General features: G+C 52.7%; 3 protein-coding genes and 1 non-coding gene across 4 annotated transcripts in view; 3 read left to right on the top strand and 1 right to left on the bottom strand.

Annotated features, from left to right (window-relative positions):
- Positions 1 to 80338: 80338 nt before the first annotated feature.
- On the top strand, positions 80339 to 84666 carry RPL38 (ribosomal protein L38). Its single transcript, XM_022589736.2, has 5 exons — positions 80339 to 80395; positions 80607 to 80638; positions 80801 to 80861; positions 83723 to 83845; positions 84592 to 84666. The coding sequence occupies exons 2-5, from the start codon at positions 80636 to 80638 to the stop codon at positions 84615 to 84617; spliced, it is 213 nt and encodes a 70-aa protein (XP_022445444.1). The 5' UTR covers positions 80339 to 80395; positions 80607 to 80635; the 3' UTR covers positions 84618 to 84666.
- A 4982-nt stretch (positions 84667 to 89648) lies between these two features.
- On the top strand, positions 89649 to 129323 carry TTYH2 (tweety family member 2). The gene is made up of 14 exons (XM_022589732.3): positions 89649 to 89838; positions 97132 to 97304; positions 102632 to 102743; positions 107961 to 108181; positions 113024 to 113119; positions 113610 to 113682; positions 117949 to 118018; positions 118288 to 118343; positions 118828 to 118920; positions 119124 to 119216; positions 120956 to 121098; positions 121743 to 121925; positions 122389 to 122467; positions 127576 to 129323. The coding sequence occupies exons 1-14, from the start codon at positions 89719 to 89721 to the stop codon at positions 127654 to 127656; spliced, it is 1593 nt and encodes a 530-aa protein (XP_022445440.2). The 5' UTR covers positions 89649 to 89718; the 3' UTR covers positions 127657 to 129323.
- Positions 126779 to 126906, bottom strand: LOC115803081 (small nucleolar RNA SNORA35). The gene has a single exon (XR_004023705.1). It is a non-coding gene; the product is annotated as a small nucleolar RNA SNORA35 (small nucleolar RNA).
- A 9244-nt stretch (positions 129324 to 138567) lies between the features above and the next one.
- Positions 138568 to 140972, top strand: part of DNAI2 (dynein axonemal intermediate chain 2) — a 20690-nt gene continuing 18285 nt past the window's right edge. The window contains exons 1-2 of the mRNA XM_022589912.2: positions 138568 to 138947; positions 140450 to 140611. Coding sequence (XP_022445620.2) covers positions 138765 to 138947; positions 140450 to 140611 — 345 coding nt within the window. The 5' untranslated portion in view covers positions 138568 to 138764. The remainder of the gene's footprint in view (positions 138948 to 140449; positions 140612 to 140972) is intronic.

Below are 140972 nucleotides of genomic sequence, written 5' to 3'. Positions count from 1 at the left end.
GTGGAGGAGCCTGTCGTGAGAAGGAGTCTAAGAAGAGGCTTGAGGAGAAGAGAAACTGAGTCCTGACAGCGTTGCTTGAACCCCTGGACACTGCTGTGTTTAGAGCTGGCACAACTCTTGGACTTTCCAGATACATGGGCCAGAAAAAGTCCTAATAAAACAAATGAATGGATGGATGAATAGGCAAGCCCAGGCCTTGAGAGAGAAGGGAAAAACTCCAACTCCTGTTCCCGAGATTCAAGGAAAGAGAGATCTCTCTGGGTGGAGCAGGGCAGAGCAGTATGACTTCCACAAAGCTTAGAGTCAGAGAAAGACAGCAAGCACCCTTTGCTTTACAAAATTATCCTGTTTAAAGGAATCTAGGACTATGCAGCTCAACATCATGGCCTAAGGGTTCCTGCAGAAGAGCAGATTTTACTAGAGGCAAAATCTGTAAGATTTCCCTCAGATTGTCATCTTAGCTCGTTGGGAATTGTCGGCTAGATGGGCGTCTGAAGCAAATGAAGGACCGGCCATTAATATTATACATGTCCTTCGCAGAGCTGCACAGGCCCGGTCTTCAACAGCGACACCATGTGGTGATGGAAAGTAATGGCAATGAGGGACTAACGAGACCACAGCTGCGTCAACTCACAGCCAATAGAACAGGACTGCACCCTTTAGTGCAGTAAGTCCCTGGGGTTCTTGGACAAGTCAGGCAGAGGGAGGCCATGAGAGGGAGATCCTGAGCAGTTTGAGTATGCTAGCAAGTATCTGAAAAAATAAGGGATGTAATCTGATTACATGCTGAGCTGGAAAATCTGATCACATATTTTCCAAAGAATGTTCAGGCTGGAAGGTCAAGAGCCTGGGGATCGGATCCCAGCCTGTTGCTTATTTAGTGTGCAATATTGGGTGAGTCATGTTCACTTTTATTTCTCTGCCTTGGCCCCAATATTCTATGATGTTGGGATACACATGCTTTAAGGAATTTCATCCTGCTACAGATGGAGAATGAGCTCCTGATCAGGACATGTCCCCTTCCAGGGCACATGGGCAAAGCTCTCCAAAGGCCTCACCTGCGATCGGGGGGGCGTGGCTCCCGCCAAGCCTCTCCCCCACCACACAACACCCTCTATCCCTGGGGCTCAAGGAAGCAGCCCAGGAGAGTAGATCTGGGAGAGAGCATCCTTCTGGAGTGAGGAATGATGCACAAAGTGGGGTGTCGTACGTGGGAGTGTTTCTCACACTGGCCGTTCAGGACAATCTCCTGTAAAGTAGACCTCACTGCCTCCATCCTATCCCCAGAGGCCAGGACACAGCTCTGAGACCCACATCAGACCCACTACTCCCCTCACCCCATACCCTACCTGTCTCTGAAGAATATGCAAGTAGCTCAGGACCATGCATAGGCACCTAGATGCTGGACCACCATGTGCTGGGAGGAGAATCATAGCTGTCAGGGTCAGAGGGTCTGAGCTAGAGGCCATCTCTGGAATGTTCTCTAAGTACTCGGTTCATAGACAAGGAAACTGAGGACCAGCAGGAGAATTGAGTCGAGCAATCTCGCAGGGGAATCAGTGTTGGAGCCCAGCTGGCCTGGCTCCTAAACCAGCATCTCTTCTCTGCATCACCCTCCCCCCAGCGCCATCTTGGACGGGTGTTTTAAGCCTCTTGGCGCAGCATGGCTAGCGGATAACTGCAAAGCTGAGCAGTGAGTGTCAAGGGCCACGGGGCTTCTCTGCCCATCCCAACCCTGCCCTTCTGCTCAGGGCTGTGAGTTCTGAGCCCACAGTAACCTATCTCCTAGGCTTCCAAAGGCCAGGGAGTTGCGGAAGCCCTGTCCCCAAGAGTATAGACTAAATGGGATTTGGGTTGAGTGGGGAGGGAGGAAGCAGAGGTGGCTGAGGCTCAGAGTCGCATTCCAAGGGGATTGGCTATAGGGATGCAAAACACACTGCATGTTAGAGCTGGCTCCGGGATCAGACATAAACCCCTTCCTCTCCTTGGAGGAAAAACACACAAGCCGCCTTCAATGAAAGCTTTAAATGGAACGTGTCCAGGATTTTCAGTGTTCTCTTCCCAGAATAGGTCCCTTGATTTCATCCTCTCTGAGCTGGCAGCTAAGAAGGGGCATCTTTAAGCTTGCCTGTAAATTAGAAGTCTGGACGGAGCAATTGCTCTGGAGAGACGGTGCAGTTCAGCAGACAGGTGGCAGAGTGCAGCTTAAGTCCTGGAGTCACACTGTCCCAAATCATGGCCCTGACACTTACTGGCCGGGTGAGTTTGAGTAAATTACTTTATGTCTCTGAGCTCCAATTTCTACACCTATAAAATGGCAAAATAGCATTACCTACCGTATTAGTTTCCTATTGCTGCTGTAACAAAAGTACCACAAAGTTAGAGGCTAAAAACAACACAAGTGTAGTATCTTACAGTTCCGTAGCTAGGAGTCCCACACAGGTCTCTGGGCTAAAATCAAGATGTCAGCCGGACTGCCTTCCTTCTGGAGGTTCTAGGGGAGAAGCGTTTCTTGCTTTTCCAGCTTCTAGAGGCCCCTCTCATTCCTTGGCCCATGGTCCCTTTCCTCCATCTTCAAAGCCAGCAACATAGCATCTCTCTGACCATCCTTCTGCTGTCATACCTCTTTCTCTGACCCCCCTCTTCCACTATGAAGGGCCCCTGTGATCACATTGGTCCCATCCAAGTAGTCCAGGATAAGCTCCCCATCTCAAGGTCCGTAATTTAATCACATCTGCAAAGTCCCTTCGGCTGTGGGAGATGACATCTTTACAGGTTCCAGGGATTGGGATGTGGACATCTTGGGGGTGAGGGGTGTTACTCTGCAGACCACACCTACCTCTTAGTGTTGCTGAATAGGTTTGACAAGATCATGCATGTAAAGTGCTTGGCACAGTGCCCAGTACATAGTAGCCACTCAGTAAAGGGCAGCTGTTTTCATCCTTTATGGCCTCATCTTGTGATATCTTAAAGGGCAGCTCTGCCTGCCTGGTGACGTGCTGGGCCCATCCCCCAGTGCCAGATGAGTGGTGGCGGTACCCAGGCCATACAACAGGCCACCTGCCTGCTCTCCCTTTGTACAACGCCTGCCTCTGGCACAAGACTCCAGATGCTGCTGTGCATTTAGCCCATGCAGGCACTTGTATCTTCTTGCCGTGATACAGATGTTTGCACAGATGTTCAAGTGCTGATATACTCATGTGCACATACATGATCTTCTGTTCAGGCTCAGCAAAGTGCACACACACACACACACACACACACACCTGTACAGGCATGTCCACACCTCACCAGATTCCTGCTCATCCAGGACGTTGCCAGCTCTTCCTGCCCGAGCCAACCCAGCTGCCTCCATGCCCCAGGGCGAGGACAGTCGGGTGGTCTCAGGACCCCCACAGCCTGCACTCAGCACCCCTCATCCTGTCCTACCCTGGGAGCCACCAACTCCCCCCTCCCGCTCCCAGAGCACTGGCCCCATTGATTGGCCTTGCAGCTCAGCAGCCGGAGATGTGCCCCAGCTGGAGGAAAACACTTGTAATTTATGGAGTGTCTGATTTTTAATCAGTTTTTTGTTCCTGTGCTGTAATTGTCCTAATTAGATATACATATTTTGATGAAGGTTTTTCCAAAATAAAAACTGTAATCTAATCTCGCTTGACATTCTTTACACCCACTCGCTCTGATCCAAACTTCCACTGCGTCAGAGCCTGGAAATTATGCATACGGTTTAGGCATGTGGATGGCTTAGGGCCGTCCTCTGGGCCCTGCAGGAGCGGCCCTGCAGGAGCGGCCCTGCTGGGCCTCCACACGCTGGAAGGCTGGCTGCCATTGGGCAGGGCTCTTCCTTTGGCCCTGGGCCTCCAAGTACCCCATCGGGGTGGGTCGGCCTTTCCCTGGATGCTCAGAGGGACCTCCAAGGCCTCACTGGGCAGGGCTTCTAACCGATGTGCCCTCGCTCTGCCTATGCTTCTGCTCCCTGGGGTCCCTCCACCCCCATAAAGAAGAGAGGTCATCTCACAGGCCTCAAGGCCAAAGGCTGGCTTCTACCACCCCCCATTCTCATGAATAATCACAATTCCTGGCACTCCTGCAGTATCTACTGTGTGCCAGGCACTGTGTTTTGTATACATTACCCCTTATCCATCTGCCAGTCCTCCGAGGGAATTGTACAGAGGAAGAAATCTAGACTTGGAGAAGGTAATTTGCTCCCTCACAGCAATACACAGAAGTGTCACCATCCCGCCTTCTCAGTCTCAGCCAAAACGCTAAGCGACGATGGCTGCTCTCCTGGGAGAGTCCCGGAGGAGCTACGGCTCTCCAGCAGCCCCTGTGAGGGGAGACCGCCACAGCTGATCTCACTTCTGCACCCCAGCATCAAACCGTCCCTGCCCTTGAGAGGCTCGCGATGCAAATTTCCTCCTGCGAGTCTGCAGTGTAGACCGTACACAGATCTGCGTGGAGCCCATCTTCAGGAGTCTAGGACCTGGAAACCCGGGTGTCAGTGTGCTGGCAAGAAGTCAGCTCAAGACTGGCTGGGAGGCTGTGGACAAGGACTGATTCCTAAAGTCTTAGACTCCAGAGCAAAAGGATCAGATGAGAAGATTCAAGCTAAAAACTGTCTGTGCTGGCTCTTAAGCTGTTGTCACTCAGCTCCAAACCTGCCGGTCATGCTCCGCTATGAGATGCTGGGCTGGGACTCAGGAACCACGCTTCTGCTTTACCTGCTGTGCCCAGTCAGCTCCAGCCAGCAGTGGGCACTAGAGGGACCGGGAAGGCAGGAGGAGGGAGCGGGCACTTATTCCTTCCTCTTTGCTTCTTGTTTTTCTCAAGGTCACCCTGGTGGCAGAGCTGGTTCTATTATCAGGAGTTGATTCCAATTTGCCGTTTCTTTCTCTGTACTACCAGAACCAGCCTCTGGCCATGTGGCCTCTCAGAGACCCCAGTACCAATGGGCCAGCACCTGCCCCCTCCCCACAGAACACTGAGTCTTAGCTCCTAAATTCTAATAATCCTACCCTCTTCCCTGTTCCACCTGCACTAAGAATGGTGGCTGATCCCTGCAGTTTCTACCTCTGCAAGAGCTTCTGCAGTTCTCCAGTGCTTGTTTAACCAAATCCCTCTATTAAATTCTCTCTGTTAAAATGTCTGGTGTGGCTTCTGATTTTTGACTGCACAACACCCTTGCCTGACATCCAACTTTAAACTGGGAAAGGTGTGCTGAGAGGTGAAGCAGCCACACCCACTCTGGGGGCAGTGGTTGTAACCCGCTGACCCACAGAGTAAAATGAGAAAACCCACAGAGAATGGTGCCAACCCTATCTGCTCATCCAGGGCCCCCTGCCTTTGTGCCTGGCTGAACAAGTGAAGGAGCCAATGAATGAATGGGCAGATGAACTAATGGATGAAAGAAGAATGGTCAGGTATGGGACACCCCATTTCTTACAGAGCCTAGCACACTGCAGCCAGGCTAAAACCACCAGGCAAATCTGGCCTTGTGATGGTCGGGATGAGAAGCCCAGTCTCTCTTCGGGGTAATTTGACACAGAAAAGGGAGTGAGGTGGGGAGCAGCATTGGAATTGAACTAAGCCTGCCTCATAGAGTAATCAGGGTCATGAGTGTCAGAAATTGGCCCAGAAACCTTAGTGGCTTAACGTCACAAAGCTTTATCTTGCGCTCACATGAAGTTGAAGGTGGACGTTGCTCATCAATTAGCTCGTCTGAGAGACTCTCCTCCAAGTGGTGACTCAGGAACTCGGGTCCCTTCCATCTTAAGGCTCTGCCGTTCCTGGAACATCCTGGTGGTCCCCTGTTGGATTCTCTGCATCCAGCTGGAAGATGAGAAAAGAAAAAGAACATGGAGATCTCATACCCAATACTTGACCACCTTGGCCCAGAAATGACCTGCATCACTTCCATTCATATTCCATTGGTGAGGACTAGTCATGTGGTCCTACCTAGAAGTGAGAGGGGCTGGGAAATGTGGTGCCTGGATGGACAGCTATTTCCCACCAATGATTCTACACCATGGAAGGGGAACACACATTTTTGTCGGTCAGCTAGCCATGTCTGCCACCCTGAGGCATGGTGTTGAGTTTATGCCATGATACCAGGAATATGTCAGACCTGGACCTTGCTTTGGAGGGACCACAAACTAGAGAGAGTGAACAGACAGTAACTGTGCCCATTAAAGAGGTGAAATACAGTGTAATTATTACACTTAATAGGTAACAAGCAAACCTCCAAATATTGGACAATGGATATAAAAAGAAAACAGAGAAGCTGTACATCTTAGGGCCCTGAGCGTCAAGTTGTTTTCAATCTGATTGGTGAGACAAGGTTCGTGCCAGTGAAAGAAGTAGAGACCAGTCTGAGATAGATGTAATTCATCGATCTCTGCAGGCACAAATCAAGTTTCATAAATGACTGGACCAGCATTCGTTGTTGCCACAATGTTTCTTCCTACTTCCATCTCAGTAGCATCATTTTGATTAGGAGATCATAACAAGACCCACAAAAGATCCAGTTATTACGGGAAGAATGGCCCCTCCATCCAAAAGTTGCAGTAGAGCCGTCTTTCCTAAGAAGACTCCTAGGAAAGAGTCTTCAGTGTAGGCTGGCTATGGTGAGTATGTGCTCAGAATCATTCCTTGAGAGTTCATTCTCCCTCACCTAATGTCATGAGTCTTTTCCAACCTCAGGCAGGGGTAGAGCCATGATCCAATCATAATACCCCATCTCTATGTCAATAATGACTGGTTACAAGGAGATTCAAGTCGGACCAATAACAATCCTTCCCTAGAGTTAATTTAAAGATACTGAGGATGTGAAATATCTTTTCCCACTGAGGTTCAACAGCTGGGAGAATATGAATTTGGGCTCCTTTTTTTTTTTGGTACGCGGGCCTCTCACTGTTGTGGCCTCTCCCGCTGTGGAGCATAGGCTCCAGACGCGCAGGCTCAGCGGCCATGGCTCATGGGCCCAGCCGCTCCGCGGCATGTGGGATCTTCCCGGACCGGGGCACGAACCCGTGTCCCCTGCATCGGCAGGTGGACTCTCAACCACTGCGCCACCAGGGAAGCCCCTTGGGCTACTTTTGACTGTGTTCTTCATGACACAGACAGATCCTTCTCCAGAAGCCAAGCAAAAGATGAGAGGCAGAAAGAGCGAGAGTTTTGAGTCCTCAGTCCAGTTCCCAATGACCAGGTTCCTACTGCTGTCTCAGAATCTCTCGCAGCTCCCGGACCAATACATTCCCTCTTTGCCTAAGCTGGTTAAGTGAAGTTTCTACCTCTGGCAAACAAATGAGTCCTGACTAATAGGTTGGCTTCACAGAGTCATGCCCACCCATCCTACCAACACATCTCTACTTTCCTACAGAAAAATGGCTTTTCAACACAATTGGCTATGGAGCTCTTCATAAAAGTAGAGATTCCTGGGCCTGATCTCGCAGTTACTGATCCGGGATCTCTGGGGATGGGCCCAGGCACCTGTATAATGCTCCTGGCCCCACTGATGCCAAGTTTGCAATGTGGCATCGCTGTGTCCTCTTGGCTGGTTATCGGAGTCAAGCATCTCTGGAGAATTTCTTCTGGCTGGGTACCAGACTTTAAGAGGGGCATCGGAGGGCATGAACAGGAGAAAACCAGGTCAGGGATGTGAGGGCTCTCAAGCTGCCCTTCCTCTGATGTGTTTTGCAGAAATCAGGGCGTTTAATCAGAGACAGAGAGAATCCACAACGGACATGCTAACTGTCTTCAACAGTGTGAAAGCTGTCATGTGGAAGAGGAACAGATTGACTTTGCAGTGCTCCAGGGGGCAGGCCTTCAACCAAGGGCATCCGGGGGGCAGATTTTAGCTAAACAAAGCGAAGAACTTTCCAACAATTAGAGCTGCCCCTGGAGAGGAAGGGTTGCCCCAGAAGGTAGTGAGCCGCCCATCTCAGCAGCATGCACGTATCAGTAGATCACCGTATGTCAGCTGCTGTGGCCAAGATTGTTGCACTGGACAAAAGGTTGGATGTGCTGCCCTTTCCTTGCCAAGTTTCTACAATTCTAGAATGAGGTATGGGGACAAAACAAGCCACACATACAGGAGGAGCTGAGTGGCCAGAAGGGAAGAGATGGGCCCAGGGCTGCTGGGAGGACTCGTGTGAGAAACAAAACTCGTAGAGATGGAGGAGGGCTGCCTAGTAACCGATTAATTACAACATGGGCTCTCACTAGAGTCAGGGAATTTTCCACTGACTTGGTTTCATTTTACTATATCATCATGACCATGAATGGCTTTTATAAAGAAGAAAACATCCCAGATATTTCCATTTTGAAAAAATAATAAAGATAGTAAACTGGCCAATCCCTATGAGTGATGTTCATGGACGTAGATATAAACATGAGCGGAGGTGGAGGAAGGAGCTTTCACGCCAGGAAAAGCAGAGTCCAGGCGTCCAAACGCCACGCTCTACTGCCGCCCTTGGTCCTTCCCTGTTGATCCTAAAAGTCAGAGTGACCAAAATAACCTGAGTATGTCTTCACCCAAGGGTTCTCAACCTTCCTCCTGCCCAGGCTTTAGAAACTTCTCTAAATATGCTACTTTGTTTCCGTAGCAGGGAGAAAGACAAAGACTATGTACCATAGCAACACCCAGAGTAGGGGAGGGCAGAGGGGAAGAGGTGCTTGAAAAAAGGACGTTTGACTCTACTCTTGTGGGAAAAGGAGAGAGTGGAGACCAGGAGTGTGTAATACAGCCCCCACTGTTTGAGAGAATAGGGCCACACAGATGGCAAGTGACAGAAACTGAACTCAACTCGCTTTAGCAAAAGGGGAGTTTATTGGCTCTCGTAGCTCAGAGGATTCTGGGACAGCTAGCAGAAAGAAAGGAAAGACTGCCGGAACCAGACGTCGAGACCGATATGATCTGTCTACACCTACGTCTACATCTAAGCCTGTGTGTCTCTCTTCTCCCACCCACCTCCACCGGATTTTCATCTTTGCTTGTCTCAGTTGCAGGTGGGCTCGCTCCAACACGGTGGAGAAGACAGCCACCAGACACGGCACATTTACAACTTCCCACTAAAGCATCCTGAGCAGGAAAAGTTGCCTTTGCTCTGGATCCATGGACCATCCCAAGGAAGGATTTTGATTGGTCATGCCTTGGACCGATTGCTTTTGCCCAGGGGACAAGGTCCCACGATTGGTCAGGCATGGGTCACATGACTGTCCACAGGGGCTCAGGAGCAGTGAGGTTCATTAATGGAGACCTGTATCAGGTCTGGGCTTACCTCTGCGAGGGTCGGGGAAGGTAGGAAGAATTGGGGGATTGGGAGGGTGGTAGAGGAGAAGCTTAGAGCAGGGGAGGGAAAGTCCCCAGAGGCTGATGGTCAGTGTGGCCTTCCCCTCAGAAGGGCCTTGTTGACACACTGGATGGTGATTCTGCCTTAAATATGTGGAAGGGTCAGTCTGGAGCTGGTGCCTTCAGAGGGTGGGGCTCAGGGGGACGCCTCAAAGCTGGAGCAGCAAGTCTTAGGATCTACCCCCTACACACACACACATATTCACACATGCTCTCTCACACACACAGACACGCTTTCACACTCACACACTCTCACACGGGCCCCCTGAGAGCATCCCAAGGCTCCACATGGGGCACAGGAGCCGCCTGGCTGGAGCCTCTTCCTGTCCGGGAAGGTCTCAGAGACTGTCCACTCCACCCTCCTACAGACAGGATTACCCTAACCTGACCATCTGTCCCGGTGAATAAGATTCTGTCCTATTTCTTTTTTTTTTTAAAACATTTATTTATTTATCTATTTATTTGGCTGTGCCGGGTCTTAGCTGCAGCATGCAGGATCTTTTAGTTGCTGCATGCAGGATCTCCAGTTGTGGCATGCAGGATCTCCAGTTGTGGCATGTGGGATCTTTTTTTTTAGTTGCGGCAGGCGGGCTCCTAGTTGCAGTATGCGTGTGGGATCTGGTTCCCCGACCAGGGATCGAACCCGGGCCCCTGGCATTGGGAGCGCAGAGTTTTAACCACTGAACCACCAGGGAAGTCCCGATTCTGTCCTATTTCTAAGCCTCGGGGGAAATTTCCATTCCCAGGGAAGGAAAGGAGGAAAGAGAGAAGCAGGTGATCTTCTCTGAACTGCACCAACTGGCGGGAGCAACAACCTGTGATGAGAGAGAACGGGCTTAGGTGTCCATGTCATAGTGACAGACTGTGCACCTCCACACCCAATCCGAGTCTGTCCCTTAGCTGCGTGGGGGCAGCCCGGACACCAAGGCCCTCCTCATCTATGGCATTTTCTCCCTCTGCCTTCAGCCCAACTCTTCTTCCACCCTGAACCCCCTGCAGGCTCCTTGCATCCTGACTCTCAGGCAGACCCCCATGCCTTCTCCCAAACTGAGCCCCCATGACCTTCCTCTCTATTCACTTCAACAAGACCTCTCAAGTCACCTCTCCATGAAGCCCCTTGCAAACCCCGGTCCTTAATCACGCCCCCCCTGCACACCCTCATCTGCCGCCTTGTACCCTGACTGCTCAGCCAGACCCAGAACCTCAAGGGCACCGACTGTGCACACTGCACCACTGCAGCCCCGGGGCCAGAGCACGGTAGGGCTTCAGGACGCAAGCCAGTTGTGTGAACTGTTCCCTCGTCTCCCCTGGGACTATGTCAGCTCTTTCTCTCCCTCCAAAACATCCACTTCTCCTCCCAGAGGCCACCCCCTCTTCTGTTAGTTGATATTTATGGATAATAAGCCAAGCACATCAAAACCCGAGGTGAGGTTTGCAGGGCAGAAATAGAGACACAGATGCAGAGAACAAACGTATGGACACCAAGGGGGGAACGTGGCGGGGGGTGGGGTGGTGGGATGAACTGGGAGATTGGGATTGACATATATACACTAATATGTATAAAATAGATAACGAATAAGAACCTGCTGTACAAAAAAATAAATAAAATAAAATTCTAAAGAAAAAACAAAAAACCCGAGGTGAAATGCCTCTTAAAATAAATACTCTCCCCAGCAAGTCAATCCAGCCAGCCAGCATGGGTTTGCTGGCAGCCAGGGGAGTGTAAGCGGGACTGGGGGAAGGGGAGGGAAGGGTGCCCCCCCATCCCATCCCCGGGGACATTGAGGGACGGCGGTGGGGCGCATCGCTGGGAAAGTGGAAATGGAGCACATCACTTCTGGGCCTCTCGGACTCCAACTGCAGCCGGGAAGAAGCAGGTCATTTTAAAGCCTGGCTCTCGGGGGCAACGACGACGGAGCCGTGCGGATGCTTCCCCTACCCAAGTGTGGGGGGCGTGGAATCAAGGTCACAGAAGTCAGCAAAGCCTCCTTCTGCACTGCTCCGGCTAGGATGCTCCTGGGAGATGAGAGGGGCCTGTGCTGGATCCCAGGAGGCCCCAGGACACGGACGGGGCCATCTGAGTGAGCGAGGGCTCATCGGGTCATCACGTCCAGCCCCTGCCTCTTCGCTGACCCCTCACTCAATCCATCCTCAGTAGGGCAGCCTCTCCGGCTTCATTCAGGTCCGCGCCCCAAACCTAAAGAATGGAAAAATAACTCTGGCTCCAACATCCGGCCCCTCCCATGAGGATTTCAGCCTGTTTCTACTTCCAGAGGTGGGTTCTCCTCTGTGAAGGACCCAGGTGGGTCAGTCCACGCAGATAACCTCCCCCGCGTACACTCTCTCAGGCCTGGCGGATGTGCTGATGCCCCCGAACACACAGCACATGCGCACACACACACACACTGAGACTGCTCATTTGAATCCGAAGTTCCACTCGCACAGCCGCTCAGAGACACGGAACTGCCTCACGCTCGTTTATACCGATAGCTTTCAGAAGAGGCTGGGAGTGCTTTCCAGACGCCGGAACAAGACCAGGAAGACAGAGGAGAGCTCATCGTCACCCACCTCACCTCCCTCGTACCATTTCTCAAGGACCCACAAGCCCAGTCTTTTCAAGCTCTTGTTCTTCACCCTAGCAGGTTGCCCGTGGGCCTAGGTCCCAGGGAGTCTGGGGCTGTCAACTCCCTCCCCAAAACCTACCATCTGGATACAGAAGGAAGGCCCTTAGCCAAAGAGGTCAGAGCAGCATCTCCCTTTGATCTCCTCAGCTTCAAAGGTGCAGATTGGAGCCCCCCGGGCCAGGCTGGCAGGGGAGGTGATGGTAGGCAGCAGCGGGGCCGGGGAGGGAAGGAGTCAGGGGAGAAGAAACAGTCAGGCTAGAGGATGGGTGGCCTCTATATCAGGAGCACCGGGTCATGAAATGCAGTTAGGTCCGCTCGTGACTCATCTCCCCCCTCTCAGTCTCCTCCACACTGATAGACTCTCGGAAGGCTGCTCCAAGCTCATCGGCTTCGAATCCTTTGAGTGTCTACTGCCTGTACACGTGCCCCATTGGCTGCCTCCCGCCTGGGCTGGGGAAGCCGAGGACCGAGATCTGGGTCTTCATCTCTTTTCCAAAGATGAGGTTCTTGGCTGAGCCAGCAGCCTGCGGGTCCCCATCTCAGTCACAGGCTGGAAGCGAGGTCCCCCTGCCTCTTCAGGCCACCTGAGGGCAGGAGGGCCAGGGTCTTTCAGCGTCTTTCCTCTAAGCAGGGTGCTCTGAGGCATCGGCAGCAGCATCTCTGACATGTTGAGCGGGTGAGGCCACCTCTGCCCCCAAGCTCTGGGCCACTAGGACGGCCCAGAAGCCACTCTTGTCCTCCTGCACAGAATGGACTTGGACTTGTCTGTGCAGGAAAGGACTAACCAGATTCTAGCCCATTTGGAAACAGACGTTGGGTGAGGCGTGCTGCGTTAGTGAGAAAACGGAGCGACGCAGAGTCCTTAGGAGAACGCTCTTTGGACTCACCTCCTTTACGTTCTTCTTTCTCCCGTCACCTAAAAGTTAGACCTCCTCTCCTTTGCCCACCTGTGCAGGTGCTGAGTTCTACCTGCTTATTACTCTCCCCCATAGAGCAGGGTCCTGCGGCGTTGGAGAACATGCTCCAACTTCATTTGTTCTTTTTCTTCCTCTCATATCATTTTCTTTTTCTCAAACCCAACCTGGGGAGTAGCTGAGATGAGGATTGGTGGGGACACTCTGCTAGTTCTTCCTCTACTCCACACAGAGTCCCCATCCCAAGCTGCACAGAAGAGAGCCTTGGGATCTGCCACTGTCACCCATGGGAGGCCCAGGGCTACCCAGGACCCCAGATCCCGGCACTGAGGGGCTCCATCCCCCATCAAATCCACAACTGAAGGTCCTGCGCTGTTATCTGCCTGCCCCCACCATCCTGGCTGAGTCTGAGAACTGGCTGCAGTGGAATGCATGATTTTGCATCTTTCCCCAAATTTTCAGCCCCAGCCCCAGGAAATGTTGAGGCTGTAGAATTTTGCCCTTGGCCCCTCCCTGCCAAACCCCTCCTGCAGGGGAGGCAAGAGAAGACGAAAGACGAAGGGACCCTCTTCTCCCCAAAAGCCTCATGCTGACATCGGGGTCCCTGGAACTGCCTCCAGGACAGTGTCCCATTCTCCAGACCTCTCTCCCTGCTACCACCCTCCCTCTCACTTGGAAACCGGCTCTCAGTTAAGCCTGGAAAGGAGCAGATAAGTCATTCGCACTAGAGTGTGACTCAATCAACAATAAACTGATACTTGTACCCTAGGAGTGTCCTCCTGTGAGATGGGGCTGATGCTTTCAACCCTGGGGAGGCACCATCTCCAGGTCCGTCCTGCCTGCCTGGGGCACTGAAGAACCACCTCTGGGCTTAATGCGAAAGAGTGCTCTGACCAATTAGTGATGTCTGCCATGGACACAGCAAGGGAAAGGTATAGCCGGTTTGCTCGGTATTTGACACTCCGAATTTAATTCGGAAGGACTTAAGAAGTGGAATTTCAGAGCTGTGGAAAGTGGACCCTTGTGGGCATGGCTCTAATTACACCAACGGGGCAAAAGCAAAGCCCAGTTTGGACAATTCTGGCTGCTTCTGCTGCTTCTCCTGCAATCCACCGAGTCGGCTAACCTGAAATGAGAGACAGGACGCACAACTATGGTCCATGGAAGACACGCCGGGAAGATGGACAACCCTGGGTCACGCAAAGCCGAGCTCTCTCTGAGCCAAAAAAGTGGCTGTGGATGAGAGTCCACGGAGGAAAGAGCAAATGTTTCCTTCTCCATTCAAGGTCATGTCTAGGTAAAACATTTTGCTAATTTCATCCTTCCAGCTGGAACGGTGGTTCGCAGATGGGGCTGCGCACTGGAATCACTTGGGGGGGGGGCTTTTACAAAACACAGGTGCCTGGGCCCCACCCCTAGATAAGCTGCTTTAATTGGTCTGGGGCACAGCCTGGGCTTAGGATGGTTTAAAAACTCCCCAGGTGAATCTAACGTAGAGTCAAGATAGAGGCCACTGAGCCGAAGAGCCTTGAGAAGAGCTGTAATACATGTCCCAGTCACCCTGTTAAAATGCATATTTTGATTAGACCTGGGGGGAGGCCTAAGGACCCGCATCGCTAACAAGCTCCCAGGTGATGCTGAGACTATGGGTCCCAGGCCCATGTTCTGAGTAGCAAGGATTTAGGCCAGTGGCTCTCAAAGTGTGGTACCCAAGACCACAGCATCAATGTCACCCGGGAACTTGTTAGAAATGCTTGGGTAGGTCCTATCCCAGCTCTACTAAATCAGAAACTCTGGGGGCGGGGGCCCCCTCCTGGTTCAGCCGAGTGAGTGTTTAGGGGTGAGAACGAGGGTGGAGGAATTACTGAGCCCATACGTCGATTTCTCGCACGGAATATATGCACTCAGTTAATGCACAAAAGTCCAGTTTTCAGACCCCAGGGGAGAAGGGAAAAAACACCTGAAAACACACCAGAAGTGGAGAGATGAAATTCAACTGCAAACTGAAAATACACATTATTTATCATTATCTAGAAGGAGATTGGGAGAAGGCCATTAGCAAGCGTTTTCTGGCTGGTGCTGTTCTCAATAACGTGAGTAGTGAGCCAGAAGGGCTGTTGTCCTACATTTCCTTTTGTTGCAGTTATGGGGCCACAACTCCAGTGCACAGAAGGCCCCGTGCCGCTTCCTCCCGCCAGAAATGAGTTCCCATGATCTGGTGACTAGTGGGGAGAGCATCGGGGCTCAGGAAGTGCCAGCTTCCTAAGGGGCAAGGCCATCTCCATTTCCCAAGAGAAGAACTGAGAACCAGTTGTAAAGACAATCACGAAATCGAAGATAAACATCCCCCGCGGTGGGTGTCTAGGGGTAGGGATGGGGTACACTGTTGGTAATTTTCCGAAGAAGGCTGGCATCCCGGATGTGGCCAGGCAGGCCTAGGGACTTGGGCTTGGCGGGGAGGGGAAAGGAGCCCCTGGGGTAAACGGCTGTGGCTGCCCATGCCTGTCCCCTTCCTGGGATGCGGGGAAGCTTTGCAGAAGAATGTGGGCAAGTTGCCCTGGAACCCATGTGGCCAGGCAGATGTGAATCTGAATTAACCTTGGAAATCAGGGCAAGGGCCCAGAGGGGCCGACCAGTTTTATGTACAGAAGAATAAAGCTGACCCATAACAGGGCAAGGCTGAAAGGGGCCAGACAAGGGGGTGCCCAGGAGACAATAGTGGCTGACTGCTACCCCCAGAGGAACCAAAGTGCACCTGCCATCAGGGAAACAGTCCATCTGGGGAGAGATAGGATGTTTATTCTCTACAGAGTCTGAGTGGGATGCCAGCGATTAAAGTTTCCCATCCCTGGGCCCAATATGCAGAAGGTTACAGGTAATTGCTTGTCTCCCAACCAAAGAATAAAACAGCGGGTTTCAAGTGGGAACTTTTGGTCAAACACGGGTTTGAATCTGACGCCCCCACTCATCAGCTGTGTGCCTTTGGACCAGTTACATAACCACTCTGTGCCTCGTTTTCTTATCCATAAAATGGGGGAGATAATAGCAGCTTCCACACAGGTTTGTAAAGCGCTGAGTGGGGTGCCTGGCACAGAGAGAGCACCTAATCAACAAGGCTGGGCTGAGCGTGTGCAAGCCCCTCCCCTCCCACCCAAGGCCCTGCCCTCTCAGCTCTGGAGTCTCAGTGCTTCTTGTGGGAGTGGCCTCTTCTTTCCTTGCTGTGTCAATGTGGAGGGAGGAGGAAGATGGAGAATGGCATTCTTCACAGAATTAGAACAAAAAATTTTGCAATTTGTATAGAAACACAAAAGACTCCGAATAGCCAAAGCAATCTTGAGAAAGAAAAACGGAGTTGGAGGAATCAGGCTCCCTGACTTCAAACTATACCACAAAGCTACAGTAATCAAGACAGTATGGTACTGGAACAAAAACAGAAATATAATCAATGGTACAAGGTAGAACGCCCAGAGATAAACCCATGTGCATATGGGCACCTAATTTACAGCAAAGGAAGCAAGAACATACAATGGAGAAAAGACGGCCTCTTCAATAAGTGTTGCTGGGAAAACTGGACAGGTACATGTAAAAGAATGAAATTAGAACACTGCCTAACACCATACACAAAAATAAACTCCAAATGGATTAAAGACTTAATGTAAAACCAGACACTATAAAACTCTTAGAGGAAAACATAGGAAAAACACTCTTTGACATATACCACAACAAGATCTTTTTTGACCCACCTCCTAGAGTAACGGAAACAAAAACAAAAATAAACAAATGGGACTTAAAAGCTCTTGTACAGCAAAGGAAACTATAAACAAGACAAAAAGACAACCCTCAGAATGGGAGAAAATATTTGCAAATGAAACAACAGACAAAGGATTAATCTCCAAAATATACAGCAGCTCATGGAGCTCAATATCAAAAAAACAAACAACCCAGTTAAAAAATGGGCAGAAGACCTAAATAGACATTTCACCAGCATTTCTCCTTCTCCCCCCGCCCCAAGACCTACAACCTGGGAAGAATCAATCTCTCTGTCTGTAGGGGGAAGGAAGCGAGCAGAAGAAAAGCAAAGGCAAGGGACCCAAGTTACTGTGGACGGTGCTTGAGCTCCCATAATAATAACCTCTCTGGGCAAATTGCAGTCTCACTGTGCAACAAATAATCTTGGTGCAAAGCCTTTCTTCCCTGCACCAGAGTGGGGGGAAAAAAACATGGTAAACAGGAGGAGGGAAAATCAATTCCTAATGCACTTTGTTCATTGAATGAGAGAATCTCAGTCCAAGTCTGTCCCTTCCTGCCTTCCATTAACTTTGTCAGTTTCCCACCTCCCTCCCACCGCTCTTGTGAGTGGCTGGCTTTGGGTGATGAGAGGGGGGGTCCAGGTCTGGGAGGTGAGTGGAAGAGGAAGACAGCCCCTTGGGCTGGGTCATGACTTCTTAACTCTGTTCTGTTGGCATGAGGGTGGGGGTCTCCAGGTTGACTGAAAGAAATCGCAGAATGTGAGGGGCTTTGGAGAGCATCTATTTGAACCACCTTATTTTAGAGATTAGGAAAATAAATTTCAGAGTGGTTGAGATCTCGTCCAAAGTCCTTTAGCTCCTCTCTGCTGAGCCAGCCCATAAAGGAGCTAAATGAATGAGAAGACCACTCGCCCCACACCCTCCAGGTCCAGGGTAGGAACTACCCGGACACAGATGGAAACCCATTCTGCGGCAACTTGGATTTTGTTGCCTGAGGTCGAATGAAGAACTCTTCAAGGGATAATGGCTCCATAACTCAGGCACTAAAGTAATGGAAGTGAGAGGGAAGATTGCCTCCTGCCTCTAAATCTCTGGGGGACAGCGCGCGGTGGGAAGTCGGGGGGGAGATGGAATGGGGGCCCCAGTGTCCCTGAAACAAATCCAGAGAGAAGTGCTTAGGAGATAATCGCATCTACAAGGGGGAGGGCAGTACCCTTCAGATGGTAAATCTCTCTATTACCAAGGATGGTTCCTTTACTGTCAGTTTGGAGGCTCACCCAGGCTACAGCCGAGGTGTTTGGCATGTCCATTGCTTCTGAACCCAACCAGGCAGGTCCCACCCCACCCCCCACAGTCTGGGGGGTGGGGGCATGGGCAAGTAGCGAGGCCAGAGGTGGCTGGTCCCTGGTGCTGTGCAGGGGAGCTGGGAAGGTCTGAAGCCCCCCACCGTGACACCCCCCACTTAGGGAAGTCACCAATCCCTAGGGTTGCCAGATTTAGCAAATAAAAATATGGGATGCCCCGGCAAGTTTGAAAAATAGCTCTGCCTAGCTTTTGTAATGTTTTGCAGGGAAAACATATAAGACATTAGGGTGTTCTGACAGGGTCAATCTGGCTCATAGGACAGTCATTAAGAGAGGACGTGTCGCCTATAGACAGGACACCTGGCTATGCCTCCAACCCCTGAGTCCCAAGCAGGCATGTGGGACTGTGACCTGCCCCCAGCACAGGGGTCTATTTCTTCCAAGGGAAATTCCATCCCAGTGTCAGCTTGGCAGGCTCAGTCTCCCCAAGTCCCTCCTCACTGCGGAAGGAGGTCCCAAAGAAAAGGGGCTCTCAAGAGTGGGTCATCCCAGGAGGGCTTCCTGGCAGAAGCACGCTGTGAAGAAGGGGGAAGAGGGAGGATTTCCATAATACCCCAGAGCTCCAGCATCTTCTACGTTGAAGCATTTGGGGAGGGACTTCCCTGGTGGTCCAGTGGGTAGGACTCCACGCTCCCAATGCAGGGGGCCCAGCTTCAGTCCCTGGTCGGGGAACTAGATCCCGCATGCGTGCCACAACTGAGAGCTCGCATGCTGCAACTAAGGCCCAGGGCAGCCTAAATAAATACATAAATAAATAAAACCTGTGGACATTCTCAAAGGATCAAACAACTAGCCCTGAAATTAAAGTGACAAATGGTTGATTAAATAGGACACAGGGTTTGGGCTATGCAGCCGGCCTGCTGTGCAAGCTCAGGTGAGACACTTGACCTTTCTGAGACTCGATTTTATTTGTGAAATAGGAGCTGGTAACAGACCTGCCCAGGCCACAGGCTCTTTGAAGAATCACGTGGGATGGTGGAAATAAAAACACTTTTAAACAGTAAACTACTGCTCCCTGGACCCTCAGCCACCAATGAAATTGAGCCTGAACTGGCATCAAGCACATTTTACGTGCTTTACCTCACTGTCTTTCAATCAATCTAACTGCCACAAGCCCGTGGGGCACATCTATTACTTCACTTTACAGCCGAAGACGCTCCGAGGTCCAGTAAGTGCCTGGCCCCGCGGCTGGTAAACAAGAGACACCCTGATTCCAAACCTGCTTCTCATTCATCCCTTGTGTCCACAACCATTGGGTGACCATTCGCTGTGTTTGGGCAGAGTGTGGGCCAAGGGGCTTGAAGTCAAATTACCATTTCCAAAGCATTGCCTGTGAGCCAGGCACCATGTCAGGTTCTTTGCGTGGCATAGGAGCTAATATTACTCCCATTTTACCAAGGAGGAGACTGTGACTCAGAGAGGTTAAGTGGCAAACCCAAGGCCACACAGCTAATAAATATATGGTGGAGTCTGGATTTGAACCCGGGTCATTTGACCCTAGAGGCTTTGCTCTTCATCACTGTAGTACCAAAAAAAAAAAAGTTTTTATACATATATAATAATATATAATAATTAATGTGTAATATAATACATTATGTTATTGATATTATATATAATATATTGTAATGTAAGATATAATAATATAATATTAATAATATAATGATATGTAGTATTATCATCATCAAGAACGTCGCCTGGACTCTGATGATAGAGCTCTAATAAATTACTATGTCAGGCTTTGGAGTCAAGTTTGTGAAGTTCAGAGAGAAGATCCTGGGTGCAGACTCCTGAAAATGCTTGGCAAGAAGAATCGAACGTTTTCCTTTCAGGAGAAGCGTAGACATGCAAATCCGAGGCTACGGCTCAAAGACAAAGAGGGAGAGACATGGGGCTTAACATTATGATCTGCAACATTTCCATGTCGGCACTGCTGAGTCTCATCTCCCCACACCCCCTCGGAAGAATTCTCTTTCTCAGTTAGAGCGATCGTCGCACCATCTGTCAGCCAGACCCACGGGGCTCTGGGCTCAGAGCTCGCTGAGTCAAGGAGAGGAGGGCAGCCATCTCCGGACCCCCCATCGGCCCAAACACACACCCGCCCTGACTGCGACGTCACCAGGGGAAGGAAAAACGGCTCGTAATGCCTGTACATTAAGAAGCGTGTAATTATGCATAATAAAAAGACACTGGCCCTGGTGTATATAAACACAGCTTTGACTGAGTATACTTTCCCAGACAGCCCTTCCGTCTCACAACACAGCCATCAAGCGTCCCGAACTGACCAGACGGTTGCCATCCAGGCCTCCACGCGGCTCTGGACTGGGGTGGGGTGTGGGGGCAGCAGGGCGGGATGCAGGAGATGGATGCTTGTTTGGGAAGGGGGCTGAGCCAGGAGCCGGCGGGCCGGGAGAAGGACATTTACAATCAGGACAGAATCTGGGACGGTGACCAAAGTCCCCCACCCCAAGTTCGGTTTGCCTTGTAACTGTCCTGCTGAAGGGCCACGGACTGACTTACACCCTTCCCCGCTGCACGAGGTTTGACCTGGGCACTAACTCTCCTCCTTTTCCAGCTGCACCTGCTGGGTTGCTCCTCCTTCCTTGGACAGACACTAGGGCAGACTCAGAGCACAGATGAATGAAGATGCTGCTGAGAATAAACTAGTGGATGAAAGAGTAACTCTAAGAAGATTCCAGAGGACAGGTCCCGGGAGTGGAAGAACCACCCCCTTCTCTGCCTGAGCATAACCTCCCTGTGAATCTCAGCTTTTCCTCTGGATGTGGGGTGACCCCAGGTGACAGCAGAACGTCAAGGCACCCCTAGTGCTGCAGGATGATTCCCTGTCGCTACAGCTCACGCCCCAAGTAGGATTTGTCAGGCAAAGGGACAGGCAGAGCATGGCAGCCATGAGGGCTTGGCCTAGGAGAGCAGAGTCAATGGATCGGGCAGGAGCTGCAGCTCTCCCAGTGGTGGTACCCAGCTAAGGAGTCAGTGCTCTATTTTCTGCCAGCCACAGACACACGGGGATACAGCACGAGCAAAGCCAGGAGTCTGACAGTCTGTGGCTCAGGGGAGACAGACTGTAGGTCACGGGTAACCCCTGCCGAGGACGGGCACCACATCCATTCCCCCTCCCACCAGTGCAGACACACCCTCTGTGCGGCGACCATAAGACAGAATTACGACTCCGGGCGTCAGTGAACCTTTCTAAGGAGAGGGTTGAAATGATCAGCTTTTGTTTTAGAAAAATCAGAGTTAAGGAGAGAGTGGCTGGGAGGAGGGAGGCGAGTCAGTGGCTCTCAACCAGGACGGCAGCACACCTACCCCCATCCCCCCGGGGCACTTGAAACCTGTTGGGTATTTTTCCTTCTCGCAAGGACCGGGAGGGCACACCTGCACTGAGTGGGCAGGAGGGAAGCTTCCTGCGGTGCCCAGGACGGTCCCTCCACAATAAAGAGCCGCCCTACCCTGATGCTGCAGCACCCCAGTCAAAGAGCCCCAAAGACGCCCTGGCAGCAGCTGAGGCGAGATATACTGAGGGCTGCTGGACCTATCCAGCTTTCAGGGAAAAGACGCCATACCCACCGAGTTTCTGCATTGTGTGCCCAGCTGGCTGAGGGTTTAGGGATGTGATGGGGACACCAGGCTAGAGGTACCTGGGTGACAGGGTGGGACAGCAAGCAACAAGTTTGGATGGGGACGGTCTTGTTGTGCCTTTGTCAGGGGACCCTCGATGGGGCTGGCCCGTGGGAGCACCTCCGAGCTGGCCCGGGTCTCCGCAGGTGCTGAAAGGGAAATGGGCAAACAGAACTCCTTGTGCCTTGCAGGCCCCTCTGGTCCACTGCATCCCCAGGAGCTCAGGGGCTCTGGAAGGACAGGTGGGCAGGTGGGCGGCACAGAAAGAGGGGGCTGGGAGAGAAGGGGGAAACCCCTCTCGATTCTGACTTCTCCCTTCAGCTCCCCATCGTAAAGACACCACATTTTCGTGTAACCAGTAGCCAGAGGGGGATTGGAGATGCTAATTTCATTTCGTTAGATCCCAGCAGCCTTCAATTACAGCAGGCAGGAGGGAGGAAGCCGAGCTGATGTGTTTTTAAAGCCGCAGTTTTGCGCTGTTTTTAATTTAATGCTGTCGGTAAAAGATGCTGCCTTGAAGTCGCTAACGATTCTCGCGAATTATTTTGGTTGATTTATACACCGCTCCGACTTTAAATAACGAGGGAGGAAGGAGAGCGGGTCCCCCCTGGAGCTGCAAACCTGCAGCTGGAAGAAGATGCTACTGAGATTCAGACTCAGGGGTGCCTTCCTTTGAATTGTGTTTCCTGGTGGGGGGCAGCTCTGGTTTCCCACCTCCCCCACCCCTAGTCACTGCGCATTTATAAACTGAGTGCAAACTCGGGACACCTTTCTCCTCTCCAAGACACATCCTACCGTCCCAGCCCAAAGAACCGTTGTGATTCATGTATTTGGAGTCTTTATCTCCGGCGAGGCAATTTATCTGCACAAACTCTGAGGCTCACATCTATGCCGAGAAGTGGCTTGACTTTCCCTGTGTTCCTGAGGAATTCACTGAAGCTCTGAGAGGCTGAGGATTGGCTCAAGGTCACCCAGCTGGGAAGTGATAGAAATAGCGTTCAAGTTCAAGTGTTCCAGCAGGACCCTTCTGGTTGGACTCAGTATCATACCTGCAGGGCTACAAGAAATGAATGAGCAAATAAACTCAACTTGTCTGATTCCAGACTAGATGTCCCTCCTCGTTACCTCCCATCATCCAGGGGGCTCCAAAGGGACCAAGCTGACCAGAAATGCCAGGACCAAAGACAGAACATGAAATTCTCACTTCCGGACCACAGCATCCAATGGGTATCTGATTAGCAGCAGAACCAAGGGTCCTGGTTCTGCAACTTGTCCCAGGGTCCCCAGGCAGGGATTCATCGGTCATGCAAACAGAGTTTGGTGTTTGACGAGGATCTGAAAGATGCTTCCATTTATCTCGATTCACTGCTCGTCTCCATCAGGAAAAATGTCTCCTGTCTGCTGGTGCCCCTGTTTCTTCTCCATCCCTTCAAAATAAAATTAGAGGCAGCCAGCGAGAGCATGGCTCTGCAGCCCGGGAGTAAGGGTGTCTGCTGGGAGCAGCAGTGGGTGGGCAGGGGCTGGGAAGGAGCCCAGTTCAAAGGACAGGGGAGGCTGGTCTCTCCATCACCAGGAGGTCAGGGCAACTGCATTAGAGATTCAGCTCAGCTGGGCGGCTTTGAGCCCGGCTGGGCCAAGATATTCAGGAAAACAGCCCAAATCATGAGCAGAGAAATAGAGGCCCTGGGAAGCCTCATGACTTTCCCATCAAAGGAGCAGCAATCAGTGTATATGCAAAATGCTGCAGATTTCCATGGCAGGCGTACCTTCTGGGCTCCTGGAGCTGGAAGGAGCATGGGCTTCAGAGGCAGAGGTCCTGGGTTCAAATCCCAACTCTGCCACTCAGTAGCCATGTAGCCTCAGGTAAGTTATTGAACTTTCTTCAAACTCTGTTTGCCTGATGTAAAGTGGACCTGTCATTCTCCAGCTGACCAGGAGAGCTTAACTAAGAGACCAGAAGCATCCATTTGAGGACACGGCACGAAATGAAAGTGGGAGCCCCTTGTTCAAAAAGTATTAAGAATTTCAAGGTGACAACATGGGAGCACTCAGCCAGGGGTGGGTCCCTTCTTGGCGCACGGAGACTGCACAGAGCATCTATCCATGAGGCTGGCCCTGGAAAGGGATGTTTTCTCTAGATGGGGATAGCGTTACAGGAAATCACAGGGGCTGGGACTGTCCTGGAGCTGCGACGGGTGTGAGTGGCCTGGAGAAAGCCAGCGCTGTCACCCCGCTGGGGGAGAAGACCTGAGAACTGGGACAGAGCCTTGGATGGAGGACCCACCTGTGACCTGGGAGGGGGAGGAGGGAAATCCCTCCACCCTCTCTTTCCCCCTTACAGCCCCTGCCCTCGGCAGCACCCGACTAGCAGCCTGAGTCAAATGAGTCGATGTGGTCCGTGTAGATGTGTCTCCTGGGCTCAGAGATGAAGAAGGATGGAGAGTGAACCTGGAGATTGAGCATCTCTCAATGTTGTGAGGAGGGTTGGATGCTAGGAACCACGCAGCAGAGAGGAGGCCTTTGGAAGGGTTATTCTGCTTCCACACGAGGCGTGGATTCCTCTGCCCAGTCCACACCCTGGGACTCTTGTTCTGGGTGCCCTTACTTCCTCTCTCGACTGTAGGTTCCCCGTGGAACCTGCCAGCCTGGCGCACAGCAGGCGCTCAGAATCACCAGTTGTTGAATGAACCTGGCTGCAAGTGGGAGTCACTCATTGACAGCAAATCCGGGTGCTGTCCCTGAAATCTGCCTTCACTGGTGAGCCAGGGCAGGGGCAGGAGGGAGACCCTGAGCAGGCTGGTCCCCCCCAAGGCTCTGGGCCCACCAGGCCTGGCCAGGCAGAGGCTGCAGCCCTCAGGACCCAGTGCCCAGACACAGGAGTTGAAAGAGACTGAGGTCAAAGCAGAGGATATAAAGGCCCAGAGCTGAAGAGGCTCTGCATGGAAATCGGGGGACCCGGGCTCCAGGACCCAGGCAGCAGTCAACACTCAGAGGCCTTCGCTGTCTTGCCCCTGCGGCCACCCTCAGGGAAAGCCCCCACGAGGGGGAGCAGACGCTCTCAGTTCTAGGCGAACCTGCGTTCACACCCACCAACCCATTAGCAAAATGTCAGCCTGCCTGGGAAAAGCATCCTTGTGCACTCCCCACAGAGCCAGCTGCAGGCTGAGTGCCATGCAGGGGGCAGCCGGCATCACCCGGGACCACGCTCCCCTTCCAAGAATGTGGGCTCTCCCACAACAGTGAGAGGTACGCGTACCGGGTACCCGCGTACCTCTCCCACAGGACAGAGGACCAGGTTAGCTGTCTGCATGGAACAGCCTGAAAACCCAGTAGAACAGGGCTGCCTGGGTGACTTGTTGTTTATTAATAATATAAATATGTAAATGTTACAAGGGCCATATTGATCCCAACCTGCGAACCATCCATCATGAGGGTGAGGACCGGGGTGTTGTAAATATCAAACAGTAAGTCTGCAGCCTGAGACTTAACAATACAGGTGGACTATGGCTGGGACAGGCCCTGAGGCAGTTTTACTAATGAGAGCAATTCCCAGGGCTCCACTCAGTGTGTGGGGATTAGGAGGGGAAGGGAGATGTGCATGCACAGGGACCCTAGAGTGAAATCCTCCCCTTTCCTGCTTCTCTGTGGGCAGGAAGAACAGCCATCAGAGCTCCTGAAATCTCTCACTCAGGGTCTACCAGCCTGGAAAAGGGCCTGTCCAGGTGTGAGGAGGGGTCCCATCTCCTCTTACCCTGAGACAACAAGAGCTCCCGAGACAACAGGAGCTCAGAGGTTAAGCACATGGGCTTGGAATCAGGCTTGCCTGGAGTCAAATCCTGCCCCCGCTGTTTACGAGCTTTGCAAACTTCTTAAGTCCAGCTGCTCTGAGCATCAGTTCACTCACCTGTAAAATGGGAATGTTGGTACCGATGTGCAAAGCTGTCGTGGGGACTAAACGGGACAATGTCTACAAAGTAGATATAAAGTAGACCTCCACGATGGTTGTTGTCACGGAGACAGAGCAGCCAGGGGCTCTCAGCCCCATCAGACCTGTCCCAACATTAAGGACATAATACAGAATAGCTCCAGTCCCAGGCATTCCATCACCACCCCCAGAAGGCTACCCAGTGACGTGGCGTCTAGTGTTGAGGATGGAGCAGCCTGGCCCCAGCCTTAGCCCTCCCTCCCCAGCTCCCTTCTCCTGGCTGATTCTATCTGAATGCCCACACGTGTCAAGGACGCACTGGGCAGGGGGCTGGGGAAGTGGGCAATGCTGAGGTGGTCCCTGCCTTCGGGGATTTCAAGCTAGAGATGGGGAGAATGATGAGCCCCTGACAAGTGCCTAAGCCCTGGGGGCTTAAAGGAAAATGAGGTCACGCTCAGCTGAGGGGGAGCCATGAGGGGTTCCCTGGAGGTGAGCTGAGAATGGACACCAGGAAGGGAGAGAGGATGCGAGCTCTCCAGCCTAGGTCCACGCCGAGCGGGAGCTGGCAGGGAGGTTCCGCTCCCTGGTGACCCCGTAGGAAGCCAGGCCCGTGGCTGTGAGGGAGCTCATCTCCCCACCCCGCATCCACCAAAGGGAGCCAGGAGTGACCCCACCAGGAGAGGCCCAGCCTGAGCCCCGAGTCCACCTCTGTCCACGCAGCACTTACCGCACGTATGAAAGTCCTGGGGCAGTGCGGGGCGGCCTGGCCCTGCTCAGCTCAGGGAGCCTGTCCCCAAATCCAGCCCCCCCGGGGACACTCAGCACAGGCAGAAAAGGTTCAGCTCTCAGGGCGGGATTAGGGCACAGGTCAGTGAGGTGAGTTACGCAAGTGAAGGTCAGATCCTGTCTTCATTGAAATTTTGGTATTTTGTTCTTCAGGATTTTGTGCGTGTGTGTTCATTTGGCTTTTTAAAAACAACATTGCATTAAAATATTATTCCTTTTGATTACAGAGTTTTGGGCACACCCTTACATTCTGTGTTGCTTCACCTGCCTCACCCTAATGCCCGCCCTGCTCGTGACCGCATTTTCCTGGATTATTTTCCCTCCTCACCACCAGCATCCATCCCATTTCCAATTGGTTCCAACCCAGCTCAGGTGTCTTCCCAGTTTTCTGTCTTTGATTTCATTTTCTAGAGCCTGATTCCATCTCTCCTCCCACCCCCAGCCCCCGTGGTCTTCCCAGGACCCATGGGGATCATGAACTGCCTCTGTATAGAGTGGTGTAAGAATTGGGGGATGGGCACATCCCACCATCTGGGCATCACTGTGAGAGAGCGCCCACCGTCAGCCCTAGGCTGTGTGCTTCCACAGCGTTATCTGACTTCTCCTTACCAGCTCCTGAGAGCTGGGCAGCATCTGTCTCATTTGACAGGTGGGGAACCCGAGGCCCAGAGAGGTATGAGATTTACCCCAGGTCACACAGCTGGTCAGTCTGTGATGGGTCTGGGATGTGATCACAGCTCAATGACACAAGCAATGTGCTCTTTTCACCTGAACCCAACGTTTCCCAAAGTGTCATCCCTGGAACCCACATTCCATGGGCCATGAATCCATGAGCCTTGAGAGAATGGGCTTCAAGGTCATCAAAGCTTACCCTGCTGGGGTGCAAGGAGACCAGGTATATCAGCATGTTCAAGGTTTGGGGAAGTCCTGCAGTTGAAAAATAAAAAAAAAAAAAAACTATTGGATTTTGTTTAGCTCAGAGTTTTCCAAACTTACTGGCCACAAAACGCTGTTTTTATTTTTTTTCACAGAGCATCACCCTGGGCCAACATTCCACTTTCTACCCTTCAGGAAACGCTGGTGAGTGTTTAGCTTGAGAGTTTCTGAGCCAGGTCGGAGTAAGTCCTGCCAGGAGGGATACCTGAGCCTTCTTCTCCATCCTTCACTCCCACTTCCAACCTCGTCTACCTACTGGTAGAGGAAGAAGAGAAGCCAAGAGTGCACTTTCCTGTTTTCCGCTAAATGTTTCTATATTGTCTGAAAGAATCACACTGGGCATGAATTACTTTGCTGAGAAGATAGCGAGAAGGGAAGAAATGTTTCCAGCTCCTACTTGCCACCGTCCTCGGCTAAAGCAAACTGCCAACCCCAGGAAGAAGAGGAGATTCTGCAGACGTTCACCCGCCCTTGTGCCTCTTCCATCTTCCCCACTCACTCTTCCCCTCCCTCCACCCCAGGGTCCGAACCCCCAGCCCACCCAGGAGGCACACACGAAGCCACCTCCCAGTCCAAGGTTGTATCTCCGCCCTGTGCCTTAGCCACGAGGGCTTTCACACACAGCAATCTCTTTATTCAACTCCCCTATCTCCCCAGAAAGAGAAGAGGCGGGGCAAGGTCCTGTGAGCACTGCACTCCCCCACCCAGGCCTGGGTACCATTAGTATTCAGCATCCTCTTGGTCATGGGTCCTCTTCATGCCAGTTTGATTTTATTATTATGCCAACACACTTGCTTAATTCTCCACTGTCTTTCTTCTGCACTGCTGATTTACACTGTTAGTGTTTTAATTATACAATTCAGCACTCCTTAAAACATGAAAAACTGCTCAACTTTTCAAACAATTAAAAGGCAACAGAGTAGATCAGCAGATCCAAGACAAGATAAGTAAATCAAGCAATTAAAAAACTCATCTGGCAAAAATGTAGAAACCCACCTAAAATGAGTGAGGTTTCCTGGGCCCTCCTGACAAGAACCTCAAAGAACGGCACCCTCTCTGTCTCACTTTCCTCCTCTGGGCTCCCGACGCCCTCATGCTCGCTCATCACTCTCCTTTTGGGCTCCCTTTGTTGAATGAGCTGCTTCTGGGACTTCAGCCCGTCCGAGGGGCCCGCACTGAACAAAGCTTAGTAGAAAGAGCCCAGGAGGAGGGCAACCAAAGGTATGAGCTCAGCCTGGCTACTGAGCAGCTCGTAAGCCTGGTCGTGTCATCCCCTCTCGGCCTGTTTTCCCATCTGCATCACTGAGCTGGTGTTTTGTTTTTGCTTTTATTTTGGTAAAATACACGCAGCATAAAATTTACCACCTTGACCAGTTTTTACGCATGCAGTTCAGCGGTATTAAGCGTATTCAAAGTGTCCTGCAACAATCACCACCATCCACCTCCAGAACTCTTACCTTGCAAAACTGAAACTCTAGACCCATTAAACAGTAACTCCCCTTTCCCCACATCCTGCATCACTGGTTTTTAAACTGGCCTCTGAGGAGACCCAGGGCTTCATCATGACTCCTCCAGGCTGCCTGGAAAGGAGCAGGTCGAGGGAAGGGTGAGTAAACAGGAAGCTCTATCGTGATCTAATTAAGCTACTGGCAGTCTGGATTAGGTTTCATTTGAGTGGAAGACTCTGCAGATTTTTTTTTAATATATAAATTTATTTATGGCTGTATTGGGTCTTCATTGCTGCGTGCAGGCTTTCTCTAGTTGTGGTGAGCAGGGGCTACTCTTCGTTGTGGTGCACAGGCTTGTCATTGCGGTGGATTCTCTTGCTGCGGAGCACAGGCTCTTAGGCGCGCAGGCTTCAGTAGTTGTGGCACACGGGCTTAGTTGCTCCAAGGCATGTGAGATCTTCCTGGACTAGGGCTCAAACCCATGTCCCCTGCATTGGCAGGCAGATTCTTTTTTTTTTTTTTTTTTTTAATTTTTGAATTTTATTTTATTTATTTTTTTATACAGCAGGTTCTTATTAGTTATCTATTTTACACATATTAGTGTGTATATGTCAATCCCAATCTCCCAATTCATCCCACCACCCCCACCACCCCCGCCACTTCCCCCCTTGGTGTCCATACGTTTGTTCTCTACATCTGTGTCTCAATGTCTGCCCTGCAAACTGGTTCATCTGTACCATTTTTCTAGGTTCCACACATATGCGTTAATATACGATATTTGTTTTTCTCTTTCTGACCTACTTCACTCTGTATGACAGTCTCTAGATCCATCCACGTCTCAACAAATGACCCAACTTCGTTCTTTCTTATGGCTGAGTAATATTCCATTGTATATATGTACCACATCTTCTTTATCCATTCTTCTGTCGATGGGCATTTAGGTTGCTTCCATGACCTGGCTATTGGAAATAGTGCTGCAATGAATGCTGGGGCGCATGTGTCCTTTTGAATTATGGTTTTCTCTGGGTATACGCCCAGTAGTGGGATTGCTGGGTCATATGGTAATTCTATTTTTAGTTTTTAAGGAACCTCCATACTGTTCTCCATAGTGGCTGTATCAATTTACATTCCCACCAACAGTGCAAGAGGGTTCTCTTTTCTCCACACCCTCTCCAGCATTTCTTGTTTGTAGATTTCCTGATGATGCCCATTCTAATCAGTGTGAGGCGATACCTCATTGTAGTTTTGATTTGCATTTGTCTAATGATTAGTGATGTTGAGCAGCTTTTCATGTGCTTCTTGGCCATCTTTGTGCCTTCTTTGGAGAAATGTCTATTTAGATCTTCTGCCCATTTTTTGATTGGGTTGTTTGTTTTTTTAATATTGAGCTGCAGGAGCTGTTTAAATATTTTGGAGATTAATCCTTTGCCCGTTGATTCGTTTGCAAATATTTTCTCCCATTCTGAGGTTTGTCTTTTTGTCTTGTTTATGGTTTCCTTTGCTGTGCATGAGCTTTGAAGTTTCATTAGGTCCCATTTGTTTATTTTTGTTTTTATTTCCATTACTCTAGGAGGTGGATCAAAAAAGATCTTGCTGTGATTTACGTCAGAGACTGGTCTCCTATGTTTTCCTCTAAGAGTTTTATATTGTCCAGTCTTACATTTACGTCTCTAATCCATTTGGAGTTTATTTTTGTGTATGGTGTTAGGGAGTGTTCTAATTTCATTCTTTTACATGTAGCTGTCCAGTTTTCCCAGCACCACTTATTGAAGAGACTGTCTTTTCTCCATTGTATATCCTTGCCTCCTTTGTCATAGATTATTTGACCGTAGGTACGTGGGTTTATCTCTGGGCTTTCTATCTTGTTCCATTGATCTATGTTTCTGTTTTTGTGCCAGTACCATATTGTCTTGATTACTGTAACTTTGTAGTATAGTCTGAAGTCAGGGAGTCTGATTCCTCCATCTCCATTTTTTTCCCTCAAGACTTCTTCGGCTATTCGGGGTCTTTTGTGTCTCCATACAAATTTTAAGATTTTTGTTTTAGTTCCGTAAAAAATGCTGTTGGTAATGTGATAGGGATTGCACTGAATCTGTAGATTGCTTTGGGTAGTATAGTCATTTTCACAATGTTGATTCTTCCAATCCAAGAACATGGTCTATCTCTCCATCTGTTGGTATCATCTTTAATTTCTTTCATCAGTGTCTTATAGTTTTCTGCATACAGGTCTTTTGTCTCCCTAGGTAGGTTTATTCCTAGGCATTTTATTCCTTTTGTTGCAATAGTAAATGGGAGTGTTTCCTTAATTTCTCTTTCAGAATTTTCATCGTTAGTGTAGAGGAATGCAAGAGATTTCTGTGCATTAATTTTGTATCCTGCAACTTTACCAAATTCATTGATTAGCTCTAGTAGTTTTCTGGTGGCATCTTTAGGATTCTCTGTGTATAGTATCATGTCATCTGCAAACAGTGACAGTTTTACTTCTTCATTTCCAATTTGGATTCCTTTTATTTCTTTTTCTTCTCTGATTGCTGTGGCTAGGACTTCCAAAACAATGTTGAATAATAGTGGTGAGAGTGGACATCCTTGTCTTGTTCCTGATCTTAGAGGAAATGCTTTCCGTTTTTCACCATTGAGAATGATGTTTGCTGTGAGTTTGTCGTATATGGCCTTTATTATGTTGAGTAAGTTCCCTCTATGCCCACTTTCTGGAGAGTTTTTATCATAAGTGGATGTTGAATTTTGTCAAAAGCTTTTTCTGCATCTATTGAGATGATCATATGGTTTTTCTTCTTCAATTTGTTAATATGGTGTATCACATTGATTGATTTGCATATATTGAAGAATCCTTGCATCCCTGGGATAAATCCCACTTGATCATGGTGTATGATCCTTTTAATGTGCTGTTGGATTCTGTTTGCTAGTATTTTGATGAGGATTTTTGCATCTATATTCATCAGTGATATTGGCCTGTAATTTTATTTTTTTGTAGTATCTTTGTCTGGTTTTGGTATCAGGGTGATGGTGGCCTCATAGAATGAGTTTGGGAGTGTTCATTCCTCTGCAATTTTTTTGGAAGAGTTTGAGAAGGATGGCTGTTAGCTCTTCTCTAAATGTTTGATAGAATTCACCTGTGAAGCCATCTGGTCCTGGACTTTTGTTTGTTGGAAGATTTTTAATCACAGTTTCAATTTCATCACTTGTGATTGGTCTGTTCATATTTTCTATTTCTTCCTGGTTCAGTCTTGGAAGGTTATACCTTTCTAAGAATTTGTCCATTTCTTCCAGGTTGTCCATTTTATTGGCATAGAGTTGCTTGTAGTAGTCTCTTAGGATGCTTTGTATTTCTGCGGTGTCCATTGTAACTTCTCCTTTTTCACTTCTAATTTTATTGATTTGAGTCCTCTCCCTCTTTTTCTTGATGAGTCTGGCTAATGATTTATCAATTTTGTTTATCTTCTCAAAGAACCAGCTTTTAGTGTTATTGATCTTTCCTATTGTTTTCTTTGTTTCTATTTCATTTATTTCTGCTCTGATCTTTATGATTTCTTTCCTTCTGCTAACTTTGAGTTTTGTTTGTTCTTCTTTCTCTAGTTCCTTTAGGTGTAAGGTTAGATTGTTTATTTGGGATTTTTTTTGTTTCTTGAGGTAGGCTTGTATAGCTATAAACTTCCCTCTTAGAACTGCTTTTCTGCATACCATAGGTTTTGGATCATCGTGTTTTCATTGTCATTTGTCTCTAGGTATTTTTTTATTTCTTCAGTGATCTCTTGGTTATTTAGTAGTGTATTGTTTAACCTCAATCTGTTTGTGTTTTTTACGTTTTTTTCCCTGTAATTCATTTCTAATCTCATAGCGTTGTGGTCAGAAGAGATGCTTGATATGATTTCAATTTTCTTAAATTTACTGAGGCTTGATTTGTGACCCAAGATGTGATCTATCCTGGAGAATGTTCCATGTGCACTTGAGAAGAAAGTGTAATCTGCTGTTTTTGGATGGAATGTCCTATAAATATCAATGAAATCTATCTGTCCTATTGTGTCATTTAAAGCTTGTATTTCCTTATTAATTTTCTGTCTGGATGATCTGTGCATTGGTGTAAGTGAGGTGTTAAAGTCCCCCACTATTATTGTGTTACTGTCAATTTCCTCTTTTATAGCTCTTAGCTGTTGCCTTATGTATTGAGGTGCTCCTATGTTGGGTTCATATATATTTATAAATGTTATATCTTCTTCTTGGATTGATCTCTTGATCATTATGTAGTGTCCTTCCTTGTCTCTTGTAACATTCTTTATTTTAAATTCTATTTTACCTGATATGAGTATTGCTACTCCAGCTTTCTTTTGATTTCCATTTGCATGGACTATCTTTTTCTACCCCTCACTTTCAGGCTGTACGTGTCCCTAGGTTTGAGGCGGGTCTCTTGTAGACAGCATATATATGGGTCTTGTTTTTGTATCTATTCAGCAAACCAGTGTCTTTTGGTTGGAGCATTTAATCCATTCACATTTAAGGCAATTATCAATATGTATGTTCCTATTACCATTTTCTTAATTGTTATGGGTTTGTTTTTGTAGGTCCTTTTCTTCTCTTGTGTTTCCCACTTAGAGAAGTTCCTTTAGCATTTGCTGTAGAGCTGGTTTAGTGGTGCTAAATTCTCTTAGCTTTTGCTTATCTGTAAAGCTTTTGATTTCTCCATCGAATCTGAATGAGATCCTTGCTGGGTAGAGTAATCTTGGTTGTAGGTTCTTCCCTTTCATCACTTTAAATATATCATGCCACTCCCTTCTGGTTTGTAGAGTTTCTGCTGAGAAATCAGCTGTTAACCTTATGAGATTTCCCTTGTATGTTATTTGTCATTTTTCCCTTGCTGCTTTCAATAATTTTTCTTTGTCTTTAATTTTTGTCAATTTGCTTACTATGTGTCTCGGCATGTTTCTCCCTGGGTTTATCCTGTATGGGGCTCTCTGCGCTTCCTGGACTTGGGTGGCTATTTCCTTTCCCACGTTAGGGAAGTTTTTGACTATAATCTCTTCAGATATTTTCTCGGGTCCTTTCTCTCTCTCTTCTCCTTCTGGGACCCCTATAATGCGAATGTTGTTGCGTTTAATGTTGTCCCAGACGTCTCTTAGGCTGTCTTCATTTCTTTTCATTCTTTTTTCTTTATTCTTTTCCACAGCAGTGAATTCCACTATTCTGTCTTCCAGGTCACTTATCCGTTCTTCTGCCTCAGTTATTCTGCTATTGATTCCTTCTAGTGTAGTTTTCATTTCAGTTATTGTATTGCTCATCTCTGTTTGTTTATTCTTTAATTCTTCTAGGTCTTTGTTAAACATTTCTTGCAGCTTCTCGATCTTTGCCTCCCTTCTTTTTCCGAGGTCCTGGATCATCTTCACTATCATTATTCTGAATTCTTTTTCTGGAAGGTTGCCTATCTCCACTTCATTTAGTTGTTTTTCTGGGCTTTTATCTTGTTCCTTCATCTGGTACATAGCTCTCTGCCTTTTCATCTTGTCTATCTTTCTGTGAATGTGGTTTTTGTTCCACAGGCTGCAGGATTGTAGTTCTTCTTGCTTCTCCAGGCAGATTCTTAATCACTACGCCACCAGGGAAGTCCTGCAGATTATTTTTTGAAGTCTGAAAACAGCTGGACAAGATGATCTTAAAGACTTTTTGGATTGGAAGGAACCAGCCTAAGGGGTGTGAGTTTCTCTAAAGGAAAGCTCTGTCCACCAGCAGAAAGGAAAGGGGACCTGATTCTCTGGGTCCAGAGCAGGACAGACGAGCTCCCTGGAATGAGCTTGGATACCCCAGGAATCCAGCCACCACTCACGGCCTCTGCCTCTTCCCTTCCCCATGCACACTTGGCATCAGGACTCCAGGCTCCATGGGGCCCAGAGAACCAGCACCTTTCTGCTGCACTCTGAAAGTAAGGGTGGGGGTAAGGTGGGAGAGGGTACAGGAGGTGCGCAGCCCACTCATCCATCACTCCAGGACCCAGGAGGGTGGAGGTGCCATGCGGCACCTGCTCACTGGCCAGGCTGTCTGGGAGTAGGATATTGACCAGAGCAAGGAGGGTGGAGGAGGTGATGGGTGCCCTGGGGCTGGAACTGAAAGAGATGGAGAGGCAGGGGAGGTGGTCTCTATCAGCAGCATCTGGTTCAAGGCAGAACCTCCCTGGGTGGACATGCTTCCCCCATCCTTCATCCGCCAGCTGACAGGATTATAAATGCCTGGTGGCAGTGCCCGAAATCTCAACCATGGTGGTCTTGACAAGAAGAGGCAAGGCCAGTGATCTGAGCATTTGGGTCTGTGAGGTCTGTGACCGGGGTTCAGGTCTACGATGGAAGAGCACGCGCAGCCCAGAGATGTGTCTGGATGCAGCCCTCCCCCAAATTCTCCTGTTTAGAGGGAGATATATAGGACACCCTGGCTTTCCCTCCTTCAGGGAAAGAGAGGGTTTCTCCGCCATCTTCTTTTCAACCTGGACCACTTCTCCTGAACAACGCCCAAGGGACCAGCCAATCAGGCTCTGGAAATGGTGCCCTTCCAGACGTGGCTATTTGTCAGTGGTGTGTCTCCCCTCTGGGTCTTGTCCAGGACAGCAGGATTCCCCAGCCACTGAGTCAGGCTTTGCTGTCTACAGCAGGAAGTAAGCATGGGATGCAATCATATACAAAGGAGGGGGGGACAGGTGCACACAGGTCCAGCTTTTATGATCACCTCCAGCCCCTCTGGCTTCAACCCTGTCCAGGCATTGAGCCAGATCTCCATGAGGTCACCTTCTGCGGGGTCACAGCCCACTCCTGCACCAGACTGCATCTCCCCTCACCAGCACTCAAGCCCCTGCCCTGCCCCTTGCATCCACAAAATGTCCCACAAAATGTCTCCTCAAGGTTATTCTCCCTGAGCAATTTCTGTTCCAAACAGTTTCTACTGGTTGCTCTTTGTAATTCCAGAACCTCCATTAATCATTCTTAAGCTCTTTGAATGCAATGTTTTCTCTAAGAACCGAAATTTCTTCACAACTCTGCACCCTTCTGCCACCTCCAATTACCCACTCTCATCAGTCTTTAACATAAAGCATTAGCATATCTATAACTTCCCTCTACCTTGATTAATCTGACTTGGAATTTTCTCCCAGTCACCCCTAATTGGCTGTAGAGTGACTGCGATGGGCGGAGGGGTGGCACGGGGAGGGGCAGAATGGCATGCACCTCACCCAGTTTCAGACTTAAAATGTTAGAGCAGAAATAGAGTCCTGATGTTATTAAATCCAACTTTCTTTTTGCAGATGAGGAAACTGAGGCCTGAAGAGATGAAGTATCTCTCCTTCTACCACCTTCCCAGGCAGCATTTCCCCAAGTGTGTTTCCTACATACTAGTTGCCAGAAATTCTCTGCAAAAAGTAAAGGCACTGGGGAGGTCAGGGGGAGGTCAGGGGGTGCACAGAGCCCAGGGGATCTGCAGTCAAATAAATTTGGGGAAGCCTAAACATCATGTCACTCTCTTGGATATCCACGATGCACAGTAACATATTATAGGCTTTTAAGAAATCTCACAGTAAAGAAACCTGTAAACTTTGCTTAATCCTGGACTCCTTTAAGGGTTGTCTCTTTTTTTCTCTAGACCAGCTATATTAGTTACATGTTGCTGTGTTAAGAATTTATCCCCGGGCTTCCCTGGTGGCGCCGTGGTTGAGAGTCCGCCTGCCGATGCAGGGGACGCGGGTTCGCGCCCCGGTCCGGGACGATCCCACATGCTGCAGAGCAGCTAGGCCCGTGAGCCGTGGCCGTTGAGCCTGCGCGTCCGGAGCCTGTGGTCCGCAACGGGAGAGGCCACAACAGTGAGAGGCCCGCGTACCGCAAAAATATATATATATATATATATATATATCCCCAAACTAGGTAGCTTGAATACGCCCTCGGGTGGCCTTGGCCTGCAGCGGCTTGAAGTAGGGTTTCGGTTTCCAGCTAGAGATGGAAGTCAGGTCACAGCAGTGAGAGCACTGAATCCTAGCCTCAAGACCAGTGGCCAGTGACAAGGCCCTGGTCCGTCAGCTGTGTAGAAATGAATTTCCACAGAGAGATGGAAAGTAATGAAGCAAGTAAAGTATTTATTAGGAGGAAAAGGGTACCTGTAGAGGGACACATGGGCAGCTCAGAGAAAGAGTCGCGCCCTCGTGGTAGTTTGAATTACTTACATGGGGCATTTCTTCCGGGTTTCCTTTGGCCAATCATCTTGCTTTGCCTGGTTTGGGTTTATCTCAGGGTCCTCCTATGTGTGCGCACGCAATCTCTTAGCCAAGATGACTTCTAGCAAAGAGGCCTATGGGTAGTTGACTCCCATACTATGGGGTGGCACCCCCTCCCTTTTTGACCTCCAGGGAGCCTTTCTGCACATGTGTAGTTGGGAAAATTTCCTTGAATTCAAGAATGAGGAATACGTGGTCTTTTGTTTCTTATTTGAGCAGGGTTCAGCTCTTCTCCCTCCTGCTACTGTGGAGTATCTGTCCACAGGGGACAAACTCCAGCTGTTCAGCTTGGGGCCCATCTATCTCCTGCCTCAAAACAACAAACATTTATTATCTCAGATAATAATAATGAGGGGCAGGAATCTGTGGATGGTTTAGCTAGATGATTCTGGCTCAGAGGGAACTATACTCAATATTATGTAATAATCTATAAGGGAAAAGAATCTGGAAAAGAATATATATATAACTGAATCGCTGTGCTATTCACCTGAAACTTATGCAATATTGTAAATCAACTATACCTCAAAAAAAAAATTTTTTTTTAAAGATTGAACAAAAATGAAACCAGAAGCTAATCTCAAAAAAAAAAAAGAAAAGAGATGTTGGCTAGGGCTGTAGTCATCCAACAGCTGGACTGCGGCTGGAAACTCTGCTTCCAAGATGGTGCTCTCACATGGAGCTGGTTGTTGGCCGGCGGCCTCAGCTCCTCAGCATACGGGCCTCTCCACAGGACTGTTTGTGCATCCTCATGACATGGCTGTTGGCTTCTCCCAGACTGCGTCATCTAAGAGACAGAGAGAAAGAGAGAGGGAAGGAAGCTTCAGTGTCTTTTGCGACAAAGCTTGGGAAATCACACACCATCATTTCCACGATATCCTATGGGTTACACCCATATTCAGTGTGGGAGGGAGTATACAAGGATGTGAATACCAGGAGGTGGGGATCACCGGCTCCTCTTGAAGGCCAGCTACTGCACCACCTTTTAACTTTACACATCTTGGAAACCACTAACCCAGAAGCTACTCCTTGGGGATTAAAATAGACCTGAGAAAGGTGTGACTATCCCAGATCCTCAACCTGTTGTAACTAAGATGAGATGCCATGGATGGCGTTGCCTGGCCCCACTTTCTTTTTTTTTTTTTTTTTTGCGGTACGCAGGCCTCTCACTGTTGTGGCCTCTCCCGCTGCAGAGCACAGGCTCCGGATGCGCAGGCTCAGCGGCCATGGCTCACGGGCCCAGCCGCTCCATGGCACGTGGGATCTTCCCGGATGGGGGCACGAACCCGTGTCCCCTGCATTGGCAGGCGGACTCTCAACCACTGCGCCACCAGGGAAGGCCCCCAGGCCCCACTTTCTAAGGACCAGAGCCCAGCCCTGTGCTTCAGCCTTCAGTGTCGTCTGGCTTCACCCTTCAAGGAGACTCTCTTCTTTCTCCCTGCTGGTCCAGGCAGACACCAGGACCTGGAGCCTAAAGTGAGCCAGTGACCTCCAGCCTCCAAGGCAAGGCCCAAGGCCAACATTCTCTCTACCCAAGGTGGGCTCCCAGCCTCAGCTAAGGCAAGACTGACTCCAGTTTTCCACGTGGAGAGCCTCTCACTAAGTGCCTGGTTCCAGTGTGAAGGCAACTCCAATTATTTTTCTCTAAGAAGAATAAAAATTGTGAACACTTATTAAGTGCTTATGATTTGCTAGGCACTGTGCCAACCGGTTTACATATGCTGTATTATTTAATTCTCAATGACCTCAAGAGGTAGTTTCTACATCCCCACTGGATAGATAAGAAAATTGAGGCTCTGACCCATCAAGAAATATGGCCAATGACAGAGCTGACATCAGCATAGCTGAGGATGAGCTGGGACCGTCTGTTTCCAGAGCCCAAGCTGCTGACTATCAAAGCTATATTACCGGGACTTCCCCGGTGGTGCAGTGGTTAAGAATCCGCCTGCCAATGCAGGGGACACAGGTTTGAGCCCTGGTCCGGGAAGATCCCACATGCCACGGAGCAACTAAGCCCATGTGCCACAACTACTGAGCGTGCGCTCTAGAACCTGCGAGCCACAACTACTGAGCCCGCAAGCCACAACTATTGAGTCCGTGTGCCATAACTACTGAAGCCCATGTGCCTAGAGCCTGTGCTCTGCAACAAGAGAAGCCACCGCAATGAGAAGCCCGCGCACCACAAAGAACTGCAGCCTCCACTCGCTGCAACTAGCCCACATGCAGGAATGTACACCCAACGCAGCCAAAAATAAATAAATTTCTTTAAAAAAAAGACAAACTCATATCCTGAAAGACTAATTGTTTAAAGTAAAAATGTTAGCATTGTAAGTTGGTATATATGTATAAATGTAGTTGTAATATATGTAATAACAGTAGGACAAAGGAGTAAATATAATTTTCATGCTGTAAGATTTTTTTACATTTCATGTTAAGTGTTATAATATTAATTCTAAATATACTATGATAATTTAAGGATGCGCAGAACAATCACCTCCGTGCCTGACATGGCGGGTAAAGAGATAGAGCCTTTTCCAAAGTGTGTTGACCTGCCAGGTGGGAGCCAGGGTGTAAACCCAGTTTTTCTCTCCTCCCTCCCTCCAGACTCTGCCAGTGCCCCCCTTTGACCGACTCACCAGCACTCAGAGGACAAAGGAGCCCTTTGCTGCAGGCCAGTCCCCTGGACAAGGGTGGAAAAAGAATGTGGGAGAGCAAACGATATCCAGCATAAACACTGTTCCTGGCTTCTGACTTAAACAGACACTCCGTCACATTCCCGCCCCCCCCCCTTTTTTTTTTTTGGCCATGCCACACGGCATGTGGGATCTTAATTCCCCGACCAGGGATCGAACCCACACCCCCTGCATTGGAAGCGTGGAGTCTTAACCACAGGACCACCAGGGAAGTACCCACATTCCCTTTTTAATTTCTCCATGGAACATATCACCATCTAAACGCATCTTCTTTACGTATTTGGTTACATGCTTGTTGCCAAATTACTCCCCTCTGAATGTAAGCTCCAGAAACGCAAGGACCGTGTCTGATTTATTACTGTATCCCTAGAGCCTAGAACAGAGCTTCCTATTAAAACAGATGCAGAGTGGTCCCATAAATACTTAAATACTCCCAAGAAAGTAGGTGAGTATGTCACAGACACCCCCACCAGGCTGGAAGAGCCTTGTAGGCAGGTACATTCTCACCGTCATTTGTTTTTTTTTTTAACTAATGGACTTTCCTTTTTTTAGAGCAGTTTTAGGTTTGCAGAAAAATTGATGGAAAAATACAGAGCATTCCCAAATACCTTTTCTATCCGCCCCACAGTCTCCCTTATTATTTCTCTTCTGCATTAGTGTTGTACATTTGTTTCAAGTGATGAACCAATATTGATACATTATTGTTAACTAACATCTCTAGTTTACATTAGGGTTCACTCTTTGTGACAAACGTATAATGACAGGTATCCATCATTGATCACTGCCCTGGCAACCACTGATCTTTTTACTGTCTCCATTGTTTTGCCTTTTCCAGAATGTCATAGAGTTGAAATCATACAGCATCGCCATTGTTTTCCATCCCTGTGGACTGGCCCTACAGATGTCCCGCAAAGATTTGCCAAATACACAAATGAATGGATGTCAGGACTTAGCGATGCCCACATCCTAGGGGGCTTTGAGTACATCATGAAGGAGTGAGCCCAGGTCCCTTTCCTATTTGGGACTAAAAACCTTCATTCCATTCCGTTTTTTACCGTCCTCTCCCCCAGCCTCACTCACGTTCCTTATTCCCTTTAAATTATACGAGATTTCCTCATACGAAACCTAACTTAGGCGCCATAACAGAGACTATATTTAATGTAAATGGAAGAAATAGGAGCAGAAGGACTTATGGTAGTGATATCCTTCTTGTAGTAACACAGGGTGGGTCACCTGCTTACGAAACAGTGGATTAAAGAGAAGGAAATTTACCTTCCAAAAGAACGTGGTGTCACCAGAAATCTGCCGTCGCACCAAGGCTTGGATGATCTTATCAAATCCCATAGATCTTACTGTGCTTTCCTATGGGAAGAGGGCTACTGCTTTCCCTGGCTCGTAAGAATGGCCTTAGTGAGACCTGAAGCAGAAATGAGGGAGGACGGTAGAGGGCAGTTTCCCTAAAGGTCAGTGCCTGTTGGGCTGAGGGCCCCTGTTTGTACAGATCCCCGCATGGGGCCACATGCTGTCGGGCACAGCGCGGAGTCCTGAAGGTAGGAGGGAGATTCCTGCTGGAAGGAGATGGGAGAGTAGAGCAGGATGCAGGACGCAGAAAGCTGTCCGCTTGTGAGGGATGGTTCTGACGTCACTGACCTGACCTTGTACTGGTGTGGGTAGCAGGGAATCTTTCAGAATGTTAGGAGGCAACAAGCGCCATGGCCCAGTTGGCGGTTAGCAGTGGCAGGAGGCTCTGATGAACTGGGGAGTTTGCACATTTAGAGAGACCTGGGTTCAAATTCCAACCCCACTACTCACAACCCACATGATATTGAGCAAATTGTAAAACTTGACTTCATGCATCGAGAAGCACTGAGTTGATTCTCAATCTGGGTTTATTCCCTTAGGAAATCGGTCCCAGGATCCAAGTTGCCCTAGAGAGGAGGAGGGAAGCCTCCTTGCTGGTGGCCAAATTCAGAGCCTGGATGCCCTCCTGGTGATAGAGGGACCGGTAGACCCTTTCCTCATCAAGACACGCCAGCTCCCCAGCTCTTGCCTCCACCCCACCTTGCGGAAGCAGGGGAGGATGAAGAACCATGTCTGCCCTTAGCTTGAGCTCTGCGGCTGGTTGCCCCCTCCTCAGCTCCCCTCCCTCCCCCTCCCCTCCTCCCCTCCCCACCTCCTTTCTATGTTAATGGTTTGTTAGGAAATGGGTAATCTGGGGAGGATCATTAATGCAGTGAACAGAGATATTGCACCAAAGGTTTAAGGCAGCTTCCCTAGTGCACTGTGGCTTTTTGAACGTTTTTGCATGAAATCACCTCATTATGAGAATATCCTCATCGGGGGAGATGGAAGGAAGGGGCACCATACCTGGAATAAAGGAAAAGCCACTTGTGCTGAGGGAAAGGGTTGTCTTCCAAGAGTCCGCAAGAGCCCAGTCTGGGACCCCTTAAATGATGATGTCTGCTCTGAGGTCTCAAACCAAGGTGGATGCTGTGATGTCCAGGACAGAAGACCAGTCACCTCGCTGCAGGGAAAGGATCTGAACCTGAGTTCCTTTTGCCGGGGCCTGGGGCCGGGGCTGTGAGGTATCATTTGCCAGGAAAAAGCAAAGGATATGCCAGCCCCAGAGCTTCACAACAAATCCCCACTCCCCTCCTCCAAGTCTTTGCTCATTTCTCACCCTCCCAGTGGGTCCTCCCCTGATTACCTTATTTAATCTGCAAGCTACTTGCCGCCCATCCCACCCAACCATCCCATTCCTCTTAGTTTCCATTCTTCCTTTTTTTCAGTAGCACTTACGGCTTTCTAACAACCACAAAACTTACTAAGTTATTACGATCTTTTTTAGGTTCAGGTCCCCACTAGAATGCAAGCCCCACGAGGGCAGTGACAGCTGTCTGTTTGTTTTAATAAATTTACTTATTTATTTATTTTTTTGGCTGCGTTGGGTTTTCCTTGCTGCCCGCAGGCTTTCTCTAGTTGTGGTGAGCGGGGGCTACTCTTCATTGTGGTGAGCGGGCTTCTCATCGCGGTGGCTTCTCTTGTTGCAGAGCATGGGCTCTAAGCACGCGGGCTTCAGTAGCTGTGGCACGTGGGCTTCAGTAGTTGTGGCTCGCGGGCTCTAGAGCGCAGGCTCAGTAGTTGTGGCGTACGGGCTTAGCTGCTCCGCGGCATGTGGGATCTTCCCGGACCAGGGCTCGAACCCGTGTCCCCTGCATTGGCAGGCGGATGCTTAACCACTGTGCCACCAGGGAAGTCCCAGCTGTCTGTTTTGTTCACTGATGTATCCCAACAACTAGAGCAGTTTCAGATAGTAGATGCTCAATAAATGCTTCTTGAATGAGGAACAAATTTTCGCCTTTAAGGAAAGATTTGGGCTTTGTCCCACCTCTGAGGGTGACTGTGAGGCACCCACACACTCAAGGCCCTCTCGGGACCCCTGCAGTCCTAGGGTGACCCCACAGGGAGCCCAGACCCGACTCCCTCGTTCCACTGACGGAGGCCCAGCTTCTCCTCCTGCAGTTTTCCCATCATCCCAGATTTCTTTGCACTTGTTAATTAGCATTAGCCTTGGAAGATCTCCTTTTCCCTGGGGCTTCCTGATGAAGCCATTGTTCCCAGCACCGCACACAGCCCCCACCCACGCCTGCCGCCCTGTGCTGTGGGAATTGGTTTCTATCTGGGCTCTCGGGCTGTAATGGGGTTCCCGCTGGAGCCAGAGAAGATGATACAGAGCTCCAACGATGAAGTCACATGGACAGGACTCCATGTGCTCCCGTGCTTGTCCCGGCCAGAGCACTGCCTTTCCCCAGAGTCCCGTCTTGTCCAACTTCAAGGGACCAGGTCATGGGCCACCCTCTGTCACCACTGAGCCCAGGTCCACTGCCACATCCTCTCTGCCTCCTCCCAACCCAAAGTAGAAGAGGCAAGGAAGGTCACCCTTAAGGCTTTTCATCTCCTGCTTGCCCCGTTGTCCCCAGGACTGAGACCTGACCTGGGACCTCAAAACCTTATTTTCATGTTCCCCTTGGGGGGATCCTCTGATACATGGGTGTCTTAGCCTGGGTTCTCCCCAAAGCAGAGACTGAAATGAAGACAAGTGGGCTTCCCTGGTGGCGCAGTGGTTGAGAGTCCACCTGCCAATGCAGGAGACACGGGTTCGTGCCCCGGTCCGGGAAGATCCCACATGCCGTGGAGCGGCTGGGCCCGTGAGCCATGGCCGCTGAGCCTGCACATCCGGATACTGTGCTCCTCAAGGGAGAGGCCACAACAGTGAGCCCGCACCCAAAAAAAAAAAAGTCAACACAAGGCAGGCTATGGAGATGGCCACTGTGAATCTTGGGACCCATTTCCTCCAGGACCTCCTGAGAATACAGGAGAAATGCCTCCTGGGATCGGACCCTGGCAGAATGAGGGGCAAAACCCTGACCCACTGCTCTGGCATTCCCCCTGCACCTCCCAGCCGGAAACCAGCACCTGCAGAGCTCTGCTGGCATCTTTCATGGCAAAGGAGCAGCCGTGGGGCAGAAGTGAGGATGCATGCATGCCCCTGCTTGAAGCACCACCTTATGAACACAGAGGAGGCCTGCAGGCAACTGTCTCCGCCTGGCTCGGATCAGAGGTGGGGAGAACCGATATGGGTCAGGCACCAGGCTGCCTGCTCAGTAGATAAATCTTCCTGCAGAGCTTTGAGGAATGACTCATCACTTACACCCAGGTAGGGAGTTTGTCTTCTCCTTCCAAGTCTAAGTAAAGAAAGAAAGAGAGAGTAGTACATGTCTGAGCATTTTTATATTGTTTCCCTGTGTTACAAACCCAGGGCCCAGTCGGCTTGCATAGGGACAGAGCAGGAGAGCGATCAGGAGACCACAGTCAGCTTCAGAGGGGGCTGGAGCAGAGAGCTCAGCAGCAGGGTTGGCGGGTAGGAGACAGGTGGTACAGACATCCCCGCTCGCCTCTACCTGTGTGTCTTTCTGAGCCCAGAAACAAGTACAGGCTCTCTGTCCCCAGCCTGGAAATAGGCTGGGCTCCAAAAGTGCTTTGAAAAGTCCGCTGTGTAAGAGCTGGAAAGCTGGGAATGCCTCGTCTCATTGAAACAATACTGTGCATGGCTCCTCCTGTCCCAGCCCAGCTCACGGGAGGCTCAGTGAGTGGGCCAAAGCGCGGCACCATGGACCGGGTCAGAGCATCAGGGTCCCCGCAGAAAACACAGTGAGGTCAGGAAGCGCCCCTCCTCCCACCCCCTCACCCACTGGGCAGTGGAACCAGGTGATTCCTAGAGCCAGATCAAGGGCTTTCGCAAACTGGGGGGCACGGTGGGGAGAGACTCAGGCGAGGATGACATCATGGCTGTGGCCTGGGTTGATGGGGGTAAGCCCTGCCCGCGGACTCGTGGTCACGGCACTGTCAGCAGCTCCTTGTGTCTATTGCTGACTCCTGGGCCTCCTGGGGTCTCCACCTTGCTTGCTCAGCTCTCGGTTCTTGAAAGCTCCTCTTTCGAGATCCTTGTGTTCCGCTGGGATTCGATCCCTGACCCCCTTACCTCCCCAAGCCCCCAGCACAGCCTCCATTTTTCAGATGGCCAAACTGAGGGTCAGAATCAGCTAGCAAGTTGGTGGCAGAATCTAAACCAGGACACACAACTCCCAGCCAATCCACCTACTCGCCAAGAAGGGGAAAGGGAACTCTGTGGTTATGGGGTAATGAAGGCTACTGAGCCTCTGCCCCGGGATGGGAGACTGGAGTGCATCTTGGGGGAAATTATAGGTATCACTTTATTTTCCAGGGGAAAAAATAACCATGGAAAACGTCTGCAATTACAGCTCATCACTGCTGAATGTGTAACTGCAGTCTAAATACCTGGTAATCAGAAGACCGGAGACAATGAGATTTTGGCTTTATTTAGCACCTTTCCACTCCCCTACCTCAAGCTTTCCTGGGTGATGTCACAGTGGGAGCCAGTTCACGAACACTCAAGGCAGACTTTTCCCAATTTTTCTGTACAAAGATCAGGCCACTCACCCTTGACAGGCCACAGAAATATCGACTTTTTTTTTTTTTTTCTCCAGAGGCCAGGCGGAGTATCGTTGTGCTACCTGACCCCTCTCAGCCCCTCTGTCTTCTCCATTAATCTCTTACTCAACATTTATTGAGTGCCACCCGTATGTCAGTCATGGAAAGAGGAGTAAGATACCCAGCAGTGGGCACGTCAGGCAAGGCCCTGTTCTCATAGAGATTATGTTCGAGTCTGGGAGACAGACAACAAACAAACCAACGTATGAATAAAAGAATGACGGCATGTCACAAAAGTGAGAAGTGATGAGACAGAGAGTAACACTGGGAGGGCACTGGAGAGATGACGTGTGAGCTGAGACCTGAAGGATGAGAAGGAGCTGGTTATGATAAAAGGTGAGGGAGCAGCAGGTGCAAAGGCCCTGGGGCAAGAAAGATTCTGCCTGGTTCTAAGGAGCGTGGGAAGGCCAGTAAGTGCCTGGAACGCCATGAGAGAGGAAGGAAATGGCATAAATGGGCTTGAACGTGCAGTAGAAAAGGGGCCATGTCAGGCAAAGGAGCCTGGATTTGAAAGCCATGGATGGGTTTTTATCAAAGGAATGACACGATCTGATTTCAATTTGCAAAATAGCATTCTGGCTGCTGGGTGCAGAACGGAGGGGAAAAAGACAAGTGTGGAAGCAGGGTGACAAGCTGGGAGCTGCTGTAGTGACCCAGGTGGTAACAAAGGAAATGACACGACAAGAAAGATATTTATGTAGGTATAATCTGGAGGTAGAACTCCTGGGAATGGCTGATGATGTAGACGTGGGGATGTGGCAGAGGATGGAAAAGATGCCTCCCAGGTTTCTGGCTGAGCAGCTGGGTGGGTGAGCAGACAATTTACCAACACAGGCAGGTTGGCCAACAGCGCACACGAATAAGAAGTGTTGGTCTGCAGCCTGTTTGCCCTCAGATCCGTTCCTCGTCCTTCCCCGACCTTCTCTGTATCACAGGGCTTCTGACCTTGGCAGACCCCAGGGCCTGGGTCAGCTGGGTTCAGCCAATGGGAGACACAGGCTGGAGGGCAGGAGGAAGTGAGGAGCTGGGGCATGTCTCTCCCTCCCTCTGTGCCTTGGGCAGAGTCTCAATGAAGTTGCGGAAGCAGCTGCATCTCCTCTGAGGCTCCAGCTCCCACCAGGCAGCCCTCCACGGCTGCAGCTTTCACTGAGTCACCCCAGCCCTGGGTTAACCCTACCTGTCTCCCTTGTCCCTCCATCCCACAAATAGTCCAGCTTCCTGCTCAGCTGATCCCTGGGTTGCCTCACCATCTTTTACTCAACTTCTCAGTTCTTCTGTGGCCTGTGCAACCAAAGTCCTATAAAAATATTCCCTCTGTATTAAAGGTTTAGAGTGGCTTATGGGCTCTGATTGGACCCTGATTGGTACATGAAATGCCTGGCTGAGGTGGGAGGTGCAGTGCTGGTCCATGTCAAGCTTAGAATTTTATTCTTTTATTGATTCTATTCCTTAGGATTTCAGCCTCAAGCAGAATGTCCCATTGGAACATAAAAGCAGAGAATCTAAAGGCTCAAAGACACCTTAAAGATATTCTAGTCCTAACAGTGGCCTAATGCTGGAATCCCCTTTATAATGTCCAACCAAATGGTCTTAAGCCTAGGCTGATTGCCTTCAGGGATGATGTATGAGTTCGCTATTATACCAATAATGCTATGTAACAAAGCAACCCCAAAATTCAGTGGCTTGAAAATAACAAGCTTTTATTTTTGGATGGTTCTTCTTCAGGCTAAGGATTGGTTAAACTTGACTCCAATTGGGTTCAAGTCTGCTCTATATGTCTACAAGTTCTCCTTGGACCAGATTCTACCCTGAGCGTTCTTCTAAGAGCAGGTCACAGGAGCTCAGGAAGGTAAACCAAACCAAACAAGCATATAACAGGCCTCTGTTTAAATCATGTCTGCCAAAGTTCCATCGTCCAAAGCAAGTCAGATGGCCAAGAGCAACAGCAGTGGGGCAGGAAAATATACTCCAGAAGATCACACAACAGAAGGAAGGCATGAAGAAGTGAGAACAACAACCCAATCCACTGGAAATCTTACTCTTGCCTCTTTTGAGCTGAGATCTATGTTGGACCAAGTTTTCCCATTAGAGGCACAGGAAATATATCTCCTTTCCTCCATGTGATGGATAACCTTCCAAGTGTCTGGAGCTAATTAGTTGCCCCTTTGGGTTCTCCTTCTCATGAACCTCTCTGATTCCTTCAAAGACTTGATTTTCATTCCATTCATCCTGGTTGCTTCCCTCTGAACATGGTCAAATTTTATTTTTATTACACCTCATGGCTAATGTCTATAACTGCCCTTGATGTTTTCTGACCACAGCAAAGTGGATTCTTTCCCCTCTGGCAGGGAATCCACACCAGTGGACACTCAGCCCACATAAGCAAGAGAAGCCAGGCTCCTCCAAATCATTGCCTCCGGAAGGTTTTTCTTAGTTTATGTCACCCACCCAAATAGTTTCCCCTCTTACCCTGAACCCCTCGGTCCACATGTATGTTCTAGGCGTGTGTTTGTTGACAAGTTCGTTCTGGTCCCCAGCCTTTGGTCCATGGATGGAGGTCATATCTCTATTTGGACCATGAGAACCTGGAAAACAGAGTGTCTGTCATCTCTGCCCTTTGGATCTTTCCAGAGATCACAGTACCCGGTACCAGGTTCTGGGGGCCCCTCAGTCCATGTATGGTTGTGACTGAGGGGCTCAAGCAGCTTTGCCCACACACACTCAACCCCTCTTTAAGGGGCAAGGTCTGAGCTTTTCCTAAAACAGCCCCACCTGCACACAAAGCTGGGTGAGGGACCCTGGCACAAATTTGAGATTGCAGGATAGGTTTACAGGGGCTGACCAGCTAGAAGGCATCCCAGATACACACACACACACACACACACACACACACACACACGTAAGAATGCGACAGGATTTTCAGGGCCTTAAGCAAAGCTGATAGCTGATCTGCAGCCTCCTGTAACTGACCTGGGAATCCTCATATCCGGGGAGGGAAGAGGCAGCTGTAGCTGGGAAACAGCATGGGGAGTGTTGCATTAAGAGAAGAACGGAATTGGGAGTTCCCTGGTTGCCTAGTGGTTAGGGCCTAGGGTTCCACGCTTTCACTGCCATGGCCCAGGTTCAATCCCTGGTCGGGGAACTGAGATCCTGCAAGCCGTGCAATGTGGCCAAAAAGAGAGAGAGAGAGAGAGAGAGAGAGAGAGATAAGAATGGAATAGCAGCCACTAAAATCAAAGCAGAATTTCCTCCACAATGTTCATGGAACCCCTGGCCAGGCAGCTTCCCTAGCATATTAGTCAAGATAGCACAGGACAGGCTGCAGTAACAAAATTCCTCAATATCTCTCCCACTCCCAAGACGTGAGCAGCCCCTCCCTGCTCATCGTGGTCTCTCAGGAGCCCAGGCTGACGAAGGTGTCAACTTGTACTTCCCACAGCAGTGGGAAGGGTATGTGTAGCAAACCATGTATCAGCTCTTAAAGTCACTGCCCAGAAGTGAAATATGTCAATTCTGTTCATATCGAATTGCTTGGCGTGAGTCTCACAGCCAAGGAGGTGGGGAAGTGCATCCTCCGTGATCCCAGAGGCCAACAACGCCAATAAGGTCAGGGAGGGGTTTGGCCCAGGGACAAACAAGGGCTCCCCTTGTTCTCTTTTTCCATTCATTCATCCATTTAACAAATATTAATTGAGACCCTACTGTACACCAGGCCTTGGGGCTACAGCAGACCCAGCCCTGAGCTCATGGGCTCTCAGGCTACCAGAGGAAATCAACAACCAAGCAAACCCACGTCCACCCAGTCTCTCAAGGCACAATTCCACAGGTCCTCCTTCATCCCTCCCTCACTGCCCACACCTAAGCCATGAGCACCTCTCATCAAATCGACTCTGAAATCATCCTGAATTAGGCTCCACCCTCCAACTCCACTGATGACCCCAGACCATCATCCATCACCTGGACTCTTACAGGGACCCCCTAGCTGCTCTCGCCTACCCCACCCTTCCCACCTGAAGCCTGTTTTCCACGCAGCAGCCAAAGTGATCTCCTTAAAAAGCCAATATGAGTGGGGAAGGCAAATTTAAAAATCAGTGAACAAACGTAAAATAAATACAAATTGGTTAGGACTTCCCTGGTGGTGCAGTGGTTAAGAATCCGCCGGCCAGTGCCGGGGACACGGGTTCGAGCCCTGGTCCGGGAAGATCCCACATGCCTCGGAGCAACTAAGCCTGTGCACCACAGCTGCTGAGCCCTCGCGCCAAGAGCCCCCGCTCCGCAACAAGAGAAGCCACTGCAATGAGAAACGCTCGCACCACAACGAAGAGCAGCCCCTGCTGTCTGCAACTAGAGAAAGCCCACGCACAGCAACAAAGACCCAACACAGCCAAAAATAAATAAATAAATTTATTTAAAAAAAAATACAAATCCGTTATGTGGGAAACAGATGAGGTGATGAGATAGTGGGTAATCACAAGGACCACGTGGAGACGTGTGTCAGGGAAGGTGTTTCCTGCACCTACCCGGCACTACTTTGTTCTCACCTCCGGCTCCATCACCTGTTGCCGCCACTGGTTCTGCACAGACCAGCCTTTTGAAGGTCCAACGTGGCAGTGCGTCTCACCTCAGCCTCTGCTGCGACTCCTAGTTTCCTGCTCCAAGGCTCCTCTGTCACCGTGGAGGGGACACCTGAGGGCTTGCAGTCCCAGAGGGCAGAGGACTTCACGTCCAGGAGCCGATAGATCAATGCCTTCCCCCTGCGTCCCCTGGGCGGACAGGTGTGAGGCACACATCCTACCGGCTACGACACTGAGCACCAGCACCCTGTGGCTGTGACCACCCACTCCTATCGGTTTCCCCTCCTTCCCTGTTCTAGTGCTTCCTCACTCCTGCCCCAAGGACCACTTTCCCAAGTAAACAACAACCTACTCACAAGCCCTGGTCTCAGGACCTGCTGTGAGGAGGAGAGGAGAGAGGAACATGAGGCAGAGGGAGCAGACACCCAAGGGATGAGAGAGGCTGGTGCGTCTGAAGACTCAAAGAAGGATAGTAAGACTGGAGTCTTGGGTGAGGAGGACAGTAGCCCGAGAAGAGGGTGGAGAGGTGGCAGGACCCACAGGACCTTCCACCGGAAGGTCAGAGAGTTTGGACTTCATCCCAAGGAAAGTGGGACGCCATCCGGGGGTTGATTCAAGTGAATTCACGGGACCAAATTTGTCTTTTGGTTGAGATCAAAGAGAAGGCCATTGCCTGTGTTTGTTCAGTTGCGCCTCTCTGAGTCCTTCCCTTCTTGTCTTCCTTCTTAAACTGCCTCCCCTCCACCTTCTTCTCTCTTTGCTCCCATCAACCTCTCACACCTCTCACTCTGCCTTCAGACTTCAGCCTCAGGTAAGGAGACAGTGAAGGATGGAGCAATAATTCGAGGCCGTGGAGTGAGGGTGACCATAATTTCCGAACTCGTTCAGGGCAAAGGTCTGAGAAGTTCAAGTGCACTTGCAGGGGTGATGGGGCAAGGTTTGAAATTGGGGCTGTCGGGAGAGTTCTGAGATGAATGTTTGCCATGACTGTGCCACAAATCCAAATTGCAAGAGTCAGACAAAGAAGAAGTCACTGTCCCTGGGGTGCAGGGAGAAGGATGCAGGGATGAGCAACGGGGGAGAGGTTTGGCTTTGCAGCCAACACACCTGGCTCTCTCCAAGTTCCACCTCCCCTCACTGAGTGACCACGGGCAAGTTACTCAGTGTCTCCAAAACTCAGATCCATCATTTGGAAAAAATGGGACAATAATAACAAAATTCACATGAGCGAGGACTCTTGGTTGCGAGTAACAGAAACACACACAAACTAGCTGAAAAACACAGAGGGGAATTTATTCTCACAGAACACAAGGAGGGAGATGCGGCAGTTTCCAGAAAGAATAGGACAAGGGCTCCTTTCCCTTTTGTTCCCTCCAGGCCAGCAGCATCTTCTTCTTCCCAGCTGCGCTGGGGAAAAGCGAGAACACTGAGGCAGCCCATGGGTTTATAGGCTAAGATCTGGCTTCCTGGGAGAGACTGGTGATGGCTGTCTCCTGCCCCAGTTCCAAAGTCTCAGACGGCATCTGGCCCAGAGCAGGTCAGGTGACATTGCAGACCAGTCATCGTTGGTGAACGTATCATCATCTCCAGAAGGAATCTGGGTGACTCGGTTCAACTCAGATCAGCGTGAACCAAGAAACTCCAGCCATGAGTGAGCTTCTGATGTGCTGACTTCTCTGTAAGATCCCTACTCTGGAACTGTGTGTGCACGTGTGTGTGTGTGTGTGTGTGTGTGTGTGCTGGGGTGGGGTGGAAGAGGGAGAAGAAACATTCTTCCCAGAAAGGGGGGTTGGCCACTTAACCAACAGGTGCCCACCATGTAAACCTAATCCCAGAAATGGGATTACTGCTCCAAGTGGGCTGAAACCACACCTCCGAGATTGTGGTCGGCAAAGCTCTTCTGGTTCTCCACATCGCCAAGCTCAGAGGGACTTCTGTACTTGCCCACTTTGCCCTTCTTGAGATCCTGCCTCCATTGGTCTTTGTGATGCTACCCTCTCCTGGTTTTCCTTCCACTCTCCTGCTCTGTATTTCTCTGTCTCCTTTACTGGTCCTCCTTGACCGCTCAAGATTGCTTCAATGACTTCCTTTAACACTCAGAATAATATGCAAACTCCTAACTTGAACCGGCAGGGCCCCAGATGATCTGGCCACTGCTGACCGCCTGTGCTACCTCACACCATGCTCTCCTCACCTGCTCGGCTCCTGGCCTTCTCTCTGTTTCTCTAAATCATCAAGCTTCTTCCTGCCTTCGCAGCCACTGTTTCCTGTGCGTGGGCTGCTCCCCTCCCACCCCACCCTGTACCACACCCTCCAACCCTGACCTCATGTGACTGGCTCCTCCTGTCTTCCAACGCATGGCTGAAAAGCCACATCCTCGGGGAGGACTTCCCCGGCTGCTCTTTCTAAAGAAGCTGTTCAGTTGCTCCATACCCATCACTTCCTTATTTCTCTGCAGAGAACTTATCAGCATCGGTGCTTTTGACATTTTCAACTGTCTACTTGTCTCACCAAAATTTTACCAACTCCATGCCCGGCCAAACTATGCTTGAAGGAAAAATAACACCTTGGACATTAAAAACTCAGAACATTTACCTCCCTTTCTACAGAAGTTACTAGAGGAGGTACTCTAACACAATGAACAAGATACTGAGAAAGAGAGAAACTTGGATTCAAGAAAAAACAAAACTCCCAGTGCAAAGGAAATCCCAAGATTATGGCTGGTTAGGACAGGAAATCAGAGGACTTCACGCACAAGATCTTTAAGAAGAGCTCAATGTAGTCTAAGCAATAAAGGGAATTAATAAGAAACTGGAAGATATTTGTGAAATCATGAGGAAGATAATTTTTCTTCTCCCCAAAAGAATTTAAAATATGTACTTAAACACTCCAAGAAAAAACATTGTACCAAACAATTGTGATTTAAATAGAAGCATAATTTTGAAGAGCTGATGGAGAATACAAAAAGATAATCTGTTGGATTTTTTTTTTATATATAAATTTATTTATTTTTGGCTGCGTTGGGTCTTCGTTGCTGTGCGCGGGCTTTTCTCTAGTTGCGGCGAGCGAGGGCTACTCTTCATTGCAGTGGCTTCTCTTGTTGCGGAGCACGGGCTCTAGGCACACGGGCTTCAGTAGTTGTGGCACGTGGGCTCAGTAGTTGTGGCTTGCGGGCTCTAGAGCGCGGGCTCAGTAGTTGTGGTGCACGGGCTTAGTTGCTCCACGGCATGTGGAATCTTCCCGGACCAGGGCTTGAACCCATGTCCCCGGCATTGGCAGGTGGATTCTTAACCACTGCGCCACCAGGGAAGTCCAATCTATTCGATTTTGATGTGAGCCTCCTTTAAATTTTTGTACAAGTGTTGTGTACAAGAGTGAGAGAAAAGAAATCCTAATCCCTCTATATTACCTAGTTCCCTGGGGAGAACAATATTTACATCATTGTCAACATGTGAAGGCTGTTGATTGGATTTCAACTTTTAAGATGAATCTATAGATAAAACAAGGGTGACAGATGTGGTTAAAGAACAGAATGTAAATGTCATCAATTTTGACAATGTAAAAGTAAAGATAAAGCCGGCAGAAGTTGGGAAGTTAAAAGGGGTGGGGAGAAGATGAGACAGGAAGGGTAGGAGATATACTAATATCCTCATCTTACAGAGTAAGCACTTGAGAATTTCTGTCTCATGTTAAGGGAATAAGAACTGGATATTTTAAGTGTATTACACGTTACTAGTTAAGGTAACTAGTATAAGAAATAAATATAGGGCTTCCCTGGTGGCGCAGTGGTTGAGAGTCTGCCTGCCGATGCAGGGGACGCGGGTTCGTGCCCCGGTCCGGGAGGATCCCACATGCCGCGGAGCGGCTGGGCCCGTGAGCTATGGCCACTGAGCCTGCGCGATCGGAGCCTGTGCTCCGCAACGGGAGAGGCCACAACAGTGAGAGGCCCGCGTACCGCAAAAAAAAAAAAAAAAGAAAGAAATATAATTCCCCAAAATAGGAGGATATGGATGGGGGAAGTAAGCTACATCTTTCACAACAGGAAGTCGATACAGGTTTAAAATTAATAAATCGAAAAATAGGAATATTACAATATTAGAGACCAGCAAAGACCACAAAAAGCAAAAACATGGTGGCGGCCTTTGAAGGATAAAATTACATACGTGGATTCCTAGGAAGTTCTTTATCACCAGTTGACTGAACAGGAAAGAAATCAGGTCAGTTTACAGATGGTTCTGTGTAATACGTTGGCACCAACCAGAAGTGAACTGCTACATGGCAACCCCAGTCAACAGTGTCTCTGAAAGACAGTGGTTAAGGGAAATCCTCCCAATGGGCAGAAGTTCAAGCAGTATCTTTGGTTTTAGCCAGAAGTAAAGATCTACAGTATTCTGCGGGCTGCGGTCCATTGTTTCGCTAAGATGGTCCGGGATTTGGAAAACACAAGATTGGAAGACGGTGACAAGGAAGATGGTGGACGGACCTCCTGGAGTGGGCACAGGGTGCAAATACCCTTCTGAATGCTCACCAAAGGGGAGTCGCTCTGGAGGAGGTTTTGAATAATCCCATGGAAAAGAGAACACATTTTGTAGCGGTCCATCTGCTGTCTCCCAACCATCCAGTGGTTGATCAATACAATTCCACACCAAGTGGCCATGGTGGTGGAGATGGAGTCTGTGTGTGGCCTTAGCAAGGTGGACCACCTCTCACAAAATCCACCTGGCTACCTCTGCTGCATGCCTAAGCTAACAGCAGAGATCAATGGGGAGCCCTCAATGTAGCACAATGGCCCAGGAGGAACATGCAGACACCTGATGGAAGGTTGGTTATATCGAAGGAGGAGCAGTTTGCTCTCCCTAGATTTGCCTTCCCTGCCTACAAGTCTTCGCTAGCCCGACCATCCATGAACTTACAGAATGTCTTATCCACCAATCGTGAGATCCTCACAGCCATGCTCCTGATCGAGGAACTCATGTTGCAGAAGAAAGGCAATGGGCTCATGCCCGTGTTAATCAGTGGTCCTCCCAGACCACCCAGAAGCAGATGGTCTGATAGAAAAGGGAAATGGCCCACTGAAAACTCAGTTATGATGCCAGCCAGACAACAGCATCCCAAAAGGTTGGTTTTATAGGACGCTGGACATGGTGTGACTCAACGGCCAATATATGGTGATGGTTTTTCCTAGGACCAGATTACACAGACCAGGGAAACAAGGATCGGAAGCGGGAGTTCCACCTTCACTATTATAGCTCACAGCTCTCACAGAACTTTTGCTTCCTGTCCCCACAAAGTCTGCTGGTTTCAAGGTCTTAGGAACCAAGAAAGAAATGCTTCCACCAGGACTCAGTAATGATTCCTCTGAACTAGAAGTTGAGACTGACATACGGTCATTCTAGGCTCATTATGCACTGAATAAACAGTCAAAGAAGAGAGTTACTCTCCTAATTACCAAGGAGAAACTAGACGTCTGCTACATGAGGGGGACAGGGACCCCAAGAAATTCTCCAGTTTACTACCTGGTACTTCCATGTCCAAGAGAAGCACCATGGATATGGAACAGGCAGTGGGAGACAGAAGTTACGAATATCAACTATGGCCTCACAGAAACAAGAACTATAGAAATGGGACTTCCCTGGTGGTCCAGTTGTTAAGATTCTGCACTTCCACTGCAGGGGGCATGGGTTCAATCCCTGGCGGGGGAACTTAGATCCCACATGTCACACGGCCAAAAAAAAAAAAAAAAGAACTGTAGAAACCATGAATCTTTTCTTCCTTGATTGTTACATATGTACCATATACATATTTGTGGATATTAACTAATTTCTTTTCTCTCTCCTTCCTCTTTTTGATTTTCTATAAGGAATACGGTGATTCACTTTTTATTTGGTCTTTAAGTTACAGAATATTCTGATGGGACTGTGACCAAATCTGAGGGGTAATCAACTTCACTCAGAAATGGATACCATGACTGTCACCCAAAGATGCATATAATGGCTGTTGGGATTTTGTGTCTCCTTCTTTTGAGAACAAGATGAGAGTCTTTGTACAAAGGTTGCACCTGGTAAGGTAGAAGCGTAAGTCTGGTGTTGTTATAATTAGATGGGGTTCAGATATGTGTGGAAGGGTATATATGGAAGCTAATTAGCCAAATGGTGCACTGTGTCAGTCCTTAAGCTGTTATCGCTCAGCTGCAAGTTCATCCTTCTAAACTCGGTTTTGTAATGAGGCTCGGGCTGGGACTTTGCAAATCCTTTGTCAGCTGGCTCCCTGTTAGGTTTGCCAACAACAGGACTAGACAGAAGCTGGAAGGCTGGAGGGATGAGAATGGACACACTCTTCCTATTTGCTCGCTCCCCTTGTCCACGTCACTCCAGCAACAGATCTGTACCCCAGCAGTAGCAGGTCACGCCAATATCCAGTTTTTTATGCCGCAATGTCATCATGGGCCTTCAAACACATGAGCACTAGTCAGCCGGGGCCCCTCAGCGGAAGTCTGAGCCCAGCTCCGTCCATGCAGCCTCTTCTTCAAGCTTCTAGGGTAAGACAATCCCAACCTCTCCCGCTTTGTTCTGCCAGCCCTAGAAGTGATGGCTTCTTACTGCAGTTACTATATCTTTGTTACTTCAGTGTTTTCTTTTTGCCTTTTCAGTCCTCCAATTCATGCTTAGCTGATTCTCTATATTAAATTCTCTCTGTTAAAATAACTGAGGCAGTTTCTATTTCCGTGACTGGTGCAGGCAGACAAGTGTAACTTTGTATTATGAGCCTCTGGAATTGTTTTAACTCTGCACAGGTACTACTTCTCATTAATCTCTTAAAATTCTGTGATATATATCAGAGTGCAGCAGTAGAGAGCTGCGGGATCCTCTAGAGGAAAACCTCCTCTACATTGGGTGGATCGTGGAGGACTTTCCAGAGGAAGTGACATCCAAGCTGAATTTGCATAATTAATTGGGATTAACCAGGTAGAGTGTGGGATAGTGAATCAAGCATAGAGAACATACAGCAAGTGCAAACGGAAGAGGCAATAAAGGCCTCATTTTACACTCAAGGAAGAGTTTGGCTGAAGCTTCTAGAACGTCAAGACCAGAGAAAGACGAATATCGCTTGTATGTGGAATCAAAAAAAAATGATACGAATGAACTCATTTACAAAACAGAAACAGACTCATAGACACAGAAGACAAACTTATGGTTGGGAAAGGGGGTGGGGAGGGATGTTAGGAGGCTGGGATTAACATATACACACTACTATATATAAGATAGATAAACAACGAGGGCCTGCTGTATAGCACAGGGAACTTTATTCAATATCTTGTAATAACCTATAATGGAAAAGAATCTGAAAAAGAATTACGGAAAATTCCGAACGAAATTTTTGGCCAACACTATATATATATACATATATATATATATATCTGAATCACTTTGCTGTACAACTGAAAATAATACAACATAGTAAATGAACTATACTTCAATTAAAAAATAAATAAAGGAAAAGAATAGAATACCAAGACCTGAGGCTGGAGGGGTGAGATGAGGCCCAATCAGGAGACCTCTGTAACCCTGGTGAGAAGTTGGGACATTTTCTTGAGGACCACAGAGATTGTTAAAGATTTGTCAACAGAGGTGGATCACGATAACATTTATTGGCTGCAGACACCCGCAATGTCCTTGGGCTGACCTTGAGCCCTCTTGGCCAAGTCCCATCCTCCCCAGGATGGGAGGCATCCTCCCCAGGCACATGCCTGAATTCCAAACCTCTTTGTCTCCCCAGGCAGGTCCTGAAAACACATCTGTGCTGTGTCTCTTCCCCTCAGAAACCTTGTGAGGGCACTAGTTAGAGCGTTAAAACTAACACAGCAAAGTGTTAGGAAATGCAAATGGTTTATCCCTCCTCAGGGTATTTCCATTTTAATGGAAGCACAGTTGACAAATATTTACTGAATGCTCTATTACATGCAAAATACTATGGGACGCTCCTAGGGGGAGTCATGGCTTGACCTAAATAAATCAGTCTCTAATGATAAAATTTTAGTTCATCGGAAATATACTGTAGGCAGCAGATAACCTTTCTTACCTCTGATTGAACCACAGAAGCACCTAGCTCGGTCTGCCCCAAGATGCTCCAGTCACCCTAACCCCCAACCCTTCCCTCCAATGGAGGGGCACAGAGGCTGTTTAACTATAGTCGCCCTAAGTGGGGCTCAGAATCCAATCCCTGCTCTATATTCTAGGATCCCTAGGTCTCCCCACATACTAGGGAGCTCCAGCCCCCTCCTCTATCGCTCAGTCTCCGAGAACTCCTCCCAGGCACACAGATCGAGGGTCTCCTGGGCTCCCGGCACCGTGCCAGGGCTGCAGGACATAGGAGAGGGGGGCGAGGAAGGGTGAACTCCAGACAGGAATGACACACAGCCTGCACTTCAATTCGGTGTCAGACGGGTCCCCTTTGAGGAGCGGAGCCTCTCAACCTGGCTGATTCTCTTGTCCTGTCTCTCCTGCTGCCTTCTGGGACAGCAGAACCAAAACAGAGGCGGATGAGAGGCGGCGGGAAAGGAAGGAGGAACGCCAGGAAGGATGAACAGGTTTTTTCCAGCTGTGGCCCCTCCAAGTCCTCTGTCTCACCCCCCTCATTGTCAGGCCGCCCTCACCCCTCCCAGGGTGGATTCTCCAGTATCCCCCCACCCCCACCCCACACCTTCGCTCTCACCTGTCTGCAGCTCCCCTCCTGGGCACCCCAGGAGAGGCAGATCCTGAAGAGGCTGAACCAGGGAGTAGGAAGTCAGAACCTGGGAGGTCTTTCGACTGATTCACTACGTATTACCCCGTGGAATCCTTACCTAAGCCTTAGCTATGTCCCCTGGACCCACTGTTCCCATCTCTAAAACGGGCACGATCCAGGCACTTTTATCCCCTCTCCATCACCGCGGCTCCAGGCTCCACTTTCCATCCATTAAGAAACACCGACATCTAGTGGTGCCATAAGGAACTCACCCTCCAAGGAGAGGAACCATAGAAGTATCTAGAAACAGAAATCCCCCCTCATTCCATGCTTCCCTCTGCAATTTCCCTCCCTCTCCCCCGAAGTGCCCCCAAGACTCCCCAGACAGCCTGAGAGTCAAGAACCAATGTTGAAATGGCCATGGAGTGCCTGGTTCTCGCTAAAGATGGCCCGGGAGCATCCTCAGTGACAAGGGGAGAGAGACCTTGGGTAGAGCACACCATGGGTAATCCACATAGTGAGCCAGAGGAGCTGGGCACAAGCCCAGATTCCAGGAGTTAGGCAGGACCACCCCCGCCCAGCACTGCCACATCTCGGAGGGCCCCAGACAGCAAGATTGACGGAGGTAGCCTACTGCCAATCATTCATCCACCAGCCACTCCATCATGTGGACCACAGGTGCTTACTCAGCTCTCCCAGATGCCCAGCGTCATACCCGGCAGCTGACTGTGTGTGTGTGTGTGTGTGTGTGTGTGCACGCACACCCACTCACTGGCTGGAGGGCAGGTGTGCAAAGGAAGGAGAGGATGTGCACAGCATGAATCACTGGCAGACACAAGCAGGGGAACCGTCAAATAATCTAAACTCATTTATTCAACAAATACTTCCTAAATACCTGTGGTGCACCAAGCATAGGGAGCCCCTCCAGGGCTGCAGGGGGGTGCCCCATCGACCATCTGGCAGCTGCCTGAGCCTCGCCTCACCCTCACCCCCTCCTCTAATTGACCTACTCTGCACTGATGCAAGACAACTTCGCCATTGTCTTTCATCTCTATACCCCCAGTGCCTAGCATACAGGAGGTGCCTAATATGTGCTTATCAAAACACTTAATCCAGTCCAGCCCCCTGCCCAAAGCACGACTCCCTCCTAATAGTGTCACTGATGGTTGCTCACCCAGCCCTCCTCAACACTGTCGCCGACAGCTGTTCATCATTTTATATGCTGCTGTGTTAGAGCTCCGTGGCAAGTGGCAGAAACAGAACTCAGACTTACTTGAGCAGAGAAGGGGAGTCGGTGGTCCCCATGACTGTGTAGGGTAAGGGAGCTGGTGTGGGCAGCCTGCATTCCGGGATGATGGCATCTGGTTTTTCCCGCTTTCATTCAGTCTGTTTTTCTTTATCCTGACCATCACATCCCCATCTCCAGGTTCTGCTTCTTTTTGTCACTGGCTTTGTTCTGTCCTTCTGCAGCCAAGCTTCCTCCATGTAGCAAGAGGGAAAGAGACGGCCAAGGCCCCTCCAGACATGCGTGATCCTAGCTCAGGGGCCCAGAGGGCTCTCTCCCTCTCCCACTGAAGGGATGCTGAGGAATATCTGAATCTCAGGATGACTGACAGCTCAGACCCCTTGCCCCCTGGATCCATTCCCACAGCCTGGGAGACAGGTATAATTTCCCAGGGGTCTCAGGTCTGCCTCTGTGGCCAGGCAGATGGAAAAGGATATTGTCATTGTCTGCCCACCCGAATTATGGGCAAAGATGGTGGTGGTGGGGGGGAACAGAAGAGTTTTCCAAATAAAGGAGGGTACATTACAAGGGAAAGGAAGGGAGAGAGGCTGGAGGGGTGCAGTTTATTATTTTTTTAAATAAATTTATTTATTTATTTTTGGCTGTGTTGGGTCTTCGTTTCTGCACGAGGGCTTTCTCTAGTTGAGGCGAGAGGGGGCCACTCTTCATCGCGGTGCGCAGCCCTCACTATCGCGGCCTCTTTTGTTGTAGAGCACAGGCTCCAGACGCGCAGGCTCAGTAGTTATGGCTCACGGGCCCAGTTGCTCCCTGGCATGTGGGATCTTCCCAGGCCAGGGCTCGAACCCGTGTCCCCTGCATTGGCACGCAGACTCTCAACCACTGTGCCACCAGGGAAGCCCGGGGTGCAGTTTATTGAATGGTGTCTCCCAAAACATTTGGTTCCACCCAGAACCTCAGAGTGTAACCTTATTTGGAAATAGAGTCTTTGCAGATGTAGTTAAGGTAAGGATTTGAGATGACATCATACTGGATTAGGGTAGGCCCTAAATCCAGTGAGAATGTCCTGTAAGAGACAGAAAAGGACACACACAGACACAGAGGGAGCGAGTCCATGTGAAGACAGAGGCAGAGATTGGAGTGATGGGGCCACAAGCCAAGGAATGCCAGAGCCCCCAGGAGCTGGAAGAGGTAAGGAAGGATTCTCCCCTAGAGTTTTCAGAGGGAACAGGGCCTCTGGCTTCCAGATCTGCAAGAGAATCCATTTCTGCTGTTTTAAGCTGCCCAGTTTGTGGTCATTTGTCAGGGCAGCCCCAGGGAACTAATACAGGAAGCAAGGCCAAGAGGTGCCCACCGCCATCTGCTGGGAGGTACATGGGGCTGCGGATTGGAAAGTGCTCCATGAAGAGCCCAGATCACTTCCCAAATCTACAGCCACTGATTATATGGTTCTGCTGCCTGCCGGAGCCACGGGTCAAGGGACCCCTTCCTCAGCTGTGTGTACAGGACGAGGACACAAGTGTGCCATGCAGAAGCTCCTAGAGGTTTCCGAGTTTAATGCCCGCATCACCACCCCCCAACCCCACTACACATAAACAGACCCAGGAGGCTGAGTAAGGGGAGGATCCTTCAGTAAGACTGATAAATGATCTATTTCTTTTTTTTTTCTAATCTGATTAATTAGGAAAAACTGGAGCATTTAGTAGTCATTGCTGAAAACATTGGAACTGTCAGGAAGCTAGATGATTCTGGATACATGTGAAGGGCTAGAGACACAGCTGCCGGGTTTCTGGTCTAAAATTCTGACAGTGTCAGGAGGATGCAAAACGCCTACGAGGCCTTCATGCTACTCCTCATTTAATGTGATTGTTTGGAAGTTAGAAAATGCAGTTACCCTCTGTTTTTTTCTTCTCCAGCCTGAAATTTCCATTCCTTGAAACAGCCTTCTTTCCTTGCTAAGGTGTCCGGAACCTCCAAACGCTAGTTGGCAATCTGTACACCCTCACCATGGTGGGCAGGGCAGGACAGCACCCCTAGGCATGGGGGAGGGGGTGTGCTGAGGTCAGACCCCTCCTCTATCCTCTCCATCAGCCCCCAGCCCCAGGAGCAGATGTCACCATTGCTTATGCAAGCCCAGCCTCGGCCCTCACCCCTTCCAGCAGCATTCAGCATCTCAGCCCTCCTGGCATCCTGCTAGATAGAAATTCGAATTCGAAACCCCTGGCCCTGCAGGAGTAGTTTGATTCAGGACCTCTGATCCGCACCCAGTCCCCGGTTCCCGGGACTTGGATGTGCTGACTCCTGCCTCCCACCTGGGAAGCTAGGAGGAGGGCAGCCCTGTGGAGCCGGCCTCTCTCCTTGTTCTCAGACATGGCAGAGGCCAGTCTGCTTTTCAGACGATTTGGGAGCCTTCCTGGGAAACACTTTGAAGTCTCTACAAAGCCGGCAGCATTGTGCACAGTCACCAAGCGGCAGAAAGGCTTTGCACCCCTGGGCCACCTCCAATTACCAAGCCCCACGAAGGAACAGCCGCCGCTCACCCCACACTAACCCAAGTGCGGGGCCCAAGTGCGAGATCAGACCATTGGGGACAGAGCCAGGGCTGGGAGGCCCCAGTTTCAGAAAAGCACATCCATGGCCGCCTCTGCAGCCAAGATCCGCATCATCCCCCATCCCCAGCCGCCATCCCTCCAGAGCAAGAAGAGTGGAGGGGCCCTGTGCAGGGAACCGCTTCCAAATCGCAAGGAGCTGCTCCCAAGGAGTTCCCGTCTGGAGCCACACTGGAGCGTGGGGCCAAGAAAACCCAGGCGGGATCTGATCTTTATTAAGCACCGGCAGTGACCACGTGCTGCTGGAGCCCTGCTCGGCAAGCGATGTAAACGTGCTAGGCACAACCTCCACTCTCCCAGCTTCTCTCTTCTGTGCTTCAGGCTCCCGGCCGCTGAGCCCCCTCCCGAGGTGGCCTCTGGTTCCCGAAGCCCGGGGGAGGGGCTCAGCTCAGTGATTCCCCACCGCAGACCCGCTCAGCTCTCTCCCCGCCCCGCCTCCTGTCTCTGCCTCATTCCCCCAGATCTTTAGTTAAGAAGATGCTAATGCTTCTTCTCCACTAGCAGAATAATTTCAACAGATGCCTGCAGGGCAAGGGCCCCCAGGCCTCCTCTCCTCCCCCACCTGCAGGTTTTCCTTTGCCTCTCACCCCAGCTGTGATAGCAAAGACTGGTGTGAGGCACTGGGCCAGCAAGGGGACATCCAAGGCAGCCAGGAGCCCTGGAGCGATAGCCCCGCTTAGGAACTCAAGCCCCCTCCCCACCTTCCAGGCTGCTGACTTCAGAGCAGGGGTTGAATCTCATCAACAAGAAATTTGAAGCCATTAAAACACAATAAAAGAGAAATTAAATATAATCGCTCTGTAAATTATAACTAATTGAAACATCAATTGTAATTTTTACGATCTGCATTCAGAGTGAGCGATGCCTGTAGTTACAAAATGAAAGTTAAATGACGGTGGAGGTGTCCTGGAATGCCCCCTGCCCGCAGCCTCTACCCCCTCCACCAGCTGGCTTCCTTCCCTTCTCTTCCAGACCCCACCCCAAAGTGCTGTCTTCTAGAAGCTTCGCCCATGGAGCCTCGGCTCAGGCCCTCGGAGGTCTCAGCTTGCTCTCCTTGGCAGTGCTTTCTTTATAGGGCCGCCATGTGCCCTCACGTTTCCCTGAAAACCCCAAGAAGATCTGGGTCTCCTACATCTTTCCTGGTTCGCCACGGTTGGACCAAGACACCAGGTCCACCCAACACGTGTCTGGTAGCCAGAATGCAAGCATGGAAATGTCAGGAGAGAGCGCCTGAGAGCCCAGATTCTGGGACGCTCCCAGAACTTCCCTTGTGTCAGCCACGCAACGTTAGACTCAAGGACTATAGGTCATCTTGTCCATTCCCCTGTCTCCCTCCCAGCTGGGCCCTGAGGTTGTCCAGCACCAGGGCCAGCTTTCCACCCATCCATCTACCCAAGCAGGGCTGTGACAGGGAAAATGTGGGCGATCCTCCACCAGCGAGGGAACCCCGCCACGTTCAGGTGGCCCCTCCCACCTCCCTCGTCACCTCTGCAGGCTTCACTCCTCTCCGTCAGCTGCTCCATCTACCCGGCATGCGGGCACCGGGAGGGCACGGTGGGTGCAGGGGTGAAGGCAAGCAGATCTACATTCAAGGCTCCTCCACAAAGTAGCTGTGGGGCCCTGGACAAGCCACATAGCTTCTCTCGAAGATTCCTTTTTTTCGGTAGTAACTTAGAGACAACAACACCCACAGGAGGCTTGGGGACATCTGGTGACAGCATTTGTAAAGCTCTTAGCATCGAGCCAAGCGTTGAGGGGGCGTCCGTTAGACTCTGGCAATGATCACTGCTCTGGTTGTCAGGATACACCCTGGCTCCAGACGGCTTCTGCTTTGCTCACGGCCCAGCGGGCCAGGTACTGATCGGGCAGGTGGCCCTGGCTGTCAGCTCTGCCCACAATTCATGGCTGCAGGCCCCTCGGATTTAGCAGGAATCAGGGCAAGAAAACAAGGCCCTGGTCTCCGCTTCTGCCGGCAGAGGCAGGCTGGCCCCAGATCCCAGCAGACCAGCATACCTCCTGCCTGATGGTGGGGACCGTGTCTCTGCGGCGTGCGGCTCCCAGCTGAAGTGGGAGTAGAGACAAGGTCAGGAAAGCCAGTCCACCCACACTGCCCCAGAAAAAGTCTCTTCTTGTAGAAGTTTTATTTCGAGGTGTTGGGGGACTGACTTTCAGGGCCGTCGGGACGCTCCCAGTGCCCCGTTTCTCATGGGCTGACCGATGCCCGGAACTGCCCATCACAGAGCGTAAGGGACGCTTGCTTGATTATCCTAATGCTGAGCTGCTGGCTGGGAGGCGGGGCCCTGGGCTCCCTGCTGTTACACTCACAGAACGAATCTGGGTCCCTCCTGCCCTTGACTGGAACTCGGTTCCCTCCTCTGAAGTGATTTTCAGCTACCTGCAGTGCAGGACCAGTGCTTTATTAGTTTCCAATTAGTAATAGATCAATACTTAAAAAAAATTTTAGGATGTAATTCACATACCATAAAGTTCACTCTTTACAAATGTGTGATTCACTGAGTTTTAGTATATTTGCAGGGTTGTGCAACCATCATCACGATCTAATTCCAGAACATTTTCATCACCCCAAAAAGAACCCCTGCATTCATTAGCTGTCACTCCTCCGCCAAGTCCTGACAACCTGGCAACCACTAATTTACTTTCTGCCTCTATGGATTTGCTAATCCTGGACACTTTATCAACTTGGAACCATACACCTTCTGAGTCTGACTTCTTTCCCTTGGCATGACATTTTCTAGGTTCATCCATGCTGTAGCATGTGTCAGTACTGTATTCCTTTTCATGGCTGAAGAATATTCCATTGTAGGAATAGATCCCATTTCGTTCATCCAGTCCTCAGTTGATGGACACTTAGGTTGTTTCCTTTTTTTTTTTGGTTACTGTGAATAATGCTGCAATGAACTTTCATGTACAATGTATATTTTCAATTTTCTTGGGTATATATATATATACCTAGAATTGCTGGGGCATATGGTAACTTTAAACATAGGGATCATATGTTCTACTTTTTTAGAAACTGCCACACTCTTTTCCCAAATGGCTATACCATTAATATTCTGTAAAAGTAATATAAAAAGGAATTATTAGAAAAACGAAATTTAAATAACTCACCAAAAGCAGCCTAATTTTTATTACAGTTAAATCATCAGCCATAAAATGTCTTTGTCAGTTGCTATGAAAGTTTCTAAATGCATCCTCTCAAGGTCTGCAGTTACTTGCTTGTGGACAAGTAAGTTACCATTCTCAACCTGGCACCAGCCACTAGACCACACCCTCCACCATGGTCTCTCCAGCCTTGTCTCGTGGCCACGCTGTCCCCAGGTGTCCTCATGGCCCCCCTCCCATGTAATTGAAGGTCTAAGCCAGAATATCTTTTAGCACGAAAGGGGGAGGCTTTAATTATCATGCCAGGACACTAGGCATAAACCTGGCCAATGAGGATATGTGGTCCCTCAATCAAGGGACCTCGGTCACAGGGAGGATCTACAGAAAGGACACGGGAAAAGGGAGAGACAGGAAGATGGCAGGCACCAGAGAGGGCGAGAGCAATGGGTCCCCTCCCTTGGGGCCCAGCTGTTCCTCTACAGGCCCTTGTTCCAGTCACCCTCCTGGGAAACTGCGCTGGTGGCACTTTCTTTAAGGGTGGAAGGTGTTACCCTGCTGAACAGAGTCACCTCCTGGGCAGGTGACCTTCCTCAAGTCTCACCTGCACGGTTCTTTGGCTGGGATGTTGGCCCGGGGTTCCAACAGTCTTGGCCAGTTTTCAGGACCATGGAGAGCACAAGGCGAGCGAAGAGGGGACCCCAGAGACCCCCCATTTCAGATGGGGACAGGATTGGACCACGTACTTAAGAGTCTTGCAGACTCTCTACTAGACCTCAGTTATTCTTTGTACTCCCAGCACCCAACCTGACAAACACTCCATGAGCCAAAGATTCGTGGCTTCTCACGGGCTGTGGGGAGTCAGGCAGGCAGCCAGGGAGTCATCTTTCCCTGCTAAAAACTGGAGGAAGGAGCCGTGAGAAGCAGAAACTGTAAAGCCAGTGGCTTCGCGTGTTCCTGGGTTACAGAGCGGCAGGGTCTCTCTGGGACTGAGATTTGTGATTCCAAGTTAAATGCCAGGTTTAATGGGCTTGCTAGGGAAAAATGTTTTTAGTGAGCAGTGTACGTCTCCCTGGTGCCTGCAGCGATAATTACTTCAGTGGGACAATCTCTCCTTTACATACTCCTGGCCAACAGTAGGAGGGGCTCTGGACAGGGGTCGGATAAGTGGATAGACTGTCACAAGTTATTTTAGCGTAAGGGTCCAATAAGCATCTTGAGTTTCTGGCAGATGGTCTGGGTGGCTTCATCATGTCAAAAGGTCAGACTCTAGCCGGGCTGAGACGTGCATAAGTCACATCTCCTGGATGGCCTCCCTGCTCCATTTCAGAGAGCTCTCTTAGCAATACTGACTTCATTTTTTTTTTTTTTTTTTTTTTTTGCGGTACGCGGGCCTCTCACTGTTGTGGCCTCTCACGCTGCGGAGCACAGGCTCCGGATGCGCAGGCTCAGCGGCCATGGCTCACGGGCCCAGCCGCTCCGCGGCACGTGGGATCTTCCCGGACCGGGGCACGAACCCACGTCCCCTGCATCGGCAGGCGGACTCTCAACCACTGCGCCACCAGGGAAGCCCCTGACTTCATTTTGATTTTCCTTTCCCAACCTCCACACTATTTATTCACATTCGGGGTCAGATCATCCTGTGTGCTGGGGCCCATCCTGTACCCTGGAGGGTGTTGAGCAAAGCCCCTGGCCTCCACTCAGTAGATGCCAGTGGAAATTCTCCTCCCGGGTTATAACACCCAAAATGTCTCCTGTCACCACCCAATATTCTTGGGGGAGGGGGACAGATCTGCCCACCCCCTCCTCGAGAACCAGTGGGTTAGCTGATAAAGAGAACCACTCGGTGGCCAACAAGAGCAGAGAATAAAGGATTCAGTGTGTTTGCTCAGGGATCCTGGCAGAGACTGGCCTAAATGATACCTGGAGGCAGGGGGATACATTTAGCTCAGCAGATCCCAGCACCTGTCAGCATCTCCCAGGACTAAAAGGGAACCCAGGAACTCGCAGGGGGTCAGCCCCAGAAAGCAAATGTCCCTCAGCGGCCCCAAGCCAAGGACAGGATTCACCTCCTGCTCTGCCTGCCACTCAGAGAAACCTTCCGGCTGCTGCGATTGGATTTCAATTAAAGTGATTAGCACCGTTTATTTAGACTCCACAGCTGCCTACAATCTACCGTGCATTACTGTGAGTTTAAAGAAATCAAGGAGGGGCGTGGGGGAAAGGGGAGGCAATTCAGCCCAAATTGAAAAAGTCCTCCTGTAATTACGAGATTGGAGAATATCCACTGAGGGGATCGATAATGGGAAATCTAAGTGCCACTGTGTGCCGAGATTATGGTCTTTGAATCGCTCCATCTTGGATTTTAATTTTCTCTCTCATTATCACATCGCCATGAGCAGTGATTGCAGCCACACATCCCAGCTTGAGAGAGGTGGGCGGTGAGGCTGGACCAAAGCAGGGTCAATCCAGACACACTGGACCCTCTGTATGAAATTTTTATTGCCACATAACAAATTACCCCAAATGTCGTGGCTTAGAGCAAGACACATTTATGATAGTAAAGCTTCCGTGGGTCAGGGGTCTGATCACGGTCTAGCTGGGGCCTCTGCTGGGGTCTCACCAGGCTGCACTCAAGGTGTGGCTGGGATTGGGGTCTCCTCAGAGGCTCAGGGTCCCCTTGCAAGCACATGTGGTTCATGGCAGAATTCATTCTTCCTGACAGCAGTAGAACTCCTGGCAGCTTGCTTGTCCAAGGTCAGCAGGAAAGGGAGTCTCTGATTTCTAGTCCCTCTCTTAAAGGGCTCACCTGATTAGGTCAGGCCCACCAGGATAATCTCAGTTTTGATGAACTTAAGGTTAACTGTTTTGGGGGGTTTTTTTTAAGGTTTTTTTAAAATTTTTTTTAAGGTTAACTCTTTAAGGACCTTAATTACATCTGCAAAATCCCCTCACCTTTGCCATATTCTTTGGGCGAGAAGCAAGATACAGGTCCTACCCACACACAAGGGGAGGGAATTTTGAAGGGTGTGGGTCATTGGAGGTCATTTGAGAATCCTGCCCACCACACCATCCATCGGAGCTCCTCCCCAAATGCACAGAACCAGGCCGCGGGACGGTGTCATAGCCACAGGCCTCCCCTGCCCCAGCCTGATGGACTGTCCCAACAAACAGCCCAGTGGCCAGCCATGAATGACAGCCTTCCCATTTGGGAGAGGAAATGGAGAAAACAGAGATCTGACACAATCTGGTTCCCTGTCCAGTGGTCTTCCTCTGATCTCTGGTCTTCTCTGCGTCCCAAGCCCCAGCCAGGATTCCTGGCTGCCCTGACCTGGGAGCCTTGACCAGCTACCTTCCTTCTTCCCAGGTTGCTGAGCACAGGGACAAATGCAAGCAGCTCCTCCAGGCTGGATGAGGACAGGGGCCCGGGATCTGGGAGCCCAGTCGTCATTCTAACAATCCCCCACCCTACTACTCCTCATGTGCCTCCTCCCTCCTTCAACACCCAGCTCAGATGTCACCCTGGGTGAACCTTGGGCAACCCTGCTCAGTGCCAGCTTCCATGATTTACATACATTGCACTGATTTGCACCTTTATTCTTATGTTTGAGTCTCTCTTTCATGATAGCGCATATATTACTTAGGATTAGTTTCAGTGAGCATTGAAACCTAAAATAACAGAAGAAAAGGTTAGAGATTCATTTCTCCCTCCAACTGTAATCTAGATGTTAGCAGCCCAGGGCTAGTCTACAAGCTCTGTTCTGCAGAGTCCTCAAAAGACTCACTCTTCTTCTGTCATGTTGCTTCAAACTGGCTGGATTCCAAGTCTAAAATAACTGCCCCTGCTCCAGCCATCACCCCCACAGTTCAGCCAACAGGAAGGAGGAAGGGAAGGAGAAGGTGATGCCCCCTCCATTTATACCATTTCTCCTTACACCCCACTGGCTATAAATTAGTCACATGGCCACAGATATCTGCATGGAATGCTGAAATGTGTAGTTTTTATTCTAAATAGCCCTATATTATGGAAGAATGGGAGGTGGGGGATAAGGGAATTTCTGGAAATCTCTGTTCTAACTTCCCCGTCCACCTTGTGCAGTCTAAAGGATGGGATATTTCTTTTATATCCAAATCTTTACCCACTCCTTCAATAGCCTGGCTGTGATTCTATATCCATTGATTGTTTCATTGAACAAATTGTTCATGCATTCTTTCCCTCGCTCCCCTATCTACTCATTTATTCACTGGTTCATTCATTCGCTCATTCATTTCTCAACAAATTCTCTCCCTATGCCTTGCACAGTGCTGGGCGTGTGGTCAGGATTCAGGATATGGAGAGGATAATACAGACACTGCATTCAAGCTGCTTACCAATTAGTAGGGAGAACAGCCAAGGAAATGAAGCATTTAAGCACCCTGACGTAGGTGCTAAGAGACTGTGCAAAGGTTGCCATGCTGACACCATCTGGGGCTGCATTCAAGATTTCCAAAGGGAGGTGATGTCCCATCTGAGGTTTGGAAAAGCAAACTTTATTAGGGAGCAGACGGGGCCTGCATTCCTGACTACTGGGAACACAGAGCAAAACCATCCCCTGTCCGTGGTGCTGACCCCCAGGCCCAGCCAGGGGCGCACGAGGTGTGGGCAAGCCAGTCCCTGCTCCCCACGTCTCACCCATTCTGGGTGGGCAGGTGGGGCAGCAGTGGCGTGCCACATAGCTACATACTTCATTTTCGTAACGACCTTCCCGTCTCCCCTCTCAGTCTCGCTTGTCCGCCTGTGACCATTAAAATCCTCATTAGCAAACGAGATTTGGATGGACTTATTAGGATGAGGGATGGCCCCACGGCACAGCTGGCTGCGGGTCAGTCCTCTTCTCCCTCTCTCTTTGGAAACAGTGCACCTCGCATTCTGGGCACCCCTCTCCAGGTCCAATACCAGGCTCCAACAGACTCCCTGGGGTTGCTCAGGGGACCAGCTGCAGGGGAGGCCAGGCCACAGCAGGCCACAAAGAGCCTAGAGCTGCTGACTCACACGCCCACCCAAAGCACCCAATCAAGGCCAGTTCAGACTGAAGCTCAAACTCCCAAACGTGACATTCGAAACCCCTCCCAATCCCATCTCCACCCTCCTCCCCCACCTCCTGTCCTCCCCACGTGGCCCCTGCATCTAGGCGCTGACCTGCTGACCTGATGGGTGGTCTCCTGGAATCGGCTCTACCAGCTCATGGGAGCCACTTGTTCTGCATTCAAAAGTTGACATCACGTTGGCAACCTGAAATTGACCACGGTGGGAGGATTTACACCATGGGAATCAGCACATGCTACAGAGGACCTATTTATTTATTTATTTACTTACTTATTTATCTAGGTCAGAAAAAGCCAGATTTTAAGCATTTGCCAGCATACCCCCGTTGAAAGGTCCCCGAGCATGTCACCCACTTGCGTATCTGCCCATCTTTGTGTGGGTGGTTCCCTCTGCCAGGCTCTCCCCCCACTCCCTGGGATGCCCCTTCTGTCTCCCTTCTCTGCCTCGGTCATTTGCTGAGGCCCCGGAAGGAGCCCAGCCCCCTCGTCTGTGCACCCAACCTGGACTTTCACCTTGTCTTCTACGCCAGGGATCATTTGTTTCCCAAATGAAAATCAATTCAAAGCAGCTTCAGGAAAAGGTAGAAATATGCAGGAAGGGAAGGGGGAGGTGAACTTCACAGGACCTGGGGCAGAAAGTTTAGCTGCCGTCACAGCCACTAGGAAGATGTCCAACAGCTGCTCTTTCTCTGAAGCCCTAGTCCCTGAATCCTGCTTACATGTACCCATCGTGGCTTCCCCCAAAGAGGTGCCCCTGGGCCCCTGGTTTGCATGAAACCCCAGACCAATCAGCCACATAACAAGCCAGAGTCTCTAAGCTCTGGTCCCAGGCCAGTCCAATCATCTGAGGTCATGGGGCAGGGTCACATCATCACGGCACATGGGGGTCACACGGTCATGGGGCAGGGGGTCACACGGCTGCTGTGTCTTCAGCGGGAGCTGTGAGAGGGGTGGACAGAGCTGAGAAACTGGCCCACCTCACAGCTGGAGGACAAGCTCCATGAGGACAGAAAATGTGTTTATTCATGTCGAGACACCGCATCCCAGCATAGAGCAGGGGCTCAATACGTATTTGTAAACTCAAGGAATCACCTCAGCTTGGGCCTTCTCTCAGCAACCTGTGACCCAGTTGGTCACTGGAGAGGGAGGCAAAAGGCTTTGAGTATTTCACCAGGGAAACACTCCATGCCCAAGTAACAAGGCATCCTTGGACTTCCCTGGTGGCACAGTGGTTAACAATCCGCCTGCCAAGGCAGGGGACACAGGTTCGAGCCCTGGTCCGGGAAGATCCCACATGCCAGGGAGCAGCTAAGCCCGTGTACCACAACTACTGAGCCTGCGCTCTAGAGCCCGTGAGCCACAACTACTGAAGCCCACGCGCCTAGAGCCCGTGCTCTGCAACAAGAGAAGCTACCTCGATGAGAAGCCTGCGCACCACAACGAAGAGTAGCCCCCACTCACCGCAACTAGAGAAAGCCTGCGGGCAGCAATGAAAACCCAACGCAGCCAAAAATAAATTAATTAATAAAAAAAAAAAAGCCAACTGCATCTGTCTTGCTCATTAATAGGAGATCAGCCTGCCCCACAAGGGCTGAGGGGGAAATTCTGAACAGGTAAGAAGGAAGCAGAGTAGGGGAGGGGGGACGTTGACTCAACTGCCCCCTCCCTCCCTGCCACTTTCTATCACTCCCCGACCTTCAGCCCCGGAAGCTAACTCTTTCCAGAGGCCACAGGCGAACTCTAGGGGAGGGATGACGGCAGAGCACAGGTAACAGCCCTTGTCACCTCACCAGGTGATCCAGAGAGCAAGTGGAGGGGAGGGCGTGACGCGGGGAGCAGAGCCAGGCGTTGGAGCTGCAGGCTGTGGGAAGCAGCCCCCCCACCCCCGTGCACACCTGCCTTTCCCGAGACTCAGCCAAGCAGGAGGCTGCTCGGGGCCACTTCTGTCTCCATCCTTCCGTCTCCAAAGATGCTGCGATTTCCGCCACGAGGGAGGGATCCGACTGCTCGCGAGCCTTTGGGAGGAGGCGGTGGCAAAGGTTTCTCATCACGGAGACCCCGGCCAGTTCGCGCCTACCCCTTCACAAGCAGGCAACGCGTCTCCCTGTCCCCCTGGGATGGAGTCTAGATTCGCACAAATTGTTTTTCCCTGCTCGTACACACCAGAGAAGGAAACAGGAAGGACAGGGGAACAGAGTTCCAGTTCCCACCCTGAACCCGTGGGGCCGCCGGCCTCCTTCCCCCGAGCTCCGGCTTCCTCCGCGGGACTCTCTCCCTCTGCAAGGGCGCACGTGCTCAGAGGCAGGTAGACGCGCTTCCAGCCGCCGCAGCCTTGAGCGCTCTCCTTAATCTCCTCACCTTGCGAGGCAATGCAGCACTCCATAATTGCTTCTGGAAATGCGGTCACCAGTTTAATTGGTAGAACTTGTCCTGGTTGATATAACCTAGTGAAGCAACCCCGGGCCTCCCTGTTTCTCGGGAAGCGCGACCGGTGTGTCGCTGTGCGGGGCGCGCGGCTCCCCTGCGCGTAGGATGTGCGCCGGCCGGAGCGCAGAGCTCGTCTGTGCCTGTTGCCGGCACGTGAGCCTGTAGACGTGGCCGGGGTTCCGGGGATCAGGGAGTGTGGGGTACGCTTGGATGATGGACAGGACAGAGGGGAGCCCGCTGAGCCCTGGGGACTCCTCTGCCTCGGGACCGCGAAGGAGCCAGGCGGTGACACGGCCACATTAGGTCATGAGGCCACCCCGAGGGCTGTTGTCGATGGGCTCCCTGCTCTGTGAATATACGCTGGCTGGCCCCTCCAGGTCGGAGCCTCCAGCCTGCTCCGCGTCCCGCGAAGAAGGAGAGCTGGAGAGAAGGAGGGATGGAGGGAGGAAAGACAATGAGCTGGGGGCACTCATCCCAGGTCTCTCCCTGACAGGCTGCAGGAGGGCTGAGCGTGTTCTTGGGGGGAAGGTCTCAGCCCTGGTCAGTGAGGCGGCCCCTCCCCCCGTACAGCTTTGCTGTCCCGGGTCCAGGTGACGCCCCCGGCCACCCCCAGGCCCAGGGGTAGGTCTCCCTCTTGCTTCCGTGTACCTGCTGCCCGCTCCTGCAAACCCAGTCCCGTGGTTAAAATTATCCTCCAATCAAAGTGGCGGTGATGGGATGAATGGGGAGATTGGGATTGACATGTATACACCAATATGTATGAATAGATAACTAATAAGAGCCTGCTGTATAAAAAATAAATAAAATAAAATTCAAAAAAATATTATCCTGCAGTCACTCAGTCTTGCTGTGCTGTTTCCGGTCAGGATCTGGGTGGCTTCAGAGGGCGGTGGGCGACGGTGTTGGTGGGCAGTGGCTCTCTCCCGGAGCCAGCACTGTCCTGCCCTTGACACCTTGATGGGGGTGGGGGGGGACTGATTTTCTTCTCTGTTGGCCCACCCTGGGCAGGTGGCCCCTTGGGGGAGGGGGAGGGGCACGTGGCTTCCTGCGGGGGGCGGGGGGTGGTGGCAGGGGGGACTGGCGGGGGGCAGGCTCTTCACCCTATGCATGGGTCTTTCCCAGCGTTCCTAGGTCTTAAGCCAGGGTCGGCCAGCTCCGGGAAGGACACGTGGGCCATCCAGGCTCCCCCACTCCCTCCAAGGGAGGGGGGATGCAACCCTGGGGGCCACCGCGAGGGAAGCAGGAGGCCAAAGGACCCACACGGCCCAGGTTATGAGGTTGTCAATCACTTCATCCTGCTTCCACACCCCTTCCACCCCTCACACCCCAGTCTAGCCCGACCCCCAAGGCCCCGGCATTAACACCTTTAATAGGGGCTTCCCTGGCGGTCCAGTGGTTAGTACCCTGCACTTCCGTTGCCGTGGGCCCGGGTTCGCTCTCTGGTCGGGGAACGAAGCTCCTGCAGACCCCGCAGCGCGGCAAAAATAAATAAATAAATAATTTTAAACACCATTAATACTAGCGGCCTCTCCACGCTCTCCCCTCCCTCCCTGGGACCCCCCACCTGGCAGAGGGGGGTCCAAGACCCGGCACCACTGCTGATGAAAGTCTCCTGTCACTCACACCCAGGATGCTCTCCAAGGCTCATGATTCATGGACTTTAATTTTCCCAGATCCTCAGCCGTGTCCCCTCTTTCCCTCTGGTCTGTCAGGGCGTTTATCTGCCACCCCTGCAGCCTTTCTCCCCCTTCCCTGTTTTTTAATTTGAAGCATCCATCTGGAGCATCCTGAGATGGGACCGTCTGCAATACTGAATGCATTGCACTGCTGACAGCTCTATTGATTTCTCTCTCCTGCTGCATAATGCAAGATACATACAAGCCGATAGGTTGACCCCTGTGCCTTGCTTTGAAGGGACCGTGCCCTTTTTCTTTCTCTCTCTCATGTCCCCCTCACCCTGGCATGCGTTGATATATAGGAGGGGTGTTTGTCCCTTACGCTCAAGATGGATTCTCCTCTGCCCCGATATTATTTTCCTCTCTGCTGGCGGACGCTGTCTAATCCATCCTTTTTACGGTAGCAGGTTGGACACCGTGGAAGCCGTTCACGGTGCAAAGGGGTTGGTGGAAGCAGGGGAGTTGAGGAGGTGGCATCTGTCAGAACTGGCTGTGTCCCCTCTGGGCAAGACGAGGCAGACTTTCCCAGGGGTGCCCTCTGCCTGCCTCACCAAGTCTAGGGCCACCCCAGCCCACCTCCTCTTCTCTGGGTTGTAGTTCTCCAAATCCACTGGCAACTCTTGACTTACATTCAGTTCACAGTCCCAGAGCCAGCTGCTGGGCTAAGCGTTTCCTGTTGTGGTTTCTGCTAAGCAAGGCAGGGAAGCGGCAGACAGTCATGTGGGCTACACCCAACTGGCATAGGGGTCTGAAAGGCTTGGAAAGAGGGATTAATATCCCTCCTCAACAGAGACTGAGGCTCAGAGATGCCAGGAGACTGGTTCAAGTTCTCCCAGCCAGACACAGGACTTGAACCCAAGACTATCTGTCTCCAGGGTCAGTTTTCCATAAATCCTATCACAATGCCTCCTCCAGGAAGACCTCCTGGACTGAGCCACCTAATCCAATTGCTTCTTTATTCTTGTCCCCCCCGGAACATATTTGCTTTGAAGATTTGCTCTTGCCGGCTGGCTGCTGAGTGTGTTGGGTGGGTTCTCTCTGCTGTGAATCAGCATCATTGTTACTTCCTCCTGGCGGGTTTCCCTGGGCCCAGCCTGTCCCCAGCCCGGATCAATCTCCCACGGTCCCCATCTGGCCCCACGGTGAGAAGCACTTACTGCCTTATCAGTGCTGCTCCTGCTAGTCTGTGATTCTCTGGAGATGGGGACAGAGATGCAGACCGGATTTTATTTCTGCATCTTCACCGCCTGGCCGACAGAAGGAACTCTCTAAAAATGGGTTGAATCCGTTGAATCAGTCAATGGGCCGTCTGGGCGGGTGGGTGTTTGCTCTCTTAGAGACCCCTTAAAGGCAGGCTCTGCAGGAGCTTTTTCTGCCTTTTCCCCTCCACCCCCCCTCACCCAACCCCCATCCCCACACAAGGCCTCCCACTGGAAACGGTCCTCCAGCTGCCGAGGAGGAGAGCACCATTCCTAAGGTTCAGGGCTTCTGTCCTAGGGTTCAGGGCTTCTGTCCTAGGGTTCAGGGCTTCGGGCCGATGGGGCTGCGTGTGCTCCTGGAGACTGACTACCTGGCCACATCCATCTTGCCAGCCAGCCAGAGACCCACAGAGAAGCAGCAGAAAAGGATGCTAACCTTTGAGCATCCCAGAGCAAGGGCTGGGTACCAATATGGGCAATGGCCATGGGGTGCAAAGACAGAGGCCTGGGCCCATGAGTACCTGGCCACAGGTGCAGGACAGACGTCATTATAATAAAGAAGATCCTCTTGGTTTTGTCCTTCTGGTCCAGTGGCTCTCAACGTGGAGTGATTTTGCCCCCCAGGGACACGTGGCAATGTCTGGAGATGCGTTTGTCTGTCACAGTTGTGAGGGTCCAGCATCTGGTGGGTAGAGGCCAGGGAGAGCTGAACATCCTACAAGGTTCAGAACACCCCTCCCCGCAAAAAACAGAACGATCCCAAAAGCCAGCAGAGCCGAGTTTGAGAAACCCTGTTCCAGTCCGACCAGCCATGCCTTGTGGCTTTTAGCACAGCAGCTGGGAGAATATCGAACCTGCATCCCTCGGGAGCACCTGAGATTCTCCTGGACTCCTTGGGGGCTGGAGGAGGGAAGAAACCTGCGTTCCTTTAGTCCTCTTGGGTCCCCCCAAAAAGCACCAGCCTCCGTGCCCGCACCCTGCCTCCTTCCCTCCCTTATCAACCTTTTCCCAAGTCAGCAGATTCAAAATAACCCCCTTCCAAGATGGTTTAAAGGACAGCCCTGCCGCCAGACAAAGGCGTGGGCCTCTTGGGGGCCTCTTGGAAATTTTATAAGGTGGTAGATATGAGAGCACCCCGTCAGGTATGAAATACCATACAAATATTACCTCTAATTATGTAAGTGCTCTCAGCCGGGGGTTTTAGGATGCAAGGCAGAAAGGGGCCAGAATCTTCATTTTCCATTTCCAGTCACGGCCTTAGCGCCCTCGTGTGGCCACTGATGGAAACTACACCCAGGGCCGGGCAGGGATTTTCAGACCCGGGGCGGGGCAGGCAGGATGGCTCTGACTCTGGCTTTTCTCGTTGTCCCATTTGGGCTTCACAGCAGCACCCGAGGGAGGAGAGAGAGAGGTAGTATGACCTCCCCCGGAAAACCCCTGGAGCCAGCCATGGGTTTTTGCAGGATGACGCCTGCCGTGGACAAGCCCAGCCCTGCAGAGCAGCATAAAGTGGGAAAGGCAATTCGGGGAGCCGCTCCTCTCCCGCTGCCTCCTGGCTCTTATAGAAACCTTGAGCTCCCCCACTGGCACCCCCAGGAGGTTGGTCTCTGTGTTTTGTTACTAGACATCTATGTTCTCTTCTTATGCAGTTCAAGAGGCAAACATCTGTCTCTGGGATCACTGCCAAAAGGAAGGTGCAGCCCCTCTCCCTGTCCCTGTCCTGTAGGTCCCAGTGGGGAGAAGCAGCAGGCATTCACTCAACAAATATTTTTGTGGACCTATTATGTGCCAGGCACTGCTTTGTCCGAATTAATCACTCCCTCCCTCCCTCCCTCCCTCCCTCTCTTCATCCCTCCGTTCATTCATCCAAACATCCCTCCATCAATCTATCCACCCTTCATATGGTGAGTGATCCCGGATGCTGCAACCATCTCGAGGATCCTGCATGTCAGCACTGAGCACCTCTGTATATGTATGAGCAGTGCATTTTGAGAGTTATCAACAGAATGCAGAACCTCGTCCTCGCCTCTATAAAAAAGTCAGTGCAAACGTATGGGAAGTTTAACATTGCCGCACAGCCTATGGAAAGGCAGGTGGGAGTAACTGATGCATGAGTGACGGGTGACAGGAGGCAGAGGTGCAGGGTCCTGCCCAGAGGAGAGGGCGGAGCTGAGCTCTGAGGATAAACAGGACTTAGGGTCAGAGGGGAGGGCACAGGCCGATGCCTGGGGTCAGGAAGTGCCCTTAAAACACCGGTTGGCTGGGCTGAAAAGGTCGTTGCTTTTGGCGGTGCAGTGGGGGAGAAAAGACCAGAAAGGCATCAGCCTGAGATGGAGGGGGGCTGTCAGGTCAGGCTGGGGGATTTGAGAGTGTCTTTCTCAGGTCAGAGCTGAGGCATCCTGACCTTCAGATAATCTCACATTAAGGCCCTACCAATTAACTTTTCTCTTTGTTAACACCCAGAAGCATCTGTAGTCACAGAAACATAGGGGCTTCTTTTAAAAGGCTGTCTAGCACAATTAGAGGATTTCGTGATCTCCCAGGGGCAAGGACTGTGGGTTTATCCTTCCCTGTATCTCCAGCATCTCTAGGAAAATGCTCAACCTGGGCTTGTCTAATGGGAGGGAAGGGGGGAGGGGAGTGGGTTCAAAGCGAAGTTCATGGTAAAGGACTCTTTTCTCTTCAGGTGAGCTGCTCTGTAATGATGCGCACAGGGCAATTACATTCTGTCGTGCAGTTATTAAATTGGGGAGGAAACAAATATAATAAAATGTAGACATTTGTAAGGAGGTTAAAAATAAAGTGGAGGATGAAAATTAAATCGATAACCTCAGGTTTCCCGGAGCCTGCCTGAAAAGACGTTCTGGAAGAGCTGAGGGTAAATTTGTGCTAAGAAAATAATACCAGGGATGGGGTGAAGCCTGCGAGGAACCAAAGGGGCAAAGGGAACGCTGCCTTCCCAGAGCTGCCAGCCCGTTTCAGGTGGGCAGCCTAGTGAGGAGGTGGTCAAGAGTCTGGGAGCGTGGTTCCGAGTCCTGACTTCACCTCTCCCAGCAACTGACACGCCTTCATTCTCTGCGGGTAAGGCTGGAGTAAACGACCGGAGCCACCCGTCACAAGCACGCCCGAGGATCACAGAGGCCCTATGGGTAAAGTGCTTAGTACGGGAGATGCCCGGTGTGAGTGTTCCATAAAACGTTAGCTATTCCAAGTTTGTTTTTTTGTTTTTGTTTTTTTTTTTGCGGTACGCGGGCCTCACTCTTGTGGCCTCTCCCTTTGCGGAGCACAGGCTCCGGACGCGCAGGCCCAGCGGCCCTGGCTCACGGGCCCAGCCGCTCCGCGGCATGTGGGATCTTCCCGGACCGGGGCACGAACCCGCGTCCCCTGCATCGGCAGGCGGACTCTCAACCACTGCGCCACCAGGGAAGCCCCTATTCCAAGTTTTAACTTGCTTTTATGGTACCACTTCTTAAAGGAATTGGAAGCAGCCAGTGCAAAAGCTCCGTTCAATAAAAAGAGGCGAGCAAGAGGGCCCTGCCCATGACAGATTAGATGTCCGTGGCAAAGGAGACCAGAAGGAAAAGGGAGGAACCCCTAGAAAGAGGTTATAAAATGTACGTAGGAGGGTCCCTCCATTTAAAAGAAAAAAAAATCTCTGAGTAGATGCCCAATACACAGGTCTAATGAAAGTAGTAGATAGTAAGTCCTAACACAGGTCTTCAAACCGGATCTGAAATAAAACCTAGCAAAGCCAAGGTGGGGTTTGGACCGGAGGATAGAGGAAGTAGGGAGTGGTGGAGGGAAGCGGCCCATTGCTTTCGGGGAGCCGCGCTGTTAATCCAGGGAGAGACGCAGCGATGGGAAAGGCGAACGCCTGTGTTATTCTTGACCCGTTGCGGACACCGTACCCAGCTTCCTCTGGGGGAGGGTTTAACTGCCCGGAAACGGAAGTTTCTTTCTTTTCCGTTCTCCTCGCTTCTGGCTGCTCACGGTGAGTGTTTCTCGGGCCCTACGTGGGGAATGGGTGGTAATCCGTGGTAATCCACGGCCGGGTGACGTCTGGGGACCCAGGGCCTGGATCAGAGGTGCGGGGGGAGGAGGATGGAGTGCGATGGGGCCGGTATTTCGGGGGTGCGAGGAGGGGAAGCGGGGTAGCCGCTGGTCCCCGCATCCCATGGACACTGACGCTTGTTTTCCCGCAGGCTGCCCGCGCTCTCCGCGCCTCGTCGCCATGGTGAGTACGACCCCTGCCTGGGGCCTTTCCGGGGTTGGGGGAGGAGGGGCAAGGGCAGGGGCGCCTGTGCGAGGGTCTTCCGAGCCCCGAGAGGGGCTGGTGGGCCCGACCATCCTAGAAAAGCGTGTCTCTACAGTTGCTTCTTTTTGCTTTGTGTTGCAGCCTCGCAAAATTGAGGAAATTAAGGACTTTCTGCTCACAGCTAGGCGAAAGGACGCCAAATGTAAGTGAGGGTCTAGACGAGCGAGTGGAAAGGGTCGCGTTGGCGCGGAGCCGCTCCTGCACGGGCGCTGGGCCGGGCGGCTGCTTCAGCGTGTGCGTGCTGTCGGGAAGCAGTGGTTTTAGCAGGTCTCGCGTAAGAAAAGCTGGTTGGCCAGTGTGTTCTCTTCCTTAGCTAACTGTGAACGTTTAAGAAACGTCCTAAGGTGTTTTGTTCGTGTGTGTCCTCCTGTGTATGGTAGGTGCTCAGAACGGAACCCTTACTGGGTGAAAATCTGGAAACGCGCGTTTCGTAAACCCCGACTTGGTGCTGCATGTTAGGCTCTGGGCTGAGCACAGGCCCTGCTCACAAAGAACTAAGTCATTTCCCTTCTACGTGTGTTAGCGTCCTAGCCTGTAAACGAAGGGAAAAGTAATTGATGCATCAGAAACATAAAACAGCGAGTTTTTGATGGACGTGTGCCAGCCCCAGCTGCCAGTGTGTTCTCTCTACACTGGGAGGGAATTCTGCTGGTGTGCCTGTGTTGTAGTTGAAGGAGGTGTGGGGAGCTTGTGCTCTATACTAGATCTTGAACTGCCTTAACCCGGAGTCATCTTTCTTGTGCTGCTCCTTATCGCTTTCTTTCCCTCCCAGATTTGTGCTAAAGAGAAAATCGGATAACGCGTGAAAGTGGAGTACTCTCGGGCTGACTTACTTTAAGGTGGGCTAAGGCACCAACCGTCTCTGACGCCCCGTGTCAGTGGTAGGGTGAAGCAGTGGCGTGCAGGAGAGCCTTCTAGGGAGTTCACGGGGCTTCAGGAAGAGTCATGTTTGTGTCCCCTTTACCTGAAACAGGTTGTTGCCTTTGATCCCCTGGTGCTGTGTGAACTGGTGACCACCTGTGAGAACAAGTAGCATCTGGTGGGAATGTCTGTCCTGACGGGTGGTGGGGACCCCGGGTGACGGTGCGCTTGCGTTTTTGTATGTACTGTGGTGCACAAAGGAAATGTATCAGGTCAGCCTTAGTCCGGGCCGCGGAATTTGCTGTCGCTGCCTGGGCAGATCCCAGCTCTACCAGCAGGTAGCTGTCCTTAGCAAGGTAAACACAATCCCACTGTTTTCTTTCTGTTGAAGAGGGGGTGATGACATCTGTCTCCTAGGATTGGTGCAAGGATCAGATCAGATGATCTCTTAGAGACTTGAGCACGTTGAGCAAGTGACACCAAATCCATCAGATGGCTTTGCATTTAATTCTGTTGGGGAGCTTGAGTTTAGACAGTGACCTGTGAGAGTAGGGGTCACGTTCCCCTGGGTGTGATAGGGTGCTCCGTGAGTGTTTTTTGAATACACTTTTGAATATTTCTCTATAGTTTTAATTGTAAAATAAACGTAAAATTTTTTGGTGTGCAGTTGACTGGCTTTGAGTATGTTCACATTGTAGTGCGACCATCCTTTTCCAGAAATTTTCATCTTGGCAAAACTGAAACTCTGTAACCCATTAAACAGCAGGTCTCCATTCTCTCCCTCCAAGCCCTGGCCACCACCATTCTACTTCGTCTCTATCAGTTTGGCTCTTCTCGGTGTATCTCGTGTAAGTGGATCCTCTGGTATTGGTCCTTTCATGACTGGCTTGCTTCATTTGGCATGAGATCTTCAGAATTCATCCATGTTGGAGAATTTGTCAGGATTTCCTCCTTAAGACTAAATGATCCATTGTGTGGACATGCCACATTTTGTTTCTCCCTATCCGTCCATGGGCATTTGGGTGGTTTCTGCTTTTGGCTGTTGTGAATAATGTTGCTGTGGACGTTGCACGGATGCCTCCTGTTGCTGCTTGCTGAGCTTTTGAGTAGCATTACTGCACCCCATGATGTCGAATAAACACTCCTAAGCGGTGCGTCTGCCTTATCTTGTGAGGGTTCAGTTAGTTTATAGATCCACAGCAGCTACTAGGGACGACGCAGCATACTTAGCTTTGGGAGGAATGTTAAGATAGCAAAATAGGTTGGTTTGAGTAAATATCCATGTGCCTGATTTATTAGAACATGAGCCAAGGCAGCCAGTGCCTTCGCCAGGGCCACAGAGTTTCTGCTTCCTGTGACGTGTCCTACCCCTTTAGCAGTTATTGGCAGAGATGGAGCTGTGGGTTGTGAGTCCAAGTTAACTGTGCTGTGGAAGTCGGAACGGGGAACTTGACAGGTGCCTGACGTGAGTCACCTGGGAAGCGGATGTCTTCCTGCCGCCAGAATAGGTGGCGGCCTCATAAAGGTGCATTGACGCTTGTACATAAGCACACTGTTTGCTAAACTTCAAACCTTGCGCTGTTGAACTTTGAGCACACTTGGGGCTCTTTGTTGTCTGAGCTGTGTTCCTGAGATGGAATTTTAAAGCAATAAAGAGCCCAGAAAATGTGTTCTGCTTACATTTGAGGAAAAACTTCAGTACATGCTCATTATGTCGGGGGGCGGACCTGAAGGAAGAGCCTTAGCATCGCCCCGATAGCATCTCATATGCAGAGTTATTTCTGGAACGGTGGTGGAAAGTTCTTGATGTCAGCAGATAATCCATCTCCTTACTTTAGGAACTACTTTCATCCCTTAAAAAATAATAATAAAGATGGACACAGGATGTTCTAGAATGTGTTCCGTGTACCGGATACTACCTGTGTTTTAAATACAAACAGTAAGCTCCAGGTTCTTGAGCAGTAATGTAAGGGAAATGAAGATTTCTGACATTATTTTTAAACACTGAGCTCAGAGGAGGGCGGGGACATCTTGTTCTCTGTTTCAACAGAGGGACAGTGGAGGGGGGCAAGCACAGCCGGTGGACTGTACGCCCTCTCTTTTCTGTGATCAAATTTAATTGTTAATTCTGGTCTCTGGTAGCGGTCAAGATCAAGAAAAATAAGGATAATGTGAAGTTTAAGGTTCGATGTAGCAGGTACCTTTACACCTTGGTCATCACAGACAAAGAGAAGGCGGAGAAGCTGAAGCAGTCCCTGCCCCCAGGTGAGTGAGGCGGGAACCCCCGGGGGGGGGAGCAGCCCGGAGTGTGGGGGTCCCTCTGTCCCCACCTTGTTTCTTGACTTGTCCCCAGAATGAGCAAAGTCCTTTCTGTGGTTTGTCCAAGTATCTGCTCTTGCTGTGGGTGTAGTGCAGGGAATACGTGTGGTTCTGAGGTTAGACCCCATAGCAGAACTCGCTTCCGTGGCCACAGGAACGTTTGTTTCAGCCCCTTCGGTGCTTTCCTAATGCAGCAGCATACCAGCCAATGCTTACTCTGTGTCACTCATTTCATCCTCACCGCGGCCCTACAAGGTAGGTAGGTGCTGGTATATTGATGACCCCCATGTTTATAGGCTGAGGGACGTATTAGATACAACAGGCCGTGAGCATAGGTTAGTTAAGCATAGGGGCCTGTCCTGGTGGTGGAAGGCTCGAAAGGGCACCTGGGAGGAAACTGCCCCAGGAGCCCAGAGGGGTTTCCAAAGGCTGCTGCTTCACCGTGAGAAGTCAGCCAGCACCGCTTGCCCTTGTAAGACTAACTGGAACGTCTTTAGAAAGGCTGAGAGAGGGAACGTTTTTATCATCAAACACTAACTGTTATGTTTTAAGCGAAACCGTCCTGGTGGGCTTAATTTCTGAGCTTTGCGAACCCTCTTTAGCGTAAGTACAAAATCCAGACAAGCAGTAGTAACTCAGATAAAATGAATAATCTTCTGAGTGGCTTACTTTTGGTGTCTCTTTTCCTCTAGGTTTGGCAGTGAAGGAGCTGAAATGAATCACGCACACTGATTTGAACTGTATTAAAATTTTTTTAATTCTCAAAATGGCCTTTTTCTTTGAGGATGGGGGGTGTGGGTGTTACTTGGAATGGCTTCTGGTGGGAATAGGATGGGGGTCCTGGTTGCTACCTTGTTGCATCCCTAATCTTGGGCTGTGATCCCAGTGGACAAATAAAGCCATCTTTTTTTTTTTTTTCTTAAGCCTAAGTTTGAAAATAAGTAGATGGAAATAGGCAGTTAAAAGAGCCAATTATTGGTGGAAGTGAAGCCAGTCTGCACTCGTGGGATGTAAAAGTCATTTAGGTAAAATGAGCTCCCTTGTCATGAAAATGATAGTTAAAAGGAGGAGTTGATCAGCCTTCTTGGAAACGGCAGTAAATGAAGCCGTCTCTTCCTCAGGAGGTGGTGGCGCTTTTGTGTCTGCCATGTTGAAATGTTTCTTGCTGCGGAGGTGGATGTGTGATTCCCTCCCCTCCCTCGACTAAGACACTTGTGTTGTCAGGCACAGGAGTGAAAATTCACTCTTGTGTGTTTCCTAAGTGCTACTCAGGATTAAGTGGAGCTCGGGAGTGGTACTTGGTGCCGTGAGATGAACGCAGATGAGAGGACACTTTCGATGAGGGGCTCTGAGAAGGAGCCTATGAGTTAAGCACGGAGATGAGTGGATGTTAGCCCAGCCAAAGGAGCCCCTGGAACCCAAAGACCCGTCTGAACATTTAAATGGAGGAGCCAGAGATCTGACCCCGGACCTTGAGGCAGTGCAGTGGTGGGTGTGGGGATAGGACACGCTGCTCAGACAGGTGCGTGAAGGCCCGAATCCCACCTCCCAGCCAGGCCTGGCTCCTTGAGGATTCAGTCCTGCTTCCACTACTTGCTGACATGAATGATCTTGAGAAACTACCTCAGCTCCCCCTGCGCCAGTTACCAATCCCGGGGAGGACTCCAGACGCAGATAGGGCAATGCTTAGAAGGCAAAATCGCCTACAGTAGTGGATGTTGGTCCCCTGTGGCCAGCGAATGTCTGCATGGTGGCAGGGCAGTTCGCTTACATGCACCCCGCCTGCCTCATGGAAGGACCCCCATCCCTTCCCCACAGAGCAGTATGGAGGGCCAAGTGTTTTAGGAGGCACGCATTTTTAAGCAGGGAAAGTAATTCATTGAGCTTGAAATAAGGAAATTTCCCACACTGGTGACAATGACGAGCCCGGCACAGGTCCTGTGGGCTCGTTACCCTTCGGCCAGGAAGTATTCCCCAGCCCGAGGACCAGTCTCACGCAGCTGAGTGGGGGTCGCCAGGGCGCTTTTCCCAGCACTCAGTTCCCAGAAGGTTATGGCAAGTACCCATTGCAGTGGTTTCAGAGTCCAGTGAGCTACACCATCGAGGTTAGGGTCTCGGCACGGATGTGTGGGTGCACCACGAGGTGGCACCAAACTACGGCAAATGAGCGCCGGCGGCCCGGGAAGGTCTGGCCGTGGTTTACACTGAGATCTACGCTCAAGTAGCCAAGTGCCTGAGATCGTTTGTAGGCTTTTTTCTATAAGAATTCGAGGCATGTGAGGTCCTTTTTCAATCTAGTCCTGAGGAGTTCGGGTTTTGTTTCCTCCGGCACAAGGGTCCTCGGGCGCTCAGTGGTTGTCGACAGACCCGGATGGGGCGCCTTCAGCGGCTTCCAGTCTTGCCCGCCCTTTCATTGGTCCGGCTTCCCGGGAAGAGGGCGGGTTTACCACTCGGGCTCCCTTAGTCCCAGCACATTTTGCAGAGACCAGCCCCAGTTCCTAGGATGCAAACCCCGCAGGCGTTTGTCTAGAGAAGGCATCCTTCCATGCAGTGGCTCTCAGCCCCGGCCTGTGCCTGCCAGTCATTTAGGGCACTTTTTAAAAGTTCGCTGATGCCAGGTCTGATTCCAGAGATTCTGCGTAAGTTGGTTTGATGCGTCGGTATGTGTTCAAGCCCTCTGGTGCCCAGGGCCGACACTGCCTCTCTGAGGTCAGCCGGTCAGCTTGGGTGAAGTGGTTCCCGCCATGCCAGATGAATGGGGAGCTGCGTAGGCAAGAGGGCTGTTCGACCCCCTTAACGAGGCCCTGGGAGGTCTCAGTTTCTCTTCTGCTTCTCTGCTTCACTGGCGTCCCGTCTAGGTCAGCAGGCCTCCGGGGAAGCAGCTAGAAAGGTCACTGTCTAGCTGGGTGCAGGCCGGCCCAGCAGGTTTGTGTGTTCCAGGCTGCACCCCGTGGCTGCGGTGATGGCCCTGAGGGTGGGCTTGTGCAGTCAGCGTCTTCAAGTGTGGGCTGCGGGCCCGCCCTTCCCCGACCCATTCTGTCTCTGGGCCCAGCCCCAGCTCCAGCAAAGTTGATGCTCGGGGTACACTCCATGCCCTCGCCCTCCCTTCTCCCCTAAGGCACTTGCAGTTTGCTGTAGTGACTCTAATCTTCCTAGAGGAATGCCAAATCCTCCTAACTTCCGGGTCATTGTGGCAGGGACCAGCAGCTGCAGCCAGAGCTGTTGACAAAGGGCGGGGGGGGGGGGGGGGGGTGGGGGGGGGTGGGGGGGGGACATGTATGTGGCACCAGGCGGTGCCTATCCCGGAGGTCCCGGGGCTGCATGGGGGCTGCGTGATCATGCAGGTTATCAGCGCCACCGAGGGCCCTACGAAACCGCTTCAGGTCCGTCTTCCTGAGCTACCAGCACGGCCGGTTCAAGACCAAGACCCTGACCAGGGCCTCTGGGGCCATGTGTGGTCTGGCCCGGGCCTACCTTGACAACTTGTTTCTCTCTCTTTTTAAAAATACCTTTATTTTGGGAAATTCCCTGGCTGTCCAGTGGTTAGGATTCAGAGCTTTCACTGCCAGGAGCCGGGTTCGATCCCTGGTTGGAGAACTAAAAAATATATATATATATATATTTTTTTTTTTTTTTTTTAAGTAAGGCTGAGGTATAATTTACAGTGAAATTCACCCTTCTTGGTCTGCAGTTCTCTGTACTTTGACAAACGTGTACAGTTGTGGAACCAACCCTGCAATCCAGAGAGAATATTCCCACCACCCCAAAGTTCCCTCTTGCACCCCAGCCCCTGGCAGCCTGCCACCGGTCTGTTTCTGTCGGTGCAGTGTGCCAGTCTCTCCTTCTTGTCGCTCCCCTCACTGCGGGCTTTGCATTTACTGATTCCACTCCATCCCCTGCGGACCTTGGTCCCTGACCTCACAGTGTACTGTCACCCCTGCTCCGAATCCACCCTCCCCCAGGACCTGGGGGTTAACTTCAGCTCTCACCTCACGTGTCATTTTTCAGGAAATGTCCCCCCCCCCCCAAGACTCTGTGCCGATTCACACACCGACACCGGGCTCTTGAAAGCACTTTGGGGGGGGGGGCTGGGCGGGGCTGGGGTTGTGGTTAATCACTGAGTGGGATAAAGGCTGCCTCCCCTCACCTATTAAATTTCCCATGCCGGCAGGAACGTGTGTTTTTCTCATCACTGTATTCCCTAGAACAGAGAACGTGCTCAATCAAAATTTGTTGAATTAATGAAAGGAAACCCCAATGACAGGAGCAGTGCTCTCCAGCTTCTGTGCCTCAGCTTTGGGCCTGCGCAGATGGATGGCCGCAGTCAGGCTCAGGGAACCTTGACCCGGACCGCGACTTCCCGGAGGAGAGAGAGGTCTCGACCACAGAACAGGACTCCATCTCCCAGCCCTGGATCTCTGATAGGGGAAGGGGCGTGTGTGGTCTCTCCCCCTCTAGCAGCCACGCGTGTTTGGTGGAGTTTCACCCGCATCCACCCGTTCCCCAAGCCAGAAACCTAGAAGCCTCTCCCGGGTCTCTGTTCTCACCCGTGTCTCTACCCCCTTCGCTACTACCTCTCAGACTGTCTGCAACTCAAGCCTGATCCCTTCAGGACCCCTTAACCGCCCCACACCCACCTCACCGACCTCAGGCGGCCCTTTACCCTGCCCTGGACCTTGTCCCAAGCCTTCCCCCTCCTTCCCGCCCCGCGCGTCCCGCAGTCACGACACGCGGTTTGGGTCGCAGGACCGCGCGTCCTTCCGCGAGGCTCTGTCGGATCCGGGGCTGCCCCCACCACATCCCCCGCATCCTGACGCGCCGACCCTGCTCTGCTTTTCTCCAGAACATCGCTAACCTAGCACGCTGTCCGTCTTCACGTGGGTACTGCTACCACCTCCCGCTAAACTGCAATCCCCTCCCAGCCAGAGCTTCCATCCGCTTTTGTTCACGGACAGAACAGTGCCTGGCACGTAGTAGGCGCTCAGTAAGCTTGTGTTCTCGACGGTTCTGGCGTCTCCCTGGGATGTCCGGCCCTTCCCGGCGCTCTCGGTGCTCCCTCCCCTCCCCTCCCCTCCGGACAATTCCAGGGTCTCTCCCCAGGGGGCCCGCCGCGTCCCGCCCCGTCCCAACGGCTGGTAAGAATCGGCTGCTTCTCTTAATCCCCGCCCGGGGCTTTCCAGGCGGCACCCGTTAGTTGTTTGGGCAGATGCGCTGGGCGCTCCCGGGTCAGGACCATGTCTTTGAACCCACGGGGCTTACAGAGTGAATGCTCAATCACGGTTGAGAGTGAATACGGAATTAGTGACCCAGGACTGGGTCCCTTCCTTCCCCAGTCTGTCAGTTCGCTACCCTCTAAGAGCGCTAGGAACGGCCGGCCTCGCCTCTCACGCCATGACTGTCCGCGGCACTCATAGACCCTCTACATGCTTGCTTTGATGGTAAGTGACCAGAAGCCCGGGGACCTAGAGAGTGCTGTTCAGAGACAGATTCAGAAGCCTTCTGGGGGCTGTTTCCACTTCTCCTTCCACCTCTTTCGCCCGTGGGGCCAGGACAGATTCCAGGCCAAAAACACGCTTCAGGCTTTTCGGTGTGACCCCTTGCAGCCGGGGGGTGAGCACAGGGCGAGGAGCGCCCCCCCACCCCGAAGAGGGCGGGGAGGGCGCGCGCGCTCAGCGGGCGGGGCCTAGTCCAGGGCGAGGCGGGGTCGGGGTGGGCCCGAGGCGGGGCCCGGGGCGGGGCGGGCGGGCGCGCGCGCGTCCCGGGCCGGGCGGTGGGCTGCGGGCGGCGGTCGCAGCGGACGGGCGCACTCCGGCAGAGCCATGCGCGTGGAGTATATCGCGCCCTGGTGGGTGGTGTGGCTGCACAGCGTCCCGCACGTCGGCTTGCGCCTGCAGCCGGTGGACAGCACCTTCAGGCCCCGCGATGAGAGTTACCAGGAGGTGAGTCCGCGCCGCCCCCCGACCCGGCGCCCCAAGTCCCCGCGCCACCCCTTCCGCCCTTCCAGCCCGCCGCTCTCCACAGGCGTCCAGACCCCGTCCCCCACTCTACCCGCAGCCTCTTCGCCCCTTCTCCCCTTTCCCCGCGAGTCCTTGGCCCACGGCCCTCCGGTCTGGGAACCTCATGGGCCGGGACAACTGGAAAGATGGGAGTTAAGCCGGCCGAGGGACACGGGGGGGAAGGGCGCAGAGGCTGCCTGTGGCGGGGCGGGGAGGCTGAGCGCCGAGGGGGAGGGCAGCGCCGCGCGGCGTAGGGGCATTTGTGCCCGTACCCGGTGATTCCGCCGCACCAGCTGCGGAGGTGCTGAGGAGGGCCCCGCCGTTTTCCTCCTTCTGCGGTTACAAGACGCGCTCTCTCTGGGAGAAGTTTGGGCAGAAACTCCCGGTCTCCCGGTTCGTCTCCGCAGCAACTCTCCTCCCCAGCCCCTGCTTGCAGCGTGGAAGCCGCTGCCAGCACCTCTACTTGGGCCCCTCCTGGAAGGCGACAGAGCTGGGGGAGAGGGGTGTGGACCCTCAGCTACGTGTGGATGTTTGGGGGAAGGAAGGTGGCCCCCATCAGCCCCATCTCACACCAGCGCACCGTTCTTCTCTGTACAGACACACCTTCTAGGCCCTGGATTTCTGGGATCTTAGCGGCTTGGCCAGCCACTCGCCTCATCCCTGCAATTCTCTCCTTGCCCTGCTCTGCTGGCCTCCGCGGTTTCTGCACCCCTGGGGAGAAGGGGTGCTCCCCAGGCTTCCCCACCCAGACAATTGCAGAATCCCCCAGCCTTCTCAGGTGTGGCCCAGCCCTCTCCAGCCCCTGTAGCCAGGCTGAGTAGTTTTCTGTTGGGTCAAAGATTCCAGGACTGGGAAGTCCAAGATGGGGCCCATTTGTTCAGGACTTTGAGCCCCGGCGGCCTCTGCCTGCGTGTCAGGCTCTCTGCAGTCTCCCGGTGTGAGGCCAGTCAGGGCAGAGTGGGGCCTCCAGGGAGGCTGAGCTGGAGTCGGCTGTTCACCTCTCCCCTGCCAGGACTCTCTCCTGCAGGGCGCCGGGGATCCTGGTCCAGTAGGGTGTGCAGGGCGCCAGTGACAGGGAGTCTAATAATAACCCCTAGTGTCCCCGTCACCCTCGGGCCCCAGGCAGATGGTGCCTGCCCTTCCAGAAGGAGGAGAGAATCAGGACCCCTTCCTGCTCTTAGGCAGGGATCCGTCGCCGGGTTTGGCTTCCCGAGTTCGCTTCCTTCCCAGTCTGTCTGGCCACCCTCTCCCCGAGCCCTGCCTGGGGAAGGCAGTTCCCTGAGAATGTAGCCACCTGGGGAGAGCTCCAGGGAATCTTCCGCTCCCAATGAATGCATGAAAAGAGGCGGATATGATTTCAGAGACAGCTGTGTTGCTTGCGTACTGTGTGTGTGTGTGTGTCTGACCCCACGTCCTTGTGTCCCAAACCCTGCGCCCCAGATCCTGCCCCTGGGGTCTCCAACCACAGCTTTCTCCTTTCCCCTGGAGGAAAAGTAAACTCTTGGCCTGGGTGGAGAAGACCTTGGTGTGTGGGGAGGGGCGGTAGGGCACTCCCCGCCCCCCCCCCCCCCCCCCCCCCGGCCAGAGACAGCTCCTGTCTGGCCAGCAGCTGTGGTTGGCAGGGCCTGAGCCTGGGCCACCCCCCCTCGGTCCCCTGGAGAGGTGGCAGATGAGCCAGAGGGACCCACTCACAGCCCCTGCCCCTCTCCTCCCCGGGGGTTCAGACCCTGACACACTGCTAGCATCCCCAGGGCCGCTGCTCCCCGGCCGCCAAACCCCCAGCCCCACCCCTACCTTCCCTGTCCTGCTTAGGCCTCCTGAGGGCTCTGAGTGGGACATGAGTCTGGTGAGCCTGGATGGGAAGTCTGGCTCTGGGTGTTTATTTAAGGCGGCTCCTGTTTTGGTAAGTTCCCCTGTTGTCTGACCGTGGGTCTCTCCTGGACGTCCCCACCTTCGTCCCCTTCCTCCTGAGCGGCGGTCACCGCCCGAGTCAGGGCACCACGTCAGTTAACACCCTGGCTTGGGCACCTTCTGCTGTCAGTCATCTCAGCAAACTGTGACCGTGGCAGGTGTCTGTACCTCTCTGAGCCTCACTTTCCTCCTCTGCAAGTATTAAATGAGATGTCCCTTGAAACATGCTTAGTACGGAGAGGGTCCCATAGCACGTGATAGGACCCAGTGACGCAAATCATTACGCAGACTGGCCTTGAGGTTCAGAAACGTGTCCAAGTACCATAACCCATGGAGAACACAGACGGAAGATCTGTGTCTACAGTCACTGATCAGGAAGGACTGAAAGACTCATGCAGAGGGGGCTTCAGCTCATGCCCCAAACGTCCAAGTGAACAGTACCGTCCTGTGGTACTGTGTGTGTGTGTGTGTGTGTGTGTGTGTGTGTGTACACAAAGATTAAATGGAACTGGGAACAGGCAGTGCATCCTGGAAAGCTCCGTGGCGGGGACGAGCCGTGCAGGGGATCTGGAAGGCAAGGAGGTCTAGGAGTGAAAAGCAGGTCGCCTGGTGACCGGGACATCCTGAGCAAAGTCAGTTCCCAGAACTTCCTTGAGGAAGCAGAGCTCCCAGTCACTTTCAGGGGTCTTGGGGAGCCATGGAAGCCCCCTGATGGCTGTCCTTCCATCCCTCCCTGCCAGTGGACTTGACCCTGAGTCCTCGCTCAGGCTACCTGGGCTCCATCCACCAGGCTCTTGGGGAGGTCGTGCCCAGTCTGTCTGCAGGGGCAGGTGAGGCGAGCCCCAGGTGGAGGAGGGCGCCCCGGCCCCGCTGGGCCCCCAGCCCCATCCGAGGAAGCAGCCCAGACCTCTCAGCCTGAGTCTGCTGACCTCTGCCCGGAGAGAAGGAGTGGAGATGGAGCAGATCCCTGCTTCGAAGGGCTACTGAAGGGACCCAATCAGTTAGTGGGTGTAAAGCATGTGGCCAGTGCCCGGCACTTCCTAAGTTGCCACAAGCCCTGCTTGGCAAGGAGTAAGCCCCAGCTGGCCAGGTGCCCATTGGACAGAGTTGGGGACAACAGAAAGGGCCCCTGGCACTGCCCCCAGCAGTGACTCCCAGAACAAGCCACTTCAGTTTCCTCCTTCAGTTGCCACCGTCAGCATGCAGCCGCCTCCCCGGAGAGGTGGGAGACCAGACACCGAGGAGGTGCTGTCCCTGAGAGGCCTGGAGGCTCCAGAGTGCTGCGCCAAGCTTTACTGCTGCTCCTGCCTGCGGATGTGCAGGAGCCTCCTGTGTGTTCCCTGCGTCGTCTTTCCTTGCCCCGCATCCATAGCCCAGCCGCATCCATAGCCCGGCCGTTCTCTTGGGACGCGCATGAGGAAGTAGAGGAGACACTCTTAATTTTTTACACGGAGGCACGGATTTCCGTGTGTTGATGTTAGGTGGTTCCGCTCCTAGACTCCCCAGAGAGTCCCAAGTGTGTGTCCTTAGGCCGGGGGAGGGGCTAGACCCAGAACTACAGGGCTCCCCCAACTCGGGGGGCAGTCTTCAGGAGGAAAGGCCAGGCGGGGAGGCCCGCCGGCAGGATTTGAGGGGAGCCGAGCTTGGGAAGAGGAAGCCCCCTTCACTCAGTCTGAGCCCTGAGTCACGGTCAGCTGGACAGTCACGCTGCGCCCTGCCCCCGGGGGGGAGGGGCTGCACCCTATCCAGTCACTGCCTCTCCCTCCGGCTCCTCTCGCCCTGGCCTCGCCCCTCGGCTGGCTCACTCTCTGTCTCCTGGGGTCTCGGGGCGAGGGGCGCTCGGGCTGTTGCCCACTCCCCCGCCCCAGTACAGGAGCCCCTCGCGGTGCAGCTGCAGCCTCGGCGTTCCCAGAATGCCAGTCGGTCAGTGCTGCCCCCAGCTTGGGTCCTGGGTTCGTGCTCTGGCTTCTCATCGCAAAGTGACAAACCAGAACTAATGGAAGTTACTGCCATGAGGGAGAGGCCCGAGCCCTGACGCGGGGGCGGGGAGGCGTGGCCGCAGGAGCTGCCCTGGAGCGCTCCCTTCTCGGAGCTGTCAGAGCAGGAGGCCGTGTGAGCAGAGCTCCTGGCTTCCTCTGGACGGGAGGTCCTCCCTGTAATGCCCTCCCCGCACCCAGACACACGGGGACCCGCAGTGTTAATTAGCAGCCGGAAAATAATAGCCCGTTGGCCGCTGGCCGGTGACACCAAGGTGGCCGGTGACACCAAGGTGGCCGTGGGAGGTGGCTCTTCAGGCTCCTCTTCCCTCCCCCCTCCAACTCCTCCTTCCCTAACCCTAACCTCTGCCCCTGCCCTGGTGCTCCCAGCGCCCGAGGAAAGTTCTGGAGGGGAACTGCTAACAAAAGGGCCTCCGCATTTGGGTTTCCCAGACAGGGCCTCCCCAGGGCTGGGCTGCACCAAGAGTAATCGAATGAGGCCAGATGCCCAGCTTGGGGAGCCCCACCCCTGCCCCCTGGCCTTGGAATCCCAGGGCCCTGCGCACGAGACGAGGCTTGCAGGAGGTCAGGAGTCCGGAGTTGGCTGTGAGGCATGAAACGGGGGAGCCAGGGCAGGGGCTCAGGGGTGGGGACTGGCTGTGGTTTGGAGAGATTGAAACGGCACCAACCCAAGTCGAGATTACTCCTTGGAGGTCCTTCCTTGGTGGATGGGGATCCATGATAGAGTCAGTGGGTTTTCCTGTTTGGGGGGAGATTGAGGGTGAGGTTGTCCAGGGTAGCTGGGAGGAAATATGGCTGTTAACCAGTCTCTAATCTATACAAAAGGTTTATCCAGGTTTTTGTTACTTTCTTTTTAATTAGGATTAACTTACAGGGAAGTGCACATCCCTAAGTGTACACCTCAATACGTGTGTGTGTGTGTGTGTGTGTGTGTGACACCATCCCAGTCAAAGTGTATTCCTGACCCCCCAGGAGGCTCCATCCCACTTGATTCCCTCCCAAAGGTAGTTACTATTCAGACCGCTGTCACTACAGATGAGTTTCTCTGACTGCATCTTACGTCAGTTAAACCACACAGTCTCTGCTGTGTCATCTGGCTTGTTTCCTCCACCATTACATCTGTGAGGTTCTCCCACATCACTGGCTGTCGCCGCAGTTGACTTTTCATAACTGCGTCATATTCCGTCGTGTGGCTGCAATCCCTGTTATCTATCCGATCTCTTGTTGGTGGACATTTCACTTGTTTCCGGTGTTTGGCTATTACCGCAGTGTTAGGCTACTGTGAACATTCTTGCATGTATCTTGTGGGGGACATGAGCCCTCCTTTCTGCCAGGTGAATATGCAGGAGTGGGGTTGCTGGCTCTTGGGGTATACGCACACTGCACAGTGGTTTGCAACTTGTGACGGGGGTCCTGGGCTTTAGCAGAGGGGCCTCAGGCCTGCGAGGGGGTGGCCAGGACAAAGCTTGACATTTACGTCCACCCCTCAGTCAGAGGCTCTCTGTATATCAGCGCTCTGGAGTCTGAAGAAAAGGTTTAGCTACTATAAACGGTTTGAGAAAGTCTGTTGACACTAATCAGGGTTTCCCCAACTTCAGTGAGATACAGATCTCTTGGGATATCTCTTGGTGCAGTTCTGATTCACTGGGTCCAGGGTGGGGCTTGAGAAGGTGTGTTCTGCATTTCAGAAGATGTCAATGCCCCAGGGTTGGTGAACTTCGCTTTGAATAGCAAGGCTCTAAACCCCCATCCTAGCCTTCTTCCCCTTGGCCTGGGGCTACAGGGCCTCCAGTGAGGGGCATGGGCTGGGGGCCAGCTAGTGGCAGCTTCTTCCACCGTCTCACCAGGCCAGCCTCCTGGCACAGTCCATGGGACAGGCCCAGTGGCCCTGGCCCGGGAGCCCCAGCGCCTGCCACCCAGGAGGACTTCCGCAGGGGGGTGTGGTCAGGTCCACTGGGCCTTCCCAGCTACCTGGAGGAGGAGGGCTTACCACCCATGCTGCTGAGTCGGGGGTCGGGGAGCAAGTTCCTGGCAGTACCTAAGACATATTTATCCCAGGTGGAGGCGAAAGCCACACCTCGTCACGTCCACCCTGAGCCATCTCTCCTGTCCTCTTCTGGGCTGTCCCCACTGCTTTGGCCATTTGTCCGTGAGGCTCGGAAACCCGTCGGTCCAGGTGACCAGCTGAGCAGGTCAGGCCAGGGGTCCGCAGGCCGGCCCAAGCCCTCACGGGCCCGAGCGGCTGCGTGGGCTCAGCAGACACCCTCTCCCCTGTGAGGCTCCGCCCACCCCCGTCCAAGACGACCCCGGGCCTCGGGACTGCAGACCCCAGCCTCTGTGTTCAGGGTTGTCTCCCGGTGTGCGCATGCTCCTGCCTGAGTCTTGTCTCCCCCTTAGCCCAGAAGGGCCCCAGTGTCCCCCCCGACTCTGCTCATCACCCTGCCCCGACAGCCCAGACTGGAGCGCTGGGGGTTCTGGGCTGGGAACGACCCGGGGCACGTGGGCAGCAGGGCGAGGCTGTCAGCTCAGGAGCCTGACTTAGAGCCAGGTCCAGCCCTGGCTGGCAGCCACCAGTCCTGGTGCCATCTGGCGTCCATCTGGCTGAATCAAGAGATTGGAAGGCAAGGAGTGGGGGGGGCTCTGGGCCTCCTGACGGATAGCGGCTCCTTCTGTAGGACCCTGATTGCTCTGCGGTCCTGAGACGGCATTTCCTCCCCCCTTCAGAATTCTGGGCTTTGCGGCCACAATTGGCATCTAGGGGGCGCCGTCCCTTTCAAGATGTGATGAGAGGGACGCCCCAGGTGCATCTCATGACGTCTCCCCCCTCTCCCAGCGCAGAGTTGGCCTCTGGTTGAGGATGTACCCCAATACCTGGAACAAGGCTCCGTGGGGCACATCCGCCAGGGCATCCCTTCCCCGCCCTGCGACAGGCCCCACTCAGCTTCTGAGACACCCCGCCCAGCCCCGTGTCCTCCAGGAGGCCTTGGATGCTCTGATCCCACGGACGTCCGTCTCCTTGTCTCCCTCAGTCACACAGAGCACTGCCCACAGACCTCACTGACCGGGGATGATTCCTGCCTTGTCTCTTGAGCAGCTCAGAGCATCCATCAGACAATGCCTGGTCCGCACCTGCATCCAGGTGTGTAAGCCCCGGACCTGGGGGCCAGGCTTGAGCCGTCCCTCCTTCCACCACTTGTCTCGTGTCCTCCCCCACCCACACCTGAGCTCCTCTGCCCCCGACTCCCCGCCCAGCCCGAGGGCAGGGCGCTTACCGACACCCCTGCCACCCACGGGACCAAGTGCTGACCCCAGGCCTCTCCCTCCTCAGTCGCTGCTGTTCCTGGGGCTGGTGGCCGCCGTCGGGCTGGGCCTGAACCTCGTCTTCCTCGCGGCTTACCTGGTGTGTGTGTGCTGCTCCCTGCAGAGCAGTGCGGTGCAGACCAAGCATCGCCACCCCTGCTGCATCACCTGGACGGCCGTGGCGGCTGGGCTCGTCTGCTGGTGAGTGTCCCTCTGCGCCGGGCCCGGCGTGCGCGCTCGGGCGGGGGGTGGCGGGGGTCTCCATGTGAGGCTGCAAGGCGGACACAGCGGAAGAAAAGTGGGCCTGACCATCTGGGTCTTGCCAGTGGTCAGCCTGATGACAAGGACACCCCTTCCTCGCCCTCCACTTCCTGCACAACCCCACCCCGCCGCCAGCAAACCCCAAGTGGCTCCTCAGCTGTCTGGCCACGTTCTCCTGCCTGAGCTCCGGGTACCTGGATGGGAGGGCCTGTCTCCAGGGTGAAAGCTGTGCCTTTTCTCGCCAAACAGTGGGAATCAGATGTCCGGGATGGCGAGGGGAGGCTCCCGAGCGTCCCTAGCCCCTGCCCCGGGGTGGGCCTCTCCAGCCTGGCAGCGAGCTCCCTGAGCAGTTGACCGGCGACATCTCTGCTCTCTGCGTCCTGTCCCCTCCCAGCGGCCGCCCGGCGTCTGCGATCAAAGTCTGACTCCAGTCCAGATCAATGCCATCTTCTCACAAGATCAATAGCTCTTAGCGCCATCAGCTGGGTCTTCTTTGCTTCGGATGGTGAAGTGAGGCTTCCTAACTGTGTGTCAGAGCCACGCTGCCCAGGCAGTGTACACACACACGCGGGCCTTGTGTTCACCAGTTGTATTTTTCTTGTTTTTGTATCTACAGAGGTTTTTCCAAAAGCCTCAGTTCCTCCTGAAACGCTCCAGGGGGTGGTCCTGCCCAAGGGGTGGAATGCCTCATGGCTAATTGTCCATTGTATCCAAGAACCCACAGCACTGTCTCGGCAGCAGGACAAGAGGCAGATGGGGCTCATCCCTAGCGGCTCACCTCATCCCCAGGGCTTTCCTCTCCATTAGATCACGTTCAAGGTCCCGTCCTGCCTGCAGTGTCAGGGCATCTAAGCCAAAAGATAGGCAAGAACTCAAAGCAGCTTTGCAGGGGTGACAAAGCACCAAACACGTGGAAGGGAACCAGGGCTGGGTGAGACACGCGGCCGGGGCTTAAATCATAAACTTAAAGGAGAGAGGTTGAGCCATGGTCGCAAGTTCAAAGACAAATACGACTCCCAGCAGAAAGGAGCCTCCTGCAAAGTACCTGGTATTAAACAGCCTCCTCCTGAGAGTAAGGTGTGCAGGGCGGGCAGGGAGAGACAGGATGGAGACGGCCCAAGAAACCAGCAGTGCTTGCTACGCAGGCAGCCCTCTCTCCTATGAACTCAGATTTTTCTGAAAAAAATACTGCAAGTGACAGAAGAATACTTTGGAACAGTAAGAATGACTTGGGAGGGTCAATTCCAATAAGTAATCGTTACCTGCCCCTTAAGGAAAACTCAAAACGGGAGTGTATGTGGCACAGCTCCTCCTTCAGAATTCTCCAGCTTACCTGGGCCGGGCACGAGGGAGCCGGCGATCAGAAAAACAGCCCCCAGTTCTGCCTTCTTGTAGCTCTCGGTCTGTTGGGAAAGACAGAGGATCATATGCTTGTTTGATCTGAGTACTTAGGAATTAAAGGGTAATTTTGGAGACAAGGCATAGGCGTGAAGTTGGATGGCCCACTCGAGTCGGGTGTTAACTGGGTGACAAGGGCACCAAGACCAACAGGATGAGAAGGCGTGAACTAGGCAAAGGTGGGGGCAAGCTGGGAGGAGATACTTCCATGCAGAGGGAGTTGGAGTGTGTGCAAAGGCCCTGTGGTGGGGGGGAGAAGGGAGCAAACCTTTTTTTTTTTTAATTTATGTTATCGAAGTATAGTTGATTTTCAATGTTGTATTAATTTCTGCCATACAACAAAGTGATTCAGTCATTCTTTTTCCTATTCTCTTCCATATGGTTTATCCCAGGATATTGAATGTAGTTCCCTGTGCTACACAGTTGGACCTGTGGTTTACCCATTCTGTATATAATACTTTGCATCTGCTAACCCCAAGCCCCCAATCCATCCCTCCCCCACCCCGCCTCCCCCTTGGCAACCACAAGTCTGTTCTTTGTGAGTCTATTTCTGTTTCGTAGATAAGTTCATTTGTGTCATATTTTAGATTATTCCACATATTAGCGATATCGTATGGCATTTGTCTTTCTCTGTCTGACTTACTTCAGTTAGTATGATCATCTCTAGGTCCATCCATGTTGCTGCAGGTGGCATTATTTCGTTCTTTTTTATGGCTGAGTAATATTCCATTGTGTACATGGACCACATCTTCTTTATCCATTCATCTGTCGATGGACATTTAGGTTGTTTCCGTGTCTTGACTAATGTGAATAGGGCAGCTATGAACACAGGGGTGCGTGTATCTTTTTGAATTATAGTTTCGTCCGGGTATATGCCCGGGAGCGGGATGGACAAAACTTTTAAGGCACTGAGAGAAGCCAGTGTGGCTGGAGCAGAGGGGCGGGCGAGGGGGCTGGGGTAGGGGTGCAGCAGGGTGGGGGATAGGCAGTAAGTGCGGTGGAGGCCCACAGTTACCTTCACTGGAGTTGTGCTCAGATTGGAGCCCAGCTGGAGTGAGTTGAGGGAGAGAAGCGGGGAGGGGGGGCCAACAAAAGCAGAAGGAGAAGGGATACGAGGTGAGGCTGGGGGGATTAGGAGGCGGGGGTCTTGCTGAGCTCTGACAGCAAGCATCCCGGAGAAGAGGGGAGATTCAATCCGTAGAAGAAAGAATGAACAAGGCAAAAGGGATATGAGGAGAATTCCCAGCGCACCTCTCTTTGGGAGTGATTTAACATTTGATTAAGAGAGCGGCGCTGTTAAACCAGAGAGGGGCAGCACCACAGACTTGTCTCAGAAGGCTGGGTGCAATTACACAGCCCCTCCTGAACCATCATCTCCGATAAATCCATAGACCATGAGAAGACGCAAAAGTGGAATCCTCCGTTGTTGAAAACAGGGAAAGGGAGAGTTAAAAGGATGGGAGAGCATTGGCTTGAGGCCGAGTGCCCAGAAAACACTGGATCATGACACAGAGAACTAGCAGAGAAAGTTAGAAACACAAGGAGCAAACGAAAGGTATTTTTCAGAGCAGACTGAAATTTAAAAGATGAAGTGACTAAAGAGAAGCTCATAGAAATACAATACATTTAATGTATGAATATTTCTGCATTTGACCAAGGTCCTCCCAGTATCCCTGTGGATGCTGTATTTACAGATTGTGTGGTGGTGCGGTTAAGTGGCTTCAAACCTGGTTGAACAATTCTGGTTGAATGCAAAGAATACTGATTTACTCATGGGTTCACCAAACTGTAGCTGGTGCGTGCATGCGTGCGTGCGTCAGACACGTGAAGCAGATAGGAACCTTGTTTTAAAATGCACATTCTCAGACCATACTGGTAACAAATGGGTGCGGTGTGCCCCCCGCCCCCGCCCCCCCACCTACGCTTTTAACAGGTGATTCTGTCCTGTGGTCCATGGACCGCTTTCTGAGAAACACTGAATTGGGGGTCAAGGGCACCCTGGAAGGAGGTTTCTAGAACAGTCTCCCAGGGGATTCCATCCCAGGTTCTGCCCTGTTTAAAGAAAAAGGGTAAAAACATTTGCACATGTGTCTTCATCTTTCCCCCACAAAATCAGCGTTTTGGATGAAAACTCAAGGAGGCTGTTTAATGAATCTTGAGAGGACCCCCAGGGGTGTGAGTCAGAGAAAGTATGATCAGTGACAGAGGCAAGACTTCGAATGATTTGTTCAGGCTGGAATGTTGGACTAAAACCAGCTAGATGGATTTAAAGTTCCTCTTTTATTTAAAACAAAACAAAAAGCAATACGGCACTAGAGGAAGAAGGAACGCCTGGGCTTAGCGGCAGTTCCTGGGGAGAAATCCAGGGATATTAATGGACCACAAGGTCAGTGACAGGGAGGGAGGACCCCAGGGCATTAGCCCCCTGGAGGGACCAGCTGGAGGGACCAGCTGGGCTTGGGTGCTTCACTCAGAGGCCACGTTTAAGGGTGACATGGACTGATTAGAGAGAGTTGAGCCAGAGGGTGATGTAGACCAGGGTCTGGAGGACACATCTGACTCGTAGAGCAGAAAAGGGGTGACACGGAGCCCCATTCAGATGTCTGACAGGGTGCCTTGCAGAATTGGAGGCTTATTCCAGTCTGGCCCCGAGGACAGCCAGGAGCCAGCAGGTACGTGATTTAAGGTGGTAGGCTTCAGCTCAACCTAACTCAACCTAAGAAGGGACTTTCTAGAAGCCGGAACATTTCAGCAGGACAGATGCCTCGTGTGTGGTGTGGGGAAGTGGAGGTGAAAGGATAGAGAATGGAGGGGGCATCCCCAACCCTTGGAGGGTTTGGGAGAGGTGAGTGTGATTTCATGAGACCTCAGTGGTCCCCAAGCCCACGTGTGTCAGAGTCACCTGGGGAGCTGGCAAAGGTACGAGTTCCTGAGCCCCTCCCAGACCTACTGTAGCATCAAAATCCCTAGGGCCCGGCCAGCAATCTTCCACCCTTCAGAGCCCCGGGACTGGGGAACAGGAGTATTTTCTTGTTGGCTGAATGAAATGTGCTGCAGAGCTAGTTGGCCAGGCCAGAGACCGCTGCCCCAGAACCTTCCTCCCTCCCCCGGCCAGTCCATCTGCCAGAACTCTAGACCACCCCCTCTCCCCTACCCCCAGGAAAGAGTTCCTCAGCTAAAGTCAAAAACCCGCTCTCATGGATGTTTAAAGGCGCTTTCATCATAATTGCCAAAACCTAGAAGTAACCGAGAAGCCCTTCAGTAGGTGAATGGCTAAATTGTGTTCATCCAAACAATGGAATATTATTCAGCGCTTAAAAAAAGAAAAATGAGCTATCAAGCCATGAAAAAACATGGAGGAATCTTAAATACATATTACTAAGTGAAAGAAGCCCGTCTGAAAAGGCTACGTACTGTAGGATTCCAACCATATGACATTCTGGAACAGGCAAAACTATGGAGACAGTAAAAAGATCAGTGGTTGGCAGGGGTTAGGGATGAGGGAGGGGTGGACGGGCAGAGCACAGAGGACTTTAAGGGCAGTGATATTACTCTGTATGAAACTATAATGGCGGATACATTTGTCCAAACCCGTAAGATTGCACTACGACACCAAGAGTGACCCTAATGTAAACTGTGGACTCTGGGTGATAATGACGTGTCCATGTAGGTTCGTCAGTTGTAACAATTGTCCCATTCTGGCGGGGGCTGGGGAGGCTGTCTGGGCGTGTGAGGCGCCACAGGGTATATGGGAAATTGCTGTACTTTCCATTCAGTTTCGTTGTGAAGTCTAAACGGCGCTAAAAAATAGTATACTAACAAAATTTCTCCTCTGGGTGTCACCTCTAAGTTTGGGGTCTTGCCTCTAGTGCTGCGGTGGGCGTTGGTTTCTATGGAAACAGCGAGGCCAACGACGGGGTGTACCAGCTGATCTACTCCCTGGACAATGCCAACCACACCTTCTCTGGGATCGATGTGCTGGTAAGGTCGCGGGCGGCCGGTGAGGTCTGCGTGGTGGGAACGAAAGCCCCAGTCAGAGTCCAGCCAGCTCGGCTCCAAGGGGGCCGGACTCCCCTTGGGGCTGCCAGTTGGTCCCACCAGGAGCCAACCGGCGATTTCTGCTCCCCAGGCTGGGGGGCACAGGGGGCAGGGGTAGGAGTGAGGACCAAAGGAGAAAGGCTACGGGGTCCTGGGGGCCAGGACGGCTGTGGGATCAGAGCCCGTCCATCTTCAGCAGAGCTGAGCACTGTGCCATTTGTTCAAGAGGCCCCTGAATGTGGACAGTCGGCCCCGCGGTGCTTTCTGTGTTCACTTTCAGTGCTGGGTGTAGAGTATGGTGGGTGGCGTCCAGGAGATGTCAACACTCTTCAAAAACAAGTGAAGAGCCCCAAACCCCACAAGGTGTCCTCCGGGCTCTGGTTTCCAGGCGCCGTGACTCCAGCTGGGGGCTAAGGGTGAAGGATGTGCTGGGCTGGCCAGAGGAGAGGAAGGAGTTTTTGCCCAAGGAAGAGGTCCACTTGCTGAGCCTCGAGGGCGGGGAGAGTCAGGGTCTTCAAAAAAAGGCAGCCCATGGCCCCCAGTGCTTGTCACTTTCTCTCTGGAACCACTGGCTCTTTCCAGCTAATTTCCCAGCAGCCCCTGGCGCCCTAGGAGCCAGGCTCCAGGGCAGTTTTCAGAAATGCCAGTCCTGTCCGCCATCACCTCTGGGCCAGTTCCCCAGTAGAGGGGTGACCTCAGCAAATGAGCAGTTGTGTCAGGCAGCCTCAGCCACGCAATCCAGCCCTGACCGGAGCCTGTGGACCTCACTTCATCCTGGTGCCGCTTCAGGAGGATTCGACCTCAGTGCCCCTCCTCTCCCTTAAGCTCCTCTCAGGCCTTAATCCCCCAGCCCGGCTCCTCCCAGGAGGGACTCCCTTAAAGAGACAGCTGTGCTGCTCCTTGGGGGTACGGCTGGGTGCTGGGTGCCATGGCCTCAGAGAGGGTCCTTCTGGGGAGCCGAGGGTCACACACCAGAGCAGGGTCCCAGGTCTCCTGCTGAGCTCATCCAACCACCCCCTGTGTTCACTGGGACCCATCCCTGGGGACTGAGAGCTGTCTGGACACTGGGCTGGAGCAGCTCTCATGGGGCGAGGATGGGGCGGCTGGGATGGGGGAGCTGAGGGGCCGAACGCCACCTGACCAGCACTGGGTGGGGCCTGGGGGGAGCTCACTGCCTGGGGACCCCCGCCATTCCCTCTGCCCTGGTGGGGAGGGGGCTCCACCCACCAGCACAGAACCACTGGAGGAAGAGCCAGCCCCTGAAGGAGAATCCCTTCCCCGGGAAGCCCCAGAGCCATGACCTTCACTGGCTGACTTGTGACCATTGTAAGGAATGACCCGTGGCTCCCCAGGGCTGAGGAAGAAAGTCCCAGAGCCGCCCTGATGGGAAGATTCAAGCTTTTCATGTCCTTATCCCCCGTAGATGAGCTGAGCCTGAGACCCCCAGGCTGGGCCCATCCACCCCAGCTGAGAGCTCCCCAGGGTCAGGGGTGGACGTTGTGCGTCAGACCCCAGGTCTCTAAATGCCCCCGTGTTCCTGAAGGGAGGGGTTCCGTGTGTCTCTGGCGGTCAGCCCCTCACCCTCTCTCCACCATTTCTGAAAAGCAAAGGCAGGCGTCCCAGGCTCTGGTGATGGTCCAGCCGGCCAGGAGCTGCTTGGGTCCTGATGGCCACCTCCTGTGTTGACCTGCGTCCTTGGCTGGGCCTGTGGGGCTGGTTTGGGCCTCGGGTGGGCACCCAACACTCCCAGTCCCAAGGGCTCCAGGGGAGGCAGCAGATCTTAGAGGGCTCCCTAGATTGGAGGGGGGTGAAGGCCAAATATCACACAAATGATGTTAGATGAGATAATGCCCATGAAAGTGCCTGGAATCTCCAAAAAACGCTCCACATTGGGAGGGGGGACCCTATGCTAATGGTGCCATTATTATAATTACTGTAATTGTGTATATTACTGTAATCACCACGAAAGAGAGAGGAGACTTGGATTGGGGGGCGGCGGCACTCAGGAGACAAGTCAGGTGACTAAGACCTGGGCCAGAGTGAGGTGGGCCCTCCCAGGCTCCCCTTCCCAGACCAGAAGCCCCAGGCCTGCGCCCTTCCACCCTGAGGGAGCCCTGTGCCTCGGTGGGTGGCGGGAGGGTCCTGGATCAGCTGCACACTCTGATTCGGGGGGTCGCAAAGGGTCATTTGGGAGTGCCATGTGGGTCCTTTCTCTGGATCCAGCGCCCCCGATCTGGGCCCCAGTGACTCACTCAGGGCGTCTTGCACACCTCTAACCCACTGGGGTCTCGGCTGAAAACCAGGGCCTTGGGCTCTACAGCCCCTGGGAGCTCAGCTGGCTCGAGTTTGAGCCACATGTTCTGGTGGCCACTGAGGCTCCTCTGGGTTCTCCTTTGCATTGGCATCAGGCCTGTGGGCAGCCCTGGGGAAGGAACTGGGCACAGAGAGGTTGTGTTGCTGCTGCAGGGTAGGGAGCTAGTATGTGTTAGAGCGAGTATTGGAACCCAGGGGTCTGGTCTTAGCCTTTCCCTTCAAGGCTCTGAGATGGGGGCCCTGCCCCTGGCCTGCCAAGCCTCCACCCCTTCATCTCCTGGCACTTCATCCCCTGCCTGTCTAGAAAACCTCATCAACTCCCTCTCTAAGAGGGAGCTTCCTCCATCTCAGAGATTTTCAAACTTGAGCTTGCATCAGAATCCCCTGGAGGGCTTGATAAACACAGATGGGGGGGCCCACCCCAGACTTTCCAATTCTGTAGGTCTGGGACCAGGCTGATAATTTGCATTTATAACGAGTTCCCAGCTGATAACAGGTCCAGGGGCCACAGCTGGAGAACCATGGTTCCATCCTCTGGGGCAACAGCTTCCTCTACCACCTGCTAGCTCGCCCCTAACCCCACCCCAGCCTGGGGAGCTGAGCCGGCCCTCCCGATTCCCCGTGGGAGTGCCTGATCCACCTCTGAGTGTCCCCATCGCCATCTCCCTGTGGGGAGCTCTGTGCTGAACCTCTAAGGACTGGAGGTGCAGTGGGGAAGCCGGGGGTGTAAGTAGGTCAACGCTGTGATTTTAATTTTTTCTATTTTGTTTCGTTTCCTATGGGAAGACATCAGGAGGAAAGAGAGAGCCTGGCTTTCGGGGGTTTTTTCCAAGGAGGAATTTAAGAAATAGAGAAGTTAAACATATAGAGCTATGGCAGGGGAGAAAAAGTCGTCTTACAGGAAAAGTTTACAGAGCACTTTTTTTTTGGCTGTGTTGGGTCTTCGCTTCTGTGCGGGCTTCCTCTAGTTATGGCGAGCGGGGGCCACTCTTCATAGCGGTGCGCTGGCCTCTCACTATCGCGGCCTCTGTTGTTGTGGAGCACAGGCTCCAGACACGCAGGCTCAGTAGTTCTGGCTCACGGGCCCAGTTGCTCCGCGGCATGTGGGATCTTCCCGGACCGGAGCACGAACCCGCGTCCCCTGCATGGGCAGGCGAACTCCCAACCACTGCGCCACCAGGGAAGCCCCCTACAGAGCATTTTTAACGGCCCTGTGATCTAAAGTGTGCTGGGTATCATATAGGAATATGAAAATATCACACAGTACAGGTCTTGCTCCCAATGTTAACATTTATTGAGTGCCTTTGGATCAATGGCTGCAAAGCACTTGTCCGTTGATCTTATTGAATTGAAAAGGAACGTTTATTAGGGTGAGGTTTAGTTATTGAATTCATTTGTACATGCCCAGCATCTCTGCACTTTGGTATCTCTTAGTCTTTAGCCAGCTTGTAAGAACCAGCAACAAGCCGGGAAAAGGAACAAGCCGCTGACACTGAAAAACATAAAATGCAACAAAGGGGGCCATTCTCTTTTCTGGAACCAGGAACTCCTAGCCTAGCGCAGATGTGAAAGGCCACAAAGTTGCTGTCAAGTCCCCCCTAATGCGGAGAAACAGCGTTTGCTGCCAGGAGTGGGGTCTGATCACCTCTCTGCAGAGCTCTCCCCATTGGACACTCCTAAACCTTCTTCTGGGTCTTTTTTTTTTTTTTTGGGCAGTACCACAAGGCTTGCGGAATCTTAGTTCCCCGACCAGGGATTGAACCCACGGCCCTCGGCAGTGAAAGCGCAGAGTCCTAACCACTGGACTGCCAGGGAACTCCCATTCTGGGTCATTTTTCTCTTCCTTCCAGACCTGGGGGAGCTGAAGTCTGCCTGGAGGAATAGCGCACACTCCCCACTTCCAACCAGTTGTGCTTGTTGGTATAGCATGACAGTTTCAGAGCAACGAAGCCCTTCTTCCCCTCGTGCTGACACCCAGGCTCAGAACGGGCTTGGCAGGGAGGTGCTTGGGGTTCCCAGGCTGGGTCTCCAGCCCCTGCCGAGACCCTGCCTCTGGGCTATCGAGAGGCACCTTTCTAATTCTTGTGGTCCTTGTTTGCAGGCCCAGGAGAGTCACCTCCATTGACCTTCCCTCTCTACCTCTGAGCAGAAAGATGCTTCCTTCAGGCTCTGCTCAGCTCCAGGCAGGACAAACGTGGGGGGCGGGGGGGGGGGGGACAAGCACAGAGAAGGCGCAGATTTCCTCCTCCTGTCACGTGTCCCGGCTGCTCAGAGGCAGGATCCCGTCTGCCTGTATTATTTCAAAGTTCCATTGTTCTGCCCTCACTCGGGGGGTTCAGGACGCTGTGGGCTGTCCTCTGCTCTACAACAAAGCCTTTCTCTTGTGAGACGCTGAGAAAGCCTATTGTGGGAACAAAAGGTCAGGTAGCAACAGAGGGACTCTTCAGTTTAAACATTTTATTCCTCACCCCCCAAAAGAATTCATCACCCAAGGTGTTTAAACTTTGAAGAGAATCTTCAAGGAAGAAAAATGGCTTCTCTTGTTTGTTTCCCCATCTGGGTCTGTCTTTCTAGGAAAGCACTGTGTCTTGGAGCCCAGGTCCTGGTTAGGGCCAGATCGAGCCTGTCCCCTGGATGGAGGGACCCGTGGGCTGCGCGGGTAGTGGGAGCCTCTGTTGTCCATCCTCCGTCTGGACCACAGCCTCGTGACTCTTCAGGGCTGGGGGTGGCGCCCATGGGGCACTCATTCAAGGACAAGCTCTTCTCCTCCAGAGTTTGAGGCAGAGGGTTTACCTCTCTGGCTTCCTCCCACCCGAGGCCAGACTCAGAAGCCCCGCCCCTCCCCAGGTGTCTGGAACCACCCAGAAGATGAAGGTCGACCTCGAGCAGCACCTGGCCCGGCTCAGTGAGATCTTTGCCACCCGGGGCGATTACCTCCAGACACTGAAGTTCATGCAGCAGATGGCGGGCAACATCATCGTGCAGTTGGCAGGGGTGCCCGTGTGGACAGAGGTCACCAAGGAGCTGACCGAACTGGTCAACCAGACTGGCTACGTGGAGTACTACCGGTGAGGGGCCCCGGGGAGGGGTGATGGGGCTGCACCAGCTTCCTTCATCCAAGCCAGCGTCTTGGGGCTTGGGCTGGGAAGTGCCACCAGAAGGTCTTAAGCCTTAATGACTGAAACCCCTAGGACATGAGAGCTTGTGGGGGTCGAGCGGTGGGCATGTAGTACAGCCTGCTTGTACAGGCAGGCGCTGAGCCCCAGGGAGGGGCAGTGATGTGCCAAAATCTCAGCGCAGGAGGCTGGACCTGGCCTCCCACCCCGCACACAGCAAGGGGCTCCTCCGGGACCAGCATCCTCTGTGGCTGGCGCTGGGTGAAGTGCTGGTGGCTTATGGGTTCCTCACCTGCCCGGGTTTCTGGGATGGGGTTCCTCCACCTGCATTCTCGGCCACAGAGGTGCGGGGCGTCGGGAGATGGCAGCCTCTTTGCCCCCCCAGTCGTAGCTGCTTAGCAAGCTCAGAGGTGCCTCCAGCCTGAGTGATGTGGGCTGCGGGGCGCCACCCCACCTTTGCCGTATCAGGTATGCAGGTTCACACCTGTGTCATCGAGCCTTTGGGGTTTCATTTACGTCTCCCCTGCCTCCCCATCACCCAAACCCCATCCCAGGTGAAGGCACTGGACACAGGCCAGCTGACCAGGGACCGGCCGCCCTCCCTCCACGCACAGGGTCTGGTGAAGGTCACTCTGGGGACAACCAAGAAAGGAGGAGGCAGTCCCCGTTTTGGGGGGCTCCCAGCCGAAGGGTGACACCCACTCATGGCGTACACGTCCTTGCGCACCCAGGGCAGGGCGCCTGGCACGGAGGCAGTGCTGGGGAGCAATGGACACAGGAGCCCTGAAGAGCAGGTGTCCGCTCTTTGGATGCCCCTCCCACCGCCCCCCCCCCCAGTTTGTTGCCTCCCCTTCAAGCCATTAGCAAAGGTCAGAGTCTTTACCACAACGTTGCACAGTTTACTCTGGGTCCATTTCCCCTTTATGAGAAAGCCCCATCCCAGGCTGAACTGACCCAGAGAAAATGTTTCTGGTGGCCTCTGGCCACAGACCTCCCCATCCAGGGCTCTCCCTTCCCCGGGGTAGGAGATGGCCGGGCCCCGACCAGGGGGAGCTCATGAGCCCCCCCTGCCCCAGCCCTGGACAGCACTCCTTGTTCCTCCCCTTCCGCCCATCCAGCGCCTGCCTTTCCAGATGTCACCAATGCAGCTTCCCACCAGACTTTTTTTCGCCCATGTGCAAAAGCACCTTTCTCCCAAGTGACCACACAGAAACCGCCAACTCTAAGGACTGGTTGTGACTTGTGACCCAGTACAGTGGCATGTGATAAGTCCTGTGACACGAGGGACAGTCATTGCCTGAGCCTCCTAAACCGTTTTGTCGTGGAAAGTTAGGCATCCGTTTTGACCCTGCCATTCTCTCTGAGTGGACCTAACCTGGGGCCATGTACGCCGAAGGGCCTAATGCGGGCACTTGGAGAGTGACTGTGGTGAAATAAGTCAGAACATATGTATCAACCGGGACTCTGACGTTTAAGATGATTTTATGAAAAACTGGGGTAAGTGTGGTGACCGCTGCACGGTATCTATTTCAATGTGGGTGACTGAGAGCGTCCTCCGGAGCCCCCATCCCCAGCTTCCACCCCGTTCAGGTCTAGTTCAAGGTTAGCACCTGATGTTCTGTCCCTTCCCCTCATCTGCTGTTTGCTCCCGCCTCTTGCCTGAGCTGCCCTAAAACAAAAGCCTTATTTTATTCTTCATGCCCTAACCAGCCTTAGGGGCTGGGTCTCCTTTGTACAGCCTCCACATCTTTGCTTTCCAAATGGTTCTAGAGCACAGCCATCCAGCTAAGCAAATTCTTTTTAGTGCTTTTACACAAGGCCTGGCTAAGTATTGGAGGCAATTAAAAAGCCAAGAGACTCCTCTCCGGAGATTTACAAAGGGTGTAACAGCAATCGCATCAACACCGGATATGGGAGGAGCTGAGAGAGTAGGGGCCTGAGCTGCTCCTGCGAGAGCCAAGTTCTTGGTTAGAAACACATCCCTAGGTCATCACCAGGCTCCTCTGGGAAAATGCATCCGCCTCGCAGAGCTGTTTCCAGGAACCCTTTACTACACAAGGAGGCGTGGATGCCTTGAAACACAGTCATCGTGGAGAGTCGGTTAGAAGCAGTCCTGACTGATTTCCTGCTAATGTGCAGAGTAGAGGAGAGAGAGGTAACAAGAAACCTTTATGTTGGAAACATGAAACCAGGACTTTGAGAGGCGCCTGGTGGCTGGCTGTGTCTCTTGTAGGAAGGCCCTGAGACATGGAGAGTCTGGAATTCCTGGTCCAGGCTCTTCTCCCACGGGCCTCAGTTTAACAATCTGTAGAACGAGGTTCTTTTTTTAAAAATTTATTTTTTGCTGCGTTGGGTCTTCGTTGCTGCGTGCGGGCTTTCTCTAATTGCGGCAAGCGGGGGCTACTCTTCCTTGCAGCGTGCGGGCTTCTCATTGCAGTGGCTTCTCTTGTTGCGGAGCACGGGCTCTAGGCATGTGGGCTTCAGTAGCTGTGGCGCACGGACTCAGGAGTTGTGGCGCATGGGCTTAGTTGCTCCGCGGCATGTGGGATCTTCCCAGACCAGGGCTCGAACACGTGTCCCCTGCATTGGCAGGCGGATTCTTAACCACTGCGTCACCAGGGAAGCCCTGTAGAATGAGATTCTAATGCTGGATGTTCCTGAGGTTCTTTCAAGCTCCGACTCTGATTCTAAGAAGACTGGCTCTTGGTGGCCTCATCCTAGTGGTGGGCGGGGCAGGCTCTGCACTTCCCCAGAGCCGCTAGATCCATTCCTGGGAGCTCCAGAGACTACAATGGCTGCCCCAGCTCCGCTCCAGGCAGGGAATCGAGGATTTTGATTTGTCCCCTTTTTGAGGCGTTTAGCCTCCATTCGTAAAGGGGGAAGGAACCTGGTTTGGCTGCCAGGCGGCCTCCAGCATGCTCTCCCCGACTTGGAGCTTCTTTGTCACTTTCTTCCAGCTCCACCCCACTCCCTACCCACACTCCAAGCTCTTTCTTACCCTCCTTGTGGTATTAGTGAAGCAGAAAACATTTGCTGGAGAGAAGTCAACGAATTTGCTTGGCTTTTGCATCAAGAGACATAATGATCAGAAGACTTCCCTCTTCTGGGACTAGGAGAATCTCCTCTCTGCTCCCTGCCTTCTCCGTCCACCAGTCCCCAACGCTTAGACTGGTCCCCCAGCGCAGGGCCGATGGAAGTGGCTGCTCAGCGAGGTTGGAGCTGAGGTGTGAGGGCACCTTGGGATCCTGTTTGGAAGGGAAAGAACCAGGGTGCTTTGCTTGGGGTCTTGTCAGCGCCCTTGGACTTGGGTACCCTGGGCTCTGCAGCCCGTGCTTTGGAGAAGCAGAAAAGCAGGGACCCCGGAATCCCTCTGCCTTTCTTTGTTTCCCTTTTCATTTAGCAAGCACTTAATCCTCACAGAGTTCCGGCCTCCTTCACAGGTTTGCAAACTGAGGCTCAAGGGGGAGGGGGGGTGCAACTTGCCAAGTTCTCCAGCTTGTGTGACTGCCTTTCCCCATCACCTCAGCCCTGGGTGGGCAGCAAAAGGCCAGAGGAGTGAGGGGCTGGGAGGCCTGGAGGTTCTTGGTGCCCTGGGATGACCTGGCCCGGGCTCCCTTGCCCCACCCCGAGCTCCTGATGGTCTGGGGATGAACCCACGCATCCGAGAATCCCCTGGCCCTAAGCTCGGTGCCTGGCACAAAAGGTGGTTGAAATCAAAACCTAATCAAGGGCTTCCCTGGTGGCGCAGTGGTTGAGAGTCCGCTTGCCAATGCAGAGGACACGGGTTCGTGCCCCGGTCCGGGAAGATCCCACATGGCGCTGAGCGGCTGGGCCCGTGAGCCATGGCCGCTGAGCCTGCGCGTCCGGAGCCTGTGCTCCGCAACGGGAGAGGCCGCAACAGTGAGAGGCCCGCGTACCGCAGGAAAAAAAAAAAAAAAAAAAAAAACTAATCGAAAGGATATATGTATATGTATAACTGAATCATTTTGCTGTACACCTGAAACCAACACAACATTGTAAGTCAACTACGTACACTCCAGGACTTCCCTGGCAGTCCAGTGGTTAAGACTCCGCGCTTCCACTGCAGGGGGCGTGGGTTCGATCCCTGGTCAGGGAGCTAAGATCCCACATGCTGCCGGGTGTGGCCAAAAAAGAAAGAAAAAAACTATATACTCCAATATAAAATAAAAATTAAATTTAAAAAAATAAAATAAGCTACAAGGATATATTGTACAATGTAGCCAATATTTTATAATAACTATAAATGGAGTATCACCTTCAAAACTTGTGAGACACTATATTGTACACCTGAACTTATGTAATATTGTACAGCAACTATACTTCAATTTTTTAAAAAAAGTTAAAAAAAAAAGTAAATGAAAGGAGAAATTTATTTCCTCGGTTGCACCAGCCATGTTTCACACTCTCGTGACCACACGTGGGTAGTGGCAGAGAGAGTGGACAGTGCAGAGGTGGTCCACTTGCATCACTGCAGAAAGTTCAGGGGACCGTGCTGGTTCAGACATTCAGCTGGGGCAGGGGAAGGTGACTCCTTTGTCCGGGCAGAAGCGGGGTGCAGCTCCCGGAGCCCAGAGGAGCTGTCCACCATGCACGCTGGGTTCTTCCTGTCCGGGGCAGGGGCGCCCCCTGGTCTAGTTTGCTTAGCCACTGGCTGTGGGCGGTTTGTATCACGAAGGGTCCAGCGGGCCTGGGGCAGTGGTCCAGGCCTCCCTGGTGGACCCCAGGTGGGCAGTCCTGCCCTGCTCCCCTGACCATCCCTTCCGGTCTGCTCAGGTGGCTCTCCTACCTCCTGCTCTTCGTCCTGGACCTGGTCCTTTGCCTCCTCGCCTGCCTGGGACTGGCCAAGAGCTCCAGGTGCCTCCTGGCCTCGTGAGTAGCCCCGCTTCTGGACCTGGGACAGGAGCTGGCCAAGGGTGTGGGGTGACAGTGCCACCATCAGAGATGAGGGCCTGGCAGGGCTGGGAGGATGTAGTGGGGGCAGCAGCCACTGACTCACCATCTGGACACCAAGCCACACCAGGCTTTCTTCACGTGTCCCCTCCCTCCTGGGCCTGACTGTTGAGCAGCTGAGGCGTTAGAGACACTCACTTCCTCAGCTTACGCCCTCACTGCCGTGTCTCTTCGGCTCAGGGACCTGTGCCCCAGGCATCGGTCCATATCCCTCCGCCATCAATCAGCGGGGCGATGTCAGGGCAGGGACTGAGGCTGCCCTCAGGGCCACTGCAAGAGTCTGGGGGTCGGGGGGACAAGATCGTAGCCGAGAGGGAGGGCGTTGAAGGTTGGCGGGGTGACAGCCATCACGGGATCCCCCGCCTGCCGGCCTCGGCCTGGATCCCACCGGCAGCTGCCTCTCTCCTAGGGTGCTGTGCTGTGGGGTGGTGGCCCTGCTTCTCAGCTGGACGTCCCTGGCTGCTGACACTGCTGTGGCGGTGGTGAGTTGGGTGGCCTGGGGGTGCTGGGTGGTCTGACCAGGTGGACCGTCTGTCCAGCGTCCCCGGGGCAGGGCCGGCTGCCAGTCTCAATCCCTAACCTAGAATCCCAGAGTCTCAGGACTAAAGGGGCTGGGCTCATCTGTGCCAGCCCCTCCGCCTTCAGATGGGGACACAGGCCCAGGGAAAGGAAGGGGCTTGCCCGGGGTCACGAGGCATTTCAGGGCGGAGCCAAGATAAGACCCTTGAAGCCTGATCCCTTTCCCACCCCGCTGGCCCATTCCCAGCCACGGCTTGTGAGGACGGGCACAGATGACCAGGTGCCTTCTCTCTGGGTATAAAGAACTAACCAGGTCTGGTGGGTGTGGGCGGGGTTTGAGCCTCAGGCCGGAGGAGCCCTCCAGCTTCAGAAGCACACTCGTGGGCCGGCTTCCCCGGCGTCAGGAACGTGGACGGTGGCGTTTCACCTGCTTCCCGTCCCCTTGCCCTTGGACTCACACACACCACCTAAAACACAGAGGTGTATGTTTCCTGGTGTGATGCCTCGACATGTGAAAAGAACAAAACCAAGCGTGCACGCACACACACACACACGGTGGGTCAGGAGTGTAAGGGGGGAAGCTTCCTGTGCAGGTATGTTTGGTCTTCAATAGACCTAATGCTCTAGAGAAGCTGTGTGCGTGTCATTCATTCGTTCGTTCGTTCGTTCAGCTGATGCTTGGCTGTGTGGCACTCGATGGTGCAGGTGCCTGGAGATGCAGAAACAGGAGGACGTGATGTTTGCTCTTGACTAAGTCGCAGCCCGCAGAGGAAAGACGTGTAGGCAGATCATTGCAATCCCATGTGAATCGATACATGGTGGTGCACAGTGTGTGTGTGTGTGTGTGTGTGTGTGTGGCACAGGGGGCAGGATGTACCAAGGGATTTCAGGGAACCCCTAGCTGACTTAAGGGCCACAAAAGAACCCCGTGACCTGCATCCATTCTGCCCTTTCAACCTGGGGAGAAAAGAAAAGGGCTCACTGGAACCCCTCTACCCAAATACGTGCCTGGCCCAGTGACTTGGGGGCTGGCTGGTGGCCCTGGCCTTGACCACTTTGAATCCATGACGCCCCCAGAATGAGTAGACCCTGGTGCAGCTTGGCTCAGAGTAGCTTTGGGCAAAGCTTGTCCAGCAGGGGGAGGAGGTGGGCATATCCTGTTTTGTCTCCCCTCCGCCCATGGCTTTGGGCAGGAGGGAACACTGGACAGGCGGAACCTACATCCCCGGGGCTGAGGCCCCTCCAGATACAGGGAAGAGCAGAGGAGAGTGCAGGCCATACTCAAGCGCATCCTGCCTTCATCTGGAGCTGGGTGGGCTGTACATGGTCTGGGGGGAGCGGCTGCTGGCCGGAGCCCCACGCACAGCTGCCTGGTGACAGCCTCTCCTCCAGGGACAAGAGTGGGCGCAGGGAAGCTTGCATATGGTGGGCCCTTCCTCCATCTGCCTTCTCAAAGCAGCGATGGCCTCCAGCTGGCCACCACGGGCTGCCTTTTGGGAGACAGCTCCTTCCCAGCGGGGACGCCAGGGAGCTGGAGAGAAAGGCCATTTCCCTAATTCAATTAGTCAGGCCCTTGTGTGGGAGAGAGAGAGAGGGTGAGGGAGTGAATGGGCCTTTGATGGGGCTACAGATCCTGCTGCATTTTAATAGGAAGTTGGGGGTGAAGGAGCCAGGCCCTCAAAGGCTATTGTGGGGAGCTTTTGTGTGGCCACTGCCCCTGCTCTCTGAGCTTGTTTTTCGGGGGTGGTGTTTTTGTTTTTGAGATCTGTGGGACCAGAGCTCCAACACTGCCTTCCCGCTGCAGGGGTGGCCTCACCCCCTGCCTTCCCCATTCCCCCCCGGAAAGGGCCTCCATGAGACAGGAGTGGAGCTGTTGCCCCTAAGAATGTGATGGGGAGGGAGCGGGGAGCCGGGTAGCTGAGCCTTATCTGCCTGACCACCCCCTGTGCAGTCCGGAGTGTAAGGCAGAGGTGAAGGGTGAGGGGCAGAGAGGAGAGAAAGCACCCAAGGGGAAGGAAGGAGGAGAAGTGGATTCCGGGAGAGGATGGAGGAAAGGGTCACCCAGGTGCTTTGGCCGCAGTCTCCCTGGGATTTGGCCACGGAGGGGCGGCGGACCCACCTCACTGGGCCCTGACCCAGTGAGGGTTTTTGTTTTTTTTTAATATTTCATATAATAAGTTTATTTTAATAGTGCAAAAAATAATCTGCTTCCAATCAATAAAGGAAGAACTTGCAAAGAATTTTATAAAAATAGCCAATACTTTGAACAAATACAAAAGCAAATGATAGGTAAATATTACAATTATATACTCCAAGCCCAAGGAGCCTGGCCTCTGGACCCCCCTGGCTGGGTCCTCATCCCCTCCCCCTCTCCCCAGCAGGGGGCCCCGGGGACATAACTGAAGTTCCCCAGGCCTCCCTCTCCTTGTCTCCTGTTGTGTAAAATGGGGAGAACAGCAGTCGCCTTGAAGGGTTGTTGTCGGGAAGAGATGGGTTGGTTGACCCCTGGGAGGCACATAGTAAGGGTCCATTGGTTTACTGTACATTTACTACCTTTCTAGGAGGGTCACAGGGTGACTCCAGCTGTGCTCAGCGCACCCTCCCCCTCCCCCGCCCCCATCCCCATCCCCGTTGCGTGAAGAAAGCACACGTGTGCACACACACATATGGCCCTTGTCTTCACCGATAGGAAGGTTGAATCCTCACTGAGGGTCTGAAGAGCAGACCTGGCCTGAGGAGGGGGGGTGAGGGGCGCATCCCTGGTGGAGCCTCTGCCAGCGGCCTCCTGTCCTTCTTTGGATCCCAAACTTGTTGGGGGTGACCCAGACCAAGATGGCGGCCTTGCTCGTCATGTTTCCCAAGGCCTCCCCGTGCCCCTGCCTGGCTCTGGCTCCCCTCTCTCTGCCACTCCTGTAACGAGGGTGAGGTGCACCCCTGGGCCCGCTGGTGCAGCATCTCTGATTTATATTAATAAACCAGTCTGGTGATGGATCCTAGTGATTTGAGTATAAAACGGTTCTCCCAGGGTCCTGAGGCATGTGGTTGTGTGAGCATGTATATGTGTGCACGTGTACAGATGTGGCTCTGTGGAAGCTCTGTATCTGGAGGGGCATTTTATTCCCCATTCCCACCCAGACACACACTTTCTAGACCATAAGTGCCATAGTACAGCTTGCCACTGTGTCTCATGCCTAGAACATCGTGTGGCACCTAGTAGGTACTCAATAAATATTTGTCAATTCAGTGAATGAATGAGTGATGCTCCAGCATTGCCCCCTGAGGCAGCCCTTCCTGAAGGAGGACAGGGCACTGGCAGGAAAGGGCCATGGAGAGGAGTCCCCAGCTTGGAGAGCATGCACTGGAGCAGGGGTGCCCCTTGGAACAGGCCAGAGGACCAGAGCTTCCCCTGGCTGCTCTGAAATGTGGAAGTCCCCCTCTACCCAGTGTCCCACTGCACCCCCCAGGCCAGATCTGGGGAGGGCCTGGCTCAGAGGATGGCATCCTTGCTGCTGCCTCTTCCAGGGCCCAGACGTGCTTCCACTCAGCCCTGTGGGCCCTTGGTGGTCACCTAGCCAGGCTGCGCTGCGGTGTCCCAGTCCCCCAACGCAGCAGTGGCAGAGCCCGGAACCCGTGTCCTCTCAGCCCGTGCGCTTCCTGGTCCCCCATCTCATCATGACAGGACCTGCACCCAAAAGCTCAAAGATGGATTAAGCACCAATGTAGTTTTTTAGAAAGAGATTCTGAGGGAGGCTTCATAGATGGACAGCCCCAGAGTGGGGATGGACTTGGTAACAGTAAGACAAAAAATAAAACAGATGAGCGAACGAGGTCATGGTGCAAATAACTCTCCAAGACACGTCCCGCAGCTTACCCTTGACCCAGGTCCATCCCAGAAGAGGCATTTGGAAATAAGAGTTAACGGATCATAGTGCCTGCTGTTGGCCACTTTTCTGAGTACTTTATGTGGATTAATTCATTAGGTGAATAGCGTTTTTCTCTCCATGTGACTGAGGAGGCCGCTGAGACACAGGATAAGGCATTTGTCTGTAAAGTTACAGAGCTGGGCAGGGGCAGAGCCAGGATTCGAGCGCAGGGAGGATGGCTGTTGACTTTTTGCCCACCTGGGTCTGAGCTGCAGCGTCCCCGTGCCTGGGGTCAAGGGCACCCGGTTCCTCCCAGGGCTCCAGTGTGTGACTTTCCTCCACCCCTCCCGTCTCTCCCCGGCTCAGGGCACCGGCGACTTCTGCGCGGCTCCCGATGCCTTCATCCTCAACATCACGGAGGGCCAGCTCCGCACAGGTAACAAGCTCTCGGGCCTCTGTGGTCAGAGCCACTCAGGATGCTCAGTCCAGGCCCGTGGTCAGCCAGGCTGTGCCTCTACTTACCCCTTTCAGCACGGTAGTCACCCATTGCCTCCCCACCCCTGTACTTCAGGTCCAGCTGGACCACTGGGTCATTTCTTAGAAGTTACCTCCTTGGGGAGCTCGGGTACCGGCTTGGCCGCTGAGGATGGATGAGCACCTGGTCACGTGTGAGCTCCTGCCTGACCCAGTGTCTTTGCCTTGCAGAGGTGACCCGTTACTACCTGTATTGCAGTCAGAGTGCAAGCAGCCCCTTCCAGCAGGTACGGCCCGCCCAGCCCAGCCCTCACCCTGCCCCCAGCCCCCTTGGTGGTCAGCTCTCTCCCTCTGGTCCCCAAGCCCCAGCACTGACCAATAAGGTGGCAGTGGCTGGGTGTTCTTTTCTTCTTTGGGGTCCTCTGCAGGGGACAGTGCTCTCGGTCAGCGTGCATGCCCATCCATCACCCTGGATACTGGTTACCATGCAGAGGCCGTGCAGTAGATCTGGGTTGGGGCCCAAGATTCTGCATTTCTCACAAGCCCCACCCCCGGGCAAGGCTGTCCAAGCAGGACATTTAGAGTAGCAGGAAGCAAGAGAATGGTGCGGCTCTCAAGAAGCCTGAGGGCTGAGGGGAAGACCTCCTGTAAGCAGGAAGCGCCATGATCAGGGAAGCCACTGCAGCTGCACACGGGGGAGGGGAATCAGGCAGCTGCGGGGGTCTCCTGGGAATCGAAGCTCATGCGGGACCTCGGTCTCTCCTGGCCCAGGCACTGACCGTCTTCCAGCGCTCGCTGACCACCATGCACATCCAGGTGACGGGACTGCTGCAGTTTGCTGTCCCGCTCTTCCCCACAGCAGAGGTAAGGTGGCCGGCCACCTCCCACAGGGCCGGGCTTCGGAGACCAGGCTGTGGAAAGAAAGTGTTCCCTCCCGGCAGCCTAGCCGCCTCCTTTGGCTTTAAAGGCTGCGGTTTGCAGTTTTATCCACAAGCCCTCCCCCCAGCGCTCATTCTCTGCCTCTCTGTCTGCCTGCATGTTTGTCTCTTTCTTTCTTCCTGCTTCAGAAAGATCTGCTCAGAATCCAGCTCCTGTTGAATTCATCTGAGTCCAGCCTCCACCAGCTGATGGCCGTGTTGGATTGCCGGGGCCTGCACAAGGTGCCGGGGTGGCCCTGGGGGCGCGGGTGGAAGGCGGGTGATTGCCTGGGCTCCCTTCAGGCCAGGGAATGGGGTAGAAGAGGTGCCTGGTTTCTGGATTCTCTCCAGTAGCTGAGCCGGGGAGCCTCAGTGAAAGGTACCCGGGGGTGCGGGTAGGAGAGTTGGATCCGTTTACCTCTAGAACGCTGGGGAGCCCTGAGCTATATGAGGGTGGCTGTTCCCCATTGCCCAGACTCCCAGCCATCTGGTCCACCTGACCAATTCCTGAATTGCAAGTGGACATCCCATTCTCATTGCCAGGGTCATCTCTAGGAGTTTGGAATATCGGACAATCATGCAGGGAACACACTGGGAGTATGTGAGGCCCTCTCTCCCCCAAAGCAGAAAGCCACTGCATGTCGATGTTTCATATCCCATGTGGAATTCGAGCAAATATTCGTAATAATGTTCACAGATGCGGTTTACTGAGTCCTTTGTTCTGTGTTCAGCCTTGTTCTGTGCAGTTTATATCCAACATGTCATTGAGTCCTCACAGTTTTACTGTGAGATACATGTTATTTTATGGGAAATTTTATAGATAAGCAACATGTGTGTGTGTGTCTATGTATGTGGATGGATAGATATAGATAGATAGATAGACAGATGTATCTATCTACCTACCTAACTATCTATATGTATATCTAAAAAGTAGCTTACTGAAGATCCCAGAGCTATCAATGCAAGGGCTTGGGTTTCTGACCCCAGCAGTCTGACTTCAGAGCTGAGAACATGGGAGTCGCCCCAGTACCCTTCCTGCCCTTCCACATCCAATCCCTCAGCAAGTCCTCACAGCTATACTCTCAAATATATCCTGCTCCGTCTACTTCTCTCTCCCTCCACAGCTCCCGCCTTGGTCCGAGCACCATCCCGCTCCCCTGGGTGACAACCGTGACCTCCTAGCCGGTCCCCACTTTCTCCTGCCCCCTTACCTTTCATATATGGCAGCCAGGCAGCCAAAGCGGTCTTTTAAAAATGAATAGGATCGGGCTTCCCTGGTGGCGCAGTGGTTGAGAGTCCGCCTGCCGATGCAGGGGACACGGGTTCGTGCCCCGGTCCGGGAAGATCCCACATGCCGCGGAGCGGCTGGACCCGTGAGCCATGGCCTCTGACCCTGCGCGTCCGGAGCCTGTGCTCCGTGACGGAAGAGGCCACAACAGTGAGAGGCCCGCGTACCGCAAAAAAAAAAAAAAAAAATGAATAGGATCACATCCCTTCCATCCCCAAACCTGCCCATGTCTTCCCATCACCTTGTGTAAAATTCAAACTCCTCGCCTGTCCTGCGAGGCCCAGCATGACCTGGTGCCATCTCACCTGTCCCCTGCTGGCCTTTTTCCTCTTTCCTGAACACACCAAGCTTGTCTGCTTTGCCTCAGCTGCTCAAGGCACACTCCACTCCTTGCCGTCCTGGCCTCAGATTGAATGCCCCCGTCCCCTGGCTCCCCTACCCTGCAAGCTCATCTGCCCTGTTCAGAGCCCAGCACACAGTAGGTATTCAGCAAAGGCTTGTAGAGAGAACCCGAGATGCCCCATTGTGTCGGGGTCCCGAGCGTGGACCCTGAGTGGCTGTTCAAGGTGCTTGGGATGGGGGAGGGGCAGAGATCCCGAATCCAGGCTGGGGGCGAGGGGCTTTCAGAGACCAGCTCAAACCCCGGGCTGTGTCCCACTCCCCCTCCAACTGTGTGTCCCTCTTCCTCTGCCAGGACTACCTGGACGCCCTCACTGGCATCTGCTACGACGGCCTCGAGGGTCTGCTGTACCTCGGCCTCTTCTCCCTCCTGGCTGCCCTCGCCTTCTCCACCATGATCTGCATGGGGCCAGGGGCCTGGAAGCACTTTGCCACCAGGTGGGCTGCCTGGGCGGCTTCCTGGGGGAGGAGGCAGGAGGCTCAGCTCTGTGACTGAACCGAGAGCTGATAACCTGGGATGGAGAAGGGCAGCAGGGGGACCAGGCATTCAGCCCCAACAGGCCAGCTGGATTTCTGCCCAAGCGTCCCTGAAAGTCCAGACAGAACCCCAAAAGGAGGTTGGAGGGGGCCAGGGCAGGAGCAGGGCCAAGGATGGTGACAGCGTCATGCCACAGCCCGGCATCCTTTGCTTATCCCCTCTTCCTCTGCAGGACTTTGAGGTGTGATGCTGCTGCTGGGAGGGGTGCCTCAGAATACCAGAAGGACATATTGTAGCACCAGGGCACCTATAGTCTCATTGAGGAGATAGACAGAGACAAGATGGTATTTCAGTGTCTTCAGAGTAGACCAGAAAAGGAAGCAGGGTGGGGGGGGTCCGTGTGCCTGTGGTCAGCATGGTGGACTGCCTGGAGGAGGTGGATGTGCAGTTGGGAATGGAGCAGAGTAATATCAAAGAACCTCAAGGAAACACCTGTGGCCAGAGGGAGAGTCCTGGGAGGAAAGATAGGGAAGCAGGCCGGGGCCGCACTGCCTGGAGCCTCCCTCGCCCCTCACAGCTGGCCATATCCTACGTGTCATTCTAGGGACAGAGACTACGACGACATCGACGATGACCCCTTCAACCCCCAGGCCCGGCGCATCGCTGCCCACAACCCCCCTCGCGGGCAGCTTCGCAGCTTCTGCAGCTACAGCAGCGGCCTGGGCAGCCAGACCAGCCTGCAGCCCCCAGCCCAGACTATCTCCAATGCCCCCGTCTCGGAGTACATGTACGGCAGGGCTCCCAGGGCTTCCCCAGTACCTCCCCCGACACATCGGGCTGGATCTGCGGGCAGCACGTTTGGGTCCAGAGAGCCGGGTGGGGAGGAGGCATCCGAGGCCAGCGCGGTCCCCTCACTGCAGCCAGGATGCCAGGTGGGAAGGCCCCCGGGGAGCATCTAGTGCTGGAGGAAGAGCCCCTGCAGGTGTCAGGTCTTTTGCCTCAAGCTTGCAGGGCAGGTTGAAGGCCCGAGAAGCTGCATTTCTCCAGGCCACACTGCTCCCGGCGCCATCACCCCATCTGCTCCTCCCCAGGCCTCCCTATCTTCCTGCCCTCACTCCCCCCCGTCTATCCGTGGTCCTTTTCCATCTCCCATCTGCACACCCCCGGGACCCTCCTGTAGAAATCTGAGCAGACACCCCCCCACCCGGCCTCCCCAGCCTGAGCACTCCCTGCTCCTTTCGGCCCTGCAGGAACCAAGCTGTGCTCTTCAGTGGGAACCCACGCTACGAGAATGTGCCGCTCATTGGAAGAGGCTCCCCTCCGCCCACGGTAACCTGGTCTCCCTGGGCAAAGGCACTGCCCTTGTGGGGAGGGGGGAATAATTGAAGAGAAAACCTGCGGACCCAGTGACTCCCCGCCACAGAGGTAGAAAAGAATGAAACAGTTTTGTTACCAGATAAGCATTAAACCAGACTGCCATGCACATCGCAGGCTATCTGCTAAGGGGATTGTAAATCCTACACAGCCAGGCAGATAGATGCACCGCATTCCATACCTGTCCTCAAGATAAGTGATTCCTGTCCGCCAGCAAGAGGACTCGGCAGCACCATTTGTCACACTGGTTCATCCTAAATCCACCTGGTAATTGTGTGGCCATCAGGGCTCACTAAGTGCCGGGGAGATGGGGGACAGTCTCCCTGATGCTACCATTTCAGAGATGGCTCCCAGCCCCAGAAGAAAACGTTCCTGGATTGTAAAACTGCTGAGAGCCTTCGTTGGCCTTTAAAAAGGTTTACACACCTCTCAAAGGGACAGAGGAGTAATTTATGATGATCAGCTTTCTAAAGGAAATGCTGCTCAAAGAAGCATTTCTTTCCCTTTTTGCACCAGGGAAATTTTTTCTTTTTGGATTTACGTTTACCTTGACACCCTAGGCTAGAGGGTCAGGGGCCCCTGTGGTGGCAGGTCTGGAAGGGCTAATACCAGACCTGCCTGCTCCAAACCCACCCCCACCCCCGCCGCAGCTCCTGACGTCCCCAGGCTGTGCCCAAGTGGGGTCCGCACTTCCCACCCACCCTCCACCCCGGCCAGGGGACCTAGACGCAACATTAGGGTGTGAGGGGTGTGCCAGCTGTCTGCCCCTGGAGAAGTATGAGGGTCACCTCATACTACTGGCTGAGACAGAGCTGCGAATAGAGACAGCTGAGGTTCAGAAACACAGACTCAACTCTTTCACTGCCGCAGCCCAGGTTGCATCCCTGGTCAGGGAACTAAGATCCTGCAAGCATCGTGGCATGGCCAAAAGAGAAAAAAAAAAAAACAGACTCCAGTACCAAATGCCTGGGTTCCAATGCCAGCTCATTGCTTATGACCTCTGTGGCCTTGGGAGAGTACGTTACCTTTCTGTGCCTCAGTGTCCCCATCTGTAGAATGGGGATGTAATCACACACCACATAGGTGGTCGGAGCATTGGAGAAACTGCTCCTTACAAAAGCATGTTTGTGTGACGCAGTAAGTGCTGTAAGACTGAGCCACCCATTTATCTTACCCCCTCCTTCTGCTGTCACTCAAGCTTCCTCCCACCCCACCTCCTCCACGGAGGCGTGGCCTATGTAAGAAAGAGGGGGCTCTAAGACCAGGTTGAAGTCTGCATTCTTGAGCCAGGGGTCTGTCTGGGAAGGAGCCCCTGCCTTCACTGGGCTGGGCAAGGTGTTTCACCTGCCCCATCCAGGTAGTTTGGAAGGAGCCATCTAGTTGGTGAAATAGGAGTCCTGGAGCCCCAAGGACGGGGGACTAATGAAATAGACCTTGGCCCTGAGAACCGCAATGTTCACGTGCACTCAGGGAATCCAGCGAGTGTGCCTGGGGAAAACCACAGTGCCGGACCCCGGAAAGAGAGATGGGGACCCAGGCCCATCTTCAGGACATGGATAGCCTGCAGGGGCGGCGGGGGGGGGGGGGGGAGGGGAGAGACTCAGAAAGCTGTTGTAATAAGTGCCATACGGTGCTTTAGGACCTAGAGGGAGGAACTGCTCCTTCGGGGTCTAAGGAGGTGACATTTGAGCCTTACCTTGGAGCACTGGGTCTCACCCAGGAGGGAGCTTGCTCCCCCGGGGGACATTTGGCCACGTCTTGAGGCATCTTTGGTTGCCACACCTGGGGGCGTCGCTGGTACTGGCACCTAGTGGGTGGAGGCCAGGGGCGCTGCTGAGGACAAGGCACCGCCCACCACGCAGGATGTCCGGCCCCAAATGTGTGCAGTGTCACGCCCAGACCGACCCTCTGGCTCTCCCCACCTTGCTGCTTTTTGCCCAGAGCGCCTCCCTGCTGTCCTTTTACAAACAGCACTAGACCCAGGCCTTACTCGCTCCCTGGGGGCCTGAGGCAGGGAGAGCGGCTGGTCAAAGACTGCTTCCAGAGTTGGCACCTTTGAAATCCCAAGCTGGCTTCTCTCTAAACCAGAAGCCTCTGGGGTTCCTTTTTCCCTCCTGCTAGCTGCTGTGGCCCCAGGAATGCAGATTGATTTTAATATTAATCTCAGTACAACATAATTAGGGGAGATCCGCTGCTGTGAAAAATAAATTACTCGAGGCACTGGGATGCCAAATAAAAATGAATTTCGGATTACCTTCTGTTCTGAAAGATCCAGGCCACTCTCCCTGACATTAGCAGAGATAATCAAGAACTGACCTTATTTGCAAGGACAAGGACGAACTAAACCTTCCCCCGCTATAATTGAGACCAGCCCAGAAACTCCAGTTGCTTTGGCAGAGTTGACTGCCCTGCCCTACCCAGCTCAACCTGCCCCAGAGATGACCCCCCTCCCCTCTTAACATGCAAGAGGCATGAAGAGACGGCTGAGCCTGCTGACCAAGGAAGCCACAGCGTGGAGGATACGGACATGAGCCCAATAAAGAGGACACAGCTGACCGCTCCCCACTCTCCCCCTGCACCTGCTCTAAATATTATTCATCGGTACCCAGTGCATTTGGTGTACGGAAAATCCCTCCCCCTGCCAGCTCCATCTCTGGGACACTGGGGATTTCACTAAGGTGGGTGATATCAAGCCAGGCCATCGGAACCTACAGCCTCTTCCCTCGGCTAGAAATGTGTTTTCCCTTAGCTCTGCTTTCTAGGAATCACCTCCTGTCTTTCCAGGCACCGTATCCTGGGCCCGATGGACAAAAATGACCCAGGCACTTGTTTAAAAATACCAGTCCAGGGACTTCACTGAAGACGTAGCCCGGGTGAACCTCGTCATCAAGCAAGTTTGGAAAATACTGCTTCAAGGAGGAGGGTCTCACTCTTGAACATCCATCACCTGGGGGACTCATTGCAACACAGGCCGCTGGGCCCACCCTGCTTCTGATTCAGAATATCTGGGGTGGGGCTCGGGGATTTGCATTTCTAACCTGTTCCCAGGTAAAGCCTGAAGCCTGCTCAGGGGCAGGCTTCCTCACTCGGCGTACCAACACTTTGAGCCAGAGCGTTGTGTGTCACGGGAGCCGTCCTGTGCACTGTCAGAGGTTTAGCTGCATCCCTGGCCTCCACCCACGCGATGCCAGTAGCATCCCCACTCCGTAGCCCCCAGCCATGACAACTGAAAACGCCTCCAGACATTACCAGATGTCCCTGGGCAGGGGCAAAATTGCCCCTGGTTGAGACCCACTGGCTTAAGGGGTCTCAGGCCCCTACTCCCTGCCCCCCAGCAGGAAGCCTTCGTCCATCTCTGGTGTGAACGGCCTAGACCTGGACCCCAGAAACATCCCTGGCACTAGGAGACAGTCAGGGTCCTATGGACCATTGCTACTTGGAGTTAGCTGCCCAGCAGCACCTGGAGCTTGTTAGAAATGCAGAATCTCAGGTCCTACGTGTGATGTGAGATGTGCTAACCTAAGAAGCCGCATCTCCACTTCCGAGCAGAGGCCGGCTAACATCTGTGAATGAATGCTTAAACTTTGTGTTTCTCCGACTTGGCTGCACTTGGAAGAACTTACAGAAAAATATTAGTGGCATTTTATTTTATTTTTTTCTGTAAGATAATTATAGTCTTATTTTTCTCACATCAAAAGGAGAAAACAACTTATCTCTCCTGTCCTAACCCTTAATGAGCAATTTGCCAGCGAATTTAAATGAATTTATCTTGTAATATAATCACCATGACGATCTTAGATCATTCCGGTAGTGTCAAGCTTGTTCTACGAACTAGGACACTGAGTCTAAGAGGATTAATGTGAATTGCTAAGAGCTACACAGCTAGTAATAATGATGATAATAAGCAATAATAGTGATAACATTTATTGAGTACCTACTATTAAGCTGATTCAGACATAGTCACTTTTGTGGGTTTTTTTGCGGTACGCGGGCCTTTCACTGTCGTGGCCTCTCCCGTTGCGGAGCACAGGCTCCGGACGCGCAGGCTCAGCGGCCATAGCTCACGGGCCCAGCTGCTCCGCGGCATGTGGGATCTTCCCGGACCGGGGCACAAACCCGCGTCCCCTGCATCGGCAGGCGGACTCCCAACCACTGCGCCACCAGGGAGGCCCCGAGTCACTTTTATCTAGTAGTAGCAAATACTGAGCTGCTTGATTTGCTCTCCACCTCCTCACTTTTCTTAGGCAGGGTCCCAGGACCGAGGAGATATGTACCCACCTGCATGCAGGTGTAGCCCACAGCATGACTCTCCCAGCTTTGTGGAGGGATTTGCTTTTGCACTGCTCGATGCCCGTTGGTCAGGGAGGAGCCTCATGGGTCACTGGCCAGTGCTGCTGGTGGCGCTTTAAAAGGCTTAATTTTATGTTATGTGTGTTTTATCACATAAAAAAAAAAGATACTGGTGGGTGTGGCCTAGGTTTCAGGATGCTTTTAGACCCACCCCGCCCCCGCAGTGTCTCTGATACACAGCCAGGTTTGAGAACCCCCGTGTCAGGGGTCTTGCCTGCTTTATATCACTCCATCCTTTCAGCAGAAGAGCTGAGTGTTCTTAGGGCCATCGTGCAGGTGGGGAAACGGAGGCTTGGAGCGACTGGAGAACCTCCGCCGAGGTCATGGGATGAGTGAGGTGCACAGCTGGGATTTGAACCTGGCTCTCTGAGTCGGTGGGCCTGTGCCCCCGGCCTGCTCACTAGGCGGGCCCCTAAGCACACTGCTGCATTAGGGTGGCTGGTCGGTGTGTGCATCTTGAGTTTGAGGCTGGGACCCAGACGTCCTGGCGGCCCCAGGGTTGGAAACATCAGCAGACGCAAAGCCTGCCCAGGCCACTCGACGATCCTCTGATAATCCCCACGAGGCCTTGACATTGAAACTTGGCGCCCGGCCACTGTGGCTGGCCCAGCTCGCACTTCCTCAGAAGTTCCAGCATTTTTGCTAGTGCGGTGTCTGGTTTAACGGGTGATGTGTGACCCTGTTCTGACTGTCCCCTCCCCTCTCTCCCACAGTACTCTCCGAGCATGAGGGCCACCTACCTGTCCGTGGCAGATGAACACCTGAGGCACTATGGGAATGAGTTTCCAGCCTAACACGCTTTCGGGAGTTCCTGCCTCCTTGATCCATTTTGGTTTTTAACTAAGGCAAATGCAAGCGTGTTTCTTTCATAGAAACCAAAGGCATCTAGAGACTGTGCGTGGACCTGCAGGATTGGAAGGCTCCTGCTGGCGCAAGGGAGGGGCTGAGATTCAGAGAGAATCGGCCTGGGGTTGGCTGAGATTCCCACGCAGACAGAAGACCCATGACTCGGACCAGCCTCTCCCTCCCTTGACCTCCTCTCCACACCGGAAATGCCCTCCAGGGGCTTGGCCGTCCCTAAGCTGGGAGCCTGGTTCAGTTTGCGCCTGCGTCCCACCCTCGCCAGGTGGTGAATGACAGTGAGGGGGACCGGGTCAGGCTTGAGGGTCCCCTTGCCTGGACTGTGCCTCCTCCTGGCTGCTCGGATGGGTGCCATCTCCCCACAGGTAAAGGTGGAAGGGCGGGTCAGGAGATGACATCCCTGATGAGACCAGACACTGTCCAAATCCGTCTCCCGGGGCCAGGTGGACTCTTCCTGTACCACCAGGGGAAGGCACTGGCAGGCTCTGCATAGGAGGCTGGGGGACCAGAGCCTCGTGCCTGCTGGGCTTCCAGGTGGCAGGGGTGGGCCTGTCTTTCTGCAACGCTCTGTCGCCCCACCTCCGTTCCAGAATCGCTGTGAGTTTGCTCACTGCGGATAGGGACAGTCTCAGGTATTCACAGACACTTGGAAAGCAGTTCTCTTTTTTGCCAGTGTTTTAAAGAGTTTTGATTATCCAAAGAATTGAAACTCACAGCACAGCCGGTTTTTACTATAGATGTGGGGTTCATCCCTCCCACCTGATTTGTCTACCAAAATAAAGATCAGTGAGACATCCTGTCCCAAGATGCTGATTGATGGCGTTGTGGGTTCATCCCACCCCGAGGGAGGCATTTTGAGAGAACAAAGTCTCTAAGAGGCAAGTCTGAACATGAACAGAGTCTGGTCCAGGAGACTGGCTCAATGCCCAGGTCAGCTCTCCCCGCCCCCACCCCCCGCTTTTGTCTTCAGGAAAGTTTGTCATAAAAGGTTTTAGCAGAATGGGCTGACTGTGTCTTGATGTGAAGACAGGTGTCTTCCCTACCTCTCCCACCATCCCGTCCCCACCCCATTTTCCCCCAGCCCCTGACCTACACCTGCTGGGTGAGAAGAAGCTTGTGGGCCAGGAGAAAATAATGACCCACCATCCTTCCCGCTGAGGATCCAGGGTTAGGGTCTTTGGTGCTTCCAACCTCCTGCCGCCAAAGAGTGCACGGCCCGGGAGCCTCCGCAGCCCAGCACACCGCAGCAGGGGCGCAGGGTAGTATGGCTGTGGACAGGGGCTCCATTTCCATTTTGGAAGCGCCACCTCCTGGTCAGAACACTGTCAGCAGAGTGGTTCTCAGCCCCCAGCCAAGCCCCCACGACAGCGGGGCCACGGGGCCTCTGGGACTCTGTCTCCCCCATTCACCTGTACATACGTGCACCGTGAAGCCACCTTCGTGAGGCCCGTCACGTGCAGACAGGACTTGGCGACATCAAGGTGGTGCTTCTTAACACTCGTTGGCGACTAGAGTTGTTTTTAATGCATGTAAACTAAACTAGAATCCCTTGGGCGGTTCCTGAAGGGGCCATGTGGGCACACCTCTGCTTGATACATGTGTGCCCTCACCTGGGGAAGAAATAAACCACTGGTACTAAAATGCACACCGTGTCCAGCTTCCTCAACTTTGGGAATGACGAGGGTACCTAACAGCGCCTTCTGGCTGGGTTATGCGCGGGGAGTGTCCCAGAGGGGGTCTCAGTATCAAGGATTGAAAGACAGGGCTATTGAATGAATGTCCCAGGGGCTCTCCGGCGGCGGTGACCTTGCTGCTCTTCAGGACCAAGGACAGGCCTTCCTGCTCGAGTCTCCAAAGTTCCCTTTAAAGGTCATTGCTTCTAAGGTTGCCGATAACGAGTGGCGTTTATTGAGTATCTCCAGTGTACCAAGGACTGTCCCAAGTATTCACATTAATTGTTAAACCTCATAATAACCTTATGAGGTCGTTTTGTAAATAAAAGAACAGAGGTGCAGAGAGAGAGTAAGGACTTAGTTGGAGCTGAGACAGGCTGGGACCTGGGGCCCTTTGCTGCAGTGCTTACACCTGAACACATGTCTCCTCAAGCAACAAAATACAAAGAAACTATAAGGGACTAAAAATAACTGCATGCCTGTGCAGTTGGGGCAAACTCTGGACAAAAAGACCCCCAAAAACCCAACCGCCACTTCTGAAGAGCTGGGAGCAAAAACGGTGTCAGGAGCAAAAGCAGGGCACTGCGCATGCCCCCTGCGCACAGCACCACCGGTGGGGTGGGCAGACCACCTAAGCCACCCTTCCAGCTGGACCCCCGGACACACCCCCACCCTCACCCCATGTAAGGAACCAGCTCGGCTCCCCCCTTTTCGGGGAGCAAGCAAGGGAACCTGTTACTTGTTTTTTCTCTCTCTCCTGCTGCAGCAGGGGCCCCAATAAAGCCTGGCCTGAATTTCTTGTCTGACCTCTAATCAATTTCTATTGGTCGGGTAAGTCCAAGAACCCTGGTCGAGAACAGAGTGTCAGGGCCGGGAGTGTGTAACCCAGAGCCCCGGCTGGGCACCTCTGTGCCATTACATGGGCTTGGGGCGGGTGTCGTGTGGCGGGCCACCTCTCCCAGCTTTGCAGTGGGTCCTTGCTGCATTCTCTTCGTAAACTCTTCACCTCCACGGGGTGCTGCTCTGGGCCTGGGATGCGCGGCACCTTTCCAGCTTTCTTTGCAGCATCTCATTTGTCCACTGAACACCCGGGCCAGCCGGGGAGGGCTGGGCAGGCCGACCCCAGCTCCCCGCCCACGGTCCTCAGCTACTGTTGACTTCCACGCAGCAGCTGTGCTCCCAGAATCGACTGCATTTCAAGCCTTTGCCGGGAACAGGCGTGTGTTTGAGGCTGTCGTTCACACTTATCCCTATGGAACGGCAGACGGAGTGGTCCCTTGTGCACTGTTGGCAGGAATGTGGAATGGTACAGCTGCTGTGGATAACAGTATGAAGGTTCTTCAGAAAAATTGAAACTTGGGACTTCGCTGATGGCGCAGTTGTTAAGAATCCGCCTGCCAAGGCAGGGGACACGGGCTCAAGCCCTGGTCTGGGAAGATCCCACATGCCGCGGAGCAGCAGCTAAGCCCCGTGCGCCACCACTACTGAGCCTGCGCTCTAGAGCCCGCGAGCCACAACTACTGAGCCCACGCACCTAGAGCCCGTGCTCTGCAACAAGAGAAGCCACCGCAATGAGAAGCCCGCGCACCGCAACGAAGAGTAGCCCCGCTCGCCACAACTAGAGAAAGCCCGCACGCAGCAGCAATGAGGACCCAACGCAGCCAAAAATATAAATAATATATTTTTAAAAATTAAAAATAGATAAATTCTATTAAGTAAATAGAATTACCATATGATCCAGCAATTCCATTTCCCAAAAGAATTGAAAGCATGGTCTCAATATTTGTACCCTCATGTTCATAGCACCATTAGTCATAATAGTAAAAAGTGGAAGCAACCTTAGGGTCATCAATAGACGAATGGGTAAACAAAATGTGCTCTATCCATACAACGGAATATCACTCAGTCTCAAAAAGGAAGGAAATCCTGACACTTGCTACAACATGAATGAACCTTGAAGACATTAAGCCCAACTGAAATAAAGGAACAAATACTGTGTGATTCCACTTAGACCAGTCGAAATCATAGAGACAGAAAGTAGGATTGTGCTTGCCTGGGGCTGGAGGGGGGCCGTGGGGTCTTATTGTTTAACGGGAATAGAGTCTCAGATTTGCCTGATGAAAACAGCTCTGGAGATGGATGGTGGTGACAGGTGCATAACAGTATGAATGTACTTAATAACACTGAACTGTGCACTTAAAAATGGCTACGGTGGTAGATTTTATGTGTACTTGACCACAATAAAAACTTGGAAAAAGAGGTTGGGGGGACAGCAGTGCAGTGGATTGCGGACTGGCCTTGGGGATGTCCAGGGCCAGGGGCCGCTCTCAGCAAAGAATTTCAGTTGCCAATTCTGCTGTGATTGAGCAGAGATCTGAGAGACCCTGCATTTTTTAAACTGGATCCTTGTGCCTACTTCTAATTATATGCTCTATTGCTGGCTTCCCAGGGTGGCTGAGACGGGCTTGCACGTGGGTGCCACCTGTCTTCCCAGTGAACACAGCGGCGTGTTGGTGGTTGGCAGCATGCAGGCTTTCTGCGTGGGGGTGAGGGGGGTGCGGATCGGGAGCCTGTAATAAATCATTGCAATAATAGGAGAAAGGAGGGGGCAGTTTTCCTTTCAACTTTTCCCATTTCCCCCTTTTCTACCTCTGCCTCACTTCCCTGCCCGGGGCATAACGTGTGTGTGTGTAGGGAGCCTCAGCTTCCCAAAGCTGGGGGTGGGGTGAGGAGGGCACCTGCGACCACAGTCCCAACCAGCCAGGGCTCCAGGGTGGAGCCAATCTTCTTGACGTTTTGTCCGGGTCTGATTCACATCTGACCACACAAAGCCGGTTCAGTGGGGCTTTCAGATGCTCCTGCACCCAGCCCCCATCACCCCCCTCGGCATCCACCCTGAGGGACTCCTTGACTCAGAGAAACTGGTGGCGGGAGTCGGGGGGGGGGCGGTTGATGTCAGCAGTCACTTATGGGCTCGCCTTTGGTTAGTGCGGTTGGGCAAAGTGCCGTCTCAATGGCAATTTTGTTGCGCCTGCCCGCTAGTGGTGAAAGCACGTGTATGGAGGAGCTGGGGAGCCTGAGGGAGGGAATGTTTGCTCTTCTTCCTGTACTTTCACAAAACCCCCGGGGAGCTGGCCAGGCGCCTTAGACTGCCTCTCGGATCTCCCACAAACTGGCCCCAGCTGACCTTTGCAAATTCATCTCTCATTGTCCCCCTGCAGGGACTCCAGCCCCCCAAATGCCTTTCTTTCATGACAACGGCCCCTCCTTTGCTCACACTAGCCCCGCTCTCCCCCCAATCTGGAATCCTCTCCCCACTCTTTCCCCCCTGCGGCTCATAACTGTTTTTCAAGGCTTGGTTCCAACCTCAAATGCCACTTCTTGGATGACACATGGTCCGCCCCACTCCAAATCTCCAGCGCCCATCCCTGAACTCCGATTAGATTCTTTGCCGTCAGAGGTACAGAGCTGGCCTCCCTTCAGATGCCGGCTCTGCGGTCAGCTCCAGCCTGGGCACCCTGCCGCGTCAGCTCAGCTGGCCCTCCCAATTATCCTAAGTACTGCCACTGTCCCCTCCCTTTGCCAACGAGGATGGCTGAATCCGAAAAGGAAAGCAACTAGCCCAAGGTCATGCGATTAGTAAATGACCAAACTGGGATTTAAACCCATGTTTTCTAGCCCCAAATCCCCTTCTTTTCGTTTACATTATTTCCCCTCATTGCCTTAACCCATGAGAAATTCATTTTATTCGTTCATTCATCCATTCAATAAACAGTACATGTTTACAACGTGGCAACCAAGAGCTAAGCTGTGGAAACACCCAGTCCCTACTTTCCAGGAGTTTCCATTCTGGTGCTGTAGTCAGACTTAAGATTATTATACAATGTGCAGGGAATATGGTAGCAGAAAGGAGGCTGGGGATTATAATTCCCATTTAGCAGACGAGGAGCTGAAGGAAGGGGTGGTAAAACGACCCGCCGGATTACAAGCAAATAAATAGCAGAGCCCCAACCAGGGCGCAGGACCAGGAGGCGCGCTGAGAGCAATTTGCATTTTCTCAGGATCTTGCCAAATGCATATTTGTAGACTCGGATAAGCGCCTTGGCAAAGACTCTACACGCGTTTATCATTACCGGTGCTTGACTAACTTGGGAGAGACCGCTTGGCGCTTCCAACATAGCGGGATGGTGGTGGTGGTGGGGGGGTCACGTGCTCCGGCTCTCCTTCCGCGCAGCGCTGCGCAGCACCGCCCCGCGCCCGGGGCCAGCCAGGGTTGCTAGGCAACGGGTAAACTCCAAGGCTCCGAGCCGTTTGAGAAGCCGGGAAGCCGGCACCGCCGCTCGGGTGCTTCCCCAGCGGCCCAGAGGCAACAGGAACGGACCGAGGGTAAGGGCGAGTGCGGGGAGGACGTCCGCGGCTGAACAGGAGAGTGGAGAGTGAATCGGGGGGAGCCCCCAAGTGTGAGAACCACCGCTAGTGCAAGAAACTCCTCGTGGGGCGTCCTTCGGGGCTAGCTCTGCCGGAAGGTGGATTCCTGGACTAGCGCTCCTAGGGTCCCCCGCCCCATCAGTCCTCGCTGCCCTCGATGCTTCCCGAGTCACGGGACCCAGCAAGTTCTAAACACCCTGCCTCCTGCACCCCTAGCTGCCAGTCGGGTCCTGATGTGATCGGTCTCCTGGAGGGGACGGGAGACCTCTGAAGGGTTTACAGCTGAATGGATAGAATATACAGCCTGGGGCTGGGGTGCCGGGAGGCTAAGCCCGTGAAGAGGAGAGCTTTCTGATAAGAACGGAGGGCAGGGAATTACAGTGACTGAGCCCCTACTAGGGGACAGGCCCTCTGCATCAATTTATTCCTCAACCCGGGAGTGGGCATACTCATGCCCCTTAGGGTATCACGCTCAAGGTCACACCGTTAGTTCCTTCTTCCTGCAACAAGTTCAAACTTTATCGTGGTCCCTTGAACCACGGAAGTGCACTCTTCTCCCAGCTATCAGAACCAGTGCTTTCCTCTCTTAAATTGTTACATTTGCTGTGCTTTGTTTTTCAAGCCACAAGAGGAGTGGAGGGAGAAGAGCTCTAGGGGAGAGCCCCGGGGGATTGGGGTCACATCACACATTTGGCATGTGACAAACGGAGTAGGGAGCCCCTCTCTGCACCAGGCACAGGGGATAGTGATGAATAAAAGACCTCAGTCTTCATTCAAGGGGCCAACACTGTGGTGGGCAGAGGGTGTAGACAGGGTCCCGCATCACCCTCCGGTTCTGGGGACCCCCTCCCACCTCTGGCTATCCTCATCCTCCACCGCTTTTTTTTTAAAATAAATGTACTTATTTATTTGTTTTTATTTTTGGCTGTGTTCAGTCTTCGTTGCTGTGCGCGGGCTTTCTCTAGTTGCAGAGAGCGGGGGCTACTCTTCGTTGCGGTGCACGGGCTTCTCATTGTCGTGGCTTCTCTTGTTGCAGAGCACGGGGTCTAGGCACGTGGGCTCAGTAGTTGTGGCTCGCAGGCTCTAAAGCGCAGGCTCAGTAGTTGTGGCGCACGGGCTTAGTTGCTCCGCAGCGTGTATGTGAGATCTTCCCGGACCAGGGCTTGAACCCGTGTCCCTGCATTGGCAGACAGATTCTTAACCACTGTGCCACCAGGGAAGCCCTATCCTCCACCTCTTGGAGCTCACTGCTGGTCAACCCAGTGTGAAACAGAGGAAGGGATTCAGGGAGATCGGCCTCTTTTGAAGACGAGTGAGTCCCTTAGGACCGCAAATTCCAGAAGGAGAACAGACAGAAGAAAGAAGGCAGGAAGCCCCTCCCCCTGCAGTCCTTTGTCCAGCCAGACACAGCACAAAGACTGGGGGCTGCCCCAGGGACACGAGGAAGAGGAGACCTTGTTTCCTTTGTACCACCAGTGAGTCCCGTGGTGAGGGAAGGTGCCGCCCCCCACCTGCCTGCCTGTGAAAACCCTGCACTGAACTGAGCCACCCTCCACTCACTCGTCTCCCTGCTTGGGAAACACACGTTCTCTTAAGCCAAAGGAAGTTCTTTTCCAGGAATTACTTTGCTCGCTATCACTGCACAAGTCTAGTTTTGTTTTTATGTTTGGTTAAGCTTCTGATCTGACTGCCCCAGGATGCATATTTGACATTCAGATCGGCATGTCTCCGATTCTGCGCGTTCTTGTGTTTGAGATGCCTGTGGGTCTGAGGTTCCCACGGGTGGGCGATCTACTCCCCTGAACTCCCAGAGGGCAGCGCTGCTGCTCCCGCCTTCCTTGGAAGCCCCCTCTGCAGACAGCCCCGTTCAGGCGCTGCTTGGGGCCGCCCAGCCTCTGAGGCTTGTCTCACCAGGGCGGGAAGAGACCTCCTGAGACCCCCAGCTCTGACCTCACCATTCATGTTCACGCTCCACCAGCTTGCGAGAAAGAGCCCGCTCTGGGTCCTTGAATGAGCTGTCTTCCCATCACCCAACCAGCCTTTAAATGCCGCCTCTGTCTGCCTCCAGATAGAAAACAATGCCTCTGTTCTCGCTCCCAGCTTGGCCTTAGGAAGCACCAGGAAGGAAATAAAGCTGTTAAGATATGACCTGGGCTAAAAGGATATTTTTGTCTTCCCGGGGTTTCCTCATGCTCTTAAGACCCCTCGTGTCCCCTAGGAGCTAGCTGCCTCGTAGCAATTATCTTTTAACAGAGGGAGAGACAGGCAGCCTGTAATTGCCCAAGTCTGGCAGTCCTTGGGGTGCGGGGGGGAGGGAGGGGGCGCATGTGCAGCCCTGTCGTACTGCAGCAGTGTGCTGGCGGACAGGAAGAAGCTAATTGGATGTGCATCCTTTTCCACGAGGCTCTATCTTGTCCATGTCAAATAACCCATGAGGGCAGCCTACTGTGATCTGTGCTTCTGTCTCCACCCTCTTTTCTCCAAGCCATTGCTTTTACCCTTCCCCAGGCAGAAGAGTTTCCAAACCACAAGAAAGAGCGGGAAATACGGCTCTCTGTGAGTCTGGTGCAGTTTGAGTTGTTCTGGGGCTGGGGCTGGGCAGTTGGGAGGGTGGTATTGTCTTCAAGGAACAACATAGGTGGATGCAAAGGGACCTAGGAGTTAACCTCCCACCCTCGTCGCCCTGAGCCCTGGTCCCAGGCACGTGCTTCTAGGCTGTCACACAGCTCTTGGCCCTGCATCTCAGAGGACAGCCGGGACCCACCTGTCTGGTCCTTTGAGGCCCTGGAGGTGGAGTCAGACACATACCTGGTCCTAACAGTCCCCTGGGGTGATTGTGTAAAACACACGTCGCTAGGCCTCCTCCCACACATGTAAATCAGCGTTTGCAGGAGGGGGCCTGGGAATCTCTATGTTTTGAATGGACATCCCAGAGGCGAGAAACGTTGGTTGAGAGATTAAGAGCCCTCACTTTATTTTTTTTTATTTTTTAAATTAATGTATTTGTTTATTTTTGGCTGCGTTGGGTCTTTGCTGCTGCACGCGGGCTTTCTCTACTTGCGGCGAGCGGGGGCTACTCTTGCGTGGTGCACGGGCTTCTCACTGCGGTAAGAGCCCTCACTTTAAATCGGTGGTTCTCACCCTTGGCTGCATGCTGGAGTTACGTGGGGCGTTTGTAAAAATACTGCTGAGAGATTATGATTTAGTTAATCTGCAGTTCAACCGAAGCACTGTGATTTTTACAAAGCCCTCCAGGTGTTTCTAAGTGGGTAGCCAGGGTTGAGAATCATTGCTTTGGAGCCAGATGTGTGTGGGTCCTGGCTCTGTTTAGACTTAAGAACTTTGACCTTTGACCAGGTACTTTCTGAACATCATTTTCCTTACCTGTAGAATGAGAACTGTGATACCTATTTGGGGTGCTGTAGTGGGCATGCAACGAGAGTGCCTGTAAGTGCTGTTCACAGCACCTGGGAACTGGTAGGTCTTTAGATGTTCTGGACACAGTCCTTCCTCAGATACATGATTTGCAAATATTTTCTCCAAGTCTATAGCTTATCTCTTTATTTTCTTTTTTTAAAAAAATTAATTTATTTATTTTATTTTATTATTTCTTTTTTATTTTTGGCTGCACTGGGTCTTCATTGCTGCACGCGGGCTTTCTCTAGTTGCGGCGAGCGGGGGCTACTCTTCGTTGCAGTGCGCGGGTTTCTCATTGAGGTGGCTTCTCTTTGCTGTGGAGCACGGGCTCTAGGCGCGCGGGCTTCAGTAGTTGTGGCACGCGGGCTCAGTAGTTGCGGCTCACGGGCTTAATTGCTCCACGGCATGTGGGATCTTCCCGGACCAGGGCTCGAACCCGTGTCCCCTGCATGGGCAGGCGGATTTCTAACCACTGTACCACCAGGGAAGCCCTCTCTTTATTTTCTTAATCTTGTCTTTTGGGGCAAGTCGAGAGCAATTCGCGGGAAGGGCCCACGGCCTGAGACTTCCAGTTAGCATGAGTGAGAAAGCATTTCCTAGCGTTGCGTGTGAACCCTGGCTCTGCTGCTGCCCGAGATCTTGCATTTCACCTTCTCGGCATCCTAAGTGTGTCAAGTCTTGGAATGACTGGGTGGCCCAGCCAAGGTCAAGCAGCTGGTGAGAGGCAGGGCCAGAACTTGAAGTCAGGGTCCAACCCAGCCTGCTTTTCAATTTCCCACTGTGCTTTTCACGACTAGTAGCACAAGTCAGAAGGTTTCCCAAAGGTCTAACTCTTCTGCCTGCTTGGGAAGGGGTCTGACCCTCTGTCCTTCTCAACTGGACTCCCAGCCCTGTCCCCGTTGGAGTGACATGGAGGGAAGAGGTTTCAGTGGGGCTCCCACAGGGTGATGGAGGGTAGAATCCAGTAACCTAGTGGGTGAGCCTTTGTGGCAATCACGTGGTTGGATGGGAGGGTTTCCAGAGAGGCCTGGGCCTCAAATCTATATGCTATATGATCAGGTCCAGTGTGTGGCAGGGAATTAAGTTCAACATAATCGCCATTAGTGTTTCTTCCTGCCTCTCAATAAGCATACTAGCTCAGCAGAAACTGTATCATTTGGTGAGTAAGAGCTCTGGAGTCAGGTAGACCAGCTGTACCACACGTGAGCTATGTGATCCTGGGCAAGGCATTCTGGGTATCTCCAAATATCGGATTCCTCCAAAGTAAAATGGTGATTTTATTGTCCACTTCAGAGGGCAACGGTAAGAACTGAGCAGGGTGGTGCTTAGCCTGTAGTCATCACTCCATAAATTATTTTTTCAAATGCAGATGCAGCATCTGGATAAACCCGTTAGGAACCCTCCCCCCAACCAGATTGGGAACCTGGAGCTGCCCCCGGTGGTAGGGTCCGTGGGGACTGGGAAGCAGCCAGCTGGGACCCCTCACCACACACCCTCCCTCTGTTCCTGCAGCAGCTGGTACCATGGAGATTGTGTACGTGTATGTCAAGAAGCGCAGCGAGTTCGGGAAGCAATGCAACTTCTCCGACCGCCAGGCAGAGCTGAACATCGACATACCGCCCAACCCTGAGCTGGCCAAGCAATTCGTGGAGCGGAACCCCGTGGACACGGGCATCCAGTGCTCTACTAGCATGTCGGAACACGAGGTGGGTCCCTGCCCCAGGGGCCGGGCCAGTGGAGGTGTGGTCCGGCAGGGTGGCTGGCCAAGGTAGGCAAGTGGGACTGGAGTCATCCCCCTGGAAGCCAGTTAGAGTGGACCAGTGAAGATGCTGGAAGTACGAGGGCAGACCCAGACCCAGCCCCAGACCCACCTGGGTGCCCAGGGTCAGGACAAGGCCCAGTACCAACCACTCCCTGGGCCGGGTGAATGTAAATCAAGATGTTCTCTCTCCCAGGGAATCTGGCCTCACCTCTAAGACTCTTACTAGAGTTGTTTTAGGCATTAGCTACATCTGGGAGAGGTATCTGAGGGGGCCAGGGATTCACATCTATAGGACCTGCTTAGCTTGGGAAAAGGAAAGGGTCCCATAGAAAGTGCTGGTCAGAGGTGCCTCCAAGATAAAGGAACTGAGGGCCATGTCGCTGTCCAAGCTCCCAGATTTCTCCTGGTCTGTCTGAACCAAGTGATCAGCTCCTGATTATGTCAAGAACTGCTGGGAGAAGATTAGACCGAAGGGGTTAACACAACTGTCATGTTCCCAAATCAATGGAGTGAAAATCACACTGATTTGGCCATCCACTTTGTGGATGGCTCCAATAACTCACAGTTCAAACAGACTGAGTTTCTTGCTTTCCCAGGGCAAGCTACTGTCATGGGGACCAGGGTGGTTTTGTTCATGGTGTAGCCACCTAAAGAAGATGGCGGCCATGAAGGCCACACCACATCGGGGTCTCCTCTGTCAGCAGCTCCACCCTGTTGAAACTTTTAGCTTTTGTAAGAACTGGCTTAAAAAGGAAAAGGAGAAGGGGAGTGACCGCTCAATGGGTATGGAGTCTCCACTTGGGGTGATGAGAAAGTCCTGGAATTAGATAGTGATCATGATTGTGCAACATTGTGACCGTTCTTAATGCTACTAACTTGTACATTTTAGTCAAAATGGTAGATTCTATGTCATGTGTATTTTACCACGATTTAAAAGATGGGGGAAAACTGGGAAGGAGGAAAAGAGGTAAGTTTAAGGGGTCAAACTACATCTATGCCAACCTCCCTACAACAGAGAATGGGCAAAGCAAGTCCACACTCTTAATTGTTTTTCTGTTTCGATCCCTGTGACATTGTAAATGGTAGGGCGGAGAAAGCTTAGTCACGTTTTCCTCTGGGATCTCACAGAACCGATGGGCGGGCTCCTCCGGACCTTTAGGGCTGAGGTCAGGTCAGAACTGGATTTTCCATAGCCACTGGCAGTATCTGCAAAGCTGCTATAACTCCACAGGGCTGACACTTCTGTGGCTGCCTGTGGCCACCTGAGGACCAGAAGGTTCCTTGCTGGACCTGAAAATATAGTGGCTTTGGCCAGGGGCACCTCACGGGTCCGTCCCTGAGCGCTCAGAGCCCAGGGACCCGGGAGCCCTGGGACACTGGTTTGCAGAAGTGGTCGGATGCTTCCACCAGGGCCAGGCGTCTTCTCACCTGTGGCTCTCTGTTTAGGCCAACACAGAGCGGTTTGAAATGGAGACCCGGGGGGTTAATCACATCGAGGGGGGCTGGCCCAAGGATGTGAACCCCCTGGAACTGGAGCAGACGATCCGCTTCCGGAAGAAGGTGGAGAAAGATGAGAACTACGTCAACACCATCATGCGGCTGGGCTCGGTAAGGCTTCCTACAGCGCCAGTGGTCAGGGCCTCAGCCATCACTCTGCTTCCCCAGCTACGTGTCAAGCTCAGCAACTGTGGCTCCTCGGGGAAGGACCCCAGCTACGTTATGGAACCTTCTGTCTGGGAGCAGGCAGGCAGGTCCACACAGCAGACCAGAAGGTCCAAGGACTGAACGGGCTTTAAGAGGAATCTGAAAAGTGGGAAATCCTCTGGGCAAAGAGAACCCCAAGGAACCCCACCCAGGAGCTACCTGCCAGTAGGGATCATTCATTCAGTCGACACATTTGCATGGAGCTTGTAGTCTCTGCCAGGTGCAGTAGAGATTGCAAAAATGAAATTCACATATATTCTGCCCC

Source organism: Delphinapterus leucas, chromosome 19 (genome assembly GCF_059928025.1).
Source record: "Delphinapterus leucas isolate spDelLeu-1000000601 "Yukka" chromosome 19, BTC_Dleu_Yukka2, whole genome shotgun sequence".
Taxonomy (NCBI): Eukaryota; Metazoa; Chordata; class Mammalia; order Artiodactyla; family Monodontidae; genus Delphinapterus; species Delphinapterus leucas.
Note: the sequence above shows the minus strand (reverse complement) of the source record. Positions and strands in the feature narration are given on the sequence as shown.

What these genes read in the sequence shown, in the direction of transcription:
- RPL38 (XM_022589736.2), top strand. An exon ending in TAGGCGAAAGGACGCCAAAT is followed by an intron (nt 80,862 to 83,722) that starts GTAAGTGAGGGT and finishes GGTCTCTGGTAG; the next exon opens with CGGTCAAGATCAAGAAAAAT. An exon ending in GAAGCAGTCCCTGCCCCCAG is followed by an intron (nt 83,846 to 84,591) that starts GTGAGTGAGGCG and finishes CTTTTCCTCTAG; the next exon opens with GTTTGGCAGTGAAGGAGCTG.
- TTYH2 (XM_022589732.3), top strand. Translation starts at nt 89,719, where the DNA reads ATGCGCGTGGAGTATATCGCGCCCTGGTGGGTGGTGTGGCTGCACAGC. An exon ending in TCCAGGTGCCTCCTGGCCTC is followed by an intron (nt 113,120 to 113,609) that starts GTGAGTAGCCCC and finishes CCTCTCTCCTAG; the next exon opens with GGTGCTGTGCTGTGGGGTGG. An exon ending in CAAGCAGCCCCTTCCAGCAG is followed by an intron (nt 118,344 to 118,827) that starts GTACGGCCCGCC and finishes CTCCTGGCCCAG; the next exon opens with GCACTGACCGTCTTCCAGCG.